The sequence below is a fragment of the Protopterus annectens genome, chromosome 17.part0 (assembly GCF_019279795.1).
Source record: "Protopterus annectens isolate FY-2018-M chromosome 17.part0, PAN1.0, whole genome shotgun sequence".
NCBI classification, from domain to species: Eukaryota; Metazoa; Chordata; order Ceratodontiformes; family Protopteridae; genus Protopterus; species Protopterus annectens.
Window position 1 is genome coordinate 490,981,343 of NC_056751.1, and position 144,179 is coordinate 491,125,521.

Here is a 144,179-nt window from a genome sequence, read left to right on the forward strand (position 1 = left end):
GGGTGCCCCAGAAGAAGTTAAAAACCTTCGTTTCTTCCATAGTATACCAAAATCATGAAAAACACCATGGGCATAACAGGAGTCAGTATATATAGTAACAGACTTGTCCTTAGCTATTTTGCATGCATTTGATAATGCCACTAGTTTTGCAGCCTGCGCAGAAGTGCCTGGGGGTAATCATGCTGACCTTAAAACTTTAGTCAGAGTACAGACTGACCAAGCTGCTTGGAATTTTCTGGAGTTTGTAAGCACGATCCATTAACAAAAAGAACCAAATCAGGATTTTGCAAAGGAGTGTCATACAAGTGTAACCTAGGAGAAAGAACAGAGTTAACTACAAGCACACAATCATGTGGTTTGCTCTCATCTGATGTTGGTATTAAATATGCAGGGTTTAGTGGTGGGCAGCGTATGACTTGCAGGGTGGGGTTATTTATTAAACTTAATTTATACTTAGTAAGACGTGCATTTGAAATATACTGTGTTTTTGTTTTCAAAAGTAATGCTTGAACTGCACGTGGGACTGTTAGTATAGTATCATGTCCCAGGGTTAGTGGAGCCGCCATGTCAACTAAGACAGCAGCGGCTGCCACAGCCCGTAAGCAAGCTGGGTAACCAGAGGCAACCGGATCTAGCTGAGTGCTGTAGTAGGCAATAGGCCGGTAGCCTCCAGTGCATTGCTGGGCTAGAAGACCCAAGGAAGTCTTGTTTCGCTCACAGCAAAAGAAAACAAAAGGTTTGGAATAATCTGGCAACCCAAAGGCTGGAGGATTTACCAAGGCTGTCTTGATAGCCTGAAAAGCCTTATGTTGTGATGTCCAGGGTAAAGGTTTTGTAATATCTTTTTTTAGGAGTTTTAACAAGGGGGCCGAAATTTTTGAAAAATTAGGCACCCATTGTTTTCAGTATCATGCTAGGCCAAGGAATCTTCGAAGCTGCCTCTGAGTTACAGGACATGGGACATTTTGAATAGAAGTTATGCGATTTGGGAGTATTTGACGAGACCCCATTGTAATAATATGTCCCAAATACTGCACCTTTTCCTGACAGAATTGTAATTTTGATTTATTTACTTTAAACCCTTGTGTAGCCAAAACGTTTAACACTAGAAGGGAATCTTTTTTACATGAGTTACTGGCCGGCGAAGCTATAAGAATATTGTCTACATATTGGACTAGAACTGAACGTGATGGTAGTTGCAGATTTTGTAACTGTCTATGCATCTCTCTAGAAAATAAGGTTGGGGGATTTTACATATCATTGGGGTAATCGAGTCCGAGTATACTGCTGGCCTTTGTAGGTAAATGCAAATAAATACTGACTGTTGGGATGTAGTGGAATAGAGAAAAAGGCTGATGAAATATTTATTACCGTAAAACATTTTGCAGTAGGTGGGATACAGCTCAATATAGTAGCTGGGTTTGGTACAATCGGGAAAACAGGCAAAACAGTTTTATTAACTTTCCGCAAGTCTTGCACAAATTTGTAAGCTTGTTTGCCAGGTTTTTTTACCGGTAATATTGGGGTGTTACATGGGCTTGTGGTGGGTACTATGATCCCTTGTTGTTCTAATGCAGAAATAACAGGGGCAATACCAGATATAACCTCAGCTGTTAGAGTACTGTGGTACTCGCGGTAACTTTGCACCTGGTTTTAGGGTTATTTTTATAGAAGTAGCTGAGGTCAAAAACCCTACATCATTGTCATGAGTAGTCCACAGGTGAGTGGTTAGGGAATGTAAATATTTCTTTTTGTCAAAATTTGGCTGGCTACACATTGTCTGTAAAATGCCGGAGTTATCTAAATCTTCCAGGGTACTATTCTGTTGGTCTGAAGGTACTTGGAGATAAACTCCATTAGCTGTGCAAAAAATGGTGGTCCCCATTTTGCAAAGCAAGTCTCTTTTTAATAGATTTAAAGGTGCTGAGGGTCCTACTAAGAATGTGTGGTTATCCTGCAGAGGTCCCAAAGTTACTGGGACTGGAATAGTTTTGGAATACTCAATAGGTATACCAGAGACACCCACCCCTTTAGTAATTTTGTCGGAGAGGGGAACATTTATGGCTGCTTTGCCAGCTAGCATGGATTTAGATGCTCCGGTTTCAATTAAAAATTGATAGGGTTTATTTTTAACCAGTAACATAACATGTGGTCCAACCTGATCCACAGAAATAAAAGGACATAATTACTGTTGTTTTTGTTCAGGGAACCTTTATTGTGGTTGCTGTCAATTTGACGGCGTCCAGCTAGAATTCCACTGTTGTGATGTATCGGTGTATGGTGCAGGTTGCTCAGCCAAATAAGGACACTCATTTTTTTAATGGCCTGGTTGGCCACAGTTGAAACACTCTGTCTGATTACTGTAATTCTGGGGTGGAGCTGACTGTGTTCCCTGCCAGTTTTGTCTATTCTGATTTCCTGCTCCTTGGCGTCCACCCCTCCCTCTCCCTCGCCCTCGTCCTTTACCCCACTGACCAAAAGCGCTACGCATTTGGATTTGTGCTTTTACTAATTTTTCCTGTAAATCCTTTTTTTTTTTTGGCTAAATGGTCAGATAGGTATTGTACCTGCTGGACTAAATCATGTAGGCCCAAACTTGGTCAGTTTAAACATACTTTCTTTAGCTTGTCCCTTACCTGAGGGCGTAACCCATCTATAAAGGCAGCTGACAGCCCGCTTTGTGCTGGTCCTTCGGTGGGCTCTGGGTACCCGGAATATGCCTTAAAGGCTTCAGTGAGTCAATTTAAGTATTCGTTTATAGGCTCATTTTCTTTCTGTATGACTGATTTAATTTTCGACCAATTGGGGGTAGGTGGCATTATTACAGTGATAGCATTAACTATACATTGTCTAACCACTTTAAATCCATTTTCCCCTTGTGTGTTGTGCTTCGGTATTGGGGTAGGAACATTAGCATGATTTCAGATACGTTTTATCAGATCAGCTGGGACAGCGTATTGGAGGACAGCTCTAATCTTTTTTATGGTAGGATTTTGCAAACAGATATGTTCTGCCAATATGCACTGAAACTTCGCTGGGTTATTACAAATAGGCGAAAGTGATTTAGTGATCACTTGAAAATCAACTGCTGACCATGCCCTAGGTACCACCACAGTAGCCGGTTGTCCCACATCTTTAGCATGTGCTGGGTTTGGGACTTTTTTTAATTGGAATACCCACTCTTTATCTGATGGGCTAGTGCCTGATTCAGATTCTAATCTGGATTAGATTTGTCCGGACCATGTAGCCGTCATTGTTTTTAATCACAATTGGACATTGTTTGTAATATTTACCCTTGTGTAAATATATGGCTTTTTTTATTGTGATATTTTTTTTGCTGGCTAGACCTAGGGTCAAAAAGCATTTGTGCTTTTTTTTTGCTGTTTTTTTGTTTTTGAACGGGTTAGTCTAGGTGACGGTTTACCTGTATCTGTTTGGTCAGGTTGTTCTATAAGAGGTCTGCTAGGCTGACCTCCCACTGCCTTATTTTCGCTTCCAGAATCGGGTGCGGTCTGCTCTTCTTCCCACCGGCCTTCGCCCTCTGTTGTGGAGCTCACTGCTCCGTCTTGAACCTGTGAAGGCTGATATAGCGGTGGAGGAGCCGTAGGGGGTGCGGGGAACCAGGGGTTATTATCCTCAGATGATTTAGTTATTTTTAATTTACTTAATTCTTGTACAGGATATAATCTCTTAAAGGGCGGTTCCTTTAAGCGTTTACCATTTGCTACATCTAGATTACTCGCAGTATGTCACAGTTCCTTTATCTGCTCTTTTAGTTTCTTTTGATTGTCTTTAAGACTACTGACGACCGAGTCCTTTTTCATTTTTTTAGCTTCACACATCCAATCATTAAAAGCTGCCCAGCACAACCCTGGTATTTTTTCTTTCTTTTTAAATTTCTTTTGCAAATTAGTCAATATATCTTTATTAAAACTACCATTTTCGGGAAAAGCAAGGTCACCGTCATTTTTAGTAAAGGCAATCCACTGATTTAAAAACATGCAACTGCCCCGGGACACACGATAAAACATATAACCAGCTGGTGTACCTCTTTCTAGCTCAGTTATTTTTCCTGCACTCACTCCCATTTTTACTCAGTAAGCTATACTTGTTTAACACAGGTTTATCTAAGGCATTATATAAATGTTTTGTTACCCCACTATCATGTCTCCTTTTATCTGTATATCGCCATTATTTCCGTATTAACCCACACTCATACTGCACATTTAATAGTAGAAGAGAAATGCATGCCACTTACCTCAAAACAACTGAATGAGAGAAATTATATATTTTTTTTTGCGTAAAATAAATTTCAAATCTTTAAGGCAGGCAAATACAGAGAGATGAAAGAAACACTGCAGAAACAGAAAAGTTTGTTATGGGCCCTTTCATTAGCAGTATTTTGTCCACTTCCTGACTGCTGCAGCTTGTTCTCAATTCAGATCCGAGTCAAAGCACCAATTGTTACGTTACACAATACTTTGAAAATGAAGACAAATAGTTCTTTCTCTGTTTCAGTGGTTTTTATTATCTACAGTACACACGTATGGGAGCCTTATGGAAAGTACCAGGGAGACTCCCAGAACAAAGGAATAAACAAGCTTATATACTGGTGATATTGCTGACAGTACAAAAATATAAAAATGAACCAATTAGATCATTATAAAGGGCAATTAACCAATCAAAGATTTACCCATAAACATAAGACAATTCACATCATCATATCTCTGGGCAAAGAAAGAAAATCAGATGCACTTCCATAAAAGGCACATTTCCTGCTTTCAGGCAGACTCTTGTTTTTCAGTACTTTTTCGTTGCTCAGAGTTCATTCAAAGTTCACAGTACACAGTACATTTTAACACATACAAACTGTCACATACTCAATTTCCCCCAAACACATGCTTTGGCTCTTCATATTCTACAATTTAGATGGGTCGCTAACTGCTTCACTGATAGAACCCATATAGTCAAAATAGGGGAATCCACCTCCAACACGAGACCTGTAACCAGTGGTGTTGCACAGGAATCAGTCTTGGGACCTCTGTTTCTCAGAAGTACAAGCTAAAACTAAAGGTCTGTGGCTGACAAAGTTTGCTGATGACTGAAAACTGGGAGTGGTCATAGAATTTCCAAATGATATCAACATCCTACAAGAGGGTCTTGCACAAACACATGATTGGTGCTAAAGTCATGGCCTTAAACTCAATGCAAAATAATGTATTATCATCCCTTTCAGTAAGTGCAATATTTCTTCTAATTACCACATCAATCAAAACACCCTAATTACACACTCAGTGGTGAGAGACCTGCGCACACAGGTTGACAGTAACCTTACCTTTGATCACCATGTTGCTACAGTAATAAGAAGGGCATTCTGTATTGTTCATCTCATAAGTAAGGGCATTGCATCCAGAAAAAAAAGTTATAACCTCTCTGTACTCTTTCCTGATCAGATTAATAATTGAGTACAACATCCCTTTTGGTATGTACCTTTCCAAGCACATGCAGCAATTGGAGAGACCGCAAAGGTTCCTCACAAGTAAAATTCAAGGTCTTCAGCATCTGTCCTATGTGGATCGACTGAAATCACTGTCACTTTATTCAGTTTCATACAGATTACTGAGAGGTGATCTATGCCTTGCATATAAGGCAATCTACAACCTTGTTTTACTGGAAATTCTGCATATCCGCAAGTCAAATGGTACACGGTTTACTCACTTTAAAGACCATAACCTGGTATGTGACATTAATAGAACCTGGTGAAGGGACAGATTTGTCCTTTCGAATGGAATGGACTCCCACTTCATGTCAAACAGAGCACCACATTGGCCCTCTTCAAATGCAATCTGGATGATTGGATGAATAACCGTAAATTCACCCCGGGGGTTCCACTTGTGCTTCTCTTGGACAGGGACAATTTGTGCTGATCGCTGAAATAAGGGTAGAACTTGGCTAGGCTTGTAAGGGCCATAGGGCCATTAGCCTATTAACTTCCTATGATCCTATTGATCACAATAATAAATCTAACTTCCATGAAGATGTCAGCTGTTGCAAAAGTGCTGACACTTCAAAAACCAAGAATCTCAGTAAAACTACCTCCAAGACACACACAATGTCGAAACACAAGAACAAAAACAAACATTAAAAACTTTGAGTTCTTTCATCCTAAACACAATGCAGGACTTCATCAGAATACGAAAAACATCAAGTCTCCAGTTTAATCAAAAAATTCCAGAGTTGTGTAATCATAAGCAATGTTATCAAAACCCCTGCTGGAGGGGCATCGATCTCTTTTGCAAATGAATAGAACCTGCTGGGGAACAGGTATGATTCACAGAGAATGCTATTATGGAACCTCTACATAAAGCAAAATACTTTACTCTATTCAAATGTAAGTTGGATTAATGGAAAGATAACCAGAAATACACCCCTGGTTTACAACAGTGGCTGTCGAGGATAGGAGAAACATGTAATTACCCCAACGTATACTTGTCCACCCTGTCATGGAAAATTCATATTGCAAAATATACGGGCTATTTAATTTCCCTTAGGAATGCAGGGTAGGCCTCATAAGATATTTCCAGATCAGTAGTCTAATAAATACCTATGAACATACACAAACATGCACACGCTACTTAATATAATCAGCTCTGACATCACAGCATAATGGAAAAATCCATTCTACATGTTTTATTCATCTTAGATTTACAGGTCTTTTTTGTCTATTTTCCATTAAACAAGCCATTTTGGCTTCATGCAGACCTTTACTCAGGGAATTGAGATTCGTCATCTTTGAGAGAAATTGTCAGTTTATGTTTATGACCTAAATGTTCTGCTTTCCAACTAAGACATTTTTTTTTGAAAACCAAGTTATCACTTAATTATATAGCTCTTAGTTTCTTCAGTCAAGAATCAGGTACAAAATCAGAATTAATCATTACAAAACCCAAAAATCAGTAACAACTTTTAAATATTCCTCACTTAAAAAGTTAGTAGAGCAAAGGTTCTTGTATCAATATGCATATTTTGAACAGTAAGAAGTATGAAACTTAATTTTTGGCATTACTGACTCACTGTAATCTGAAGCGATTTATGAGAAAATCAAAAAAAAAAAAAAAGAAATTACAAGGGACAGAGTAAACACATGAAACAGCAAACATAAGGGATGCGATTGCTGTCAATTTTTTTTTTTTTTGCTCCAGGAAGTGTAAATTCTTATCTGTTTTATTACTATTAGTCTGACTTGGGCAACATGGCGGTTCAGTATATAAAATTTCTGCTTCCCAAGTTAGAAGTTCTGTCCTAACCTTTGGTCATTTTTTTGTATATAGATAGTAAGTTCTCCTCATGTCTGTGTGGGCTTTCTCAGAGTACTCTGGCTTCCTGTCAAAAAGAATGGTGGCTGAACAATTGGTATGGAACTGTGTATATGCATTGAATTTACTTTTCCTCTCATGGTCTAGGTCATAAAGATAAAGGATCCCAGACAGTCCCACTCATTTACTTTGTTACAAATAAATAAATAAAAAAAACATAAACCTTTATCTAATTAGTTATATTAAGAGTCTTAATAAAAGATGTCTTAGGGGTAAAACAGAGCATAATGATTTTGTTTAAATTCTTAAGTGTGAGGTCATACTTGGTAGAGTGATACTGAAGAGAACAAGATGAGCATCAGGTGTACCCCTGTCTCTGTTTTAATGATCTGTGTCTAAATATACATATAGTGTAATGAATTTTGTTGTGATTTATTTATAAAGTAGTACAAAACAGAAAACTGAGACAGTTTATACATAGTAGGGAATAGAGAAGGTAGGCTCCTGAGCTATATGACACCTAAGTGCAAATTGTCCTTATTAGTTATGAAGAAACATATCTTGTTTATTTGACAAGCAATTATTCAAACTCAAAACAATTAAAATCTCTGGATGCCACTAGTAAAAACTGTGACACTTTTAGAATTCCAAAACTAACAACATTTTAAAATGCTACATTCACTTTATAAATTTATTACTCTCTGAGTTAGGCTGACAGGATGGCAGCCATCTTTTAGGTTTGATGTTCTAAGTCAGTTGTCAACTGCCTGATGGCAAACTGTAGGGTTCTTGTCCAGATTTCTTTGTATTACAGGCATAATATAATATTGCTGTGAACCTCATGTGGTGAAGAAAAGAAAGTGGTGTAAACTGCAACCATGAATATAAGACAATTATACACAAAATGAGGGACACCGCATCTGCTCTGAATTTTAAAGAATCAGCTTTACTGTGTGCTCCTCTGCATTCATTACCACCTTTGTCCTTCTCATGATCATAGGATCCTAAGCTAGTAGTAGTCATGGAAGACATACCATTCCAAAGTTTACTTTTCTCTTGTGAATGTTATTTTTTGTGTACTGTACTATTTCTCCAAAAGTAACAGTTATCATTCGGAAATTTCTAACTTCAATGCACATCATGTTTCTCCTTGTCCCTTATTTGTTTTATGTCTTTCATGTCTTTCATAAAGGTATCCCCTTTTTTCCTTCCTGTTCTTTATCTTGTTGCATTTTTTTATTTTATTATTATTATTTAACATTTGTTTTCCAGGATAGTCCGACTAGACAAGAAGTGTCTGTTTTCAGCAGAGTCCTGGGGAGTAAAACTCCATAAGTTTACAGACAGAAGAAACATTTACAAAAGAGACATTACAGAGTAGTAGCATACAGACTGCAGACTTTACAGCTGTTAGTATACAATAAGAGGATATTCCCCCTTTTGGTTGAAAATACAAGTGTACAGAATGTACAGTGAGAGTAGATAAGAACTTGGTAGAGCATTGCAAGATATTTCACAACTGAATAAGAGTATATGAATGTTTAAGTTTTACATATATACATTCAAGCAAATATACATGTAAGAGTATACATACATATATATGCATACACATACATATACATATTTATGCACACACACACATACACATATATATATATATATATATATATATATATATATATATATATATATATATATGCACATATACATACATATATGCATGCACACACATACATACATACACATGCATACATATATACACACGGGATCCATACAGATGATCGACTGCATCTTTCACTGAATCCCAATTTGGTGAGCATACTTGCGCGAAAGTGCTATTCACCGAAGTAGCACTTTCACGTAAGTATGCTTGTTGTTCCAGTCGTACTACTGTGCGGTAAGGGAAAATTCCCTTTTCCCCACTTTAGTGTGACCTCAGAGTGAGAATATTAAAGTAGGGGGGTGCAGGGGGCCTTGCCCCCCTGCATTCAAGTAGATTTTTATTTATTTTTTTTAACATACTTTAACAAATGTACTTTTTCAGTGAAAACGCTTTTGTTAAAGTGTGTTCGGTGGTAATGGATTCGGGCTTTTGAACTTTCGTTCAAAAGTCCTAGATCCATACACACACACACACACACACACACACACACACACACACACACACACACACACACACACACACACAGGTTATTGCTCACACATGGATAGGTATAGTTAAATGGTGTTGTTTGTGTTGTCCAGGACAGATGGGGTGTGGAAATAGTAAGTGGACAAGGCTTCAGGGGGTCAATTACAGTTACACAGATGGTTGGTGAAGAGGTATGTTTTAAGCAGGCTTTTGAAGGAGGGTGTGGAGTTTTGTAGTCTGAGGTCAAGGGGAAGGTTGTTGCATATTTTTGCTAGTTCATGGGCAAATAGTGATTCCCCAGAGTTGTTTTTGCATGTGATGGCTTGAATTAAGGCTTTGTTGGAGGACCGAAGTTGTCTATTTGAATTGTAGAAGTTCAGCATGCCAGTCAGGTCAGGAGTTTTCTCAGGATAGCACACAATTAGATGACCTAGGCTGAGTTGATGGTACCTTAATAAGTTGGGAAATTCAAGCCAGTGCAAGGCTTGTAGGGAAAGGCAGTGGTGGGATTGTGATTTGGCATTGGTAGCGAATCTAGCAATTTTGTTGTAACAGATGGAAAGTTTATTAAGGTCAGTTTTGTAAAGATTAGTTAGAATTGTGGATGCATAAAGTAGAGTAGATAGGAGGTGGGTCTAGGGAGGGGCCCTATCCTTATCCTTTTTTATCCTGTTATACTTTCTTTGATGTTAGGGCCTTTTCTTCTTCTTTGTCTTCATACCCAATTGTGTCATCCCTATTAACATGCACATTTTCTTTCCTTTCATTAAACACATTCCTAGGCTCACTGTACTCTTTTCATACTGTTTTGACTTCATGAATTTGTGACCACGTCTTCCTTATGTTTACAATTATTTCATAACAACTCTTCTCTCTACTCTTATTCTGTGGTTTCAAACTTTCCTCAAATTCACCTTTGTCTTTACTGATTCTCAAGTTCTTTGTAATTTTTCTTTTTTTTAGTCATTTTATTTTCATAAACATTTAACTAATATCATATATACATAAGCATTCTAAATACTACACCATCAAATAAAATGTAACCAAGAACATAAACATTACCTATAATTTTTAATGTTTACATTGGTACACTCATACTTGGGCTTTATTTTTTGACAAAAGGCATGTCCTTTATTTATTTCCTGCATTTTCCCCTGTGGCTGCTGTTTTAGCTAGAATACATCATATTCTAAACTTCTCTCAATAACTAAGCATGTTTTTTTTGTGTAGCATAGCCTTTTATATGTTCTAATATTTCATAAGGTGACATCAAGCTCCAACTTCCAATACTAGGGTTCCTATTAGATGACTGAAGACGCATTCTATCGAATGCGTCTTGGTCGAACTTAAAACAATGAAAAGGCAAAATAGTGAAGCAGCTTTTAAGCGAATTCTTTCCCAGGGAAAGAATTTGCTTGGCTGTTTCTGTTACTTTGCCATTTTCAGCACTGTAGTGCGATCTCGGAGTTGGTATATTTAAGTAAAGCCCCTCACTTTATGTATTCTTTCATTTTTTTTTTCTTTTTTTTTTTGGAACAGTGATTTTTTTCCCTTGGAAAAAAATTGCTATTGTAAGCTTTCGCTTAAATGGGGTTGATTATTTTCATTGTTCGCATTTTTAAGCATTCGATGATATAATATAGACCCACAGACTATAACCTCTGTGACTTATTATCTGGGTATCAGGTCCAGACCCTTTCTTAGGGTTTTACTGACTTTACTGTTCTCTTGCCTGCTGTCATTCTTTATTATTCTTTATCACCCTCCCATTTTCTCACACATAGAATAACAGAAGGCTCAGGAGTGAATGGTGTGGGATCCCCTTGTGCAATGCTCCCCATCTGTGTGACATTGTAAGATCCAAACATTTTGATTGTTCTATTTTTAAGTTAGCCCTCAAACCATCTTCCATGAAGAAACCTATTTTTAAGTTAGCTCTCAAACCATTGTACAACTTCCATGAAGAAACCTACACTTTATTGCTTGTGTACCAAGACAATATGGTCAACAGTTTTGGAAGCCTTCACAGGATCTAAAAAGATGGCTCATATAATATTACATTGTTCAAAGATGTGGTCCAACAGTGAATGTATAGTTGTTAGAGTGCCAAAGTTAAAAAAGAAACCACATTTTCTGTCTGTGAAGTTGTCATATTTTCATAAGTACTCAAGAACTGGATCATGTACTATTCTTTTTTTAAGTATTTTAGATGGCAAGAGTGCAAAAATATTTGCAGAATTGGGGAAGGACCTTTAGCCAAGTGAATAATCATGCAGTCTGAAGGTATAAAGGAGGATTTTTGTTGCAAGTGACAGACTGAAACTGTGTACTGGAAGCTTCCTGAGAGTATGGCTAACTAATTTTAGAATTTTGTAAAGTGTAAAGGTCAGGGATGTAGTCTGCATCAATGTTTTGGAATGTTTTTGTAAGGGAACTATTAACTGCTTTTTTCTTGCCCATCCTGTCATCTACTGCAAAAAACTAAGTGAAAGAGTCAGTGATCCTCGGGATTTATCTTTCACAAAACAAAATTTCGTTCTTTTCACTTTATTATAGCCCACAGCAACTGCCTTTTAACACTTGTTCCATAGTTTGAGTTTCCTTCTGAGGCAGTTTGGACTGTTGGATAAACCCTTCATCCAGTTTTTCTCTCTGTTCCTCTCCCCCATCAGGTATTCATGATTGCTGCATTAACTGGGTAATTTAAACTCTAAATTTCAGACCTACATTCCCCAGGTATGCTCCTGAGGACCCCATCTATTTACTAGATCCAAGGCATCCTTATGCAATCTCCCAAGAGGTACCATTACTTCCCTCAGGAAATTCCTGGAGCAAACAGTATCATCCATCCCTCAGAACCTCTGCTGCTACTCCTACTTTCAAGTCCTAAAGCAAAATATAGCCACCACCCTTACCTCAACCTACATCCTGCCTACCTGTTTCCCCCTCTTACTTCAGCCTATACCCTATCCATATCCCCTCTTACCTCAACCTGCACTCTACCCCATCTCCCCCTCTTTCCTCAACCTGCACTCTACCCCATCTCCCCCTCTTTCCTCAGCCTACACCTTGCCCATTTCCCCATCTTACCTCAACGTACATCCTACCCATCCCCCCTTACCTAAGCCTAAACTCTATCCATATCCCACCTTACCTCAACCTACAGCTTACCCATCTCCCCCTCATATCTCAATCTACACCCTACCCATCTCTCTTCTTACCTCAGTTGACACCATACCTATCTCCCCTATTACCTCAAACTACACCCTACCCATCTCCTCTTACCTCAACCTTCCATAAATTACTTTCATACTAGTTCGGAGTATTCCTTACTTAAATAAGACTGAGACTGCCTGTGTTCCTTGTAAAATAAAGTAACAAAAACCTAGAAATCTGATAACAATATCTGGACCTATTTTTTGCAATAATTTCTCACTCTTGCCCAAATACCTGCTAGCCCCTATGTCCTCCTATTAACAGATGGATTAATAATAAAGCAGCTCCCGATTTTAATATTTTGTTTCTCCTTTGTACACCACAGAACATTTCCTCAATTATAACTATCCAGCATGCATTTTCCACAGCTAATAACTACAAAAAAAAAATAAATAAATAAAAAAATAAAAGCAGCAGCATTTCTAAGTGCTTGTATATGCCTTCCCTCTGTACCTCTTCATTTTTGCAAAGACTTGATTGTTGGATACTCCCACCCTGCCCACTATTCCTACAGTTCATTTTCCTCAGGTACATTGAATATAATAACTCATTCTTGGTTATGACCTGTTAGCAACTGATGCAAAACAAAGCCAGTACCACCAGGTAAACTGAAAATGGCTTCAGCAATTGTACAAAACAAAAATGAGAAGAATGAAGAACCACAAAGGAGAACTTTATGAACTAAAACAAAGACAATAAAGCAGAAGTGCTTTCATGATGTAGTGTGTTTCATTAAGTAATATTAAAAATACCATTTTAATCCAGCATTTAAAACCTTTATCATGAGACCTGCAGTCTACTGTTGTTTAAAGCAACAGACTTCAGCACTGGCATAAGGTTTCAATTCTTTTTTAAGCTCGACACTGTAGTTGCAATTAATGTAAAATTCCACTTATAACTATGGAATTTTGTATGATTCATTAAATCGCCACATCTTAAACCTATATTTATAACCTGTAATTTAGACTCCCTATTATAATATTGAAACTCGTAAGTGTGAGCTCCAGAATTACCAAATCACAGGAGATTAGTGAATGTGAAATATCCTTATTCTCCTTTAAAGTTACTTTTTGCATGGGTGCAAGCCCCCCTCCCAACACACACAGAACTTAAACATATCAACTCCAGGATTACCATACCTTGGAGAAAATTAAATATTCTGAGAAATGGCAGTCCTGGAATTGGTATATACAGATCTGAATTTTCAGTCACTAAGTTTTGTATTCATGGATGCACATTAACAAGTCTCATAATATTTAATGGTTACTTATGTTATATTTAACAGCAGCATTCTTTTAATGTTTCCTTCTAATGTCATAAATACATACAGATATGTTCTTTTTATCTCTGTGATCTATTAATTTTAACAACACAAGACAAAGGACACAAACTGAAAACATCCAAATAAATCACATTCTTTGTGGTGCAATCTGAAAAGTGAGTAAACATATGTACTGCATCACTTAGAGGGCTGGTAAAACTATCATGCTCAGATAAGCTTATACTGTACACATTTCTTCATATGAGTGAACTAATTCATAGGTTCATAGGTGTGTACTAGGTTAATGGCTCTGGAGCCTTTACAAGCCTAGCCCACAGAATTACCCTGGCATCATTCCACATGACCTTAGTTCCCAGTGCCTTTGTTGAGTAGAGCCACTGGAGTGATCCCTGGAGCAAATTTTCTATTTCCCATCCACTCATCAAGATTCCTCTTGAAGAGGGCCAGTGAGGTTCTCTGCTTTACATGTATGGGAAGTCAATTCCATAGCATGGGCAGTCTCCGAGTTATGAACCTGTCCCTCCAGCATGTTCTGTTGATTGTGGTAATGAGTTTGAGGTCTCTAGAGCATGTGGTGTGGAGGGATTAGGATTTCTTTAGATGTAGCATTTCTAACAGAGGCAATCTCTGCTTGACTTACAAAGCCATGTCTGACCCAGCTCTAAGTTGGCGATATGAGACAGAGAATAGTTGGAGCATTTTTAGTCTGTCCATATAGGACAAATGTTTAAGGCCTAGTATCTTCTTTGTGAGGTACGTTTGCAGCCTCTCCAGTTGTTGCACGTGTTTAGTGAGGTACATGCCAAATGGGGCAATGTACTCAATGATTGGCCTAATGAGGGAAGAGTAGATGGAGACAATGACTTCTTTCTTCCAGGATGCAAAACCCTTAGTAATGAGATATGCCACATAGAAGGACTTCTGACCACAGTGGCAATGTGGTGTTCAAAAGAGAGGTTGATGTCAACCTGTGTTCCCAGATCTCTTATGACGCCTTCTGTGTTCAATGGACTACCATCATTGTGGTAATTCATGGGAACCAGGTTTTTCCCAAAGGGCATGACAACACATTTTTTAGCATTGAGCTTAAGGCCATGCTTGTGACACCAGTTCTTTCTGTAGGATGTCAACATCACTCGGGGAGTTAATAATAGCTCCCAACTTGCAATCATCTGCAAACTTTGTCAGCCAGAGTCCCTTCATGTTGGCCTTGACTTCAGCAAAGTAGATACCAAACAGGAGAGGACCCAGGAGCGAACCCTATGGGATACCACTCATGACTGCTCAGCAGTCTGACTTGGAGTAAGCTACTTTCACACTGTGGGTTCTACTTGTGAGCTAGTTTGCAACCCACCTAGTGATATAGGGTTGATGCCTAGCTTTGTGAGTTTTTCTATGATTCCTTAGTGGGGAATGGTATCAAAGGCCTTGACCAGATTGAGACAGGCTGTATGAACTACCTTGCCTTCATCCACAGCACTGGTGATTGACTCAAAGAAGTTGACCAGGTTGAACAGGCATGATCTACCCTTCACAAAACCAAACTGTGTGGGATCCAGATTTTAGAGATTCCCTATATCCTTGTTTATTAGGTCCATGATGATGCATTCCATAGCTTTGTATATCATACTTGTCAGGCTAATGGAGCAATAGTTCCCAGGGTCTGTAGTCACTCCTCCTTTGAAGAGAGGGATGACTGTAGCAGTACGCCATTTGGTAGGGACAAAGCCTGAGATGAGGCTGTGAATGAACAGGGCACACAGGTGAGGTGCCAGTTCACTCTGTAGTTCATGTAGAACACAGCTTTTATTTTGCATCATTTTTCTCCTTCTGTTGTAGTGTTTGTTTATCGCAGGGGGTCACCAGATTGGCTTCCTTTTTTTTTGGAGGAAAGCGTCTTGGTTCTATTGGGTATGGCGAGATCCATGCATTTATGTACGTGTTCGTGCAGTACATTGGTGTGTGATTCAGCGGTCATGCAACTGATCTCCATTTGCATGGGTGTCATGAAGTTAGCCACCTCTGTTCTTAGGAGCCCAAAGTTAGCTTTGGGGAAGTTTTTCATGGTGGTTACCTTTGTGGGGGGCGGGGGAAGGATGTGGATTTCCAAGGTGATTAGTTTATGGTTGGATCTAACCAGGGAGAAGTTGACTATTGGTGTAGAGCAATGGTTGCCCTTGTTAGTAATGACCAGGTCAAGGATGTTGCTACCTCTAGTTGGGGTAAGAACAAGCTGGTCCAGGGCATTAGAATTAATGAATTCCAGGAAACATTGGGCAAGTGTATTGGTACATGAGTAGTTTTCCCAGTTAATGGAGGGGTAGTTGAAGTCGCCCAGTACAAGACTGTTAGGTTGGATCCTAATATTCTTCAGGATGCTTAGGAACATGGAGTGCGAGTCTTGGGACATGGTTAGGGATCTATAGCAGGCAACGACCTGAATCGCTGTCTTACCCAATGTTAGCTGCACCTAAAGTATCTCAGATGAATTATGTTGGGCTACCAGTCTGGAGGTGTGAGCATCCTTTATGAATATGGAAACACCACCACCTTTGGAGCTTTGGTCCAAGTTCCGAGGCCAAAAGGTGTGGAATGAATTATAGCCTGGTAGTGCAGGGGTGCTTTCTGCTGCCTTGAATCAGGTCTCTGTTATGGCACAAATGTCGATGTTCTCCATTTTAAGGAGTGCTTTGAGTGAGTGCATTTTGAGATGTAGACTTCTAGCATTAAGCAGCATGACTCTCAGATTGCATTTGTTTGTAGCTGTTATGGTGGTAATTTGATCTTTGGAACACTGCTTAGAAAAGGCACTATAGGGGTGGCAAGAGCCTTGGCCAGTATCTAGAAGCCGAGGGGTGACAGATGCAGGCTATCTTTGGCAAAGCATCGAGGTCTTTCAATCATGTCATCCCACACAGTCAGATACTGGATCCCCTTTGAATGACACCAGAAACTTAGCCAATTGGTGAAATCAATAATTTTCTGCTTGTACTGTGGTATCATTCTTTGTGTTGGCAGGATGCTGCTCAGGGCTAGAGTCATACCCACCTGGACTACATAATCCTAGAACTCCTCCGTATCTCTTTTCATGTAGTTCAGGGAGGTATGTCTTAGGTCATTCACACCCACATGTACAATGAAAGAGTCATATTTGTACCTATTGTTGAGGGACCTGAGTGTGCATTTGTTATGTGGTGGATCCTGGCACCTGACTGGCAGCTGACTTTCTCCTTATTCACCGTAGTGAGTGGGACATCAATGTACCTCACTATCGAGTTACCTATGACTAGTGTGCTGGGCATGCTGTTTTGCCTTAGGGGCTTTGGTTGTGTGGCACACTGTTTAGGAGAGTTGTGTATCTCGTGATTAGTGTTGTGTTGTGGTGGTTGAGTGTGTTTCTGCCTTGGAAGTCTCTGTTGTTTGGGTAGATTTTTATTGAGAGTCTCCACGAAGGTGGGTGTACAGCTTCCAATTTGGCTATAAAAGTGCATCTTTCGCAAGTCTGAGTGTTGGGAGGTAAGCGGAGAGAGTTGTCATGTACATGAGGCAGTTGCTACATTGTTCAGGATGCCCAAGTTCACCAGGTTAATAGGGAAAAAGCACAGAGAACTGACCTTTAGACATGTCTGGATGGGTGGGCATTAATAATAAGTACTGGAGCTGTTTCCTTGTAGAATCTTTAATGCTGGTAGCACTTTTGTGTGCTACAATAGTTGCTGCAAGAAGTCTGGTAAAGTGCTAGACTAATAAGCTGGTAAAAGTGCAGGAGAGGAGAGAACTAGTAGATCTAATGGAAAAATTAAAAAGCAGACTTTGGCACTGCTCAGAACCTTACAAACAGGCCTGGATACAGCAAATCTGTATCTGGATTGGACTAGTTACAGGAAAGGTGGGAAAAACACAAACACGAGCTTTTAAACCAGAAAGTTGAAAGAGATGGAAAAACTGCCCAAATGGCCAATATACTATGATTTCTGGGCGAGAAACCACTCCTTTTGTGGTGGGTAGGCTACCTAGTGCTTACCACTCCCAATGATAAGCTAGAAGGCTTCCCTCCAACACAGAAAGGCTTGGGGGAATTAGAAGCTTACAAACAGTCCTGGATACAGACAATCTGTATCTGGACTAGACTAGTTAGAGGAAAGGCAGGAAACAAGCTTAGAATTTTTTTTTAAGTAAAGTGGAAAGGGAGAAAGGAGGAGCAGAAGATAATTCAAGGTTAAGAAACTAAGTGGGTTGGCCTTCTCAAATTTTCTCTCTGTATTAGGTAGAATGAGCTAATGACTCTGGACTGGGAGTCAACTAATCAGTGTAAAACAACTATATTATCATTTTGTTATTAACATAGCATAACTGGCTTTTCAAATGTTTCCTGTTCTTGAAATTCAAACTTACATACTATCTTTAATAGTATTGTAATGCTAAGAATACTGTACATTTTTCTTCATGACTCTACATATTTTCTTCAAGTTACTACAAATACATTAAGGAATTTCTGAGATTGCCCTCATTTATCCTTTTAGTGTCAGAACAACATACCATCTAGCTTAAGCTTCTCTTGCTGTAATTCAGAATGAGTCAGCATTAGCAGTAAGCCATAATAGAGGATGCTACCTCTGACAGTGGACCTTTCAGATTCAGAGACAGGACCTATATGGCCTGTAAGGTAACTGTGGTGGGGTAATGAGGCATACCAGGGAATGGTGTGTTTCTTAACCATGTGCTCTACCCTGGAAATGTTTGTCATAAGAAATCTACATAGACGAACAATTAAAAAAAATCCCTCTGCTGCAGTAAAAATCATAGATGTTCATAATAATGATCACTGCTTAAAAACTTTATGTCTATATTGTGGTCAGTGGAGGAGACCATACAAAATGTAAGGCCAGGTAAGTGTCTGAGGAGAGGGAGTAGTGGAAGAAATTGAGTGCATGGATGTGTGTGGCAGCATGTGGGCATATCTGCAGAGGTATGAGTGGGGTGTGTGTGTCTATGTGTGGGTGAACTGAGAGTGAGCTTTTGAGTGTGCCAATGCTCTGGTGTTTATTCTACTGTGAATACCAATGTGTGCATAAATGACTGTCAGTGTGTGTGTATGCGTGCATGAATGTCTTAATGTCTGTGTTTGTGCATCTGTAGAGGGGTGGCTGCAATATCTTTAATGCACCTTTTGACTCATGAGCAAATCCTTAAAACATTAATTAAACAACAGGTTCTGCAGTATAAAACATTTTCTGGCAATAAGACATACGAGAGGGAGGAAATATTAGAAACCAGGGGCATTCTATACACATTTCTCCAAGTCCATTAAAAAGTTAATTGATCAACAGGCTTTGCAGCAAAAATATTTTTTTCTGAACAATAATAATTATAAAAATCAAATGTCTAGTGTTACTGACTGACTGTAATCATCAGTGATACATGTAGGATGCAAAATCAGGGACATTATGTAAACTGAAGTACAGCTGAAAAATGTGTGTGTGTAAGAAAGAGAATTAATGGGCCACCTGTGCCAAAGCAATGCATGTCCTCCAATCATGATTAGTACAAGAAAGTGTAGATTTGCCTTAGTGGTAACAACACACAAATTATAAACTTGCAAATCCGCTGATAATCATCTTTCCTCATTGTAACTAGTAATTTCCCCAAATCGAATTTTCCACAATCAAGAAAACAGTCCCATATGGCAATCGCAGTTTGCACATGCTGTGTGTTTCTTTCTGAATCCAGGCCTGTCAGTGTTATGACATACTCTTCTATTTCACTGACACTCTTAGAATCATATCCACATCTGATAAAATTTTTATATTCTGTCTTACAGAATTTGAGGGGCATAGCCAAATACACTCTAAATCTTAGAGTAGATAGATACTATATATTGTGATAAAGGTTTTCTGTATTGTGAACTAGGAACTAGATGGAGAAAGGGATACAGGTATCTATAGTTTGAAAAGAATCACCTGAGAAAGGAATATTATGAGCTATAGCATGAAATGTCTAATGGCAGGAACAGGCGTTTCTGGCCATACCTCAAAATAATACTGTTCTCAGGCCATTTGAGTATAAAGTATACAAAAAGAAGCTTATATAATTTTTTGATAAGGCACTGCAAAATACTTGAGAGGTTATTTATAAGATATATGAACAGCATCAGAAGGTAAAACAAATATAAGTATGGTTTGCTCCTTTCCTTGTTATTGAGGAACCATTCCAGATAGTAATGCTGGATATTGTTGAAATTTTAGTGCCCTAAGCACCACAGGTTAGAGATTGTTTTGCTGGTTGTAGGCAGTAGCATAGCTGGGGGCGGGGGGGGGGTCAATGAAGGCAGCTGCCCTAGGTGCAAAGGAAGATGCCAATCAATTTGTAGTGCAGTACTGTCTTTCATTTCTCTGCATTTCTTATGCTTATATAGAAATGCTTTTTGTAGGAAGCAGCTTCTTATTTTTTGTTTGTTTTTTCCTCCTTAATCTGAAGTTGAGGGTGCAGAAACGGGTCTAGCCTCTGTGCCAGATATGAAAGACTTTTTTTTTGTTTGTTTGCTTCTCTTATTTTTGCTCTTCCTGTAAGTGAGGGGGTACTAGATCAGAGTGGTACAAGGTAGCAGATGAGATGGCTATGGCTCTGGTAGAAGGCTATGCTACTGTGTACCCTAAGGTTGTTCCTCTTTCATATGTTGAGTTGGTAAAAGGTGACACATACTGTGTTATAAATGTTCTAGTGGGTGGTAGCTAGGAAATATTAATGGATGGAGGGAATACCTATATATCAGGGCTGTTGGATAAAGATGTTAAAAAAACTACTTTCCTATTATCCACAAACTGTTTGGTGGATATGATTCATTCTGTATCCAAGACCACACTGAGATCATTAAATGTTCACTTAATGCAGGAAAAGGGCAATTGCCTACCCATGTATTCTTTGCCTGTGGAGTGGTGCTACAAGAATCTACAACTTTTTGACCATTTGTTCCACTTTATGGTATAAGGGTGCAGGGGCATCTTGACTTATAAAGAAAGTGTCATTCACACTGTAAACCACAAAATGTACACAAATAATACCTGCTCAGAGCTGAAACAAAATAACCACTTTAATAAAAAAACAGATACGCGTATGGCTTTCATAGAACTAGAATGCAAAATGTCTCCTTCCTTTCATTCTATCTTGCTCTTTTAAGAGTGGCTCTCCACTTAGACAACTAAAGCTTAAGTTACGCCCTCTTACACATCTAACTGCTTAGTGCATCCTGCAGTGCATAGCATATTCACCCATTTGTTTTTTTCCATCGCACCTTTAAAATCTGCAAGATCTATTGCAAGACCACCAATTATTGGAGAGCCCACGTTCTGCACCTCAGCAGTTATATTGGGTTTAGTGCTTCTGTTTTCTCCTGGTGAGAGAAGGAGTGCAGTTACATTATCTCCTAAAAACTGCTATCATTGGAAAGCCTAATAACTGCTTAGTAGGCGACAGCTTGGAAATCATGCTTATATTCTGCTTCTGGTGATAGAAGGAGCAGAGTGCATTGATGACTGACTGTTTCTGGTTGGGCAGTAAGTGTTTGCTTGACTTTCCTAATTAGTCTGGTTGCTTATTCAAGGCATCTTGAACCCCGGGGATCACCTCTGTGGCTCTGCTTGACAGTGGCACAGGAAAATAATTTTCTTGGGTGGCAAAAGCCAAGATACCATTTTGGCTGGGCTTGTATAGGCCCCAGGGCCGATAGCCTAGTACCTACCTATGAACCTATGAATCTGTCAAGAAAAAGGCTTACAAGCATACAGACCCTTGCATCATCTGGGACAAGACTGTGGATCACCAAACATGTTGTGGCCTGCTTCCCATCTTGGGATCAGTGCTAATGTTTTGCTTCTGGTGAGAGAAGAAGAAAATGAGCATTGTATCTCAGCATAGTGAAACTGTGGTGACATCAGCACTAGCAGTAACCATGCAGCAGCCATTCATGCACCTCCTCTCTTTTCATTATTCTTGACAAGCTAATTCTTTGTTTTAAGTACTGCTTGAATTCTTTCTAACTTCAAAATTTCTGCTTAAATACTTCATCCTTAAATTTTCAGGGTTTACTTATTCGTTTCCCCTCAAGTGTTTGGCAGTGCCCTGTGTAGACACAGGGTTTCACTTCATAAACGTGAATTGCTGAAATATCGAATTTCAGCAACAATTCATGTCCATGAAGCCAAAACCGCTAAATTACAAAAGTGCATAGTTGCGAATAGGACTATATCGAATTTGCACTTATGTATTTTCATTATGTTATGGAAGTGTTTGGCTGGGATGGTGTCTGTAGTTTAAGGTGAGTGAGAGTGAGTGAGTGTTTTTGTAATTTGTACTAGTGGATCAGGGAAGGGAGGTGGGGGTATGAGTGTGTGTGTTGGCTGTGTGTGATTTTTTATTTTTTGGTGCGATCTTGGAGTTAGTATATGTAAGTAGGGGGGTGTGGGGGGTGCAGGGGGACTTGCTCCCCTGCATATGTGTAGTGTAGGTGTGTGTCTGTTTGATGTTGTGTTGTATTTCAGTGTTTTGTGATGTGGGTGTTATGGTGTATGTGTTGTGTGCTGTATGCTGTGTGTACAATGTTGTAATTTTGTGATTGTGAGGTGTCAGCGTTTTAATGGTTTCGACTTTATACTGTTGAAATGATGAAATTCGATATTTCAGCATTTCGGCAATATGAAGTGAAACCAGACACAGACATCCTGATTGGCATTTGTCCTGTAAAAGTATGATTGACGTTTTACCAATGCCTAGTTGCACACAGGACAGCTAGTTTGTAGTGACAAGCACTGTCCTCAGACTAGCAAACTGGATTCTCCTGACATTGCTTTATATTCTCACTCCAACTGTCTAATCAATGAAAAGGGTCTATTGTCATGGATATGATCTTTCCCACTATATCCATTACCAGCTTGGTGGATATGGGCATCTTGTGGCAATGTAGAAATTGCCTCACGTTTACTGGCAACCAATTAATTCTCAGACAAACTGATATGGTATATGAGAGCTGTATTTACAAAATGTCAATGAATGCAAAACTTTCACATAAGAGTTCTCCCAATGTAAATAAGGTTGTCAGTAGTACACACACTGCACTCAACACACACAATTCAAAGCAGACATATAGACTCACATATGCTGAGGCACTTAAAAGTAACCTTCCTAAATCTCAAAGACCTCCTGGACAAAGCTCACATAATAAATATTCTCAGCAGCCCCAAATGCGCTTTTTGAAAACAACACCCACCTCATCAAGTACAATCACATCTCATGGAGCCTCTACCTTTAAGCCCATAAGGCAAGCCACCACACAATCCAACAGTCTAGCCATTGGAGACTTCATTGTGAGACACACTGATGTCCCTCTCATCAGGCTGAGTAAGGAGAAAGTCACGATCAGTTGCTTATCAGGGGCTAGTATCCGCCACATTACATACTCACTCAGGTCATTGGACAAGTACCACTATGAATCTGTCATAGCCCATGTGGATGTAAATGAACTGAGACATGCCTCCCTAGACTATATGACCACAGACCTTATGGAGTTTTTAGAATATGTGTCCCAGGATGGTATGAGCCTAGCATTGAGTAGCATTCTATCTTTTCCAAGGATGATGCCACAATATGAAAAAAAGATGAATGACTTTAATAATTGGCTTAGTTTCCGGTGTCATTCTAAGAGGGTGCAATATTTGTCAGCATGGAATGACACGGTCAGCAGACCACACAACTTTATCATGGATGGTCTGCCCCTCTTCCCTCTAGGCTTTCAAATATTAGCTAACACATTGTCTTCCTCCATAGTGCCTTTTTTAGGCAATGCCAAACAGAAAATACTTCCGACATAGCAAATCTAAACCAAGAAAATCTAAAGGTATTACTGCTCATTGCTAGGAGCCTAAACAAAAAAAAAACTCCACTCGTTACTGAGATGTGGTTCAAAGCTTCAGAAAACATACTAATAGTGTGAGGTTATAATGCCTTCAAAGTATTTAGACCAGCTACTACACAGGCAGGGACTAAAGGTGGGGGTGTCTCGATTTGCATCAAAAATAAATTTACCTCAAGGCTGGTCGGTACTTTTCCATTATCAGGTAACAGGTGTAATGAGAAGTGTCATAAATTTTAATTGTTGTTATAAACATAGAAACTTAAGTTGATGTGATGCTTTTGAATTATCATGCATTTTCTGAAGGATATAAAGCCTTAAAGTCAAACTTATGTTATTGTTTAACGACTTCAAGCTTGGGTGATTTGCTGCTAAATATAGGGTCACCACTTGTCCTTTGCAAGTCTGAAATGATTAACTGTCACATAAGAAGTACAGTAAGCAACTGAAATTCTACAAAAATCAGCTTTTATTTTGGCAAAAACAGTCATGTCCATTGCACTGGCCCGGGGTATGTTTTGTCCTGCAAAATCATGTGTTTCTCCAAAACAATATCGCATTTTCACCTTTTGAAAATATGACACTTCTAATTAAGCTCTAATGAGGAATACACCCAGGGACACGAGCATAGTAATTTGGACATCTGTGAAAATGTGGGCATTGGAGAGTGTTGGCAGTATAAGATTTGGAAATGCAAGCAGTTTAAATATTGCGCAGCAGCTGTGTTCTGTTCCCTCACAACATATTTTTGAGGGAGAGTGTGTCTTGCATTAATTTGTGCAAACATCTGAAAGATGTGAACAGTGCGTATTTCAGAAGGACAGAGTTACTGGAATGTAGGTGGAGTATGTATTGAAAATGGCTGCATTAAATTAAAAAAAAAAAAGATATTAAATGTCACAGACCGAAGAACTCTTACTCCCAACATTTTTTCCATTTCGCGTTTGACACCTCTTTGGCCTGTTGCACCCACAAGTCATTATTTCCAAAGAGTGTAGTTGGTAGCACCTTGTGACAACCAAATATTGCATCACTGCGCTGTTACAGGATTGATGGGTCGTGTCATTGACCATTTGATTGGCACATGATATATCCTTATTTTAGTTTGTATTTCGGTTTCCTATTTGTAAAAGTGAATGTGTAAATAACTAGATGCCCGATTAGCAAGTGATATGGCAGTTTGTGTTGTTACCTCACTGTATGTAGTTCTCCAGTTGTCTTGCTTTCTCCAAGTGTATTTGTCCTCATCTCTTCCCTGTACAATGTGAGTTTTTTTTTACTAAACTTGTCAGTTTCTTCATGCATCCCATGCACAAGTCTGAGGCAAACTTGTGTGTGTGTGTGTGTGTGTGTGTCCTGCAATAAACAGGACCATGACCCTGTCTAAGTTTAGGTTTTGGCTTAATGTCCATTGAGTACTAACACAGCAATAGCTGAATGATCAACGTTATACTGAGTGCTAGGATTACAAACACTCATTGTGACTGTTGCCCCAATAATGGAAAAGTACCGGCTGGTCAAAAGGACAATGGACTTGAGCTACTCCATGTTCAAATCACTATAGGCAAAATCCAATACCACTTCCTTGTAAGCTGTATGTACCCATCTATGATCCAGGAAATCCATACCATGTATTTAAACTTATTGGAAACACTCGCCATCCAACCCAATACCATATTTATGGGCAACTGTAATTACCCCACTATTAACTGAGAATCTTGTATGACACCAAATGTACAGGAACAGAAATCCCTGGATTTTCTACATATAAACTGGATCAGATTGTCACTACACCAACGAGGGGTGCAACGATGCTGCATCCGGTCTTCACTAATATGAGAGAGTGCTGCACATCCTCTAGTACAATGTCTTCCATGGTCAGCTCAGACTACAAAATGGTCTCCTTTAGAGTAAAAATAAAACCTGGACCACCCGCTAACCCTGGAATATTCAGGAACTACTCTAATGCTAACTTCCTTCTATTAAGTGATAACCTGGCAACATTTCAAGCCCCCATAATCCTTGAGAACACTATGCAGAATTGTTCACAGAAATTCTATACAAGCATGTTAATAACAGCATAAAGGCAGCTGTACCCACCAGGAAAAAGTACAGAATTAACTCAAGAAACAAGCCACCCTGGTGGAATTATAAAATCAGTAGGCTGTATAACAAAAAGATGAAAACCATGCCAAAAATTAAGAGGTGCAGTACCCAGCAGAATAAAAGCACTCTCATTAAAACTAAACAACTCTGAGGACAAATAGTCTACCAAAGCCAAATTTGAGGTAAAATTAGCCTCCCAGGCTAAGGACAACCACAAGGCATACTTTAACTATGTCTGCAACCTCAAAGGCAATACACAATTGATTAAGAGCTCATTGCAAATGGTGCCACCTATACTGAGCCAGAAGATATAGCAAACCTCCTTTGATTAATTCAGCTCCAAATTTACCTCTTTCCCCCTCAACCTTCCCTCAGGAAATACCATCAAATTTAACTTCCCCTGCTATCACTAGGGAACAGGTCCTTCATATTCTCTCTAAAGCCAAGAATACTGCATCAATCAGCCTAGACAATATCCCAGGATGCCTTCTAAATAACACGAAACATGACCTATCAGGTGCTCTGGAAATGCTATTCAGCTGTAGCCTCCAAACAGGGTTTGTGCCTCATGAATGGAGAACAGCAATAGTCATCCCTCTTTACAAAGGTGAGCCAACCACAGACCCTGGAAATAACAGATCTATAAGTATCATTAGTCTTATATGCAAAGTCATGGATCGAATTATTATGGAAATGATCAATAATGATATAGTAAACCTGCAGACACTTGACCCAACCCAGTTTGGTTTAAACAAGGGCAGTCATGCCACTCAACCTGGTGGCCTTCTTTGAGAAAGTCACCAAAGCAATGGATGTGGACAAAAAGGTTCACACTGCCTACCTTGACCTGGCCAAGGCATTTGGCACAATACCCCATTCAGGCATTGACAAACTCATGAGGTTAGGTACAAACCCATATGTCACCCAGTGGATAGCCAGCTGGGTCACAGACAGAACCCATGAAGATAGAATTGGGGATTATACCTTTACAAAGAGGTCAATCACAAGTGGAGTCCTTCAGTTATCTGTCCTGGGACCGCTGCTTTTTTACATTTACTTCTCTGAAGCCAAGGTCAATGTCAATGGTCTCTGGCTGACTAAATGTTCAGATGATTGCAAATTAGGAGCTGTCATTGAATCTTACATCGACACAAATGTTCTCCCGAAAAGGCTGACACAGCCAAGCAAATGTTGTCAGAGCCATGGACTAAAACTAAATGCCAAGAAATGCATGCTAATATCCTTTGGGAAGTCATCCACCCCTGATAACTACCATATCGACAATACAACCCTTGGAGTTGACCCAGTAGTCAGGGACTTAGGGACACTCACATAAAGTAGTTTAGCCATTGACCATCAAGTGTCTACTGTAGTGAGGAAATCATTCTATGTTGCACAAATTATAAACAAAGGTACGGCATCTAGGTTCAAGGAGGTCATTGTTCCCCTGTATTCAGCATTCATCAGACCTGTCATTGAGTACAATGCCCCGTTTGGTATTTACCTAACCATGCATATCCGATAATTGGAATGTCCACAGAGGTTCCTCACTAAAAGAATACAGGGCATAAGTAAAATGTCCTGGGCAGACTGCCTCAAGGCCCTATCTTTGTATTCTGTCTCCTACAGGCTGTTGAGGAGAGAGCTATGCCTGGCATACAGGGCATTGTCAGACCCCATGCTGATGGACCTCCTGCATATCCACAAAAAAATATCCTGTCTCTGGAACAGCATCCCCATCCAGGTGAAGCAGAGTCTCTCCCTAACCCAATTCAAGTGCAACTTGGACAATTGGATGGGGGGCAAGAATTTCATCCCTGGCTTGGCATCTAAGTTTCCAATGGCCACAGTCAACCTGCAAATGGTTCATCACCCAGGACCCTGCTTGTAAATGTTTCATCTCCCAAATTCCTGATTACACTTATCAAGAGTACCAAAATTTGTAAGAGATTTGGGATGCATGACTAGGGTTAAAAAGGCCCTTGTGGTCATTAGCCTAGTAAACACTTATGAACCAGTACATTGTGCCATGTACCATGAAAGTGCACAATAATTATGCATTTCCAATGAAAGAACATCATCATTTCTGTAATTTTCTCTACATATCCCAGCCTCTGAACAGGCTTCCATGAGGCAACAAGATTGTCACCTTATCACATTGCACTAGCACATTAGTTTGTCCATCCTACTTTAACAGCGACATAAAACATACCCACTACTTTCATAATATGTCTTAAATGTCCTGATTTTTGGAGATGCCTCTAATTTTGGCTCACAGTTTTGTTTTATCAGTCATAAAATGTATAATTTTGTGGAAAATGTTGATGCAAATAGTAACAAGAAAATGCTAGTGATTAGAACTATAAATTTCTTGCTCACAAAATATTTTACAAATCCTGTGTTCCACTAACTTTGTAGGTGAATGGTAACATTATATAACAAGTGTCCAAAACTTGAAATATTTGTTCCAATGTTTTTGACTTTGCCCTTCACGCTGTTAATTAGAAGTATTTAAAAGTTATTTTAATTCTCTTAAGGCTATTAAAAACAGATTAGTGTTCACTGTTCAGATAGTGCCTTGCAGTTTGATGTACTTATGCTGCATACTTTATTCAGTACAAACGAGTAATGGAACCATGTTCACTTACTGTCCAATGTAGATGAGAAGCAAAATAATTTAACATTATGACGTTATAATTTTGGGGCTAGGGTATATGCAGCCTTGTAGGAACTAATGCTGTAAACTCAATTATATGTGCTGCGAGTCTACATGTTATAATCTTCCTAAGGAAGAGTCAAAACTGACAGAAAGCTATCCAGTATGTTTTGTCACTTGTTTGTCTTACTTTCATATGCAAATGAGTATCGATTTTCTTCAAGCACTTAAAGTCCAGAGTTATGGGCACCTTGTTCATCTTTGACTGGAAGGAGATGCTTCTTGTCTTATTGGCAATTGAAAAATCATTATCTTAGTCTTTTTTTTTTTTTTTTTTAGGTCCTCCATTAGTTGAATTACCATCATCTGTAACCGATACCTCCGCTTCTAACCCCTTTGGAAAAAGTAATTTACCTACCTGAACTGGGTCCTCCTGTCTGCAGCTACAGTTGCCAGAGAATAATATGCAGGAGAGGGTAAAGAGATCAAGGTATATCAGTGCAGTGTTACTTCATCCAATAGTACAGATTTTTATGCTCCAGAGTCTTCTGGAACAAAGATGTGCAATGGTGCAACACTCACGTATGTGTGTTTCTGCACATCACAATGTATAGTTCCTGCCATCCCTCCTATGTGGACAAGCACCTGTGTATATTGTGCTACTCTGTCCCTTCCACTACAGAGCAATAAAGTAACAGTTAACCAACTGGTGTTGCCATGAGGCATATAGGCTGTCCATTGGCTACTAAAACTCACCTGCAGCTTTCTAGGTTACTAGTTGATTCAGGCTAACTAGCACAGCAGTCAGAAAGCCTACTCTTGACCAAAAAGCTGGCTTTATTTTTGCATTACTTTTTGTGGGCTTTCTTACAAATTACAGTAGCTTTCCAATTACTCAAGATTATATATTTTCCATATAGCATACATGGGGATCTGCACATGTGATCTATTTACAGTCTCAGTTGATAAGTGCACTTACCAAAGTAAGAGACTTCCGTGTCTTCCATGAAATTCATGTCTACTTGTACTCAATAACAACAAGGACTACTGTGTAAACAGCTTAACACAGCTTAGCAACTGGGAGACTTGGTTCCTAGAGATGATTACTCTGAAAACTACGGTCAGTGTTATTGATAACTGCCAAAGTTATAAATCAATTTTTTCAGTATTTCAGTTCAAGTTGCATTCAAATCACATCTATGGAATCTCTGTCTCCTCTTGAACCATATCATAACATAACACAATCCTTTATTGAAAGGTGATTGTCATTGAAATCAGCCTTAAAGATGGAATTATATGACAATGCCAATTTTTTGAGATGAGACCTTCGTTATTTGTTGCTTATTTGTTTAATTTACCTTGAATTTGATCACTTGGCAAATTAAATGGTCTTTAGCCTGGAGACATTTAACCTTAAAAAAAACAAACAAAAAAAACAGGAATAGTGTAAAACAAACATATGACAGAAATAATTTAATACTCAAAAGAGCAGACATGGTTCACAATATAATGTAATAAATTGCTGCTGTTCTTTAGTCACTTACTCAACTCTGACTCTTCATGACCTCAGGAAGTTTAGCATTATAGGCCTGTCAAGAACTGCTGCTTCTTGCAAATTCACATTTGTTATTCAGTAATGCTGTCTATCCAGCACAGCCTCTGCAGACCCCCTTCTCTTTCTGCCTTCAACCTTTCTCTTAGGGTCTTCCCTAGTTAATTCTGTCTCTGCATTATAATACCAAATGATTTCCATTTTCATCAGACATTCCAGTGAACATTCTGGATTTATTTGATTAGGAACTGAATGAGCTGATCTTCTTGCAGTCTTTGTATCTGGTTATGCGTTCCATCAAAGCTTGCATACAAGTATATAATGTATAATAAGTATATTTTTATATAAGCAGTACTACCTAGCTGAGGAGCTACTTTGTTGTGTAGCCATTTTTGTGGGCTCAGAAACATTCCTTGGACTAAGTTATTTCTTAAACTATAATACTATAATATACAGCACAAATTACTTACATAGAAAAGCTTGAAAAAATAATAAAAACTACTTCACAAAAATGTACAAAAGAGCCAAATAAATAATTAGTCACAATATGCCCACCCTTTAAATATACATATGCACGTATTTATTGTCATTGATCACCAAGAAAGCCCGGCTGGGTAGAAATCCATTTTCAGCAGAAGCCTGGGGAGAAAAGCTTCAAATTATTACAAAACATTTTAAGAACAATGCTTGTACAATCTTCAAAAAAAAAAAAAAACAGTTTAATTATAACAAATTAGACATAATATAAAAACATTGGTTAAGAATCTATAGAAAGGTATATGACAATCATCTAAATATTTACAGAGATTTTTAGACAGTTTATAGAGAAATTAAAGTTAAGTTAGTCTAATAGAAACAGGAATTGCAATATGTAGTGAGAAGAAAAAAAGAGTATTTATAGAGAATGTCAGGGAAGTGAATTTGATAGCAGTAAGGAAGTAAGTGAAGAAGGGAGAGAGTAAGAAGGTATAAGGAATGAAAATGTACTTGCACACATTTAGGGATATAATTTATCATGGTTTTGAGCAAGAACAAATTCAGAATTTAGCTAGGAAGTCTTTCAGGGTGGTTTTAAAAATGGGAGGGAGGTTATAGATCTGATGGATACAAGTAAGGAGTTTCAGGCCTTCGAAACATTGTACGAGTACAGACAATGTCCAGCAGATTTGCTAGGCTTTTAGACAGGCATTTTTGGTCAGTTGATTGCGATAACCAACTGGAATATAGTTCATAGGTTCATACTAGGCTATCTGCCCTAGGGCATTTATAAGCCTAGCCAGAGTGTGTTTGGCTTTTGCCACCCATTTTAAATGAATTTTGCTATGCCCTTTTTCGAGGTTAGTATACTGTGCCTCTGTCTAACAGTGACACAGAAGTGATACCCGGGGTAAACCTACGATCTCCCATCCACTCATCAAGATTCCTCTTGAAGATAGTCAATGAGGGACTCTGCCTAACCTGGACTGGGATTTTATTCCAGAGTGAAGGGAGCCTCTGGGTTATGAATCTGTCCCTCCAGCATGTCCTATTTATTTCAGTGCTGAGGTTCAAGTCTCTCGAGCGCGTAGCTCAATGGGATTTGGATTTTCTGAGGTGCAGCATGTCCAATAATTCCAGGTTGGACATGGCTTTATACGTCAGGCACAGATCGCCTCTGAGCAGGCGGTATGCCACTGAGTAGAGCTGGAGTTTCTTTAACCGGGCAGCATATGGCATCTGTTTGAGCCCTTTGATCCTCTTGGTGAGGTACTTTTGGGGTCTTTCCAGTTGCTGCAGGCGTCTGGTAAGGTACATCCCAAAAGGGGCATTGTACTCAATTATGGTCCTGACGAGGGATGAGTAAAGAGGCATGATGACCTCCCCTGATCTAGATGTGAATCCCTTCATGATTAGGTGGGCTATATAAAATGTTTTTCTAACCACTTTGGCCACGTGGTTTTCAAATGAGAGATTGCTATCAACTTGGGTCCCGAGGTCCCTAATTACTTCTTCCATACTTAATGGGTTACCACCTATGTGGTAATTTGTGGGCAATTTGCTTTTGCCAAAGGGGATGACTATACACTTTTTGGCATTAAGCTTGAGGCCATGGCTCTGGCACCAGAGGTCTGTTTCTATGAGGCCCTTTTGTAGGATGCTTGTGTCAGCTGGAGAGTCGATTGTGGTGCCTAGTTTTCAGTCATCTGCAAACTTGGTCAGCCACAGTCCTTCCGTGTTGGCCTGTACCTCCAAGAAATATATACCGAACAAGAGAGGTTCCAGGACTGAGCCTTGTGGGATGCCACTTGTAACTGGTTTGGAGTCTGACATGGCTCCAGCAATTCTAACAATGTGGGTTCTGTCCTTGAGCCAGTTTGCAACCCATCTAGTGACATAGGGGGTTTATATTTAAGCTGGTGAGCTTATCTATAATGCCCGAGTGGGGTATTGTATCGAAGGCTTTTGCGAGGTCCAGGTAGGCTCTGTGGACCACCTTCCCCTCGTCAATGGCCTTGTTGACTGTTTCCAAGAAATCAACCAGGTTTAAGAGGCAGGATCTGCCCTTAAAGCCGAACTGGGTAGGATCCAGTGTCTGTAGGTCCCCAATATCTTTATTTATGAGGTCCATGATGATCCTTTCCATAGCTTTGCAGATCAAGCTAGTCAGGCTTATGGGGCGATAGTTTCTAGGATCTGTTGAGGCACCACCTTTGTGGAGAGGGACCACTGTTGCTGTGCGTGAAATTTGCCTTAGAGAAGTTTTTCACTGTGGTTTTCTGGGCAGGGGGTGGGGTCGGGATGTGAATATCCAATGAGATTAGTTTATGGTCTGATCTTACCAGTGAGGGATATACTTAAATTGCTATAGTTATGTAGAAAGTTTTTTGGTGCTGGACTAGCAGATGAATGTTGAATTTTAAAGTTCATAAGAAACTGTGTTTTAAGTGTATTTTTTTAGTTTGTAGTCATTTAAAGCTGTTTAAGTGTATTTTTTAATGTTTTTGCCTTATCTTTTCAAAAAAAATTTGTCCTTGTTTCCCACCTTTCTAATCTAGTATAGTCCAGTTTTCCGGCTAGTGCTAAATTCAGGACTGTGTTACAATTTTCTGAGTTGCCCATACCTTACTCGGATAGATGGAGGTTTCTCTGTTCACCTGTAAGAGAGGGAGCTTTGACCAGCCATCTGACCCTGGAGGAGTGGTTCCAGCCCAGAAGTTAGTAGTTTATAGGCCATTTTTGGCTAATTTCTATATCTTTCATTTCCCTGCTATAAAAACTGTGTTTGCATGGTTTTGCACGTCTGGGCAGCACCGGTTAGCTTGGGCTAAATGTATCCCGGCTCCACCAAGCCTCCTCTTCAGTTTTCATAGGTTCATAGGTTGGTACTAGGCTATCAGCCCTAGGGCCTATACAAGCCTAGCCATAACAATTCCCTGGCTATTTCTTCCCACATTATTTACTTTCCTGGACCCCTGTCTAGCAGGGCGACTGACGTGATCCCTGGGGTGAATTTCCTTTCTCCCATCCAATCGTCAAGGTTCCTCTTGAAGAGGTCCAAAGAGGCACTCTGCTTGACATGTATGGGCAATCTATTCCAGAGTCTGGGGAGTCTCTGGGTCAGGAACCTATCCCTCCAGCATGTTTTGTTTATTGTGATGACATGGTTTAGATCCCTGGAGCGTGTAGCTCTGAGGGATTGGGATTTCTTTAAGTGTAGCATGTCCAACAGCTCTGGGTTTGACATGGACTTGTATGTTAAGCAGAGATTGCCTCTGAGTAGACGATATGCGACAGAGTATAGCTGGAGTTTTTTAAGGCGGTCAGCGTAGGGCATCTGCTTTAGGCCTGTGATTCTTTTAGTGAGGTATTTCTGAGGCCTTTCCAGTTGTTGCAGATGTCTTGAGAGGTACATACCAAATGGGGCGTTGTATTCTATAATGGGTCTAATGAGGAATGAGTACAGTGGGACAATGACCTCCTTTTTTCTGGATGAAAAGCCCTTCATGATGAGGTGTGCCACATAGAAGGATTTCCTGACTGTTGTGGCGATGTGGTTATCGAAAGTGAGACTACTGTCCACCTGTGTCCCTAAGTCTCTTATCACACTTTCTGTGTTTAGTGTACTGCCACCTATATGGTAATTCATGGATACATGTTTTTTCCCAAAGGGGATAACAATACATTTCTTGGTATTGAGCTTGAGCCCATGGCTCTGGCACCAAGCATCTGTTTCTGTAAGGCCCTTTTGTAAAGTATCCACATAATTTGGGGATTCAATAATGGCTCCCAGTTTGCAGTCATCTGCAAACTTTGTTAGCCAGAGTCCCTTTGTGTTGACCTGTACTTCAGAGAAGTAGATGCCAAACAAGAGCGGCCCCAGGACTGAACCCTGAGGTACTCCACTTGTCACTTGTCTGGAGCTGGATTTGGAGTCGGCTACTTTTACAGTGTGGGTTCTATCAGTAAGCCATTTAGCAACCCATTGGGTGACATAGGGATTAATACCCAACTTAGTAAGTTTATCTATGATTCCAGAATGGGGGGTGGTGTCAAAGGCCTTGGCAATGTCTAGATAGGCTGTGTGGACCACCTTACCCTTGTCCATTGCTCTGGAGACTGATTCAAAGAAGTCAATCAGGTTCAGGAGACAAGATCGGCCCTTCACAAACCCAAACTGGGTGGGGTCCAGTGTTTGAAGGTTGCCAATGTCTTTGTTTATAAGTTCCATGATGATACGCTCCATGGCCTTGCAGATAAGGCTTGTCAGACTGATGGGACGGTAGTTTCCGGGATCCAAGGTGGATCCCCCCTTGTGGATTCGGATAACTGAAAGTAGTCTAACTCTCAACCTAAGCAGTTAAAAAGCATCCTATAGTCCAGCACCTGTTCAGACCTAATAGCAAGCACTAATATACACCAACACTTGATTGCCTAGCAGGACAAGGCTCATTATTCACCCCTCACAAACCAAGCGACTAAGCAGCTCACCCTACTATTCAGGCATGACCAAAGGGCAATTTCAGGTAAACTTTCCAGTCCAGCTGGTGAACCTGGGTATCCTGAGGCAATACTACAACTGCCTCATGTACACAGACAACCCCCTACTCCTACCACAAAACACTAACATATGTGAGAGATGCAATTATATAGCTAAATTGGAGGCTAAGCTCTCTCCACTCAAGACTGGAACAGGCAGTCATGAGGAGAAGGTTAACACTTGCACCACACCCCCAGCCTCACATAGACATACTAAACCAGCACTGGCAAAAAATACACATAAATACACAAAATCATACTTGGAGACTCTAAATAAAAAGCTGTAAAAGCATCACAGACCTCGAAAGCAGACACCCAAAAAACCTGCACCTCCCATCACAAACCAGACAACACATAAAACACAAAATCAGTGTGCTGCACAATCACAGCCCTTAAGGCAAAATAACATACCTAACACACTAGTAATAGGTGACTCTATAGTCAGGAACACTGACGTCCCACTCACTAGGCTGGATAAGGAGAAGGTTACTGTTAGCTGCCTGTCGGGAGTCAGAATCTGCGACATAACACAAGCACTCAGGTCACTCCAGAACAAGTACAAATATGACTCTGTCATTGTTCATGTTGGTGTGAATGACCAGAGACGTACCTCCCTGGACTACATGAAAAGAGATATGGAAGAGCTCTCTGATCATGTAGCCCTGGTGGGTATGACCCTGACCCTGAGTAGCATCCTGCCCTCACCAAAATGATACCGCAGTATAAAGAAAAAAATGATCAATTTCAACAATTGGCTAAGCTTCTGGTGTCATTCAAATGGGATCCAGTGCCTGTCAGCCTGGGATGACATGCTCGACAGGCCTCGTTGCTTCGCAAGGGACGGCTTGCACCTGTCACCCCTAGGCTTTCGAATACTGGCCAAGGCTTGTGCTGCCCCCATAGTGCCTTTTATAGGCAAGGCTCAAAAGTCAAACCCACCTCCGTAAACAGCACAGATAAAAAAATGAGGGTTATGCTACACAACGCCAGGAGTTTAAATCTCAAAATGCATTCACTCGAAGAACTCCTCAGTATGGAGAATGTCGACATCTGTACAGTAACTGAAACCTGGTTCAAGGCTCCACAGAGAACCCCAGCACTACCGGGCTACAACTCATTCCACACATTTTGGCCACAGAACATGGACCAAAACACAAAAGGATGGGGTGTATCCATATTCATCAAGGATACCTACACCTCCAGGTTAGTGGTGCAGCATGATACCTCCAAGATCATCCATGTGCAACTAACATCAGTAAATCTGCAATGCAAATTGTGGCCTGCTACAGATCAACCTCCATGACCCAGGACCACCACTTCATCTTTCTGGAGACACTGGAAAACATGAAGGTCCTTTGGAACACCCTGATATTGGGCAATTTCAGTTACCCTACCCTTAACTGGGAAAACTACTCAAGTACAAACTCCCAGGTCCAGCGCTTCCTGGAATTTATCAACTCAAATGCCCTGGATCAGATGGTAAACTCCCCTACCAGAGGTGAAAACATATTGGAACTGGTCATCACCAACATGGGCGACAGGTGTTCCACACCAGAGGTCAACCCATCACTGGTTAGATCAGACCATAAACTAATCACTCTGGTAGTCCACACCACACCACCACCTCCAACCAAGGAAACCACAGTGAAAAACTTTTGTATAGCAAACATCACATTACTTAAGACAGAGGTGGTAAGTTTCACAGCCCCCACAGTAAAGGATAACAGTGTGCAAGATGCAGGAACCTTTACAAATGCATTCTATGAGCACCTACAAGGATGCATGGATTGTGCCATCCCTAGCAAAACCAAGACTCACTCCCCTAAGAGAAGGAAACCTGTCTGGTGGACCCCTGCTATAAACAGGCTATACACTAGAAGGAGGAAAATAGTTCAGAAAAAAAGCAAATCCCAAGAAGGAAAGACATCCCTGATCAGTATCAGTAAGAAACTAAGGTATCTCATAAAATCCTCCAAGACTAACTTCGAAAGAAAAATAGCCAAGGATTCGAAAGATAATCACAAAGCCTTCTTTAGCTATGTCAAGAATCTAAGTGGCAACTCATAGGTATGCTGTGAGCTAGTGCAAAATAGCACAAAATATACTGAACCCACTGATATTGCCAACATCCTTGCAGATAGATTCAGTGCAAACTTCACCACCCTCTTACCCCCAAAAGGGCCCACAACAATACCAGAAAAGTGTAGTGTCCCAGAAATCACAGACGCACAGGTGAAAACAGCCCTTTCAAAAGCCAAAAGCATGATGTCCCAGGCTGTGTCTTGCACAAACTACAGAACAAACTAACCCCCCACCTAAACACACTGTTCAACCTCAGCCTCTCCACAGGCTACGTGCCCATAGAATGGCGCACAGCAATGGTTATTCCGCTCCACAAAGGAGTGGCCACAACTGACCCTGGTAACTATCATCCCATAAGCCTGACTAGCCTGGTCTGCAAGGCTATGGAGCGCATCATCATGGAACTCATTAAAAAAGACATTGGGAACCTCTAAACACTTGACCCGACCCATTTTGGCTTTGTTAAGGGCAGATCATGCCTAGTAAATCTGGTTGACTTCTTTGAGACAGTCACCAAGGCCATAGATGAGGGGAAGGTAGTTCACACACCCTACCTTGACCTCGCCAAGGCTTTTGACACCATTCACCACTCGGGAATTATAGAAAAACTCACCAGCCTGAACATAAACCCCTACATCACGAGATGGGTTGCCAACTGGCTTACAGACAGAACTCACACGGTAAGAATAACTTGTTCCAGGTCCGACTCCAAACAAGTCACAAGTGCTGTCCTACAAGACTTGGTCCTGGAACCCCTACTGTTCGGCATATACTTCTCAGAAGTACAGGCAAACACAGGAGGACTATGGCTAACCAAGTTCGCCGATCACTGCAAACTGAGAGCCATAATTGATTCTCCGGCTGACACGGACATTCTCCAAAAGGGCCTTACTGAGACAGACACCTGGTGTCAAAGTCATGGTCTCAAGCTATTTGGAAAAAAATGCATAGTCATCTCATTTGGGAAAAACAAAACACCCATAAATTACCACATAGGTGGCAGCCCCCTTAATACAGAAGATGTAATAAGAGATCTGGGGACCCAGGTAGATAGTAATCTCTCCTTTGATAATCATATTGCCAAAGTAGTTAGGAAATCCTTCTATGTAGCCCATCTAATTACTAATGGGTTCGCATAAAGAGATTATAATGCCCCTCTACTCAACACTCATCAGATCCATCATAGAGTACAATGCCACATTTGGGATGTACCTCACAAGACACTTCCAACAGCTGGAAAGACCTCAAAAGTCCCTCATCAAGAGGATTACTGGTCTCAAACATATGTCCTATGCAACCCGACTGAAAAAAAACTCCGGCTGCACTCAGTGGCATATCACTTACTCAGAGGTGATCTCTGCCTGACTTACAAAGCCATGTCCAACTCAGAATTGATGGACATGCTCCACCTAAAGAAATCCAAGTCACTACGAGCCACGCGCTCTAGTGAGCTAAACCTCATCACAACAATAAATAGAACATGCTGGAGGGATAGATTCCTGTCACAGAGGCTCCCCATGCTTTGGAACAAAATTCCTAATTACATTAGGCAGAGCCCCTCACTAACACTCTTCAAGAGAAGCCTTGACGAGTGGATGGGTAACAGAAAATACACCCCTGGGATCACTTCATTGGCTCTGCTTGACAGAGGCTTAATTAATTAATCAATGGGGCGGTGAAAGCTGACACACTCTGGCTAGGCTTATAAATGCCCTCGGGCAGATAGCCTAGTACCTACCTATGAACCTATGAACCTATATGTTAGTTGCTGTGGCAGTTCTGACCAATTTAGGCTTTTCGGTGCTAAACAGTGGTGGGTTCTGAAAGGAGTATGTGATGCAAATTTAGCAACTTTATTATAGCATTGTTCATGTTTTAATTTTTGTGAAGCATGGAGGCTAGTAAGGATGGGAGCACCAAAAGGAAGCAGTGGGTAGGAGATAAGTAGAGGCAAGTGTAGTTTTAGTTGTGTCATTGAGAAAGTATTTGGCTCTGTAAAGCATTCCTAGTTTTTGTTGATTTTTCTTATAAAATTTTGTATATGCAGATCGAATGCAAGATTCTCATCCACAGTCACCACTAATAGTTTGCTATCAGAGTTTTGCTATCAGAAGTGACTTTAAAGTTTGTATTATTGAGAGAGGACTTTACATTTTGCTTTTAATGAGAGGGATTTGGGGGAAAAGTAGTATTTTTTTTCTTTTTGGGTTGAGTGAGTGAGAGTTACAATGCCATTTTTCAGTGGCTGTTAAATCATCCTGAGTAATTTTTTGGAGGTGTACCATGTTGTCAGATGTGCAAATGTGAATGGAATCATCTGCTTGCTGTATTAGTGTGGCTTTTGTGGATGTATAGGGGGTGGTCGTGGAAATGTTAAAGAGGAGGGGATGAAGGTTAGACCCTTATGGTCCACCGGTGGTGACTGGCAGTAAGTAGACAGCATGGAGTGCCATTTTACTGATTGATACCCATTAAACAAGTAGCTTTTGAACCACAGAAGGTGGGCTGAGGGAGACTTAGTGAGGACATTTGAAGTAGAAGTTTGCTGTGACAAACTGTGTCAAAGGCTTTAGAGAAGTCTTGAAATAAAGAGGAGACTAGTTTGCCATTCTCTCTAGCTTTATTGACAGTGTCTATATAGGCTAGAAGGGAAATCCTAGTACTATGGGAAGGACAGAAACCTTGTTGTGTAGGGGATGGGGGTTCTTCCTGCAGGAGATAAACATTTTTTTTAAATACATATTTCAAGTATTCTCTGGCAAGAGGAGATAAGATTGCTTTAGGGCTAAAATTATTAATGAACATTTCCGGGTTAAACCTGGAATAGTCCATGTTGTTTTATTATAAATATGCAGTTTAACTGGATGCGTAAGATGTCTGGTCATATAGACTGGGAGATGATCAGTGAAGGTTCTGATACTAATATCCAGTCTAATAGAAAATTTGATGTCTTTCTATAATCTGTTAGACTATTAATTAGTTGTGTGAAACCGGTTCCACTTCTAACCATTGAAATTTCAAAACATCGAAATTCTGATCATTGAGATCAGAACATCAAATCGAAGGTTACAAGTGTAACCAAAAAAAAAAAAAAAAAAAAAGAAAAAGAAATTGTAACAATTGTATGCAGGGGGGCTTTGCCCTCCTGCATTCCCCACAACCCCCCTACGTTAATATTCCAACTTTGAGACCACACTATAGTGGAGTAAAGGGAAATCTCCCATTTAGCGCTATACGCAGATGCACTAAACGGGAGATTTTCCATAGCCTGCCTGTAGTGCCATCACACAGATGGCACATAGACACACACAGTATGCAGGCCCTGCAAAAACGTAAACATTCTCCCACCTACACTTAGCTTTTTCTTCCCCTTCAAACCTTCGATGTTTTATAACTCTATGTTCTGGTCTCGATGATCAGAATTTCGATGTTTTGAAATTTCGATGGTTAGAAGTGGAACCGTGAAACTATATAATTTCATGCTAGATATAGGGGAGTTAGAGTTTATGTCCAACTGATTGATATTTACATCAGGTAGTAATATTTTTCTTGTGGAAATGTTATGGACATCCAATAGCTGTATTGTCACTAGGAGGAATTAAAGGACAGTAATGCATATTTGTTTATAATTGCTTACTTTGAGGAAAGCAATAAGAAGCTCTGTGAACGCAGTTTTGGTGCTGGTTTACTGTAAGAGGAAATGTGGTAGGCATTGGGAAATATTTAAGCAATAACATCATCTTTCCTCTTTATACAGTGATTATGGATGATATAATAGCCAGAAGGTATAACTTCAGAGTTGTTTGCACTGGGTTTAAGCCAAGTTTCAGTTATAGATGGAGAACATCAGGCTTATGTTGGATAATCCAGGCATGTAAAACAAGTTTTATTTCTTGTACTTCTAACATTAATTGCAGCAAAAGAAAGATTGCAAGGGTTGGGGAGTCACTGCTGTTGGGTTACCAAAGTATGTAAAGAGAATTATCTTGTAATAGGCGGGATCAGGATTAGGGTATATATCTCCTTCTAGAAGGATTTTAGTATATTGGGGATTTATGCATACTTGCTTTTTGGAGAAGATTCTTGCAATGATTTTGTTTTGGTTTGAGTTGAAATGCAGCTTATCAGTCTATATTTCGAGTAAAGGTGAGTGGCAATAAGAAGTCTGCAATGTGTGGAGTGTGCACAGTAGCAGTACAGATAGGTGGTTGGGACAGAGCTAGAGAGATACAAAAATAAAAACATTATAACTGGACGAAAAAATAAATTAAAAGTAAGTTGGTATAAAACCAAATAGATTTACTCACCACAATGATTCAGTAAGCAGTTTCATCTCCACAATAATGAGACTTCTTCAGGCTGAATAATCACAATTACAAACCTTATTTATATACTAATTAATTATAATCACATGACCTTTATGCTTAATGCTTGAGCCCCTTTCTTTTTAAATATGCTACAAAGTCTTCCTGGCTATTCAATCCAGGTGGATAGCATGCATTCAATTTAACTTGCCAGAAGTATTCATGCTAACTTAACTCTTCTTTAGCATTACACATATTGTCAAAACCCTTTACTTCATCTAAAACTATACATTTAAAATCAGTAGAACACTTGCTCACTTTATAATGCTTACCCAAAGCATTCTACAGCACGTTTGTGTTCATAAATTCTCTTACATAATTCTCTCGTGGTATGACCAATATAAAAAGAGCTGTGAGTTCTGCATGTCACTAAATAAACATATTTTGATTTGGAAGTATAACTCCCTCTTATGCTAACCTTGAAATTATTAATAATCATTTCTGTTACACCCACATGTGAAAATTCACATAAATTACAGGGTAAACACTTATACATTCCTTTGACGCAACTCAAAGTCTGACTACCATTTAATTTTCTCTGAAAAAGCTTTTAAAACTTTTTCCCCTTTCTTGACTAAATACTGGATGGTCATCAACTGTCCTATATACCTCCAGGCAACATTTGAAAATGTTCCAGTTATTATTATGTATTTAATCACCCTAGCATCAAAATTATTACTAATCTGCATAGAGACGTTATAATCAGTGTGGTTTGTCTTGGGTACAGTAACCATATTATTCCTCTTGATATTACCCATTTCAGTAAATTTGTCCACCACTAAAGCCCTGGGGTAACATCTATTGATTTGTTACATGAATTAACCCTTTCATGAATGAAATCATCTTCTTTCATAGTTAATCTGTTGGTTCTCATTAATTGGCTTTTAACAACATTCTCTTTAGTTTTCCCTGAATGCATACTACTGAAATGTAAATATGCATTATTGTGCACATTCTTTTTACTTATTCTTGTAAATAGCTTACCATTCTCCTTCAGAATTATTACATCTATATAAGGGATGGCTAAACATGTCCTACAATGATCTGAAATGTAGATATGAGCTGACACTATTGATGTAGTTTAAAAATAAGTTGAATAAATCAACCCCTCTCTCCATATCATAAACACCTCATCAATAAAACATTTGTAGATAACAATATTTTCAGAAAACCTATCTATTAATGTATTTGGTTTCTCCCAACAATCCATGAAGATGTTTGCATGACCGGGTGCCATTGCAGCACACATTGCTACTCCATTAATCTGATTGTAAATTTTATTGTTAAACTTAAAACAATTATAACTCAAAATAATATCAAGCATTTCCATAAAAAAACATACCATATTATCTGAAAAGGACTTTGAATTAATTAATTCTACTGACTGTTTTCATTCTCTCTACATTCGGTATAACTGTATACAAAGATTTAATATCAAGAGTGACCAAGTCGCAGTCAAATACATCAATATTCGAAATTTTCTTCACAAAGTCAAATATGTCTTTGATATAAGAATTACTTAGCTGTACCACCTGTTGTAAGTGTTCATAGGTTCATAGGTAGGTACTAGGCTATCGGCCCAAGGGCCTACGTAAGCCTAGCCAGCAAGGTTCCATAGCTTACGCCACCCAAGAAAGTTATTTTCCTGTGCCACTGTCCAGCAGAGACACAGAATTGATCCCCGTGGTGTATTTCTTATTTCCCATCCACTCATCAAGATTTTTCTTGAAGAGTGCTACTGAAGAACTTTGCTTGACATAGATGGGTAGCTTGTTCCAGAATATAGGAAGTCTCTGGGACAGGAATCTATCCCTCCAGCATGTCCAGTTTATTGTGGTGACAAGGTCTAGGTCCCTAGAGCATGTAGCTTAGAGGGATTGGGATTTCTTTAGGTGTAGCATGTCCAACAGCTCTGGGTTTGACATAGCTTTATATGTTAGGCAGAGATCACCTCAGAGTAGGCTATATGCTATGGGGTAAAGCTGGAGTTTTTTGAGGCGGTCAGTGTAGGGCATTTGTTTGAGGCCAGTAATTGACATGGCCTCCATTTTGCCTCCTTCACTGGTAACAAAGGGCCTAAGTGGAGGATTATCTAAATCCTTATGGTAAATCAAAAATCCTGCTAAATCTAGGAGAATCATTTCTTAAATACCTTCTAATATTTCTCTGTTTCTCCCACTGCAAAACCTCTCTTCTATGTGAGTCATTAAATGAAAAAGATTTTTTGACATCAGTAAAAGTTGCTGGCCTATAATATGTATTGTCTGCCAACATATCTAGCATCTTATATTCATAGTCAGCTCTGTCCATCAACACCAGAGAGTTGCCCTTGTCAGCTTTGGTAATCAATATACCGTTGTCATTAATTAACTTGTAGAAAACTCTCCTTTAAAAAACAGACATATTATAATATCTATGCTGAGATTTATTGTCCAACAGTTCTATTATTTACAGCTCAGTCATTGTCAAAAAAAATTCTAACTCCTTTTTAAGAGTAGGATTAAAGGTACTGGCTTATAAAACACATCATCTTTTCTTTTGTCATCATTGAATAAAAACTTAAAATTAAGTTTTCTAACATAGTCTCTGAGACTATTAATGACTTTGCTTTTGTTTGCTCTACTGGCTGAGACAGAATTCCAGCCCTTGCTTAATAATTTGCAAGCTTCATAATTCTAAGTCATAGAAGAAAGAATGATAATTTTGAAAACATGTTCATCAGTACCTGAAATCTTTAATTCCTCCATTTCTTCCAGTGTGTCTTCCAAACCCCCTGTTGTGTGTGCTTGTTGATAAGAACATTACCTTGGCCCAAGTTCTGTTCGCATTCACTTCTGTCTGGTAAACCTGCACAGTATGGGGGTTCTGAACACGCTGAAAATTCATATTGTTGACAGGTGCTGCTGAACTGGAAGCATTATTTGACTCATTTTGTTTTACTCTTGTTATACACTACACTATGCGTTTGGACCTCTGTGGACCATTTGCTTCATTGTTGTTGACTAAGTTGCTTCCCGCATTTGATTTTGCCCTGTTGGTTCCTTCGGGTTTGCTTACATAATGCCTCTTGGGTAAGCCACTCCCACCTGATATTCATTAAGGTCCCTTTGGAACTTCTTGATTTTATGTTTCATCAACAAAACATTTTCTTAATTAGTTTATCTTGTATCATACAAAATTTTGTTTCAAGGTTCTTTGTACTGGTCTTGTCTTTTAAAGCAAAAAAAAAAAAAAGACACATTAATTTTGGCATTTAACCTATTTATCTTCTGCTCATTCAGATTCACCAACATTTCAACATATTGTAAGCCCACATTCTGATTTAGTTCAACCAACTTGCCAACAAATTCTTTTGGTATATCACTTCCAATAGGCATTTTAGTAATACTCAACCCTTTGGGCACACTATGCACATGTAATCAGTTATCAAAATGTAAAACATCCCACTGCAGATGGTTTAACTTAAAAAGATCTTTCTCCAGTTCTTTAAACACTTCCTTGGTATTGAAAATATGGTCGTCAGAACTGGAACTTACAGCAAAAGGGTCCATTGGTGGGGCAAAACAACTTGCCAGTGCTTCATTGCTCCTTGTTGAAATACTGCCAGTATTTGCATTTGTATTCCTCTGAGTGGCTGAGTGACTTACAAGACTTTCTTTATTAAGCATGATGAAACAATTAGGGATATCATTAAGTGTAAACTCCATTGGCAAAGACAGGAAGCTCGATCCAGTTTGGTTTTCCATAAACAAAGTTTCACAATACAAAAAATAGAAAAATAAAAACAGTATAACTGGACTAAAAAAATTAAGTAAATACAAATAAGTCAGTACAAAAAACAAACAGACTTTATTCACCACAGTGATTAAGTAAGCTCTTTCATTTCCACAATAATTACACTTCTTCAGACTGAATAATCACAATTACAAACCTTCTTTATATACTAAATAATTATAATCACATGTCCCATATGATTAATGCTTGAGCCCCTTTCTTTTTAAATAGGCTACAGAGTCTTCCTGGCTATTCAATCCAGGTGGATAGCATGCATTCAATTTAACTTGCCACGAATATTCACACCAACTTAACTCTTCTTCAGCATTAAACATATTGTCAAAACCCTTTACTTTATGTAAAGCTATACATTTAAAATCAGTAGAAAAATTGCTCACTTTATAATGTTTAGCCAAAGCATAAATTCCATCCACCAATTCTACAGCACATTTGTGTTCAGAAATTCTCTTACATAATTCTCTAGTGGTACGACCAATATAAAAAGAGCTGCAAGATCTGCAGGTTACTAAATAAACAACATATTTTACATAGGGGAATCTAAAAGGGCATTGAAAACAAGGTTGTTAGAACATGTCCGTGACATTAATAACAGAAAGGAACACAGTTCAGTGGCTGAACATTTCTGGCAAGCAAATGGGGGCTCTACAGATGGCTTACAAGCTACTGTTTTAAAAAAGGTTGACCATTTTTATTCTGGCGAAACTAGTAGAAAAAATAAACTTTTATATAAGGAAGCACCGTATATACTGAAATTTGATATTATGGTTCCAAAGGGTATGAATGTGGAATTCAATTGCCATATTTTACTTTAAATATTTTATCTTAGAGATTTCAGTTGTTTAATTATTCAATTATTTAATGATGTAATTGTTAGGATTATATAAGGTGTGTTATTTGAGTAGAAAAGGTTTTTAATCTTGGAAGGCAAGTGTGCCGAGACGTCAGTGAAATTAAAGATCTCAGTTTTTTATCCACTGTGGTTTCTGTGTTTTTTTACTTTTTTTTTTTTGTTTAGATCTGTTTTGTGTTTGTTTTGATTTTTTTTTTTAATAATGTATATACTCTTATGCTAACCTTGAAGTTATTAATAATCATTTTCATTATACCCATATATATAATTCTTCAATTATTTAATGATGTAATTGTTAGGATTATATAAGGTGTGTTATTTGAGTAGAAAAGGTTTTTAATCTTGGAAGGCAAGTGTGCCGAGACGTCAGTGAAATTAAAGATCTCAGTTTTTTATCCACGTGTTACTGGCTCTGTTGTTTGGTTTACTTTTACCAGTTTAGATCTGTTTGTGGTTGTTGAACATATTTTGATTTGCAAGTATAATACCCTCTTATGCTAACCTTGAAGTTATTAATAATCATTTTCATTATACCCATATGTAAAAATTCACATGAATTACAGGCTAAACACTTATACATCTCTCTGATGCTACTCATAGTCTGACTACCATTTAATTTTCTCTGAAAAAAGTTTTCAAAACTTTTTTCCTCATTTATGAACAAAAACTGGATGGTTGCCAACTGTCCTATATTCCTCCAGACAACTTTTGAAAATTTTCCAATTATTATTGATTATGTATTTAATTTAGACAATCCCCTAGTTAGGCCCATTGTTGCCAGTGAAGGAGGGAATATGGAGGTCATGTCAGTTTTTGTTGAAAAACACAACAGGTGGTACAGCTAAGTAATTCTTATAGCAAAGACACATTTGACATTCTGAAGAAAATTGTGAATGTTGATATATTTGACTCTGACTTGTTGGTCACTCTTGATATTAAATATTTGTTTCCATTCACTCTACTTTCTGTATCATTGTACACAGTTAAGAGTAGAATTAATTAATTCAAAGGCCTTTTCAGATAATATGATAGGTCTTTTGATGGAAATGCTTCATATTATTTTGAGTTATAATTGTTTGAAGTTTAACAATAAAATTTACCATCAGATTATTGGAGTAACAATGGGTGCTGCAATGGCACCCAAATTATGCAAACATCTTCATGGATGGTTGGGAGAAAGCAAATATATTAATAGATAGGTTTGCTGAAAATATTATCTCCAAACATTTTATTGATGATGTGTTTATGATATGGAGGGGGGGTTGGTTTATTCAACCTATTTTTAAACTACATCAATAGTGTTAGCTCATATCTACATTTCACATTGTTGTATGACATTTTTAGAATCCCTTGCTTAGATGTAATAATTTCAAAGGAGAATGGGAAGGTGTTTATAAGACTAAGTAAAAAAGATATGCAAAATAATGCATTCAAGGAAAACTATAGATAATATAGTTAAAAGCAAATTAATGAGAGCCAACAGATTAACTATGAGAGAAGATGATTTATTTCATGAAGGGGTTAATCTATGTAGCAAAAACATCAATAGAGGTTACCCCAGGGCTTTAGTGGAAGATTTACTGAAATGTGTGATATCAGGAGGAATAAAATAGTCACTGTACCCAAGACAAGCCATACTGATTTTAATGTCTCTATGCAGATTAGTAATAATGTTGATGTTAGTGATATTAAATACATAGGTATTTATGTATTATCGCAACCACATTCTGCATGGTTCATAATTCTTGGCATTATGGACAAACGAGTGTATGTGTTTTGGCAGGGGTGGATAATGCACTGACCAGCTATCTGTGACAGTGGGTATCACCAGGGAGCATTACTAAGACCCAAATTCCTCTTCCAGCAGGATGTCCGTCAGTGACATCTTTTTAAAATGAAACCCTCAATACAACCGTGCAAGCAGAACACAGCAAAACCACGTAAATGGAGTATTTACTCCAAATCACAATTGCAGAACTACCTCTGCATATGTAAGCACAGTTGAAAATATGTACTTCGGGAATGACTCCAACTGTGTTTCTGTCAGCTGTGTACCCAAAAGTCCAGCAAGAAAATACATAGATGTTCTTGTTTCATGCAATGACATTTTCTGAACAGATGCAATGACCCGCCTTTGCAGAACATTCCCTTCCACAGAAATGTTGTAAAGGTTGAGGGTCCTGACACCAGCCAAAAAAAGGGGTAAAAGGTAACGTCTGCAGACATGAAACTTTTAGCAGTAAGCACACAAAACATGGGATGACACTCCCAGGGGCCAACATGGTATGTACAGGATGGAAAGGAAAAGCTGATGGAGTGAATTTCTTGGTTTTCTCAACCGAGTTCCAGAAGTAGCCAGTACATTTTCTTCACATACCACTGGGCTCGTCTCAACTCCGATTTCCAGAACAGTAAAATACCGCATCCAGGTTACTAATCTGTCCGAAATCATGACATTAAGGACAGTAACTTGTTTGTCCATAATGACAAGATTTATGACAGATTTCTAACCTGGCTGCGAGACAATCAGAATGTGGTTGCGATAATATGTAAGTACCAATACATATTCAATAATAATTGGAAAGTTTTCAAAAGATGTCTAGAGGTATATAGGACAGTTGGTGACCATCCAGTTTTTGTTCAAAAAAGGGGAAAAGTTTTAAATACTTTTTTCAGAGGAAATTAAATGGTAGTCAGACTTTGAATAGCATCAGAGGGATGTAGAAGTGTTTACCCTGTAATTTATATAAATTTTTACATGTGGGTATAATGGAAATGATTATTAATAACTTCAAGGTTAGCATAAGAGGGTGATATACTTGCAAATCAAAATATGTTTATTTAGTAACCCGTAGATCTTGCAGCTCTTTTTATATTGGTCATACCACTAGAGAATTATGTAAGAGAATTTGTGAACACAAATGTGCTGTAGAATTGGTGGATGAAAGTAATGCTTTGGGTAAGCAGTATAAAGTGAGCAATTGTTCTATCGATTTTAAATTTATCGTTTTAGATGAAGTAAAGGGTTTCAACAATATGGTTAATGCTCAAGAAGAGTTAGGTTTGAGTGAATATTCGTGGCAAGTTAAACTGAATGCATGCTATCCACCTACATAGAATAGCCCCGAAGACTTTATAGCATATTTAAAAAGAAAGTGGCTCAAGCATTAAGCATATGAGTCATGTGATTATGATTAATTAGTATACAAATAAGGTTTGTAATTGTGATTATTTAGTCTGAAGAGTTCTCACTAGTTATTGTGGAGAAGAAAGCACTTTGTTTTGAATAGAGTTGGAGAGATGTTGAGTTATACTACTGAGTCATGATAGGATGAAAGATGGCACAGTAGGAGAAGAATAGAAGGTAAACTGAAGAGTGTCATAAATAAGTACAAGAATCTGTATTTTATAGTTGTCAGGTAATGGGTAGGTAGCAATGAAGAAGGAATGAAGAAGGAAACAAGTTGCTTCAAGACAGTAGGAGATTCAGTGATGGTGGATTCTGAAAACTTCAAGCAGATAGGTAAGGAGACATGTATTTTATTTAAAAGAAGAAGATTAGATTGTTCTGGTATCTTGTCTGGAATGTAACAAACGGAGGAGTAGGAAAGGTTAGTTTATAATGTTATTGTCAAAATATGAAGAAATGAGGGTTTATTTGGGTAAAGAAAATGATACCATGTGGAGCAGATAGATACTATTAGGGAAAGTTGTGATTATGAATGTATATAGTACAAAGCAGCATGAGAGGGGAAACAGTTTAGAATGGGGCTAAAAATTAAATTCAGATTGGGAAGTATGAAGCAAGAAACATATGTATGTTTAGAAGTAGTAAGATCATTTGGGGAGGGTTGGAATAAGAGTCACAAGTGAAATGTGTATGTAAGAAGTATAATAGAGTAAGAGACGGTGAGTGGGTGTTGGGAGTAATGTAGTGGGCTTCTCAACCTTAGGTCAATTAATAACTGAGAGCAATCAGTTTATAGCCAGAACAAGGCAATTGTTAGTGATGCAAGCAAAACAAGTTATATGTCATTTCCTGAGACTAAATAACTGGCATATGCAGTATAGTATACTAGTCAAGCAAAAGGGGACAGTGGCCAACTTAGTAAGAGGTCCCTGGGGTGCATGGACTATTTCACAGAAACTTTCACTCACAGAACATGTCTGTATTTAACTGAATAAAGTTAATAAGCAAGGTTCTTCATGATAATTTAACTGAATGAAGTTAATAAGCAGCAAGGTTCATCATGATAAATATGCTTAGATTAAACAATTACAAAATTATCAGTAAACGTTTAGGTATAGGGCCTTGTGGCAGAGCTCCTGCAGTATTGAGGTCAGCTGTAATGACCACAGGCTACTAAACAATGACAAAATTCTAAGTAAACTTGTAGATGTAGGGCCATGTGGCAGAGCTCCTGCAGTATCGAGGTCAGATGTAGTGACTGCAGGCTGTTAAACAATGACAAAATTCTCAGTAAACTTGTAGGGGTAGGGCCTTGTGGCAGAGCTCTATATAGTCCTCTTACAGGACACAGTATAGAGTTCATAGGTGCATAAAAGGCTAACAGCCATTAGGGCCCTTATAAGCTTCACCACGCAATCCAAATGTGACCCATAAATCACATCTCAGTAGTCTGTATGATACCAAGTAAAGAGAGAGGGCTTTGAGTTGATAAGCATAGGACATTGTGTTCAATCCTTGTATTGTTTTTGTAAGGAACCTTTGTGGATGTTCCATTTGCTGTATGTGTCTGGTCAAGTGCATACCAGAGGTGGCATTATACTCTACAATTGGTCAGATGAGGGTGGAGTACAGTAGTGTTATGTCCTCTCTGGTCCTAGATACCATGTCCTTGCTTATAAGTTGAGCAACGTAGATGGATTTTCTTATTACCTGGGACACATGTTGGTCAAAGGCTAGGTAAATATTTACATGTGTTCCCAGATCCTTGACTAGTGACTCAACTTTTATGGGGGTTTTATTGATGACTTAGTTACCTGGGCTTGCCGACTTCCCAAAAGGTAATATAATGCATTTCTTGGTACTTTGTTTTAATATATGGATTTAGCACCAAACATTTTCTGTATTAGGCTTTACTGAAGGGTATTCTCATCTTGGGCTGATTCACTGACTGCTCCCAATTTATAAACATTAGTGAACTTGGTTAACCAGAGCCTTTTGACATCGGCTTTGACATCCAAGAAGTAGAAGCCAAAGAGCAGTGGGCCAAACACAGAGCCCTAGGGAACACAACTGGAGACTGGAATCTTTATGGATGTGGCCATAAACTTAGGTTTAAGGTTATGATCAGAGATAAGACTATCTTTCTTTCTTTTTTATTTCTTTCTATCTTTAATTTATTTACACTTTGTTGACAGGGTTAAGACCCACTAGGCCAATGGCCTTTTTTCGAAGCAGACTCAAGATGGCATTCATACTGACAAGGGGAAATTTGTCCAGGGCACTAAAGGACTTCCCTTAATCTCTTCAGTAAATGCTGTGGGGTATTTTGCTTCCACTTGTGCTACAATCATCTCAAGCAAATGGGTCTTGGTTTAATGACTCATCCAAATGACATGCACCTAATACAGGCAAACACTAACTCAAAACTGAACTCTAGCATAATTGTATCCTAACCTAGCCCTTATCCTAACTTTATCACTGACCCTAACCCATTTGTAAGGCAACAATCACTGATTTATGGAAATAATATAGTTCAGACATTTGACCATATACACCTTTACTCATGTTAAAACTGACATAAAATGAAGTTATCAAAAAGTGCTTGAAGAACCTGACTTTATCTCTTTTATCTAATTCATTTAAACTGCTCCTCATCTGTGCACATGCACATTTCCTTATGTATATTCAGTCACAGTGTGTGCATTATAGCATGCAGGTGTATGTGTATTTGTGTGAACGCAAGTGCACTTATAATAAGCTTTATGCATGTGACAGCAGCAAGCTGAAATATATTACTGTGCTATCATTTATTATTTTTTATTCATTTGTTCAGTCAGCCAGCTGAGATATATATAGACAAAATGTGGATGTAATCGGTGAGCGCATCTGTGTTGTGTGTGTATGTGTAGTAGGGGGTGCTGGGGAGGTGGGTGGAGATGGGTGGTCAGTATGTATCTAACAACAGTGAGCTGGAATATATTATTGTGGCCATTATTTATGTACTTACTTATTCATTTGTCTGCAGCCAGATAACTGAAGTGTATCATTATCTCCTTTAGGCTTATCCCAGTTAGGGGTCACCACAGTGGATCACCAGTCCCTTCATGATTGACAGTGGAGTTTTACGATTTCGAATTGCCAGCCCAGCGTCCAACCTTCCACAGAAGGCACACACATGCACACACTCACACCTAGGGCCAATTTAGAGTGCCCAATCCACCTACAACTTGTCTTTGGGATGTGGGAGGAAACGGAGCACCCAGTCTAAGCCCAAGCAACCACAGTGAGGACATACATGCAGACTCCACACAGATGGCACCCCAGCCAAGAATCGAACTGGAGACCCTCTTGCTGTGAGGTGGCAATGCTAACCACTGCACCACCATGGCTGCCCAGATAACTGAAGTGTATACAATCAGTAAAATAACTATTATTAGTAAACATTTGTGTGTGTGTATTCTTATGGTTATGGATATCTTTTCCATCTGTATTTCCTTTTCCAGTGAAGTCTGAACACAAACATGTGGCATTTTTTCCTATGGCGTAACTTTGCATTTATAAAAATGCATTGACTTGGCAGATGCCATAACTAAGTGTCATAGGAAGTTCAAATAAACCACCTGTGTGGTCCACAACCATAAGTAAAGTCTACAACAAAAGAAAGAAAATTGAGAAATTATATAGCAGATGCAAAACTCTTCTCAAGGAAATTATCAAAAGTCTTATAAAAAATGAAAAACACTGTAGGTCTACTAAAGGAGCCCATGAACTTAAGCTCATCTCTGAAGTAAAAAATAATTACAAATCCTACTTCAACTGTCTTAGAAAATTATGAAATAATACTCTTCAGTTATCAGAACTTATTCAAAAGTATGCATCCTCTTCTGAAGCAGTAGGCATTGCCAACAAGCTTCTAAACAAATTCAGTGCCAGCTTCACCCTTGCGACAACTATCCAGTGCCTTGAAATACTTCCATTTCTTACTTGCTCAGTTACCTCTAAGATTCATTTACTGAAAGTGTTAACCAGTACTAAAAATACTTCTTCCATTGGACCTAACAATATACCTCATTGCTTAGTTAATAGTCTTAAACTTCCCCTTGCAGAACCATTCCTTAAACCTAAAGTTAGCTACTGGTTTCAGCCCTTTTTATTGGCAATATACAGTCAAGATGCCTCTCCATAACAGCTGATTTACAACAACCCAAGTAATTACAGTCTTGTCCGCCTTACAAGCCTCATCTATAAAGCCATGGAATGCATTGCAACTAAGTCCTTTAACTGCGCTCCATTAACTGTGATATCAAAAATCTTATTCAACATAACACCCAATGGCTTGGTTTTGTAAAGGATATATTCTGTCTATTGAATTTGGTTAACTTCTAGGCCTTTGAAATGTTTTCTCATGTTGACATCATATAGAAGTAAAATGCATTAAAAATCAACTCATAAATGATAAGATGGATAGCAAACTGTCTGAAAGACAGAACCTACACAATGCAATTTCCAAAAGTCACTTCAGAATGTGTGAAAGTGATCAGTGATGTCCCTCAGAGGTCTGTGCTAAAACCACTACTTTTTTAGCCTTTACATCTCAGATTTCTAGGCAAAGAGTTGGCAGCTGACTCCAAATTGGGTGTTGTTTCCAAATGAAATGTCCTTTGTCTACTCGAAATAGGCTCAAACTGCATACTGAAAGGTATGACAGTGTCAGTTTTGGCATATAAACCCTCCCTCATCATACTAAATATAAATATATTCAGGAACCTAAGAACATTATATTAATAGTTCTCCAATTTTCACTATTATGTGGCAAAGGCTGTCAGAAAATTAACACTACTAATGCAAAAGGAATATCATCAAGGTCTAAAGAGGTAATCGCTTTCTTATACTCAGCATTGATAAGACCAATTATTTAGTACAATGCTCACTTTGGTTTGTATCTTGCTAAACATGTCAAATAATTAGAAAGACCTCAAGGGTTCCTAAGCACAAAAAAAAAAAAAAAAATCAAAGGTCTAAAGTATATGAGCTATCAAGAAAAGCTGGAAGCTGTATACTTTTACTCAGTGTCTTACAGGCTTTAGCGGGGAGATCACTGTCTCACTTACTATGACATGAGACCTGTTTGCCTGGTCTTCTTATATCTTCACAAGTCCAACAACTCCATCATTAGTAGAACTAAGAACCTAAATGGCTACCAGCGGATAAAGCATGTTGGAAGTAGAAGTTTATAACCTAGTGGCTTCTGGTTCTCAGGAACACCCCCCCCCCCCCCACATGTTAAGCAGAATGATTCAGCAGCATCTTTTACATATTATTTTGAACTGGACAGGTAGTCACATACTCATTCCAGAGCTGACCGATATTGGGGTCCTTCCAAAGAATGGGGGTACAGCTTTATGAAGGGTAGTGGCAAGGCATAAATAGTCATAACTCTGAATGGCCCTGGAAATATCTGTGAATCTATGAAAAAAATAAAGCAAGTAGGCTTTATACAAACATGACATCTCTTTACAGAGTATTAATTTATAATAACTCATAATTCATTATGATTCATAATGAATTAATTCATAGTAATTCATAGAAGACTCACTCCCCTAAGAGAAGGAAACCAGTCTGGTGGACCCCTGCCATAAACAGGCTATACAAAATAAGGAGGAAACTAGTTCAGAAAAAAAGCAAATCCCAAAAAGGAAAGACATCCCTGATCAGTATCAGTAAGAAACTAAGGTCACTCATAAAATCATCCAAGACTTACTTCAGAAGAAAAATAGCCAAGGATTCGAAAGATAACCACAAAGCCTTTTTTAGCTATGTCAAGAATCTAAGTGGCAACAAACAGATATTCTCTGAGCTAGTGCAAAATAGCACAAAATATATTGAACCTACAGATACTGCCAACATCCTGGCAGATAGATTCAGTTCAAACTTCACCCCCCTCTCACCCCCAAAAGGGCACACAACAATACCAGCAAAGTGTAGTGTCCCGTAAATCACAGACGCACAGGTGAAAACAGCCCTTTCAAAAGCACAGCATCAATGGGGCCAGATGGTGTCCAGGCTGTGTCTTCAATGAACTACAGAATGAACTAACCCCCCACCTAAACACACTGTTCAACCTCAGCCTCTCCACAGGCTACGTGACCATAGAATGGTAGCAACAGTTATTCCACTCTACAAAGGAGGGGCCACAACTGACCCTGGTAACTATCGCCCCATAAGCCTGACTAGCCTGGTCTGCAAGGCTATGGAGCACATCATCATGGAACTCATTAACAAAGACATTGGAAACCTCCAAACACTTGACCTGACCCAGTTTGGCTTTGTTAAGGGCAGATCATCCCTACTAAATCTGGTTGATTTCTTCGAGACAGTCACCAGTGCCATAGATGAGGGGAAGGTAGTTCACACAGCCTACATTGACCTCGCCAAGGCTTTTGACATCATTCCCCACTTGGGAATTATAGAAAAACTCACCAGCCAGAACATAAACCCCTATGTCATGAGATGGGTTGCCAACTGGCTTACAGACAGAACTCACACGGTAAGAATAGCGGGCTCCAGGTCCGACTCTAAACCAGTCACAAGTGGTGTCCTACAAGGCTCCGTCCTGGGACCCCTACTGTTTGGCATATACTTCTCAGAAGTACAAACAAACACAAGAGGACTATGGCTAACCAAGTTCGCCGATGACTGCAAACTGGGAGCCATAATTGACTCTCCGGCTGACATGGACATTTTCCAAAAGGACATTACTGAGACGGACACCTGGTGTCAAAGTCATGGACTCAAGCTAAATGCCAAAAAAATGCATAGTCATCCCGTTTGGGAAAAACAAAACACCCATGAATGACCACATAGGTGGCAGCCCCCTTAATATAGAAGAGGTAATAAGAGAGCTGGGGATCCAGGTAGATAGTAATCTCTCCTTTGACAATCATCTTGCCAAAGTCGTTAGGAAATCCTTCTATGTAGCTCATCTAATTACTAAAGGGTTAGCATCTAGAAATAAAGAGGTTATAGTGCCCCTCTACTCGTCACTCATCAGACCCATCATAGAGTACAATGCCACATTCGACAGCTGGAAAGACCACAAAAGTACCTCACCAAGAGCATTACTGGCCTCAAACATATGTCCTATGCAGTCCGACTGGAAAAACTCTGGCTGTACTCTGTGACATATTGCGTACTCAGAGGTGATCTCTGCCCGACTTACAAAGTCATGTCTAACTCAGAATTGATGGATATGCTCCAACTAAACAAATCCAAGTCACTGCAAGCCACTCACTCTAGTGAGCTAAACCTCACCACAACAATAAGTAGAACATGCTGGAGGGATAGATTCCTGTCACAGAGACTCCTCATGCTTTGGAACAAAATTCCTAACTACATTAGGCAGAGCCCCTCACTAACACTCTTCAAGAGAAACCTTGACGAATGGATGGGTAACAGAAAATACACCCCTGGTATCACTTCATTGGCTCTTCTTGACAGGGGCTCAGTTAATTAATCAACGGGGCAGCGAAAGCTGACACACTCTGGCTAGGCTTATAAATGCCCTCGGGCAGATAGCCTAGTACCTACCGATGAACCTATGAACTCTTTCTTGAGCTTGATCATTCTCTGAGAGCAGTAGAATAGTAGTGGCAAATATGCAGCATTACACCTGTTGGCTATATTGACACATATAAGCTGATAGCAGCAGAAAGGCAGACCACAAACAGCACTTTTGTTTAAGTGTAATTTAACAACACTACTGCATTTGATGTAGCCAATGCTGTTATTAAGCACATTACATTTGAGAAAAGTTCTTTAGGTGAACAAAAAATGCAGGAAGTTACTTTGGATTTTCACTGAAAATATTTTCTAACCTTTACATTTCTGTCACACTCAAAGCTTTAACAGCCTGCCTGGATGGTTTAATCCCTAGTAGAATATTTTTACTGCTAACTGACACAATGAATTAAAACAGAATTAATAGACAAGTAGCATACTTTTATTGCAAATTAACATGATGGATTAAAACAGAATTAGCTTATGATGGTGGCTGCAACAGTAGTACTGGGGTGTAATGTCCATTGAAGTGGGTTTGAAAAGTCTCAATAGCTGTCACAACACAGATTAACTGTTTGCTGAAATTTTCCTTACAGGAGGAGTTGAGAAATAAAGCCCAGAGTATAGACCAGACAACATGATATTGTTTAGCAGCTCTGGTGATTGATGGTGAGGCAAGGAGAATGAGTGTGCCTATCCTGGGGACAGGAACATGGTGAGGGTGGAGTCTAGTGATCAGAAGAGATGACACAGGGTAGGTCAACAGGATAGGGCCATCATGACCACATTATACCACATGTGATGTGGACACATGCTCAAAGCCACTCTCCATTGCCTGACCAGCCAAAAGACGAATATGATGTCAGCACAATAGGCTATGGAAAAGAAAAGAAAAAGCTGTAATCTGTAGACTGGTGGCTCCTTGTCTGTTTCCTATTCATCTCAAAGTGCCCTGACACCACATACCTCTTTCAGACCCCAAATATAGGGTATTGAAAAACTCCATGTTTAGGGGTCAATACCAGTTGACAGAACATCCCAGCATGGGTTACAGTAGAGAAATGTCAGGGTTCAAACACCGGAGAGGTAGAAATGATATGGCCAGCTCATTGAGGAAGCCTGTAGTCAGTGGTGGCAGGCAAATAAAAAATGGCTGTTGTAATGTAGTAATAATTGACATCTGTGTATGGAATCACTCCTGTGTTCATTCTTGTGATCATACAAAGACAATGGTTGTAAATCCTGCATTACCCATCCATGAATATAAGTTAATGCCATTATACAATGGTGTTATTTAGGAAAGAAATATCTTACTATTTTAAATAATGTAATTTTATGAATGGATTTAATCCCAAAATCTTCTGTTCCTTTGTCTTATGGTCATCCTGCTGATATCCTTTGTATGCTTAGGCCTGTACGTAACATTACTAATACAGTACATTGATAAAACAGTGTCTGTCACTTTGTCTAGGAGTCATGATTGTACTTGCATCCAGCTGATGATAAGCCATTTGCTTAGTTCAGATGTGCTCATGTAATTATTTTTTCCTTTTAAATTTTAAATCTGATTGGCTAGGATATACGTTTACAGCAATGTACTTTTTTTGTTCGCTATAATAGTTTGGTGTCAGCTTCCTTTCCAATCAGCACAGAGAATATGGTAGCTGTGACTTTTATTTTCAGTAGCTACAGTTGCTGCGATTTCTCTCATTTTGTTTCATTTTTTAGTAACTGTGTATGCATCCTTTCCTGTCTAAAATATTTGTAGGAGCTGTGGTATCCTCATAGTTTTTTTTTCCAGTCATAGCAATTGTCTTTCATGTCATATCTGACATGCATCATTCCAGCTCCTCTAAACACCATAAAAAATGAGTACATAACACTGCAGGATATGGCAGCATCATTCTTAACAGCCCCCTTCAGGAAGTCAGTTGGGACTCAAAACCTCCCTAACCAGAGGTAGTCATTACTTTCTGGCCTTGTATTTTTATACAGATCTGAATGATTTATATCTACAAATAAAACTTATGTTAGGGCAGCAAGATTCTCAACTCTGAGTTGCTTATGTGCATATATAAGGTCAATGTCTGAGCCATTCAGCACATGGGATTGGCTCCAGAAAACAATATAAAAGTGATACATTTGACTTAGAGATGACAGCAGGTACTCTTCCCTCCAAGATAAACAGAAATAGAGTGCACAAGGCTACAGTTCCATTATACAGGCAATTGGGCATTACTGCGGTACCTCAATTTGCAGGGAAGGACTCATTCCTACCATCTCTGTAGACAATGAGAAACTGAGAATGGGTTTCATAATGAACAGATTCATACTTGCAGTTTACATTCCAGGGGATCCAGCTGCCTGGAAATTAGGCCAAGCAGGCACTTTATAATGTCCAGTGCTTCAACCCTATGGCCTTGGAAGCAAACGTATCTTCAGGAATTGGGGTTGTTAGTATGAAAGCTTTTTGCCTGCCTTACAAACAGTCGGTTTTGAATATATTTTTCCATAATTACATTCCTATTGGCAAGAGCAATGATGCATTGAGACAAACTTCATCTCAAAATCTGATCTGTGTCTTTCCTTCGCTTTTGCTCAGAACAAAGTTTACATTTAAAGTGATGGATACAAAGGCAATATTGATCCTAGCTGCTACTTACTGACCAAGACAAATTTAATTCACTGTGGTATAGCAATTTTTGTCTTGACATTTTGTTTTGATTCAGTATAACAAATTATTTTTGACACTCTAAGCTTGTCTGTTATCAGTTTCAGTAACCTTCCATTCAGTAGATTGTAGATGTTAGATATGGGCTTCTGGAAAAAACATATTTGCCTTCTCCATATCAAAGTTTCTGGTCTTTGATTATCTCTCTGAAGTTGTTTTCTTTGCATTTTTTCTGCTCCCCAAGAACACCATCCATTTAAGTCACAAACATTCCTACCTATTCATTTCTATCACTGTGGTAAGAGTTGTTCATAGCATACCACTCATCCAGGCAGCTATGAAGGACAGTTTCTTTTTCTAGCCTAAGTCCACCCCCAGTGGTACATGTGAGGGTCTGCTATTTTTTCAATGATCAACATGTTTGGCATAGACAATAATTTATTCCTGTCACAGAAAACAGCACACACCTCTTGCTCCAGGACATGTTATCATTGCAAGAGGCTGGCCAGTATCTCACACCACATGAGCTGACTTTCGCCACTTGTTCATACTCTCCCACAGTCTGCTCCTTCAAACTCCCAATCTACTAACTGAGCTTGGGTCACCTGAGACATAGTCAACGCTTCATCCCTATATGCCATCAAGCAGGGCCTCCTCCTTGAAGATTTTGACACTAGTCTCAGGTGTTCATCCAAGAACATTTGCATAATTATTATGCCTTAGTTTTATACCAGTCACGATGTAAAGTCTTTAGCAATAAATAATGTCTGTAAAGCCTTTTAGTTAGGTAGTTTCCTTTCTAATCTTCATTTAAGATCCTCTGTCTCTTAGGATATATATTTTTTGAAGAAGAAACCATTATAGTAATGCTTAAACCAACATATACAGTGTAATTACAGACTGTCTTACAAAATAGTGTTCCTAGTGGCAGCTACCCCTGCTAAATGAATTTTTGCTTTACAAGCCTTAGGTGTTACATCACCTTAGACTATGTTTCATAAAGAAAGAATTTGTCAGTCTACCCATCGTCTTCCATGCATATGATGATTATAGAGACTAAATCAAATAAAAATGGCTAGTAATAAAATACAAAAACTTTATTTCACCATTCAGTAAGTGCTTGTATCTCTTTATGAGACTTCTTCAGACTGAATGAACTTCATTTAGATATCGATAGCTATACTCTCCCCATCTGCTCATTCTCACCAGTGTCTTTGATAGCTATGCTCTCCCCATCTGCTCATTCTTATTGCACTACAGGGGCATATAAAGCCTGTTCATTCCAACAGCTTCCAGCTGAGATGCTGCATATAGATACATATGTAGATATGGGATTCTGTAGATGTGGGTGTATGTGTGTGTGTATTTATGTGTGGGAGAGTGAGGAGACATAGATTTCCATTGTACATTCAAAGACTGTGAGTGCATTCATCTGAATTCTGAGACTTTAAGAGCAATTACAGGGAATTATATATTAAGTTTAACTTTGCTGCATCTTAGAAATTCTCTATTCTGCTGAGTTTAATGACCTTAAAATTAGTATATATAAATGGTGGGGGGGGGCAGGGGATTTGCCCTCTGAAAAGGTTGATTTTATCATATAACAATAAGTTTCATACTTCACTTTTATACAAAGTTTACACTTAGCTTTTCAGCATTCTGGATTTGCAGTAATGAGTCTCAAGATACTAACAGATTGCCAACACAGATGCATCACAATCAAATATAGATAAATGCAGACTCAAAATGCATACACACACTTGCGCACGCATACACATTAATGCACACACATACGCATGTGCACACACGTGTATATTTATATATACGCACACACAGATAAACATACCTATACTTATTATATTAATTAAATCACAAAGGTTTAAGAAAAAATGCTTTCTTCCAAGCAAAATACATCAGTAAAGTATACTAATTATGAGTTGTGCCCTGTTCAAAGCATTAGCAGTGTGTGGGTGTATTAAAGCAAATGCTTTTAAAAGGAACCCTTTAACATTTGAGTCATGCATTCACCATGTGGATTGTTCATCCTTTTCATATTTTAATTAATTTACTTGTTTTTGTTCACTGGAAGCATAACAAATGGTTTATATTTTAGCATGCAACAGCAATAAATCTATTCTTTGGTAAGTAGTTCAGTTTGTGTATGAAATGACTCACTTTGGAAGTATTGTCTATTAATTAAGAAATTTAGTCCTTGACTAACCTGTTCGTGTTATAGGTGGATAGTTACATTTGAGAGATTATACCACAGTTTTGAATGCTGGCCTTTATTGTTTGGTAATTTCTCACACTGGATGAAGAATTTTTAAAGTCCGCTCTGACAGAACTGCACTTTCATAAACATCGCACAGTGGAGCAATATTTCTCTGGACATCATGGTGGAGCATAGCTATTGACGTTTTTCCTCAAGAACTAGAAAAAGTCAAACAATAATGTGGAACAAAGCGCAAAAAATCATAGGCAATTTTTAAGTATTACCCTAATTAAGTTAGGAAGTTAATCAAACAACAAGTTTTGTATCAACACACACTTCTGATGAATAAAAAGTATGAGACTAAAATGTTTTAGTATTCACTAGTTGGAATCTTAAGTGTTTACCAGAAAATCAAACATGTTGTGAGAGACAGGGCAAAATATTTAGCAAAATCAAGGATAGTTGCAACATAGGGTGAGGAGTTCTCCATTCTCTATGTTCCTTTATAGTTTGCCTTCTTGATGTCATAATACAAGATAAAGAATATTCTAAAAATGGTTGAGCAGGTCTTAGGAAAGCCAACCATCACAAAAATTGACAACTAAACAAATTAAACTTGGCTGGAATGTCCTATATGATGTACAAGGCCTATGGGAGGTGATCCGGGCATGACATGCCTTGCTTTCTAAAAAGCAGATATTAGTGTTGCTCAGAAAAGTGTGGCATTGCAGGAAGTTTGTCCTCCTTATAGTATCATAGCTACAGCACTTAGAGACCTTTCATGAACCAAAAAAAAAGGTAGACAGACAATGTTATCAAGACACCAACTTGGGAGCAGTTACCCCAAAACCTTATAATAGGCTTGAGTAGGACCCTGAAATGGCCACCACTGATTATAACTATGTATTTGTTGTCTAAATAGATGCTTCAGCTATGTAATAAGTGTCGCATTTCTTGTGTACATTAAGAAGACACTAAGGCTTGGATGTTCGTTTACGTAGTTTATTGTATACAAACACTTCAGGATGGATGGCAGGAGCATTGAACTTGAACTATCTAACTAAATGACTGACTACATACATGCATGCTCTCATTCTGGCTGCTCACTCACTCAAAATGGTACTTTTGCTTGCATATGCTCAGTACTTTTATGCATGTGCCAACCCACATCACACACTCTGATCGCCATCCTGCCTATTTACTGAGCTGCCTCATATAAGCAATGACATTTCAATAGGCATACAATTATACAGACACTAATAAAGAAACAAGTCATGTCCAAGTTGCCATGTATTTGCAACTAGATTTTGAGATGTGAACTGATCTCATAACCTAATAATTAGGACTGGATTTAACAACAGAGACAGTCACTAGGCAATATTCTGCTTAAGAACACTCAGAGATTTTCTCTGGAACAGGGATTACTGATGGAATGTCATCTGGAACAGGAATATTGGAAAAGTCATTCGGCGAACTAGAGTCTTTATAACAGGATAGATGCTGTATCACTGGTTCACACACTGGTAACAAATGCTTCTGATTTCTTCTGAATTCCATTCCTTGTGATTCCACAATGTATGATCTCGGCTCTTGACACAAGATTTTCACAAATCCAATAAGATCAAAACCTTTTGACATCTGCATCCTCACTAGGTCCTCTTTTTTCAATGAACTGAGTGGTTTGCTGGTTTTATCATAGTAAGTCTTCTGGGGCAAACACTTTTTCAGCAGTTGGGCTTTTAGTGATTTGTTCTTAGCACATGGAACCAATAAATTACTGCTGATTTGTAATGTGGTTCTGCTTTGCCTCGACATAAGTCTTTGGGCAGGTTAAACAAGATGATTATCATGAGGAATGTTTCTGAGATTTAATAAGTTTAGAAAAACATGGGTATTATCACATCTGGATTTCTCTAAAAGCTGTTTTGCACTTTGTACTGCACGTTCAGTCAAGCCGTTTGACTGAGGGTATTTAGTACTACTCATAATATGAACAAAGTCCCACACTTCTGCAAATTTCTTGAACTGCTGACTTGTAAACTGTGCACCATTATCAGAAATAACTCTGTGTGGACTACCATGGACAGAAAAATGTCTCTTCAAGTTTGTAATGACAATACTAGAAGTTAGGTTGGGAAAGTAGGGTCAATCTTGAATCAATTTGAAGAAGAGTCTACTAACACCTCATGATATTGACTATTCTACTCAAATATCTGTGGCTACTGTCGACCAAGGTGGTTCAGGAATCTGGCTTAACTGAAGTGTTTCTTTTTGTTGATGTGGCTTTGTACGTTTACATACTGAACAAGATGAAAGTACTTTCTCGATATCTCTTTACACAGAAGGCCAAAATACTAGTCCTCTCACCCTTCTTTTGGTAGAATTGGTTCCTGGGTAGCCACAATGCAAAATCTGAATATGCTCTTGTTGCAAGGATGTTGGAACAATCACTTTAGAACTTTTCATGATACCATTTTCTGACAAACCCTCATCTCTGTATAGAAAATACTGCTGCACTTTTATTGGTAAACAAGATTGCTTTGAAGGCCATCCTTGGTTGATAGAGGTTTAACTTCTGGAGAATTGGATTTGAAGCTGTGTGAGTTCTGAGCTCATCAAGACTTCTGGAAGAAACATTTCTCACATCCATGACCTCAAAATCAAGATGCTCATTGTTATGTTGTTGTTTGTTTTTTTCTGGACGATCTGGATAAGGTATCAGCAAGATAAAGAGGCTTGCCTTTTGTGTAAACAAGATTTAAATCATACTTCTGAAATTTGAGCATCATGTGTTAGAATCTGGCAGCAGCTGTATGCATAGGCTTTCTCAAAATAGTAACCAGAGGCTGGTGATCAGTTTTGATTTGGATAGGTCAACCACAAATATAATCATGAAACTTCAAACATAATTGCCAAAAGCTCTTTCTCAATCTGGGCATACTGCATCTTGGTTTGGGTAAGAGTTCTCAAAGCATAGGCTACTGGTCTACACTTTTGAAGAATGACTGCACGTAAACCAAACATAGAAGCAACACAGGAAAGAGTAACTGGTTTGTGAACATCATAAAAGTTGGTGGACTAGCAATTTTCTGTTTCAGGACACCAAATAATCTTTGGTGCTGTTCTGACCATGACCAAATTACATCTTAGTGTTTTGGCTCTCTTAGCAGTGCTGAAAGTTAGCTTAAATCTAGAATGAATTTGCCTAGATACATAACCATGCCAAGAAAACATTGTAGGGCTTGAACATTGTCTGGAGCTGGCATCTCGAGAATTGCTGTTTGCTTGGAAGGATCTGCTTGTAAGCCTGAACTGGTAAACAAATGACCAACATAAATAACTTCTTGTAGCCTGAATTTGCACTTCTGAGAATTCAGCTTCACATTCACTTCACATGCTCTTTTCAGAACATTCTTGAAGTTTCTGTTATGTTCGACTTCATCATTTCCACCTATGAAAATATCCTCTACTGTAATAGCACATGGATAGCCCACAAAAATTTGCTCCATTGCCGGCTAAAAGACTTCACTGGAAGAATTTATTCTAAATGGCATTCTCAGAAATCTGCATCTTCCAAATGGCACACAGGATATTGTTAACAATGAAGATTTTCAGTCACGCAACATTTGCCAAAATGAACTCTCTGCATCAAAGACAGAAAAACAATGGTGCTTGGCATGATGGCAGCAATCTCTCTGACTGTCCACATAGGATGATATGGCCTTTTTAATGCTTTGTTCAAATCTCTTGGATCAATACATATTTTGATATCATACAAGCTTTTCTTGTGAGCTACTACCATAGAGGATACCCATTCAGTTGGTTATTCTACTGGACAAATTACTCCTTGCTGCACCCTTCTGGATAGCTTGGCTTTGACTCTACACTGCATAGCTACTGGAACCTTCCATGCTGGTCTGATAACTGGGCGGACCTCTGGGTCTAACCCCATAGAGCACACAGCTGGTAGTTTGCCTAGTTTGTCTGCAAAAATATCAGCATACTCAGAAAAAATAGTGTGGGTAAAATTTGAGCTGCTGTCACTCAGGTTTACATGGTGAACTTCTTGGTGAACTTCTTTATTAAATGAAAGCAGTCCTGTTTTCAAACCGACTCTGAGGCCTAATAATGACTGCACGTGTATTTTGACTATGCAAAATTGCAAGTCATAGCTGTTTCTAGAAGAGTAACATGAAAGCACTGCTGAGCCTTTGGTTTGAATCTCTTCACCATCATAAGCAACAGACTTCTCACACTTTGTCAAATCAAGTTGTTCTGTAGCTTTTACTCTAGTAAACATTTCTGCTGACATAACATTGTACTTTGAGCCAGTAACTACTTTGAGCTCTGTGGGACCACCATTAATCCGAAGAGTGTAAAAGATTTGGTTCTTTGCCAACAAATCTACTGCATTGACTGCTTCACCAAGCACAGACAAACCATCAACATAAAAAGTAGGGTCGCTAGTCTCTAATTGATCAACTTGCCTCTTGGAATGTCCTCTTTTAATAAAAGAACGTGCCTTATTTGATTTACAAAATCTTTTGAAATTATTCCACTTATTGCAAGAATGACACTGCTGACCAAAAGCTAAGCACTTTTCCCATTTGAGTTTATGATAACAACCACAATTACAACAGCTGACTATGAGGTTTGCTATGGGTTTTGCTGAGTCACCCCTGTGCTTTGCTGTATGCACCTTAGGCCTTACTGGAGTAGCTCTGGGTTTTACTGAAATAAATAGAGTGGGCCTGTATCTTTTAATCTCATGTTGCATACCGTCTACATGAGCTGTGGAAGGTACTAGAAGGCTTGCTTTCTTATATGTAAGCATACTTGTGTGCCTTTCTGTAAGCTGATATATCTGACAAATCTTAATGGCCTTATTTAACTTCAAATCACTGTCTCAAACCAAAATATTTCTTACTGTGTCATTGTTAATACCACACACAAGCCTGTTCTTTATCATCTCTCAAATCACCAAATCTGCACATTTTAGCCTTATTTTTCAAGTCAGTTATATATGCTGCAAAAGTTTCACAAGGCTTTTGATCTCTTATGTAAAATATGTGTCTTTTCATTGTAATATTTGTTTGTGGGTTACACATTTCTCTAAATTTATATTTTAAGCAGTCAGGGTCTTTCCGCGTTTCAGCCGGTACCACAACACGGTGGTTTTCCCTTCCCCTGCAAACACAGAAGGTGCATGCACAAATGAAGGCTCTCTTTCAATGGCCTCTCAACTAGCTACATTATGTAGAATGGATGCTTTTGTACATCTGTCTTTGTCAGAAAATGCAGCCTGTATGAAAATATTGTATTCCTGCTCAAACACTCTCTAATTTTCTGCAATATTATCAAACACAAGGGGTGCAGGTCTGCAAAAACCTTCTGCCATGTCCACAGATTATAGTAATACACCATGCAGTTTTGGCTAGGAATTATGTATGAACATGCACACACACTAGGTACTTTTAATAATAGTCAAATGCACAATAAGCTCTTCAAAAAAACTATACTGTCAAAATATTCTTTGAAATAACTGTACTTTGCAAAATAACTGCACTGTAATACCACACACACTCGCAAACACTACACACTTTGGATACTTTGAATTGCTTTAGTTAATATGAAAATGTAGTATGTAGTGGAAAAATGATATTTTTCGCATTTTTTTTTTTACATTTTATGCAATTTGGATATTGTTTTAAACATTTTCGTAATTATTTCAAATATTTGTATCAATATGTCTTAGTTTCTGGCATTTCATTTAATAACAAATGAATTTTGAGTGTTGAGTGGTTTGTTTTATATTTGTAATGAAAGAAATCATTTTAGTCAGTTTTAGTACCTGGAAGTTGTTTCTGACCTGTTTTGTGAGTTTGAGCATTTGGGATGATCCACTTCTAACCGGTTGCCTCATGGCTGTGACTCTGTATTCCATTCTGACACCATGTAGCTCATCTTGTGTACAATAAAAAGACACTGAAGCTTGGATGTTTGTTTAGTTTATTGTATACAAACACATCAGGATGGATGGCAGGAAAAGTGACCTTGATCTATCTAACTAACTGACTGACTACTTACTTACATGCTCTCACTCTGACTGCTCCCTCAAAATGCCACTCTTGCTTGCACATGTTCAGTACTTATATGCACCTGCCCACTGACTAGAATGCTTCTTAAAGGTTCATCACACACTCTGATCAAAAATAAGTGGCAACATTTAGCTAGGTTTCTTTAAATGGAAAAAAAACATCCAATAGTAACATTGAGAAATTACCTTCAGCCAAGAGAAGAATCACTTGTAGATATAGAAAATGTACAACTAGGATGAGTGTGGCCTCTCCAAAGCTCCAAAATTATATTTTATGATAGTAAATATGTTGTAACGTTAGACCATATACATTGAAAGTAGATACACAGAGCTAGTTTATTTATTTTTTATTTATTTATTTTACATTTGTTTACCGGTATAGTTCGACTGGATACATGTCCATTTTCATCAGAGGCCCAGGGGGAAAAGCTCCACATAGACAAACTTACATAGATTACACAGAAGTTAGCAAACAATTATAAAAACAAAGTGATTATATACAGTGGCTTAGTAGTGTTCCCTAGTAGGGACTCACAATTCTCATAGACAGATGCAATTAAAAGTAAGATATATCAGAATGGAAGCAGAGCTTTGTGACATAGTTACAAGTTATGATTATTACAGAATATGCTTTCAGTTTATAACTTAATCAGGGTTGGTACATGGGCACAGCCAATTTACTTTGAGATACTGTTTGAGGGTTTTTTTTAAGAGAGTTTTGGAGGATTGTAGGGTTATATAGTTTGGCAATGAATTCCAGGTTTTGCCAATGAAGTTGGCAAACAGGGATTCACCAGCAGAGTTATTAGCTTTGTGGGTTTAGATCAGTAGTTTATTGGCTGACCATAGAGATCACAGGTTGCTGTATGGCTTAATAATATTTTTAAGTGAGGGGGTATCCTCAGGGTGGTACAAAATTTTGTGCGCTATTAAGAGTTGATTGAATTGAATTAAGCTGGGCAGTTCTAGCCACTCTAGTTGTTTAAGGTTCTGGCAGTGGTGGGTTCTATAGGTGGAGCCAGTGGCGAATCTGACGATATGATTGTAGCTATGGGGCAGCTTATCCAGTTCGAATTTGTTGAGGTTTGAGAGTACAGGCGAGGCATATAAAAAAGTAGAGAGTAGGTGTGATCGGGAGATTGCAGTCCTAGCCAGTGGGGTTAAAAATGTCTTGTTTCTATACAGTGATCCAAGCTTCTTATTGATGGTCTGTGGTTTTGTTGACCTGAAGATCAAATTTGAGATTATTGTCTATGATAACCCCTAGCAGTTTGGTGTTTTATGATCTAGGGAAATGGTACCATTGTTAGATGTGACAGAGAATGAAACTGTGGTAGATCTACTAGTGGGGGAGAAGAGTAGAAGTTTAATTTTATTGGGGTTCAGAAGTAGGCGTTGGTTGGTGAACTAGTTCTCGATAGCGTTAAATATATTTTGGGTTAAGGTTTGCAGTTCGGATGGGGAGGTGGCTGAGCAGATCGGAGCAGAATCTATATTGAATATGCAATGTTTTAGGATAGTGGGATGTTGGGTGTTTGATAAAAAAAAAAAGAAGAGTAGAGGTAGAGAAGACCTGACCCCTGAGGGGACACCAAGTGTGGAGGGTAACTGCTTGGAGAGTTTGCCCCTGCCATACTACCCACCTTGTCTACCAGTCAGGCAAGATTGGAAAACCATGGATTTTGTTGAAGGAAAGGAAAGGGTTTTAGGAGAGAGAGTTCATGGAGTTCCATGGTGACCATGTCTTTTTGATAGATCAAGAAAGAGGGAGGAGGTTAGCCTATTGTCATTCCTGTTTGATTTTATGGCAGTAGCAAAGGAGGAGGGTGGTGAGGTGGTGGTGTGGCCTGGCCTGAAACCATGGTGGGATGGTAAGTTATTCTGTGTAAGTATTGCATTAGTTGCTTGTGTACACATTTCTCCATTATTGTGGCTAGAGGGGAAAGAATGACAATGGGTCTATAGTTGGATATGTCTGAGGAACTACCTCATTTATGGAGTGGGATGATGTGAGATATTTTTCAGAGGGAGGGGATAGCATTTTCGGATAAGGTTTTGTTGATGAGGATAGATATGGGATATGCAATGGCATCTGTGGCTATTTGTAGGTACTCTGCAGGGAGGAGGTCAGGAGCAAAAGTGGTAGGTTTTAGATTTTTTGAAGTGTTTTGATAAAACTAGTGGATATTGGTAAGAAGCTAAATTGGGGTGATTATTGGGTAGATTAGGTGTGTGGTTTAAGTTAGGGGGGGTTAGTTGATTTGCTAGGGATTGGATTTTTTCAGTGAAAAAGTTATTAAAGGCGCTAGCTATGGTCTCTGGGGAACTATGAGTGTAGTTAGCCAGGGTTGGGGTGGTGGAATGACCTGGACAAAGTAGTTGATTTTAGCCTGCCAAGAACTTTTGAGGGTTGTTATGGTGTTTTTGTAGGAGATTTTGGTAGAAGCTTTTTTATCCAGTAAAATAGGTTTTTTTGTATCATTTCTCAGTTGATATTTTAGATGGTCAAGTGGGGCTTTAGTTGTTCTTCAGGTGGCCCAGGCTCTGTTTCTAGTTTTGATTTTTAGCTTTGGTATCTTTTGTGAGCCATGGTGCTGTATTGGATCTAGTTTTTTATTGTACGTGCTGGAGCATGGGAATCGAGGATACTTAGTAATTTAGTGTTAGTGATTTATGGCCTCCTCTAATGTTAGATTTTTTAGTTTTGACCAGTCAACTGCTTTTAATTCATTTTGGAATATAGCAGCATCAAAGTTTTTCCTGATCCTAACTGTTTTATATTTGGGCTGGTGAGGGTTTCCTGTCTTATGTTTTAGGATATAGGTTAGACAATGGTCACTGAGGTCATCCGGGAGAGTACCAGATGTGTACAATTGGGGTTGGTTATTAACTAGGATCCAATCTAGGATACTTTCCCTGTTGTTTGGTTTGTTTATCCTAGTGGGAGAGGTAATGGTCTGTTTAAACTCAGATACGTTTATATGGGTGAGGGGGGTGGGGTTCAGAGGAGCAGGAGTGCCAGTCAGTGTTCAAGTCACCAAGAACTATGGTTTCTTAGGGATAGGTAGTGGATAACCAGTAAAGGATATCTTCTAGGGTATTTAGGTTGTTGCTTGGCAGAATGAATGCACATATGATGTTCAAGTGCTTGTTTTGGTTAATCTGTAGCTTGGATATGAGGAGTTCCACATTACTGAATTGGGGAGGTAGAATGGTGTCTCTATTAATGGTTAGAGTATTTCTGTAAAGGTCTGCTATCACACCGCCTTTCCTTGTAGCATGGTCTAACCAGTGAATATTGTATCCTGGAGGTAGTATCTCATTGTCAGCAGTACTGGGTTTTAGCCATGTTTCCGTAAGACCCATAATGTCCGGGGAGTGGGTTGCTAGGAGGGAGCTTAGGTTGGGAATCTTATTGTTAATACTTCTAATATTTAGTTGAAATGTTAGGATGCAACTAGTGGGAGTATACATGGGTAGCTTGACTGTGGGGGTTGTGGTAGGGGAGTGGAGGTGATTGGGTGTGGGTAGGCCAGGGTTGGGATGAATGTCTCCATGAGTTATAAGGTTATAGTGACAGGATATTCTGAGCTTTAGGAGTTTGTTTATAAGTTCTATATAGTCTTTGTCTTTAGGATTATGTTTTGTGGTTGTACAGGGGTGGTATTTTATAGAGGGTGGTATATTTGGTGTGCTGGGGATGGTAAAGTGTTTGGTGTTATGTGTGAAGTTGTGGGTGTCTGTTTGACCATTTGGGTAGTGAATGCCATGGTCAAGTGTTTGTTCGTAGGCAATGAGATGGTAAAATAGAAACAGTATAGGCATTAGGTTAATTAGCATTTTTTGCTTGTTTGCGTTTTCTTAGGGGGGCAGACCAAATTTTGTTGGCTGACTGTGCTAACAGGGTGTGGAAGAATGGGAGAGAAGGAAATGGGTTAAGGGGGGGAAGGTTGTTCAATGATGTGTGAGGTGCTGATTGGTACTTAGCAGGAGGGGAGTGGCAAGGGAGTGGCAAAGTCGGGTTTAAATTTAGCAGTACTGGGGTGGGTGAGATTTGAGGGCAGGGAGGGGAGCGGGGATAACATTGACTCTGAGAATTACCTTGGGGTTTTGGTTTGCATGATTGCATGTAAGCAATGTTTCTGGCTGTGCTTTCATTTATTTTATTGGTTTTTTTTATATTTACACCAATTTTCAGGTTAATTTTAATAGGATCCTATGGATAAACTAGCAAATTTAGTCAATATGGAGGGAGGCAAATTACTGTGGGGACAGCCTAGAAGCAAAACTTTATCAAATTAAAAAGTAAATGCTTGGGACTGAAACACTGTGTGAGTGTAAGGCTGATTCAAGGTATTATAGACCAATCCAGTGGCAATTTATTTATTGACATTTGTTAACTGGGTTAGTCCAATTGGGATTTTGTTCCATTTTTAGTGGAGACCCAAGGAGAAAAGCACCAGAAAGTACAATAGGTATTGCAGTATATAATTACAGTAAGAAAACAAGTACTACAAACAATAATAGCAAACAATAGTAAGAAATAAACAGCTACACATGAAGATTATAATTGAAAGAAAAAATAAATTGAAAACATTTTTTTTTCTTCTCAGGACAAATTCTTTTTTACTATGCAATGAGGGAGAGTCAAGAGTGTGAGTAGGATCAACTAGGAGTGATGTGAGTGTGGGGGGAGGGGAGAGCTATGTAGGGACATAGCAGGGACAGGTTCTGGAGTTGAGTAAATGTGTCTTCAGTTCTTTTTTAAATAGTGGAGTGTGAGAGATAGAGCATATGTCCAGGGAGTGTTTGTAGAGTTGCTTACCTACTGACTTATTAGGGTGGTAGATATTGAGCAATTTCTGATTTGAGGTGCGGAGAGCTCAAGAAGAGGTATAGATAGAGACTAGCAGAGATAACGATGGACAGCAGGAGGGTTTAAAGAGCATAGAGTGTAGCATGTGAAATTGGTAGAGATGTAGTAGTTGTGGGAGTTCCAGCCATTGTTGTTTGGGGAGCTAGTGATGAATCTGGCTATTTTGTGGTAGGTTTGTTGGAGATTGTTTGGGGTAGTTGTTTGAATATTTGTGAGAACTGGGGCAGCATAAAAGAGAGGGGAGGAGAAGTGCTTGTCCTAGGGTGAGTCTAGCCTCCGGAGTGAGGTATTTTCTGTTCTGGTATAAGAGATCTAGTTTCTGATGGGTTTTCCTTATGCATTGCTGTATGTGTTGATTGAATTTTAGTTCATCATCAATGATGACCCCTAAGAGTTTAGTGTAGGTGTCAGGTTGGATGGCTATATTGTTACAAGACTTAATGACAAAGGATGATCTATGATGAGCAAGAGAATGGGATAGGAAGAGTAACAGTTTTTTTTTTTTTAGGATTGAGGATTGGTACGTTTTTTGAAAGCAATTGTTTGGTGGAAAGTAAAACTTTTTAGGTAAGAGAGTGTAGGTCAGAGATGTTGTCAGCTGCAGAAATAATAGTGGAGTCATCAGTATATTGTATGAGAGATGACTGATTGCAAGAGGTGAAGAGGTCATTGGTGAAGATGTTGAATAAAAGGGGACCTAAGATGGAACCTTGTGGAACACCAGTAGAAATAGGCAGGAAAGGAAAAGAGGAGAGCCATTTCACAGATTGTTCGTGTCCAGATAGATAGCTAGCGAACCAGCTGAAGGTGGAGGAGGATAGGTGAAAGCTGGCAAGTTTAGATAGATGTAAAGGATAGAATACTGTATCAAAAGCTTTGGAGAGGTCTAGAAAGAGACAGGAGGTAAGTTTATTATTGTCCAGGGATTCTGCAATGGTGTGAGTGAAAGAGAGTAGAGCAGTAGTTGTGCTGTGATATGGGCTGAAACCATGTTGGGTAGGGGTGAGTAAGCTGTGATTGAGAAGGTGATTAAGAAGCTGTGTATAGATACATTTTTCTAGTATCTTAGAGGGGATAGAATGGCAATAGGTCGATAGTTGGAATGGTCAGTGGTGTTACCTCCTTTATGGAGAGGGGATAGTGTAGAAAGATTTCCATAGAGTAGGAACAGTAGATTCTAGCAGTTGGCTGGATCCCTTCACTGTTGTTGTGCATACACCTTTAAGCCTCAACAGTTTACAAAAACTAAATTGTAATTCAACTATTACAGTAGAAAAGCTGGAGGGAGTAAGGTTCTTGCTACCCAGAGGTTTTACTTAGTTAAGATAGCCAGCTTCAGTGGAAAAGCTGTGCCAGCTTTCCTCAAGAGTGTCTGTGTGGTTGTATAAACTATTCTCAAAGTGTGTGTGTGTGTGTGTGTGTGTGTGTGTGTGTGTATATGCGTGTGTGTGTGTGTGTGTGTGTGTGTGTGTGTGTGTGTGTGTGTCAGCTACATGGACAGGGACACAAATCACTGGTTGGACAGAGAGGGTGCTGGAGGTTTTAGCTTGCCCACTAGGCTGAGATCTGGACCCTATAGCTATGTCAGTGGGAAGTCTTATTGCGGACCTGGAGAGCAAGGGAGTGACCAGCCCCAGAATGACTGTGATCTCTGTGTGCTCTTAAGGGAAATTGCACTTTACTGTGTGTATTTTTTATCCTTTCCTCTTATATGAGATGCCCCTCACTGGTGTTAGTGTTAAGGATTGAGGCTCTTTGACTGTTGGACCAGGGCACGGGCATCACATATTAACTGCGACTGGCACTGTGTGAGTGTAAGGCTGATTCAAGTTATTATTGCCCAGTCTAATGGGTTCCCAGGCTAACAGAAACTACATTTACATTTTTCACCTCTGGGCAGAAACCAGAGCAATTAAGGACATTTATGTATGCAAATTCTGGCCATTAACTCTGGCCTTACAACAATAGGCAGAATGCCTCACTCTAGACTTACTGGCTCCAAGTTTAAACATCAAAGGGTCACAAGATTCTTTACTTGGTCTGTGGAGTGCACTATTGTTACATTTTTTCCAGTTCCACATGTAACACTATTTTTGCCGTTTAAGACAACAAGCCTGTGGTTTACATCAATATTTACAGATGACAGAATTATCTCCAAAATTCTATCTGGCTAGGCCGGCAGCCTTCACCTATCTTCACCCAATCTTCACCCCCCCCATTGGCAAGCTTTTTACCTTTTGACCATAAAGCATATCACATAACCGGTATCAGTGATGCAAAATGCAGATGGCCTGTCTAAGCTAGAAATTGGCTGAGAGATGTGTGAAATGTATATTTTACCTCAGGCTGCTGCTGCTGCTTTTTCAGCAAAACACATTTGACTTTCTTCAAGAAAGAGGGATCTGGTTGAGGGAGATTCATAAAATGTTACTTCTAAAAAAAAAAAAAAAAAAGAATTAGATAAAAAATGAACAAGCTTTATTAAACCTGTAGGTTCATAGTTGGTTACTGGGATACTGACTCAAATGTCTTTATAAGCCTAGCCTTGTGTACCAAATATAATTCTAGAGAAACCTAATATAAAGGCTCTTTCCAAAACACGAGCTTCGTTAGCAAAGACTGACCATATCTAGGAGGGTCATAGGTGAAATCCTTGGCAGGAATTTACAGTTTCCAATGCAGTCATCCAGGCTATGCTTAAACAGGGTCATAGAGGGGCTCTGATGTGAATTGGAAGCCTATTCCAGAGAACTGGCAACCTCTAAGAGACAAATCTGTCTCTCCAGCAGGTCTTATTTATGTCACAGGCCAGGTTAAGGTCCCTGGAGCAGGTGACCCTTGTCCCATTTGACTTGCAGATGTGCAGCATTTCCATTAGGTTTGGATCCAAGATTGCTCTGTACACCAGGCAGAAGTCTCCTCGAAATAGTCTGTATGCTACTCATTTCAGTGACTACAGCCTGTCAGTGCATGATATGTGCTGGAGACCCTGCATTTTCTTGGTTAGAAATCTCTGAGGTCTCTCAAGTTGCTGCACTTACCTGGTAAGGTACATACCCGAGGAAGCATTGTACTCAATTATTGGCCTGATGATTGTCGAGTTCAGAGGAGTTATGACCTCTTTCACTATTGAGGCAGTGCCTTTACTAATGAAGTGTGCAACATAGAATGCCTTCCTTACCACAGTAGACACATGGTGGTCAAAGTTTGGGCTACAGTAAAGTTGCCATCCCAAGTCTTTCACTACTGAGTTGTTACTTAGGGTGTTATTATTTATATAATAGTCTGCATGGATATCATGTTTATTAAAGGGGATGATAATGCATTTTTTATTCATTGAGTTTGAAATCATGGCTTTGGCAACAATCATTGGTTTTTGTAAGTCCCTCTTGAAATATATTGACATTGTTTGGAGATTCAATGATTTCACCTAATTTGCAGTCATCATCAAACTTAGTAAGCCACAGCCCCTCTGTTTTGTCCTGAACTTGAGAAGTATATTCCAAACAAAAGAGGGCTCAGCACTGACACTTGTGGAACCCCACTGATGACAGGTCTGCTGGTTGAGGTAAAGTCCCCAACTTTGTGTGTGATCTGTCAGTCAGCCAGTTAGTAACCCGCCTGATGACATAAGGGTTGATATTCAACTGGGAGAATTTATTAATGATGCCCCAATATGGGATTGTGTTGAATGCCTTGGCTAAGTCAAGGTAGGTGGTATGCACAAATTTGCCTTTGTCTATGGCTCCGGTAATGTTTTTGAAGAAGTTTACCAGGTTTAACAGGCATGAACTGCCTTTGCCAAAACCAAACTGTGTCAGATCAAGGGTTTGGAGATCACCTATATCTATATTTATAAGGTCTACAATGATTTGTTTCATGGCCTTACAGATAAGGCTAGTAAAGCTTACGGGTCTGTAGTTCCCAGGGTTTGTTCATATACCAAGTTTATGAAGGGGGATGATGGTTGCTGTTTTCCATTCAACAAGTACAAAACCAGTACTCAGGCTGTGGTTGAACAGCAAGGACAAAACCAGTATGAAGGCTGTGGTTGAACAGCAAGAACAAAACCAGTATGCAGGCTGTGGTTGAACAGCAAAGGCAAAACCAGTACTCAGGCTGTGGTTGAACAGCAAGGACAAAACCAGTATGCAGGCTGTGGTTGAACAGCAAGAACAAAAACAGTATGCAGGCTGTGGTTGAACAGCAAAGACAAAACCAGTACTCAGGCTGTGGTTGAAGAGAGTGCCTAATGGAGTTGCTTATTCATGTTTTAGACCATTTAAAATGCAAACCAGGATGCTATCCAGTCCCTTAGAGGCTGTGTTTTTGGCTTTGAAGAGAACATTATTGACTTGCACTTTGGAGATGAAAGGTGGGGGAGTTCTAGACAGAATGGTTTGTGTAATGTTTGGAGGGGACAGGAGGGTGAAATTTTCACCAAAACTGTAAGGTAATAGGTTACTTGTTTTTTCAGGATCAGTATGTGTGGTGCCATCCATAGCTAGCTCAGTACACATCCGGTCCTACCTTTTAGTTACTGGTATAGCAGAAGAATGTCTTATGATTATCCTATGTTTGCTAAATGGTTTTTGAAGCTGCCCTGAGAGGATTTTACAAGTTGTCTTATTTGTTCAAGCAGAGAAGGTTGTTTTTCCTGTGCTGGGACCTCTCTATTTTATTCTTAGACAGCAACGTTGTCCTCTTGTTGTACAACTTATTAATGCTAGATGTCCACCAGGGAGGCTTGTTTTTTTTTCAGGATCTTGTTTTGATCCCATCAGGTATAGCTGTGTCAATACATTTGTATAAGTGATTGTATAGGGCATTTGTGTACACCTTATTATCGTTGTCAATGCCATCTGTGAGAGTAGGAGCTTGGAAATTATTTATGCCATCCCTTAGGAACGTATAATTAGCTTTGGTGAAATTTTTTAATTTGATTTCACCAAAGAGGGGTTCAGGTGTTATAGTTACTTCAAATGTGACTGATTTGTGATCAAATTTAACCAGTGAGAGTCCTATACTTGTGGTGGTGCAACAGTCGTCCATGTTGCTGAGGACCAGGTCCAGAATATTTGAGTTCCTTCTAGGGTTCCATACTATTGGTTCCTGGCCATTACTTTTAACAAAGTCCAGGAACCTTTGTGTGAGCATGTTGGTACTCATATAAGTTTCCCACTCAATGGAGGGATAGTTAAAATCACCCATGACTAGAGTGTTTGGTTGTAATTTGTTTGATTCAAGTAGGTCTAAATAAGCAGCGTGGGTATCATGGTTCTTTGAAGGAGCCTATATCTATCAATAACTTGAAGGGGGGTCTTACTGACTGTTAGTGGAACTTGGAGTAACTCCATGGAGTTTTCCTGTCTAACCAGTCTAGAGGTGTATTTATCTTTGACGAAAAAATATAGTCCTCATCCTTTGGTTCTCACACATTCATTTTGCAGTTTGAAAATATAGAAGACATTGTAGCCTAGCAAGGCTGGGGTACTCTCCATGGCCCTGAACAAAGTTTCTGTGTCTGCAGAGATGTCAACATCCTCCAGGGAGAGGATTGCTCCCAGAGAGTGCAGTTTCTGATTTCAACTCCTATCGTTTAGCAGCATATCTTATTTGTGAGTGATATTTTCATATTGGAAACTTTGTTCTTGATACCTTGCCTAAAACGACAATACTGGGGAGGCAAGTGCCTTAGCCAATAACCAAAAGCCTAGAGGTGACAGGTGAAGACCATCCCTGGAAAAGAAGCATGGACTATCAATCATTTCATCCCAGGCTGACAGGAACTGGATCCCCTTAGCATGACACTAAAAACTAAGCCAATTGTTGAAGTCGATCATTTTTATTTATATTGTGGTATCATCCTAGGTGAGGGTAGAATGTTGTTCAAGGCTAGGGATTTACCTGTCTGGGTTACATATTTAGAGAGCTCAATCATGTATCTTTTAATATAGTCCAGTGAGGTACATCTCAAGTCATTCACACCAACATGAACTATGACAGAGTTATAACAGTACTCGTTCTAGAGTGACTTGAGTACATGTGTGATCTGACAGATCCTGCCACCTGATAGACAGTGACTATAACCTTTTCCTTGTCTAGCCTAGTGAGTGGGACATTTGTGTGTCTCACAATCGAGTCACCTATGACTAAAAAATTGGTTTAGATGTGTTTTGCCTAAGAGGATTATGTGTGTTTGGCCCATCCTGGACTCAAGATTCCTTGGAGAGGAGTCAATTTCCAGGGTGCCTAATAACTCTGGGTGGGATTTTTATTCCTCCAAGTATCTGAGGTGGGTTATTAATCCCCTCCACAGAGCTCAATATTTATTTCAGTGGAGAGGTTCAAGTCTGGTGGCCTTGTAAGCCTGGTTGGATTTGGCTTTTCTGAGGAGGCACAGATCATTTAATTCGGGTTGGACGGCCATTTATCGTCAGAGCACAGATAAGCCTCTGAGCAGGCGGTATGCCATAGAATTTGCTTTAGGTTCGGTGGTTTTAGGCAGCATATGCTTCTGGTTGAGCCCTTTGATCTCAGTGAGGTACTTTTACTTTGGCGGTCTTGCTGTTGGTGTCTGGTAAGGAATTTTATCCCAAAAAGAGGCAGGCATTACTCCCTGATCTAGATGTGGATCCCTTCATGATTAGGTTGGCTATATAATGGCTGTTTACAATCCCAGATATTTGGCCTTCATGATTAGGTTGGCTATATAAAAGGTTTTTTCTAACCTAATTGGCTAATTCTGTTTTCTGAAGATTTGACCACCCTTGGGATAATTAATCCTTAATTACTTCTTTTGTACTTAATATGACTCAATACTTTTTGGCTTTTTTTTTATTTTGCAAGAACCTGGCATTTGTTATTTTGGCATATAGCTTGAATACCATGGCTCTGGGCTGTGTTGTCTGTTTCTTTTGGGCCCCAGTGGTGATGCTTACGTGTCAGCCAGTAACCCAGTGTGTGTATATCTTCAGACTACATTCATCGCATATCCCGTCAGAGAGGGATCAATGTTGGGCTGTATCTCCGAAATAACACCTGTAACTGGAAGAGAGGTCCCAGGACTGAGAGCACTTCCTAAGGATGTGGTGTGGGCTCCAGTTTGCAACCCAGCGCTCCAGCAATTCCTAACAATTTTAGGTTCTGTCTGGTGAGCGGTTGGTTTATGTCTAGTGGGGTAGGGGTAGATATTATTTAAGGGTCCAGGCTTATCTACTGGACCACTAGCCCCTATATTGTGGAAGACTTTCCTGTTTCAAGTAAATCGACCAGGTTTAACCTTCCCTCATGCCCCTTTAACTTGACTGTGTCAAAAGAAATCGACCAGGTTTAATGTCCCACATACTGTCTATGAGGAGGGAACTGGATGATCCTTTCCATAGCTTTCCCCAATATCTTAATTTCAGAGGTCCATGATGATCCTTTCCATAGCTTTGCAGACCAAGATAGTCAGGCTTGGACCACTGATAGTTTCAGGATCCGTTGAGGCACCACCTTTGTGGAATACTGAGACACTGCTTAGTTTTTACTTTTTGGTACATCCTTCTTACTGAAGTTCATGATGCAGTAGTTCACACCACTTGTTTACATCTCTTCTGTGAGGAGTTTTAGGATGCGTAGGCTCATGTCTGGTCCTGATCATGTGTTTTGCTTTGGAGAGAGGCTGGGATGCAACTTTGCATCTTTGATGTCAGGGGGCTGGCACTCTGCTGGGATAGATTTTTTGCGAACCTGTGAAAGGTGGATGGGCACAATGGAACCTGTTATTTTGGATGTTGACCTAATCTCTGTGGGTCTGATGTCCTTTTGTCATTTTTGACTAACTACTTAGGCTCTGGGAATTACACTAGTTTTTCTAACGCTTAAAAGCCTTGTGATTATCCTTAGTGTTTATAGCAATTTTCTCGAAGCTGGCCTTAGGCGATTTTATGAGTGTCGCTTTTTTTTTTTTTGCTGATCAGAGTTGCCTTCCCTTTTTGCTCCTGCCTCCTATTTTTGCCGCTGTTTCCTCCCTATTGTCCAGTTTGTTTGTCAAGCTTGATTGGGGATTGGTGGGGTTTGGTTTTAGGATTGGTCTTGGTTTTGGGGTCTTGTCATTATCCATGCATTCAAGGATTGTTCATGGGTCTATCTTGGTTATAAAGGATTCTTGGTCTGGGCAGGCCTTTCCAGCCTGATTTGAGGCTTTGAGAATTTGCCTCCCAGTTTTTTTTTTGAAATTTTTTTTAGAAAGTTTTCACTGCGGTTTCTTTGTAGGGGTGGGGTCGGGATGTTGATATCCAGTGAGATTAGTTTATGGCCTGATCTTACCAGGGTCTGATACGCCAGTGGTCATGAGACATAGAGTCCCATGTTGGGTGTAGTGGGTCAGTATATGGGAGTGGTAGCAAATTCCAGTAACAATGAGTTCCAACCTTAATTCTAGGATTGTTGGAGTAGTAACATGAGCTATAGTAATATGCTCCATAAGTAGTAGCTTAGGTTCTATATTTGGAGTAGATTGGGTGTTTAGGAGACTTTCCAGTGTTCTTGTGTTCCTTAATGCCAGAGAAATGTTCTTGGGTGGGGCTTCTGTGGCAGGTAGTTGGGAGAAAGGCAGGAAGGCAGGGGAGGTGTAAACTGCAGGCGGTTTTGCCCTGTTAGTGGCATTGATGCCAACTGATGGCATGGATAGTCTTGATGAAGCCTGTGCCGCCAACTCCCTTTGATGAAGTATGTAGTTTGTCCCCAAAAAGGGGTCGGATTTGGGGCAACCTGGTAGTGCTGGGGTGCTCTTGGGGTGGTGCTGGGGACCTCTTAGGAGCCTTGAACCGGGTTTCCATGTGTCGATGTCGATGTTCGCTTCAGGAAAGTGGTGAGTGTGTATTGAGTCTTGAGTTCTGACTTCTTACTCTTAGAGAGTGGTTTCTCCCTTCTCTTAGTTCCTTAGGTGATGCCTGTTGAGGCTGGGCCTTCCCTTAAAAGGCACTATGGGGAAGCAAGCCAGCTGCCAGTATCCAGCCAGCCAGGGGGTGAGGCCCAGGGTGACAGGTTAGCGACTTATCGTGGCTTGTCGATAGCATGTCATCAGCTGGCCATAGCATTGATCCTACTTGATGACACCAAACTGGCCCCCAATTGGAAGAAATTCATCTTGTTCTCATATTATTGTATCATCTTGTGTGAGGGGTAAGATGCTACTGCTCTAGGGCTGAATACAGGCCTGGCCTAGGCTGCTCAGAGATCTCCCTCTATGTCTCTCTCTTTCATGTGGTCCAGGGAGGGCTCATCTCAGGTCATTCCACACACATGGACAATGAAAGGTCATATTTGTTGCCTTGGAGGGGACTGGAGGTGCTTGTATTTACGTGGCGGATCTGACTGCTTACCAGTACTGAGAGAAGAGCTTAGCTTCCAGCTTGGCTATATGGTTGCATCTCTCACATGTGTGTGTATTGTTGAATTTGTTGGAGGAGGAGAGGGAAGATTATTTGGTGAGACACTGATGCTTGTGTTTTTGTGTGTATTAAGTGCTGCATTAGGTGTAGCATGTTTGTGTTTGGTAGGTGTCTGGTGTTTCGGTAGGTTTCTGACTAGTACCTCCCCATATAATGGCTTATGTGTTGAATGCATGGTTTGCATAGGTGGTGCAGTATGTGAGCTGATCACCCGTTCAGTGTCACTGTTCTGTGCAAGAGAGCAAGGATTCCAGAGTTTTAGTGTAGATGCATCTTTAACAAATTGTATTTGTGTGTTTTAGGAGTAGAGGGTTGTCAGTGTACTTGAGGCAGTTGCTACACTTTCTCAGGATATAGATGTCAATTAGTCTGGTAGCAGAAATGGGGGGGGGACTGACCATCTATAGGTTAAATCATGTTTTCACAGTGGGGAGAGAGAAAATGGAGGGGTGTACTCTAAGCAGGGTCTAATACTAATGCGGTGCTCTATAAAGGGTCTATACTAGTAAGGGTTTTCTAAATTGTATGAGCTTATTGTAGATTTGTTGGTTTTTGGACTGCTTAAAGGGCAAAAGTGCAGCTGAGGTTCTCTCTGAGCAGCTAAGCACAATTTAAGGACTTTTCAGAAGGATCATGGGCAGCTACCAAGGGGAAATGTATCTAATAAAATTTTTGCACCTATGACCACCAATGGTTATCCCAACTGTGTGGTAGTGTCAGTGGTGCGCTACACGTAAACAGATGAATACAGCAGAGCAGTTGCTGGTCATCTACATCTATGGAGCTGTGATAAAACAAGCGCACATGCTGGACTTGTGTAGCAACAGTAAGCACACTTAATTAAGCAATTTAACCAATAAAAAAGTTCAAAACTGAGCCCTGTGCCAGCAACCTTCAAGCAGATGTATCATAATTGCACTCTCCTGCCACAAAGGTGCAGGGGAGGGCCCTCTCCAACAAAAGATAGCCTGATTTAATGCTCAATTTAAAAATCAGTACCAGATTCAGCAGGTTGGAATCTAGTCTGTTACAGCAGACAAAAAAATGTAACAATTCATCAAGAACAGTTTTAAAAAAATTAACAAAAATGCAGTTTAAAAGTGCAAAAGGCTGTATACAGTTAAAACCATTTAAATTACTGTTTAAAATGTAAAAGAAGTTGCATTTTACTTAAAATGTCATGTATTAAAAATGTGTAAAATGGTATATAACCGGGTTTGCCATGCCACTTTGTATATTTGTTGTATAAAAATGAAATTAAACCTTGCCCCACAAATGTGTGCACCATTGTAAATGCTGATCCTTTCGCATGATGATGATACCTTATTTAGACAGTAAGTTATTCTGTCTCAGCCCCCCCCGGTATTTGAAAAAAGTAAACATTGACACTAGAACGCATATTACAAAATCCAAACTAAAGCCACAGGAAAACTTTGTTCCAAACAAATGAAAGTAAAAGAAAACTGTTAATTCAAGTGATTCAGTTAGAAAAAAGTGAACATTTTGGTCGAACAAGTCAGAGGCTGTAAGGAAATGGCATATCTCTTAACCATATGAAGATAGTTTCTACAGTAGAAGTTATATCTTTTTAATTCTTTTTTCTAGAAGTTATCTCACTAGACTGTCCAGTAACTCCTTCTGAAGCTTATACTTGACTTTTCTTTATCTGGCTCTACTAATGTCAAAAACCTTCATCCTTATTTTCTAAAATTCTCCTGCCACTAAATTATGCCACTAATACCCATAACCCACCCTTTCGTTACCACCAGCAGCAAAGATAAGCTAACTGATGTAGTTTTTGATTACCTAAAGAAGGTTGTCTGACCCTTTAATTCACTTAGCTGCTCATAAATCTACTGCACTTGGCATTTATATGAAAGTCTGTCAAAAGACAGCAACTTGTCTTAGAAGCTTTTTTTTAGTCATAATTCACAATGTAATAGAAGTATACTACCAGTAAGAGTTCGTGAGGACTAGGCCTTAGACTCTTACTGTTCACACAATTTACCAACTTCCTATCTCCACTGTGAAATGATTTTATATACATATTACCTGGCATACCTCTCAACTTATTAATGCAAGAAATTTGGACAAAGTTTAAAATATTGGGCGGAGGGGGTACAAAGGCCCACAAATAGGGCTGATTTTATATACTGCTGGTAAAAACTTAGAAAGTTGCTGGAATAACACAATTTGTTAGTATACATTTTCTGAAGGATATAAAGTATGAAATGCAATTGTATGTAATTATTTAGTGACTTCAGTTCTCGGTGACTTGCCAGAAACCGCAGATTTTGTGAGGAACATACCAGAAATATGAAGCAAAAATCTGGGCAGTTGAAAGGTATGTTTCCTGGTATTCTTTAGAAATGGTGCTTCACTTAGCCAACATATATATTTTATACATAAGATGTTTAATAAGACTTACACATTTAGGTCAAAATACTGGTGGTTGATATAAAGAGAAATGGTTCCTGTGCTATGATGTTATGAGGAGAAATAAACATGGCTGTTATTCTGGGCTTAAATGCCACATCTAAGCTGCACCACAGTTTAGAGCAGCAATGCATAAGGAGGCTGGGTTAAAGTGGTACAGGATTCTTAGTGGATGAGCAGTACTGGCAGTTATACCACTGTCAGGAACATGTGCATTTCATTCTCTTCATGTATCTGACATGATCTCGATTTATTGTATTATTTACTTACCTACCTACTTACTTAGTGATTGCTGACCTTGCAGGTGGACAATCCCAAACTGATCCTTTTAAAGCTATGACTTGTGCAATAACTAGAATGAAGCTGTAGACCAACAGTTAAGGAAATTAATATAAAGTAAAAATAAAACATTTTATACAAAGCACAGCTAATTCACACAGAATAAAACTGACAAAACATGAGAGAGATTAGCTGAAAGGCTTTTTTAATTCGGTGCCCTACAAAATCCCTAATGCCAAAAGTATGAATGCAGAAACACCAAAGTCAGAAGGGTTTGTGTCGAAAACTGGCAGCATATATAACTGAAGTATGAAATGTTGAATGTGTCAGTGCGCAAATCATATGGAAACCATAGATATCAGCAACATCAGTATATCACCTTGCAATACTATAAAATTTGACAACATGAGGCAGTAAATCACCCTCTGTTTCTCTACCCTTGGTCAGGATTAGACTGGACAAGATTTAACCTCATTAGTTTTACTTCCCTGAGCTGGAATTTAAAAATCAGTGTTTTGTGTTGAAATCTCTGCCATTGCAGTTTATAAGTGTGTGCCAGCAGTGATTACAAGACATTGTTTTCAAATTTCTCTGAGAGTGTACATTCCAGGTGAAAGTATAGACAAATAAAAAGGATGTTGCATGTACATTTCCAACAAGGAGGGTGCAGGTGCTCTTCCCCCAAACATTTTTTTTCATCTCGTTTAAACGTCTTCAATTTTCATGTTTTGACCAACTGAAACAACAACCAACATTGGTTTGTCCAGAAGTAATGAAATTCTCTCTCCCAGTAGGAGGAATGTTAGGATGTGAAAACCAAATGTGTGGACTAAATGTTGAGAAAGTTTCATGAAATGTAAAAAACATTGTCGTTAAACAAAGGCAATAAAAAATTAATGTAAACTGAGTTTATGTATCAACACAAATGGAAAGTAATATGGGGATGTATGTGTCAAAATAAAGCAATGCATAAAAAGAACAGCCACCATGAAGCTGTAAAAAAAAAGCAAGTACGTAGAATTGCAAAACAACACATAAAAGAAGCAACAAGTGCTTTCAAAAGTATTGTATTTTAGATTGCGTGAAAGAGACTATTAAATGGCTTCAGAAAACTTCACTGCATAAGGTTTGGTGAATTTTCAGGTAACTGTTTAAATATTAGGATCTACTACAGTAAGTCTTGAAACAAAGCAACTGAATGCTAAAAAAATGGACTTACATATTTTAAGTACAAGATGGTTATTTCTTGGGATATTCCCTTTTCTTCAGGTTATGATGATCTCAGAGTTGCTCTGTGTGTGTGTGTGTGTGTGTGTGTGTGTGTGTGTGTGTGTGTGTGTGTGTGTGTGTGTGTGTGTATTCGGACAGGGTGGGGGGCTTGATCTCCCCACTGGGGGTTGCAGGGGAATTTTAAAAGAGAAGAGTGATGCTTGAGATTTGTTCTTCTACTGCAGTTTTGATCTTTTTTTTCTGTGCGTCTGCACTCGGCATTTTAGATGACAGCTCTTCAATTTGGAGCCAAACGTGCATGATCGGTAACCACACACAGATTGGGTGCAATTCAGAAAAACTATTTACATGACTTGACTAGCCCAAATAATGTGCAGTACTTCGTGCTATATGCTAATAAATGTGTAATGAGGTGCCATGTGTGATAATGAGCAAATCAATATGGTGGACTCATTCAGAACTGTTTAAATGCTTTGCAAAGGAACTTTAGCCACAGTATCTTTGAAATTGGCTCTATTCCTGTGTTCAGATGGAGTAAAATGCAAAATTATGTTAACAGTTGCTACAGTCACAATAAATGTGCATCTGCAGAAGGCTCTATTTGCAGCCACTGTGACAGATGGTACATGTCATCACGGTACAGTCATCTGACCACATTTAACATTCCATGGCTTACATTTCACTGACTTTGTGGACTGAAGCTGTCAGCCTCAAGTGGAGTCCCATAGGAGCTGTGGAGTACTTATTCCACTGGATACTAAGCTATGTATGGATTTACATATATTACAGGGACGTCTAGGTGACCAACTGGGGAAACCAATAGCATAACAAGGGTGGGACAAAGGGGGCACAATCTGAGTGCTGTTCCTGCAATCAGCTATGCCTGTGGAGTACACAGTTGGGGTATCTCCAGCTTCTGCCTTGAGAATACTCCATCCATAGTTTCTCAATGCCATGCTTTAACATGTGGGGGAGCATATCTGTTTTTCACACATCCCTGAGTAGAGAGCCAATACCACATGGGATGTCTATGATATGTAACTTATTTTTCTGAAGTACTCAGGGTCATATACTGTACCCACATTGAAATAAAGGCTCCACCCGATCAACTGGGATGGAGGTACTTGAACTGCAAGATATATTATTCCAGCAAATGCTAGGTGTATTGTATTGTATAGGATATTTACAGTTTGTGTGCAGCCACCTAGGCAGTTTTTATGACTTCCATATATGGCACACGTGTCCTGTACCAACATTTTTTGAGGGTGACTTTCTACAGGAATATTTTTGTGGTGGTGCCAGTTATGCCCTGAAACACTTGCTAATGACACTCATAAGAAATCCAAATAATCAAACAGACCAAGGTTACAACTCTACACTATCACAGAGTAGAAACATTATTGAGCATGTTCTTGGACTGCTAAAGGCACATCTTCACTGTATGGCTTTATCTTTTAGTGCCCTGCAGCTTGACCCTGCCACATATGCCAAAATACAGACAATGCGTGTGCAATGTTAAACAAAATTATACTTAAGAAGCAGTTACAGCAGGGTGGGCTCTTGTGGGTATGCAGTGGCACTTGCAAAGAGGCATTTGATAGCAAGCAAGAGTAAAGCAGAAGCACTACATTAAAAAAAGATGCATACAATACCAGCAGCAGGCAGTGGTTACCCCTGAATAGGCTGACCACTCTGTGTATCAGGCATGAGCAACCTAAGTAACAATGTACAAACTGCAAGGCACAGGTGTAGACGGCAATAAAGAACTGCACATTTTTCAAAAGGAAGTGTGGGAGTGCGAGAGCTAATGGCATTAAAAAAATGTGTTTTAGGTGAAGTGTCAGAACCCTTACAGTGCAGGTTTAATGTCAACATGGGCCAGGGTAAGTGGATGTTTGTGATGTGCTGTGAGCTGTTGTGGTATGAGTGTGGCACTGCAGGAATAGAACTTCAGCAGTCAGTGCAGCACTGCAGATTGGCCTACAGGACAGGTCTAGAGCATGCATGGTAGAGGGATCAATATTGCATGCATGCCCCCACCCATGAGAGATGGCTTCATAAAGAGATGCATTGGCTGTGCCAAAATTGTGTTTTTGATGTGCTGGTGCTGTGCTGGAACATTGTAGTTTGGTGTACTGAACATGTGCAGACCATGCATTGCAGAGGGTTTTATACATTGTGTATGCCCCCACTCATGACAGATGGTTCTACCAGGTGATGTACTGGCATAACCAACACTCTGGCTAGATGTTGTTGTTGTGCTGAATGACCTGTGACTGCTAGGAGGTGTGCCAGCATGATGAAAGCCATGATCTTAATGATGGCCTCTCCTGGGAGTAGTGACCTTCACAATAGATGCTGCCATGGAAATGCTGGCACTGGAGGAGCAGGATCTTGCACGTCCATGGCCACATTAAATATCATCTGTGAATGCAGCAGATGATTGGCTTAGAGAGCAACCCCTGCTAGGTGAGCCAGAGAAGGCATTAGATGTTCCAGTGCATGATTCAGTCTAACCAAGAAATCTTACATATGGGACATGCACTTCTGAAGGTCAACATGCACACCCTGCATCACCACCACGATAGCTGCCATGACTGTGATGGCACTAGCTTGTGCCTCCATTTTGGCCCTGCACATACTTTGTGTTTTGACCACTGAAACATCAAACTCATGGGAAACATTGCAGTCATGCCTCCAGTGAGCACCTTTACCATCCCTCTGTATGGACACCTCTACCTTTGAGTGTTAAGAGCAGCCTCAATCATCAATCTATTGAGCCAGCACATTTACCCTTGTCCTCTCCTGTTTGTGTAGCCTGGGTATCCACAGGCATAGAGACTGTCTCCATGGTTTGTGCTGTGGATATGGTGGTTGCTCTCTCTGTGTCAAACACACACTCTTTAAGTTCTGACTATGCCATCTCATCCTTGCCGTCCGTCATTATTAGAGGCAAGAAATCCTGCAGCATTGGGCACAGACAGTTCTACAGTACTGGTGCTGGATAAGGAATCACCTGTAAATGCACCAAGGTACAAAATATCCAGTACAAGTATGACCCAGCACCGGAACTAGATATATAACTGAGATTTTTAACATGATAAAACTAATAACCATGTGTATACTTTGAGCAGATGGTTGTGGCCATTGAATCCTTGATGGATCTCTAAACCATATGCAAGACTGATTTATTTAGATTTTATAGTGACAAAGAGGTAAAAAAGACTTACAAGTACTGATACTCTAAAATAAGGCTACATACTTTGGACATCTGCAGTGAATATTCTCTGGGGCTTGTCAAGCTCTGCCCTAATATCCAACATCACACTGTGAGACTCTATGGAGGCCCTGCTGCCTTTAAGAGAGGTCAGGAACTCCCCCATCTCCAAAAGGGAGGAGTTCATTTGATGGCCCACCACATGTTGCCCTTCAGAAAACTTCACTACATCAGATTAAGTGACGTTGCAGGTAACCATTTGAAATATTTTGACCTGCTAGATTGGGTTGCAAAACAGCAACTGAATGGCCAAAAAATGGACTTACATATTCTATTTATGAGATGACTATTTCTCAGGATATTTCCATTCCATAGTTGCTGCTTTGTAGGTGGCACCACAGATTATATATATATATATATATATATATATATATATCTATGGCACTTCACCAAATTATTTTGTATCCATGGTCATGCCTGCCCACCACATTCACATTGCTGATGATTTCAATGCATGCACAGTCATGGTTGAGCATATCTGGCTGCATGAAAGTAATAGAGCTTTCAGACATGGAAGTGGAGTGGCTGGAGTACAACCGCATTCTCTGTAAAAGCAGTATTCTTTTTCTGGGAACCCTGTTTTTATGTATTGCTCTGTAGTTATGGAAAACAGTGGAATTTACAGCTTTCTTCCTGCACAGGTTTTAAAAATCATCCCACTACTACTACTAGCATCCTGGACCACACAGTATTCTGCATTTGTGCCTGACAGCTAGATGTATTTAAAATTAGGTCAGTAAAGCTATGACAACTATTTACATCTGCAGACCACATATTCCCCACAAAACAATCATAGAAATGCAGCTGACCAAAACACTTGACCATTACACTAGCAGTGCTACAAACATTGTGGCTAAGGACGTATGTTCAAGGCATATAATACTGAAAGAGCTGGAACAATGCTGTGAATATGAGCTCAGGGGTGTATCTTCCAACCAAAGTCACCAACCTGCAGGCTATTAATTGATATACACTTGCCATCACTCCTCTCAATACACTTTGGCCAATGTATTTAAATGTACTGACATCCACTTGAATTCAACCAGGCAACAGAATTCATTATACAATTTAATGAATTTGTAAGCGATAATACTACCTTATTCAAGCAGATAATTTAGGCAGAAGAAATTCTTTGCAAAAATCAACATTGGCACGAATCACACTCTTGCAGCATTGTTTTCTTCTGTCCCACGGTAAGGCTCTGTGCTTCTTATTGTAACTATATCATGTAGATTCACCTATCTAAGATTGATGATTATACTAATAAGGGTGCATCTCATTATTGCTCCTGAATCAATCAATTTGCATAATGACCACAACTGATAAACATTGTACATAATTTTACTTGATGCCAAACAGGTGTCTGAGGTCTCTGCAGACAGCATTGCGCATACTCCATCAGCCTATGCTTTCAAGGGGTGGATAAAGGGTCAATCCATATTTAGTTACCCGGACATGGAGTCACTGTAGAGCAATCTCCCTGAAAAACAAATATTGCTATTGAGGTCTGCCATGCTTCATGTACAGGGGATAGTGGCATCCCCATTGCAGTAATTTGATGTGCCACAGTCCTCACATCCTTTGCTGATAAAAAGATGAATTCAAAGAGTAGTCACCACCTGTGCACTGGAAAAAAAAATACATATGTCAGGTACACATTTAAAATGGCACTGTAGGCCCTCCATAAATATTACACAGTGCTCTAGTGTCTGTAGCACCTGAAGATATCAAAGCAAATTGACAGTTGCACAAATGAAAATTGGCATTTCTCAAAGTGTGGTGGAGTAAGTTTGCATGCTTCATAATGTCTTTGTTTTAATATTAGCATTCAAAAAATGTATAAATGACATACTTCAGTACCACTTCAGTCCTTACTGCCATTGCTCAAAAGTAGCAGTGTGCTTGCTCAATGAATTTTTTGTGCATAAATTTCCTTTTATAGGTGGACAATTAAGTTAGAATATTTGGCTTCTGTTCACATTTGTGAGGATGCTTGTGGGAGCCATTCCCACCTCCCAGCACAATTGTGTAAAATCATCATTATTATTCATAGGTGTGTACTAGGCTAATGGCCCTGGAGCCTTTACAAGCCTAGCCCATAGAAGTGCCCTGACATCATGCAGCCTGATGTTAGTTCCCAGTGCCTCTATCAAGTAGAGCCACTGGAGAGATCCCCGAGGTGAACTTTCCATTTCCCATTCACTCATCAAGATTTCTCCAGTGAGGTGCTCTGCTTGACATGTATGGGAAGTCTATTCCGGAGCATGGGCAGTCACTGGGTTATGAACCTGTCCCTCCAGCATGTTCTGTTGATTGTGGTAATGAGGTTGAGGTCTCTGGAGTGTGTGGTGTGGAGGGATTTGGATTTCTTTAGATGTAGCATTTCTAACAGAGTTGGGTCAGACATGGCTTTGTAAGTCAAGCAGAGATCACCTCTTAGTAGATGATATGAGACAGAGAATAGCTGGAGTTTTTTGAGTCTGTCTATGTAGGATATGTGTTTAAAGCCTAGGATCCTGTTCATGAGGAACTTTTGTGGCCTTTCCAGCTGTTGCATGTGTCTAGTGAGGTACATGCCAAATGGGGCATTATACTCGATGATTGGCCTAATGAGGGAAGAGTAGAGAGAGATGATGACCTCTTTCTTCCTGGATGCAAAACACTTGGTAATAAGATGTGCCATTTAGAAAGACTTGTTGACCACAGTGGCAATGTGGTGGTTGAAGGAGAGTTTGCTGTCATCCTGTGTCCCCAGATCTCTTATAATGCCTTCAGTGTTCAGTGGGCTCCCATTGATGTTGTAATTAGTGGGAACTGAGTTTTTCCCAAAGAGGATGACGACACATTTTTTTGCATTAAACTTAATGTCATGGTTTCGACACCAGTCAGTGGTCTCAGTGAGCATTTTCTTAGGATATCTACATCACTTGGGGAGTCAATAATGGCTCCCAGCTTGCAGTCATCTACAAACTTGGTCAGAGTCTCTCCATATTGGCCTGGACTTCTGACTTGAATGCACATGTATAAATACAAATGAGAAGTTGTTTCCTTTACATATCACCTGTGAGCGAAATATATATGCTTGGGCAGCATTTATTCTTTTTTATATGTACATTAGTCTCAGATGTCAAATTACTGCATCTCTGACTACAGACACTAGTTTACATAGTAGAAACTTCATTCTTCCATTGTGTTTGCACTTTTCTCTCCCCCACCCCTTTGTCACTCTCCCATCTCTCTCTCATATAGATTTATTTCTATTTTTTGTTTCTCTCCATTTCTTTTATTATTATAGGCAGCCGCACAATGACCTGTACTGATCTCATCAGCAAGGCCTAATCCAGTGATGACCCTAATCTCCCAAGGAGTCTCAGGTACCAGACACTGCAGCTCTGAACACCCCAACCTGGCTCACCCCTTCCTCTGTGACCATGACCATCTCTGTTCATCATTCTGTCCTACTCTCACTATTGTCTTCCATCTGTTTCCCTGAAGTTTCCTTCAGAAGTGTGTTCCCTCTCCCTCAGTGTATTACAAAACATCGTGTCAGTCATGTCTGTCTGTCTTCCTCTGCTGTCTAACTTAACACACTCACTTTTTCTTACTTCCTAGATTTCCTTCCCAAACTTACCCATCTCTTCAAAAATATAAAACAAACTAAACAAAAATTCCCTCCTCCCCCACCTCCACCCTGCTCATTCCTTACTCACCTTCTGTTCTTCCCCTTGCTTAGTTTTCTTTTCATCCTTTTCCTGTATTCCCATTTCCACCCTAAACTCCACTGCCAATCATGAGCGGACAGATGATCTGCTGTGGCGACTGCTAACCGGGAAAAGCCAAAAGAAGAAGAAGAATCAGGTCAAATAAGTGATAAACACACTGCCTGCATTCTCGTATAGTTTTTCTAAATCAGTTATCTATTTTGTAGTAATGCTGTGCACAACGTACAACAAAAACACAAACTCCATGTACATTGTCATCTGATAAACACATTAATCTTGGCTGCCATCAGTCATGAAAATGATGCAAGTGCTGTTGTGTGGTAGTGAGCAAATGCAAAATAGAGTAAAGCTTATGCATTTAGTCTGACTGCTACAATGTTCAGTTTGTAAATTATGTGAATTGTAGAGTGTCAAATTCCCTTAGGGTTATATGTGTTTTTATGAAATTTCTGCTTCTATTTTGTAAATATGTAACAATTTAGTAAATATGTAACAGTCACCTGTTATATGCTTCTCTGACAGCATTTGTATGATTGCTTCTGTGACTCAGCTTGTAAGTAAAATGCTTGGTAAGATGTCAGGGAAAGTGGCACTGGCTTCAAATCCACTAAGGGTTGTATTGTTTGTTTCTGTTTGGTAAATGTGTAGCAATGACCTGCTGTGTGATTCACTGACATTTGTAGTATGACTGCATCTTTGGCTGAGATTGCAAGTGAAGCACTTTGCAGGGTGTAAATAAAAAATTATAAATTATTCTGTGCTATTTTTTTATGCTCCCTTTCAGTAAATGTCTAACAATAACTTGCTATGTGCTTCACTGACATTGTCAGGGCAATTGCTTCTGCGGTTGGCATATGAAGTGTTTGATCAAAAGTTAGTGAAAATGTACTAGATTTGGCTCTTCTCAGGGTTGAAGGTGTGGTTTTTTAATTATATTTGCATTTTAGTGAAGGTACAGTGATCAAACTCTGGTGATGTCACAAAAATGCTTTCAGTTGATACATGTTTTTTTTTTGTTTGTTTTTGCTTTTTAAATTTATTGCAATCACAAGGTTGTCCATCATAACTTTCTCATGGTCCTTATTGTGGTAGAGACAAGAAACAGTTCATCACACACACACACACACACACACACACACACACACACACACACACACACACACCTACATGGCCATTGTGCATGCATAGAAAATATTGCTGACCTGGCTATGATCACTGATGCAACATTTCTGAAACCCTGGTCTGATTCTGTACACAGAAATTCTCAAAGAAAATGCACTGAATATTAAATACTGAAGTTGCTCAAAGACTAGCACATAAGCAGAGAAACTCATTGCTGACCGGAAAAGAAAACCTATGAACATATTTTACTTTTCAAAAATTAAAGAATATCCTTGAAGTCCAAAACACTAGCTGAATCATGGAAAAATATAAATTGAAAATGTGCACAAAAATGTCATTATAGTTATGGATGCAACAGCTGCTGCTCATGACACATTTAACCTTTTAAGTGCTCAGCATTTTCAGAAAGTGTGAACCCAGAATTCTCTGTCTTTTCTGCTACTTTTGAATTTAAAACACTATCAAAATGGATTAACAATTATTCATGAAATGTTCTGAGAATGTTGCTAATATAACTGTCTATAAAATACCATTGTGCAGAGCTCCTTTTTCCAAAGAAGACAACTGCATCTGTTAATTTAATAGGTAAAATATTTGTCTTGGTCAGTTTTTTAAGCTGCCTTGGGTGGCCGTGGTGGTGCAGCGGTTAGCGTTGCTGCCTTACAGTAAGAGGTTCTCTGGTTTGATTCTCGGCCGGGGTGCCTTCTGCGCAGAGTATGCATGTCCTCCCTGTGGTCGCATGGGTTTCCTCCGGGTGCTCCAGTTTCCTCCCACATCCCAAAGACATGCTATAGGTGGATTGGACACTCTAAATTGGCCTTAGACATGAGTGTGTGCATGTGTGCGCCTTCTGTGGAAGGTTGGGCGTCGGGCTGGCAACTCGACACTGTAAAACTCCACTGCCAATCATGTGATCCACTGTGGCGACCCCTAACCAGGAAAAGCCGAAAGAAGAAGAAGAAAGAAGTTTTTTAAGCTGCCTTAACATTAAGAAAAAAATGAAAATATCAATTCTGCAAAGAAACAGTCCCTTTAGATTGAAATCAATCTCACTTGATATGTTAAAGCTGCTGGCAAATTTTATTTACTTTAGTCTGAAGAGAACTGAAAGCTATGAATTTGTTTTTAACTGAGTGCTTATTAAAAGGGTTACTATGTCAATGTACAAAGGTCATCTTGGTTTGACTTCCACCCTAATTTCAAATCAGAATATCTTTCTTCTGTGCCAATAAATTCTTATTAAATTTTCCATGCATAACATTTTAATTCTAGCTTAATTTTGTTTTGCACAGCCCAATAGCTTTTTTGGCTAAGTACACAAGAAAAAATTGTAAATATGGCACGTCTCTTAAGAGACTGTCACCTGCTGGATTGCTTAAATGCTTACAGATAGAATGTAGATAGTCAAAGTAGAAAAAGTTGCCTTGACAAAGAAACTAGTCACCAGTGGGGTCCCCCAGTGTTGTTTGCTGGAATGCCTCTTGGTTGGCATCTACTTTTTTTTTTAAGTAAAAGCCAATATCAAAAGGCCATGGCTGACTTCATTTGCAAATGACTGAAAGCTAAGAGCAATCATTGAATCCCCAAATGACTTAATCATCCTGCAGGAAGGTCTGTCCCAAATAAAAAAAAAAAATAGTGCCAAAATCATGGACTGAAGCTAAATGCCAAAAAGTGCATTATTTTATCCTTTGGAAAGCCATCTGCTCCAGGGAACTACCATATTGACAATATGGACCCAAGGGTTGATGCAGATGTTCTGGATTTTGGAAGTTATGTGGACAGTGACCTATTTTTTTACCAACATGTCAGATGTTGTAATAAATTCCTTCTATACTGCTTAGCTTATAAACAAATGGACCGTGTCTAGGTCTAGTGATGTTGTTGCCCCCTTTAATCAGCCCTCATTGAATGCAACACTCCCTTTGGCACATATCTGTCCAGACCCATGAAACAACTGTGACACCCACAAACATACCTTACTAAAGAGACAAGGCCTAAACAAAATGACCATGGATTGACTCAGAACCCTGTCACTATACTCAGTATTCTACAGCCTGCTAAGTGGTGACCTGTAGCTGACATACAAGGCATCCTCTGACCCTTTACTTATGGAGCCACTGGACATCAGCATGTCAAATAGCATCAGAAATACTTAGTCTAGGTATCTAAACCTCTTCTGCAATATCAACAGAACTTTATATGGCTAGGGGTACCTAGCAATAAGGAATGATTGCTCTGTAGCCATATAAAGTATTATAGAAAATTTCTCAGAAGAATATATAATGACCCTAAGATATAAAATATACTTAGCCAATTATTCAAGAGGTAAACACACACAACAACTTAGCTGAATTTGGTGGGGGCATAAGCTCAGTGAGAAAAAATGCTGCTTTCAGAACAAATAAATAGGATTTTAACTCATGATGTAATGATGACTCAAACAGAAGTATGTTAAGCCATTATTTTATGAAAAGTGAGCAGAAGTATACCACAGACCTGCATTAAAAAGTAAATATAATGCAAAATGTCAAACAAGAACTAAAACTATGAACTAAAGCCACAGGGTGTTGTCTTTGAAAGGCCTTGTCTCTGTCACATTATAAGATAGCATTACCAAAATCCTCAGGTAATAAAAGCATGATATTCAACAACAAATCACACCAAAGGCTATAATTCATACCTCACAGCTGCTGGAGAACTCTGAGATTTGACTCAACAGCTTTAGCCACTTAAAAGCATAACACCGCACCTATGGCATGTTATAACTGATTTTTTTTCTTGAAAAATATATAGGAATTTTTCTTATGTTGTAATGAGAATTTAGTGAACATATATACTAGCAATTTGTTTTACCTCTGAATATGTCAAATAGCCCCCAAGGTGAAATCAAGCATACTGCCAGACTGCAATGGCAAAAGCCCTCTTAAAAGCTGAATTTATGAACTGTATATAAGCAGTCATATGTCAGTTCCCTGAGGGCAGTTCTTAATCAAGAAAAATGTAGAGACATCTAATAATATACTTGGGAACAAACAAATACACATGACCCATTGAAATGAAACTACCTCTGGCTAAGAAGAAATTGCATAAATGTAATGGTCATGTTGTTCTTTGACAGATTCTGCCCCCCAGTAAACCACAACTATAATAATTCAGAAGTGTCACTAAAACTGTCATTTGCTTTCACTCATTGACTGCCACCAAAACCGATGCCCCTATTCTCTGTACTACTGATCTATCATTATGAAGAACATGGAAAACATAATATAGATAGTAATATATTGCCATTTGATGCCACAAAGCATTTGAACCCCCCCCCCACATCAGCAACTATTAGATTAAATAAAAAAATAAAATTCAAATGCATTGTGCTCTAGTTTATGTATGTTGCTACCACTGCTAATTATGTATGTTACTACCACTGCTAATTATGTATGTATGTATGTATGAACTACCAATCACGTTTAGTGCCAGAAAAAGTGAAGCACCATCCAATCACATGAATAAATTGGAACATGGAGCTTTCAGACAATAAGCTCTGTCCTCATTTCCCTATCAAGTCACAGTGATGAACACTTCAAGGTAATGGGTTTTCGCCTGCTGTTTGCGTTTTTCCATCAGCTGCCTCCAACTTTCCATGTACAAAATGTGGAAAGCTGTCTGTCACACAGCATGGAACAAGTGGACAAAATGTGGAAGATAGGCAACACTAAACAAATTCAACTGGAAACATCATGTTTAATGACAGTTTATTCACACTTATTAAAACGATTTTAATGAAGCACAATAGTATTCAGCATCAAAAATGTTACTCATTTGTTTAAAAAAGTCCTAACAAGAAAATGTTTGACAGACCTCTTCAATGCTGCACATTGAGGAACATGGAATTTTAAATATATGAAATGAGGAAAATTCTTCAAAATGAGGCATAAGGAGCAAATCCCCAGATTATTATAATTATCCTCTGATCCCCAGATAGTCATTTCTGTTTATCAGCTGTGATTTTAAAAAGTATAACAAAAATAACTGCAAAAATATATGCTTCTACAGGAATTGTACCTATCAAATATTCCTTTTTTTATAAGAAATTATGAATTTAACATATTTACAATATATACATAGAAAGCAAGAAATTCAACATTGCATCTTGTTATACAATAGGAATACATTGTCATATTGATAATATTGTACAATTAACACATTAATTGTTTTGATATTTCAGTAGCAACATTTCAAGGTTATCCCAACCAGGAACAATCTTTGTATGATTTATAGATCTTTTTCTGATCACTTCATTTTCAGTTTTACATAGTATTGCTGTTAAATTAAATGTTTTTTGAAGGTGGCAACTGAGTTTGTTTTCCAGATTTTTTTAATAACTTTAATAGCAACTGTCAAGATAATCCAAATATTTTTTTGTCTGGCCTTTACAGGTACAGGAAGTGGAACATTCATTAGTATTACTGATCTAATTAAAAATAATAATTTTTCAGACCATATCGTCTTAAAAATACTTATCTCTTCCCAATATACGTTTAATTTGTCACAATCCATAAATGTGTCTACAGTCAGCTTTTACATCTTTACTACATCTTCAACAAACTCAAAAAGTCATTTTACTAAACTTAGATATTTTATAGGAAATAAACATTCTATGTATATATTCCTACTTAAAAAACTTTCCAGGATAAACATGAAGATGTTTGACTAACTGATTTAAGTAACAAAGAGTGTTATTATTAGCCTCTATTAAGTCAATCAATCCATTAATATCTAAAAAGTTCCAGAATATTGCATCAAAATTATTATTAATTATAATTAACTTGCATAAATTGGACAAGCTTCCATTCTAGGTCAAGCTGCCATCAATGATAGCATTCATATATTCATATAATGGGGAATAGTATTCTGTTCCTCTTCACTCATATTATCTACAAATTCATTTAATTTCTTAATGGTGGTTAACATTAACTGGTTAGAAGATTTGTCTAACTTTTAATATTTCATTAAATATTCTGGTGACTTAGCTTTTCCTTTTTCAAAGCAGTCAGACTGTAATACCAATCCATTCATTTTTAGTAAATTCATTTTAACAAATCTTCTAAGTTTCCTTAAATCTAGGGGTGTGTGTAATGGCAAAGCACAAACATTTCCATTTTGATATTAATAAAGTTTTAAAAACATAAGTCTCAACTCTTTTAAAAATTGATTTCATATATGGAGAGTTTAAATATTTAAATGAATGTCATTCTAAGGTAAATTTTATTACTCAAGTGACAGGATTGTTACATATTTCTAATTTATCATATTTAATAAACTTAAAGACTTTCATATAATCTGTTTCTGAATGGTTTTCTATTAAGTAGTTTATGTTGACTCTATACAGAGTATAATAGAGTTAAAATTTGCAGCAATAGAATAAGATTCTACTTCTCAGAAGTTAATATTACCATACTCCCATAATCTTATATGATTTCTATAAGCAAGTCTTGGCTTTTTAGGATACCATAAGAATGACGTTAACATTTTTTTTTAATTTTTCTTTAAAAGTTTTTTTTTTTTTTGGTCAGGTATTAAAGCTATTGAATGTAATATATATATATATATATATATATATATATATATATATATATATATGTGTGTGTGTGTGTATACATATATATATATATATATATATATATATATATATATATATAATATATATATATGTGTGTGTGTGTGTGTGTGTGTGTGTGTGTGTCTGTGTGTGTGTGTGTTTCATGAGTAATTTAATCATTTTAATAAGTAATAGTCTATCCTCAAAGTAAAAAAAAAAATAATTTTTATCAAGTATCACTTTTTATGTTTTTCAAAATTATTATTAATAATCTTATTCACATTTTAATACATTTTATTCCTAGGTATTTTAGTTCTTGTCTTTCCTAAATATATTTATATTTGAAGTTAATATCTAGTAATTGATTTAACACTACAGTTTCAATTTTATTAAATTTAAGCAGTGATACTTCTTGAAACATTTTACTTTTGATCTATTTCTTCAATTGAATAATTTAAATATCCTATAGTTAGTAGAATATCATCTGGAAAAAAGCTATTTTTACACTCAGAAAAAAAAAATCCCTGTTGATTGACAATCCAAATGTTTTCATTGCTTGTTATTTTACTAGCAAGGGGTTCAATAACTAATGCAAAGAGTAGAGAGGACAAGGGACACCCTTGTTTTGTGCCTTTGTTTAAAGTGAAGCCTTGAGAAATGTTTTAACATTTCCATATTTTAACATATGCTTTGGATTATGAATACAGATTTTTAAATGTTCCAATAAACTGTTCTGGAAATGCAAATGCTTTTAAAGTTTTAAATAAGTAGTTAAAATCTACAGAATCAAAAGTTGTCTCATTACCTAAGCTAATAAGAGTCAATTTCCTGTTCATTCTTTTTGCTAAATCTAAGATAGTTACTACCCTTTTTATATTATTATACATTAATCTATTGCTAAAAAATGTTTGATCTTTATTAATTACTTTATCTGCTATGTCTCAATCTTGCAGCAAAGCAAATATTTTATTCTCTACATTTTATAATGACATAGGTCTATATAACAAAACTAATTCATTATACTTTCCTTGTTTAATTATAGGTGAGATTACAGAAAATTTCCATAAGGGGAAATTATTTTGTAACTCTGAATTAAACTGAAAATGTCACACAGTAATTCTAAAATATTTAACAGAAGCAGATTATATAAATCAATACTTAAAACATCTAATCATGGAGCTTTATAATTATTTCCCTTTTTTAAGCTCCTTTAAATGATATGAGGTTAATAGCCTTATTCAACAGATATATTTGTGGATCTTTAAGTTTATTAGTAACATTTTCTTTAAATTCGTTCCAGTTTTGTAATCATAAGGATTATTATTTTTATCTTAAGACGCTCATGGAATTTTTAAAAAAAAATATTTAGCATTTCCAATATGTCTGAAGTAAGCTTATTAGTGTAAGAATTTTAGCATCTATATTACAAGATTGAATGATTAGGTGATCGAACACCTAAACATCAAACTTGTAATATGTAACCCCAAAATGTCAAATGATGCAGCAAAACAAGTCGGTCGGCCACAAAAAAAAAAAAAAAAACTTTAAACCCAAACTAAGTGGGGGCTGTGCCCCCCCACTCCACAACTAAATATACCAACTCCCAGATTGCTGTACAGTAGACAAAATGGCAAAATCTGGTGTATGGCCAAGGGAAATCTTTCCCTGAGTTAAATCGTCCGTTTGCTGTTTTTTGCTTTCGATATTACAAGTTCGATGTTTGTGTCCGATCACCTAAGCATTCAGTCTTGTAATATATACCAAGATTTTAAATATTATTGATTTGTGTCTCTTTGCTTAACATCTTGCTTCTATTAACTAATCCGTATATAGACATTTTGAAGTCATTGCTCAACTGTGCAATGTTATTTTTTTTCTAAAGCTTTCACTACTTTATGCATAAAAACTGATATTTTGTCATTAATTGTTTAATGACTTCAGTATTATCTAACTTCTCTGTTGGTCAAACCCCACTTTGGGTATTTCATCTTGCATTTCTAACAACTCTTTATCCCACTTTTTAATTTCATTACTACTCATGTTCCTATTCAATCTTTCATATGCATTTTAAAGAGTCCCATAGTATGAATTTACTAACCTGATCATTATCATTCAAAGATTAAAAAAAAGTCAAAATTTTGTTCCTTAAGATAACTCTTAAATTATTTCCATAAAATTTCCTTTTATAAACTAATGTATTCATACTTAGTGGATTATGATGAGATAAAGGGCAAGGAATAGTTTTAAAATAATTCACTTTATTAAGTAAATATGTAGAGGAATAAATCCTAGCAAATCTAGTTTGTATCCCATGTGCATAACAGTAATGAGTGAAGAACAATGACTTAGCTTCTGCTTTTACTATTAAATCAACTATATTATTATAAATAATCCATCTTAGTGCTTTAGCTGATGCCAGAATGTCAGCTTCTTTTCTGTTCACTTGTACCTTCTGTACAAGACATGCAGTTAAAATCCCCTGCTAAAATTAAACTACCCTTCCAATTACTTTTTAGTAAGTTTTAGAGTTATTTAGTCACACTTGCACCTATTCCAGGGATCCAGTAAAATTTAGCTAATGTATATAGTTTTCCATTATATTTAATTATTACAAATGTATACATTCCTTTGGTATCATTAATGTATTTCTTGACCTTAGGCATTACATTAGATTTTTTCCAAGGTATTACAGATCCTGTCCTTTTTTGTTAAAAGAAGAAGATTCTGTCCTTTTTTGTTAAAAGAAGCAGATAACATTTCTTAACCTAAATCATTTAGATATTCTATCTTTATCAAGTGAATCTCTTACAAGAATTTAATGTCTTTGCTATTTAATTGTAGATATCTATTAATGCCTTGCTTTTATTGTCATTATTTAATATATTTACATTAATAGATAGTAGATTAAAACTATCCATATTGTGTACTTAAAAAAGATTTTTCTAAAAGATAATATGACAAATTTATCCACTATATTTAATTGTATATAAAATTGTAATGCATGCCTAAAACACTATGTTAACATTCCACATTTTTTAAATTCTTCTTTTCTACAAACTAAACTATCGGAACTCATAAATAAAAACAAGTCTACAACTGTGGCTGTATATGTTACTAATAAATCACAACATGCCATGGACACACACACACACACACACACACACACACACACACACACACACACACACATATACATCATGGTAAAAGATATACACATATACCATAGATCTAACAAAAGCTCTGAATTAATTTTAAAAGTATAAGTGTCTATATCTCTAGCATGTGTAATACTCCTAATATAATAAATATCAAAATACTTAAAAATCCTTTTGCTTATTAAACTAATTCATAAAAAGCAAGCAATCAGTTCATTAAAAAAAATATGTGCATTACTGAGGTCAAAGAGAATGACTTGCTATTTCTAATTAAAAAAATAAATAAATGCAGTCTCAATTGTACTCAAAGGTTACAATGTGCTTGATTCAAATCCGATTCTCACTTCCCAGTTTCAAACATATTGAAAAATCTACTTTACTTTCTATCAAAATAGATGTACTGATTCAGTAATATAACACTCAAATTTCAGATCTGACTTATAAAATGAGTTATTTCAGGTAGTTTTAGTGAAGCTAATAACATACACTATGTTTTTATCCTTTGTGAACTGCTGATGTTACGTTGTCAATCTTGCCTTCATTCTTGCTAGATGGGTTCGGAGCCGATCCTCGGCTCCGACTCGGCGTAATACTAAAGCTCAAGAGCTATTTTTACTGGCTCGAGGCTATGCTATGTCCCATAATGCTAGGCGTCATATACCCAGATCTCGTTTGCAGCTTCAGCTACAAGGTTGCGTTTTCACCGGCTCCAGGTCGTATTTAGAATTTTTTATAATTATAGTTAGTTTTTGATTGATATTTTTTCCTAGATTTTTTTCTAGTAGTGTTAGTAGTCACCCGACTAGTCTTCCCACCCTTTATTAGTAGTTTTCCTACTCTTTTCCACCCTTAAGGTGGTTAGGCCTTTATCTCCCCCCTTTTACAGTAGTTTGTAAAGTAGATTTATACAGGTTACTTTACTAGGTGTGTGTGTGGAATTTTGTTTTATTGTAGTAACTGTAAGAGTGTCTGTCAAGTGTTGTGTGTGTGTGTTTGTATACTTGTTAATCTTTGTTGTCCCGTTCCTGTGGTATCATGTCTAAGGATACCAAGATATCGGGATTCAAGAAGTGTGACTCGTGCTGTCAGAAGATGTCTCTGACAGACGGTCACACTTCTTGTGTATATTGCTTGGGCCCTCTGCACCTGCAGGACTCTTGTTCCATCTGTCATGCTTTTAGCCCAAGAGTCCTGCAGGAGCGCAGAAATAAGCTCATCTTAAGGGGCTTATTGAAGCCTGAAGGTTCTCCTACCAAGCCTCTGTCAGGAAAACCTTCCAAGCCCACCAAACCATCGGCTCCATGTCCGGAGCTGGCACAGAATGGACCATCTTCTGCCTCGTTGGTTCCGGCCGGAACCGATACATCGAGGCCTTAGTCGGTTCTGACCTTCGCGTTGGAGCTGTCTCCAAGCCAAAAGCGCTCCCGATCTCCCTTATTGGAGTCAATCAGGTCAGCTCCGAAGTCCCCTTTGCTGTCGGAGTGGAGCCATAGGTCTCACTCCTCTAGATCTTCCAGGCTTTCAGACCACGACCTCGAGAGGGTAGTCAGTAGGCTTTTGAAGTCACAGGTGCTCGCCCATCTCAACAGGCAGTGGCTTCCCCAATGCCTGCTCCAGATCCTCCTCCGACTATTCCTTCGAGCTCGGAGCCGGAGGCCGTCGGGTTTGGTACCGTGGGGGTGTCGGAACCGATTCCACCCTTATTGGTTCCTTTGTAGGCTCCGATCCCTTCATTGGCTCTGTCCTTGGAGGGATCCGGGTGCCGAGACTCCCTCATTGGTTTCGAGGGGGCGAGTGGCATCAGACCCTTGCCCGACCCCATTCTCCCTCTCGGAGCATCGGCGCAGGTGAGCTCGGCCCCGACATTGGCCTCGGAGCTGTACCTCTCAGTGCCGGGAGGAGCTCTGATCTCTTCAGAGCTGGGTCCCTCCTCTCTGCCTGATAGGGGCACCTTTGAGGTCATGAGGAGCGTGCTGGCTCCTATACCAGTGCCACGGTCAGCCCCATTGGCCCCTCCTTCCATGGTGCCTGCTTCAACCTCTGCCTACCCTCCCGAACCTAAGCATGGAGAACCAATGCTCCAGGTCACCCCATTGGGCGTATCCTCCTCTTCTGAGGCCTCCCCTGATTCTGCAGGGGAGCCCCCTCGGAAGAGGACATGCAAGAGGAAGCATGTGGACTCCCCGGAGTCAGTGACATCTGACACTGACCTGGATGATTCAGAAGGGTCCCCAAGGTCCACCTCTGAGGATGTCTCATTTTCTGACATCCTAGAAATCCTTAAACAAAGGGGGAACTGGTCTGCCCTCAACCCTTCTGAGGACGAGTCAGTGTACCTGGATGTGTTTGGTTCTCACCCTTCCACCTCCTGGGTGTCCCCACCTTTCAACCCACTCATGGAGGTGGTGGCTCGGAAGGCGTGGACGGCTCTGGATACTATGGAACCAACTCCCCGAAGGCCCACATAATTTATTACAGCCCCTTCGGACAAGCAATTTCTCACTAAGAGCGTCCCTGTTGATGCCGTGGTGGCGGCGACCACCAAGAAGGAGTTGGCTGACCCTTCAGTTCCTGTCCATCCTCTTAATAAGGAATCTAGGACTATGGATAGGTACGGCAAGCAGATGTTTTCTTCAGCGACCTTTGCCATGCGTTTGCTGAATTATTTGGCCATTTCACCCGTCTTCAGAGAGACCTTCTCAAAGAACTAGGTGATACCTTGCAGGACCCATCAGCTGCGGTGTCTCAGGAAAAGATCAACTCCCAGCTAGGGACCCTGAACTCTATTGTAAACTCCTCCATGTGGCTCATCTCCTATGCCGCCGATGGAGTGAGTAGGGCTGCAGGCACGAGCGTTGCTCTAAGGAGACACGCCTGGATGCGGCTTTGTAACTTTGCTGACCCCTTCAAGGCATCTTTCACTAACGCCCCCTTTGACGGTTCTGCCTTGTTTGGACCTCAAGTGAAGGATACATTGACCAGGTGCGAGCACGAAGGCAAGACTCTCTCTCTGCCATAGGAGTCCATTTTTCTACCCCTTCTAGATCATACCCTAAGGGTCAGAAAGGTGAGAAAATGTGGTTCCGCAAACCTCAGGGAGTACTGCCTGACGCAGGTGGTGAGCTTCCCTCCAGAGGCAGAGGAGGGAACAATAATAGACGCTGCCAGAGGGGCAGGGGGGGGGTCCGCAGAATCAATGTAGCAGAGAATCTTTCTCTGACAAACCCTTCCAGCACCACTGAAGGGCTGCCCGACAGTCCACCTTCGGAGGCAGTCGAGGGGAAGACTATCACTGTACCCAGAAGCCTGGCATTCCCTCACGCAAGACAAATGGGTACGGTCGATCATATCCGAGGGCTACAGAATTCTCTTTACTCACACCCCACAACAGCCAAAAGGGCCCCTTCCAGACATTCCAACTGGTCTGAGGGATTTAGCAGCACTAGAAATTTCAAAGCTGCTAAGAAAAAGGGCCATCCAGCCAGTCCCAGCAGACCAACAAGGATCCGGTATCTACTCCAAGTTCTTTTTGGTACCAAAAAAGACAGGGAATTGGAGACCTATTTTGGATCTCAGCAGGCTGAACAAGTCTGTTCAAAGAATGAAATTCCGGATGGTCACGCTACAGTCCATTCTACCCTTTCTGAGTCGGGACAATTGGATGTGCTCTATAGACCTTCAGGATGCGTACTACCATATCAAGATGAACAGGCACTCCAGAAGGTTTCTCCGCTTCCGGCTGGGAGCCAGTCACTACCAATTCAGAGCCCTGCCATTTGGCCTCACCACAGCCCCTAGGGTGTTTACCAAATGCATGGCAGTGGTTGCGGCTCACTTGAGATGACAAGGATTCCAGGTGTTTCCATATTTAGATGACTGGCTCCTTACTGCCACCACCAGGCATCGACTACTCCAATCCAGGGATTATGCTGTACAAACGTGCAACACGCTAGGTATCTCTATAAATTTCAATATGTCTGCATTGTCACCTTGTCAGTCTATTACCTTCATACGCACCATTTTAAACACAGTGGAGCTCTCAGCAAAACTACCCACACAAAGAGTTTCAGACATTCGCAACCATTTTCAGGTCCTATTACAGGAGACCAGAGTCCAAGCCAGATTTATACTAAAAACACTTGGTCTCATGGCAGCAGCAATCACTTTACTCCTCCTAGCATGTTTTCATATGCAGATCCTGCAGTGGATGCTATTTTCCCAGTGGTACTTTCAGCAGCTCCCCATGTCACACACCATTCTAATCACTCAGTCATGCAAAAGACACCTTTCTTGATGGATGGTCTCCCCTCAAGTACTACAGGGGAGACCTGTGGTCCTTCCTCCTCCTGTTGCCACTGCGACAACGAGTGCCTCCCTGATTGGGTGGGGGGGCATTTTTGGGGCAGGACAGTCCAGGGCACATGGCAATCCTTCGAATTCTGCTTGCACATAAATGTCTTGGAAATGAGAGCGGTACTTTTAGCGTTGCAGGCCCTTCAGGACTCTCCAGGACTATTGCAATTCAAACAGACAATATGTCTGTAGTGTGGTACATCAACAAGCAGGGCGGAACCAGATCCTACCCCCTATGTCGAGAAGCACTCAGACTTTGGCAATGGGCAATCTCTTCTCAACGGTTTCTGGTAGCATCGCATATTCCCGGGAAGTCCAATGTCATAGCGGACAGACTGAACAGAGCCATTCTCATGCCTCACGAGTGGTCTCTCAACCAGACAATAGCGGAAAGAATTTTCAGAAGGTGGGGTCAGCCTTGCTGCGACCTTTTTGCAACACCTCTAAACAGCAAGTGCCCAGACTTCTTCACCCTCTTCCCTCTCCCAGGTCTACCCCCAGAGACGCTTTAGTTCATGATTGGCCCCGAGATCTTCTGTATGCATTCCCCCCCTTTCCCTTGATTACTCAATTAATCCAGAAAGCAACTGCCTTGAGAGCCAGGATGATCCTCATTGCCCCTTACTGGCCTCGACAAATTTGGTTTCTGTTCCTGCAACGCCATCTACTGGAGCAGCCCTGGCATCTGGAGCCAGTGCCAGATCTTCTGACTCATCAATCGGGCGGGCTGCATCAGTCCCTTCGATCTCTCAACCTCACAGCATGGTTACTCCACTTCCAACCCTAGCCACACTTCCCCTTATCTCTCAACCAGTTCGAGATATCATCCTCGCTTCTCACAAGTCTACTACTAGAAAGACTTATGCTAGCAAATGGAAGCGTTTCTCTGTCTGGGCAGGGAAAAAGCACATGGACCCCTTTACAGCTCCTGTCCAGACAGTTCTAGAGTTTCTAGCAGAACTCTTTTGATTGGGCTCCTACTCAGCTACCATCAGAGTTCAACTGGCAGCTATTGCAGATTTCCACGTTGGCTTGTCAGAGGCCAGCATCATGTCCCACAAACTTTGCAAAGCCTTTTTAAAAGGAACGCTTTTACTTAGGTCCCCGGTTAAGGACCCTCCCTCCACCATGGGACTTAAATTTGGTACTGTCTTCCTTAATTCTTCCTCCCTTTGAGCCGATGGCTTCTTGTTCGTTGAAGTTACTCTAGTGGAAAACACTCTTCTTAGTAGCCATCACCTCAACAAGAAGGGTCTCGGAACTTCAAGCCCTTTGCGTTCGCCCTCCTTATCTTGTTTTTCACAAAGACATAGTGTCACTTAGGACTAATCCGTCCTTTTTACCAAAAATAATCTCAGAAAAAAATCTGAATCAGACCATAGGTCTTCCAGTCTTCTTCCCAAATTACACCAATAGAGCTGAATGAAAATTACTTTGTTTGGACATTCACCGTCAATTAGGTTTCTACCTGGATAGAACTAAGCAAATGAGAAAATCAAACCAGCTCTTCCTGTCTTATACGGAGGGGAAGCAAGGCCAACCAGTCTCTAAGGTAACTTTGTCCAGGTGGTTGTCCTGTCTTATCACGTTGGTCTATCAGTTGAGGAACACCGAACTTCCTACTAAGCGTAGAGCCCATTCAACCAGAGCTTTAGCTTCTTCAATAGCCTTTCAGGCAAGATTGCCAATGGATTCCATTTGTGCAGTGGCCACTTGGGCCTCTCCTCATACCGTCATTTCTCATTACAAGCTCGATATGGCCTCCAGAAGTCGGGCTGATTTTGGTTCCACTCTACTCAAGAGTTTGTTCCATTGAGCCACCCAGGATTTAGGTGCTAAAGACGCTGTCCCATCCAGCAAGAATGAAGGCAAGATTGACAACTTAACATTGAGAAGTTATGTTCTTACCATAACGTTCTATGTTAGTTGTCTTCTTTCTTGCGTCCCACCCTCCATCCCCCTAGCCTGGGAGATCTAGAGTACATTGTGAGAATTTTTTCCACCTCAGTTATTTCCACAGCTAGCTCACTTGCTCCCTCTTTTTTGCTAGCTCTTCTAGAGGGCTTATATATTTATATTTATATATATATAGATATATCCTTCTCCCTTTTGTATCTATGATTAGGTGGATTGTTCTCTGTTGTGGTGGGACATATATGTCCATAGTGTTAGCTATCAAATGAGATCTGGGTATATGATGCCTAGCATTATGGGACATAGCATAGCCTTGAGCTGCTAAAAATAGCTCTCAAGCTTTAGTATTAGGCCGAGTCGGAGACTAGGATCGGCTCCGAACCCATCCAGCAAGAAAGAAGGCGAGAAGAAGACAACTAACATGGAATGTTATGGTAAGAACATAACTTCTCATTCTTATCTAAGCTTCACATTATGACATTAGAATGTGATTACAGCATGTGAAAATGATAACTCACAACACACAATAGCTGCTAATATCCTCTATAAGTTTTTCATTTTTCATTTTTGTTGATTCTTTTAAACTGTTTATCGTAAGAAACATATAATTTGACTTCTTTCCTTTAATATGCACAGTTATAGTTAATAACACTGCAGCATAAGCTAATAACATTCAGCAAATTTAAGCAAATAATATGTCAACAGCTCAACATAAAACATTACTATAGCTTTTGTTTTATCAATACTTCATCCCTAAGAAAAGAAAACAATCTTATGTTGAGTAGATTTCTCACATATATACTTCAAAAAAAAAAGAAAGAAAAATTTAATTTTCTGTTTTCATAGACATCAGTGATGAACTTTTCCCTAGATTTTTTTCAGAACAGCTCAAGACGGGAAGCAATAATGCAGCATTCTGACACAACTGCAACATACTTTCTTTAAATGTTACTTCATAAATGACCTGTGAAAGGAATGTGTTACACAGGCACAAAGAGAACAAAATTACCACTACTTTCTAATGAGCATGTTACTTACCTCTGATATTCATTTAACCCAGCAATGCACATATTAAGCAAAGCTAAACAGATAAGTCTTAACTTATATAGTCTTAAAGTTACCAGTTATGTTGATTATAATTAATTACATTCTCTTACATGAAGTTTGTTTAGCATTTATAAGTACATTTCTAAGCTTAAATTATATATAAGGATTTCACTGTAAATATAACAAAAGACAGTAAAACCAACCTTTTATATTCCTTATAAAGAAAATGTTTTAGCTTAAGATGTTAATACATATTTATGTTTTGAAGCTTAAAGTCCAATACAAATCTTTTACATAAAGGATAAATCAATTGTTTCAGAAAATAAATGTCCTGCAATCACTTGTTTTTAAACTTTTTTAATTTTAGAAGCACATTTCTAGGAATTTGGCTTAATCTGTCTCTTAAAGGATATTCTGTTCTAATCTGTTTCTTCAGCATTAAGGATTTTACTTTTATTGACAGAAGTGGATGTCTCTTCTGGTGTGTCAAATACTTTAGTTCCTTCAAGAAATAAATAATGTTATCTTTGCAGGAAACACCAAAGTGGCTTCAATATTCCTCTTTTTAAGTTCCTTGATCAGTGGTAAGCAGGATTTTCCTTTATTTATTTCTTTACTGGAGTAATCATTGTCATATCTGACTTACATATTCACCTATTTTAATCAGTGGGCTGGATCATGCTGTTTTTAATTTTTGATACTTTTTCTAAGCTAGACATAAACTTAACTATAATTCAGTGTGGTGGTGAGTTTTTCCTTCTTTGAAGGTGCTTTCATGGATCTATGTGCCCTTGAAATTAAGAAAGATAAAGCTTCAAGTAGATTTAATGTTTTAATGCATTTTATTAAATTGTCTCTGTCATACTTTTCAGGTATATCACAAATTCTAGTATTATTTCATCACAGTCTGTTTTCTACATCAACAGCTTTATCTATGTGCCAGTTTATTTGTGTGAGTTGTTTTATTTTAAAATCAATTCAGTCTGAGTCTCAACTTCAGTTATTTTACCTTCATGATTATTTAAAGCTTCTTCCACACTGCTGATTTGTGCACCATGTTGCTTTATAAGAATTCCTACATGTTTCATCTTCTTTCTAGTTTCTTTGAAACTTTCTAGTTTGGTATCCAGTTTGTCTATTTTAAGTAATGCATCTACATACTAGGTATTAATGATTGGATGTATTTTGTAACACAAGAATCCGCAGTATCATTTCTTGAGTGACATGTTGAAGCCTTTACTCTGTTAACCAAGCAGTTGAAATTCTGACAAGAATACCACAGCTTTTGAAGAACGTGAAGTTATACATCTTTTTTCTGACTACTAGTGAATAAAATCAGCTAACATGCATCTCCAAATTTTAATTTTTTGATTATATTTTCTGTTTGAGAAAAGTTTTCAGTTGCAGACCTTTTCCCAGATGCTTCTCTTAGTTAGCCATCTTGGCCATGCCCCTCTCTCTCTCTCTCTCAACTATTCCTGGTTGTGCAAACCATCCTGATTTTGCAAAATATTTTTTTACCTATTCCTCATTACATTTTTGATTTTTTGGTAAATCACTGTGAACAACAGACAGTCAGTAATGCCAGACATTAGAGTTTCATGCTTCATATTACAAACTGTGCACTACTTTCCCTAAGTGATTCTCCTTACTTAATTTCCTAACTAATGTTATGTTCCTCCACATAATATCAGTTCAACCATATATTTGTCTATATTCAAGTGTTTAAAGTCTTGTTCTATTTGATACTATATATATATATATATTTTTATTTTTATCCTGTACATGTTGACGCTCATTTGTTTTTTTTTTTTTTGTCTATAATTTCTACTTCTTGATGTCATGACTTTGTATGTAAGCTTAAGCTGGAACTTTTGTCCCTGGGCCTCCATTGAAAATGGTCACGGTCCCAGTCCAACCATTCCAGTAAGCAAATGTAAAATAAATAAATAAATAAATAAAAATGTTTGTTAGAAAGTACATATGTATGCAAAACATTTGCGACCATCCCAGTAAGCAAATGTAAAATAAATCCATAAATAAATAAAAATGTTTATTAGAAAGTACATATTTATGCAAAACATTTGTGTTATTAACTCTTCTATGCGAATTAGAGTAATACTTCTGACCCCAAAAGTATATTATCTTTTGTCCAAAGTAAATACATTAAAATATAAATATCATATAAAAAAATAAATATTCTGCTGTGGGCAATGGCTGCCATCATCACTGCCAATAGTTCTATATGGTTCCCTACCAGAATTTAAAAAAAAAAAAAAAACTGCAAAGGCAATACCATCCCTGAAGATCTGCTTGTCTAAATATTGCTGGAAAAGCACTGTGATCATTTTCTAAATGCAACCAGTTGCAGACAGTTGTAATGCACAGATGTTCCTCATTTCCTCATCACTGCAGTGTCCTTAGCTATAGGTATTGAATCATGCCAAGGGTAATTGCCAGCCAAATTACAAAGCCCTTAGGCATCTTTCAAATGTCCAAATCATTATTCAGCTGGAGCTGAGCTGACTAAAAGTCAGGTTTTGTTGCAAAGTCATTTCCAGTTTTCCTGCTTCTGAAAGAAGAGCTCCACTGTGGGCTTTCAGTGACTGACAGGATAATGCTGTTCTATTGCTAGTCAGATAAGTTCCCCTTAGTGGGGAAAAAAACTTCTATTGTTACTTTTACATTTGTGGAGTCTGAATGACATTTGAAGCATTTACAACACCCTCCTACCCTTGCAATCCCTAAATCTTTCAACAAAGTCTGAACCTTCATTTCTGTCATTTCTAACAAATTATTTCAGACAAATTTGTTCTCAGAATAACCCAGCAAGGTTAAAGAGAGTGGGAATCTGTCACTTCCTTTCAAGGATTTGTTTTTTTTTTTTTTTGTCAGTGTTTCACTTCAGACATTTCAGCGCTTAGGCTATTTACCTTGGATGTTAAAGCTCTTTACATCAATTTATTGCTGAAGTTGTTGACTATCTGAGGTTGTTTTGATTAAGTATACATGTTTTTCTAGTGATATGGTTAGCAGTTGTTGTGAGTTGATGGATGTGATGTTAGAAAATGATTTTTTTTTCTGTTTAATGGTCAATATTAGAAACAGCTCAAGGGTATTACTATGGGTGCCACCATAGCACCCTCTTTTGCTAACCTTGATGTGAGACATAACTTCTAAACAATATTCCATTTTTTGAAAGATATGTTAAGATGTATAAGTAGTTTGTGGATGACCTCTTTTTTATTACTGATGAATATTTAGATCAGATAGATGCATCTGTACTAACATTTTAAGCTTTGTCCTGGGCTAAGTAGTTGAAAGTGTTCCTTATTTGGATGTGGTAGTTACTTGGGCTACTGCAAATTGCAGTTTTTCTACTGGGATTTACAGAAAATGTTGTTTATCTAAAAATTTTTATATTACCTTGGTGCTTATGTCACTTGCATGAAAAGAAATGCTACCCGAGGTCATATGATCTGACTGCCTAGACTGACCACTGACTTTGGTAACTTTTTCAAAGGGATCAATGATATTATTACATTATTCAGTAGCAGGGGTTATGATTTAGGCCTGTTGGTTTAGACTGCTTAGGAGATTAAACAAAATAGAGACAGTTTCCTCTCATTTTGGTGGGGGGGGTATACTTCAGAAGAACAGTACTGATGTTAAGAAGCAGCTACTTAAGAAAGAAACACTGGGCAGCTTAATATCCAGGGTGATAAGTTTCCTGACCTGAATTATACCATTTGTATAAAATATTTTTTATAATTGTTTTTTAATATGTTATTTTATATTGAGTTTAAATTCAATGCTTTTTTACCTTATTTGTCTTAATTTAACTATTGTTTGATGTTTCTGATTGGTCAGTTTGTATTATAAAGTTGTCTTCTAGTAACTTGTTAAGTTTTCTGATGAAGTCCCTTGTGGAGGAAAGTGCTCAAAAATTAAACTTCCTTTAAGATTTGTTTTCCTGTGGTGCCTATCTGTGGATTTTTTTTTGTTTGATTTTTATTTTCCATAGAAATGAATGTTTCTCTATGCTTTTCCACCCTTTCCACTAATATCCATGGTCCTTCTGAAGATTCAGAAAGACAAAGAAAGAGAGAGTTGACACAATAATCTTTGGAGGGTCCTTCTGAAGATTTAGAAGGACCATCCAAAGATCATTGTGTCGACTCTCTTCTTGTCCAGGCAATAGTGATTCCTACTACTATTGGAAATGGCCAGGGGCATTTAACAAATGTTTACTTGCAAACTGCATTTACTCACACAAGAATAGGGATGCTTGCTTCATTTCAACAACCAACATTTACAGCTGACTGCCTGGATGATTGAGTTGTAATAGCTTTTAGCCACCTTTCTTCTGAGGATGTGCAGCAGGTATGAATGGAGGCAGGAATCCTCCTACTAGAAACTCATACATTAGTAAATAGGAAAGGTTTTCTAATTATTGTCAACAAAAGAAACAGCACCCATTTAAGACTCCTCAGTTACATTGCTTATTTCAATGCAGCCTCATGTGAAAATATTTTTGAAAGGTGTACTCCATAAGATGCCTCTTAATAAACAGGTGGCTTCTCCCTAAAATCTTAATTTTGTTTTAGAAAAGCTACCTTTTCTTGCATTTGAACCAACTCATCAGGCTGACTTGAGTTTTGGTTTACTTTGAAAACAGTCTTACTAATTGATGTGACCTCCACAAGAAGAGTATCTGAGTTGCAAGGTCTCATGTCAGGTCAGCCTCATTTCATTTTCCAGAAAGGTATGTCTTCACAGAACCTAAAAAGAAAGGAGAAAGGATACTTCATATCACTGATGTCCACAGACAACTAGGGTACTATCCTGACAGAACAATATCTTTCTAAACTTATGATCTTGTTCATTGCTTGTGAAGATAAGGAATAAAAGAACAACCTGTTTCAAACAGACTGTTTCAAAATGATTGTCTTATGCCATTGCTTTTTGTTATTCCTAGAACAACAAAACTATTTCACTCAAGTCGAATTCTACCAGAGTTCTGGCTTTATCAGTGGCTTTTTTTTTAAAGTGTTGTAAGATAGAAGTATTCAAGAATCAGCATCTTGCTCTTCTGTGGACAATTTTACAAAGCACAAAAGACTAAAGTCATTCCCCAGATCTAGATGAGGGTTTGCCAGGATCTTTCTTCCGAGACTCCTGGACCCTCTTCCTTCCTTCCTCCTCCCACACAACTTAAAGTATGGTAATCGACCCATATAGCTAAGGCTACTACAACAGTAATCAAATGAAGAACATAACACAATTGTGTAGGTAAACTTACCATAACAATAGAAGTTTGAATGATCACTGCTGTAGTAGCCACTCCATCCCTCCACCTCTCTTTTTATTGTTTGCTTTTTTGCCAGGTATGACATCTCCACTATGGGCCAGTATTCAAGGTGCCTGAATCCTCACCACTGACACTGGAGAGGGATGTTCACTTGGAGTACAAATGGATACACTGATTATTTCCTGATGCAGACCTCTCTGCATCAAACACAATTTCCCTTAAGAGCTCACAGGAAACACAGTCAGCCCAGGGTTTGGATTTCTCAGTTTCCCTCCAGGTCCCCAGTAAGACTTCCCACTGGCACAGCTTTAGAGTTAAGTTCTCAGCCAAGTACCCAAGCCAAGTCCTCCATCACTCTCTGTAAAACCAGTGCTTTCTTTCTCTGCTCTAAGTAGCTGACACACACGCACACACACACACACACACACACACACACACACACACACACACACAGTTTGTGATTTAGTTTTCACACACACACACACACACACACACACACACACACACACACACACACACACACACACACACACACACACACACACACCTGGGAAAGGCTGGCACTGATTATGTGCTCTACCAACTCTGCTCAGACTGTAATATAAATTCACTGCCACCAGTCAGTTACTATAAGGCTCTTAAAAGGGTATCCAATTATACTGAGTGAAGTTAATATTAATAAAAATGTTAATGTTAACCAAACAGCAAGGCTTTCAGGTGTGGCCACAGTTATTACAAAGTAAATATATGAAAATACTCTCAAAACTTAAAATATTTTTCTAAAAGACCAGCCACAATGTAAAGTTTAAATATATTTAATATTAAATATAAAATAACATAAAAATACAAAATATCTATTTAAAGTAAACACCAGAGTTTCAGACACAGGAAATATTGAAAATAAAACAGCTAGAAAGATTCACACAGTTACTGAAAAACAATACTTAACTATTCTCACTATACTTTCCTAATTGTTTTAATGAATTGCTATGCTTGTCACTTACTAAAGTAAGGCAAGATGAAATAGGTAAGTGGTCCTTGTTGTCAGATCCAAAATAGAATACTGAAAGCAACCTTGTACTAATATCTAAATATTATTTCTGGCTTACAGATTGACATCAGACATCTGGTCATCTGACTCTGTCTCCCGCACTATCCTCCATCACTAGAAGTTGTCAGGATTTAAGCACCTATGTGTTACCATACACACAGACAGAGCTTTGCTCAGATCTGCTGCAGCTGCTGGAAGTCATAAAAAATTTCAACCATCTACCCTTCCAGAGTACCAATTGGCTCCCTGCTAGAGACAATAAAGAAGGCTTCCTAATAATTGATTACCCAGACATTTTGTCTCTGGCTGCAATCAGAACTTTAAGATACAATCGTTATGGCCTAACTTTATTTCAACTATTCCTTAAAGATTGCTGCAGCTGGATTATGATTAACTTCTTCTCTTCCAGTATCCTCTGTTAAAACCTATACATTTAATTCAGTTACAATAATATTTGTGCATTTCTTTTCTTTCCAGCAGGGCACACTGTTGATGCATTTTAACACAAGCAACTTTGCAAGTACATTTTTAAACACAAGCATATGTACAAATCAGTTTGATACACAAATGACATATCTTCTTTTTCTTTTGGCTGTTCCCATTAGGGGTCACCACAGCGGATCATCTGTTTCCATTTCTTCCTATCCTCTGCATCTTGCTCTGTCACACCAACCACCTGCATGTCCTCTCAACAGATGACATATAATTCTTTAAAAAACTCCAGCTAGCTTATGCTGGCATATGTTACACATCCACTGCCCTACCTCTCCTGGCATAGCTGGCAATACCTCCTATAGTCACATCAAAGTGTGGATTTTTTGTTGTTATAATCCTAGCATTGCCCTTTCATAGCTTTAGCATCTGTCTCTCTGTTGACATATTCATTCCAAACAGCTTCACACCCATACCCAGAAGTTTAGTCAGTTAATTTCAAGTTTATTGAGGGTTTGGGCATGTGGAAACTAGCTGGCTGTCAAATACTTGGCAGGATTCAACCTATATAGCTAAGGCTATTACAACAGTGATCATTCAGACATCTACTTTTATGGTCAGTTTATGAACACAACTGTACCTTATGGGTAGCCTCTAGTCGTATTAATACTTGACTGGAGATCACTGAGAAAGCCCTGTGACCAGTTATGTTTGTAAAAGCTAAGATTGCAAAGTCGTAGGGTATGATTCCTCCCACATAGTATTTTTTTTTATCAGAAAAACAATCTCTTGTATTTTCAATTTGGGTACTCACTGGACATGATATTTTAGGTTGCGACACATGCCGGGCCACACATGACTGCAGTCTTCAAACTAGTAGTTGTATCGCCTGCTTTGACTATGACAGTGAAGTCTTTTGTCCTGCAAGTGAGCCATGCTCTTAGTTGCATTTTGAGTTTTAAATTGTAGGCTCGAACCGATTTCCCAAATAGATTGACATGGCCCCTCACATAAATTCATTAAATTTGTTGTATGTTTCTCAAATCTGAAAGTCTGTAATGTGTCTTTGGACACTGGATATTATTGCAAGTTACAAGTAGCTTTACCTGTTATGGCATTTTGGTTGCATCCTTTTTATATCTGAACCTATTGTGGTCTGAGCTGAGTCTAGGCCAGTTAAACAGGTAATTGTACCAATTCATATAAAACACCACTGAAATGGGTAGTAGCTGTTACAGTAAAGTATGCAAGTAACTATTTGAAATTTCAGGACATGCTTGAACCCACTAGAGCAGACATGTCCAACCTGTGGCCTATGGGCTGCATGCAGCTCTCAGCTCTTCTATGCAGCCCATGACCTTTAACTGCAACTTCAGTGTATGCATATGCCAAAACCCTTTTTTCATTTGTTTTTCGCACCAGTGACCTGTAACCGCAAAGTTGGTCTGTGTTCACACCGCTGTGTTATTTCATGCTGAAGAATCAGTGTGTGCGTTTTCTCCCTGAAGAGGGATTCATGTATGGATTTGCTGTCATTGCCTTTGAAAGGACCAGCACTGAACTGTATTAATAGGTAAGTGCAGAGTGAGTGAGTGAGTGCATGCATGAAAGCAACATGTTTGTATGCGTGAAAGTAGATGAAGAGTTTGTGTGTGTGTGTGTGTGTGTGTGTGTGTGTGTGTGTGTGTGTGTGTGTGTGTGTGTGTGTGCGTGCATAGCTGTCAACTGTACGGATTTTTGAAGAATGTCTGGTATCCCCTCCGAGCTCACAAAGAATGGGGAACCAAATGGGTAGCAATCAGCTAACTAACTCTTTAAGTGTAGAAGCTATATTTTTTGTCAGAACATCAATTTTATAATTCCCTGCAAATTTTGTTACTAATCAAAGGGATTGGCATATGGATTATTTGGCATGCTTAGTTAAAGTCCAGTAGCTGCATTATAAACAGTTTCCATTAGGGTCGGTGGTATGACTTTTGCTCAGAGGAATGCAGTACATCAGAATATATCTATTTTATGATGATATTGTTTCAAAAATAAAAAACAAGTTTATTTTTCTTAAGGAAGTTTTATATTGATGGATTTATGCTTGCTCTTACCAAATTTAGACTTAAGCAGTGACCCACACTACATGAAGATACAATTGTGTATGTGTCTTTGTATTTGAAGTCACCAACAGAAAGTACATTCTGGAGTGAGAGTCCTGGCATATTTTCCTGTGAAATTTGTTTGAAAATTTCATGAGAGTCAGAAATTTGGTCCTGTATGACTAGGTATTGCTAATATTACTATATACACATTGGTTACTGTCTTTTTTTCATATTCATTTCATAATTTTCAGGCGGACGACTAAGTATATCTCAAAATGTTATCATTAGGGTGTCTTATGAAATCATATCTAAAATAATAGCTGTTCCTCAGACTATATGATTTTTACTGTGATTTTAAATGTATAGCATACAGTTATTTATTTGTTTAGGAAGACATTTACATATTTGAGAATATGCAGCCTGTTTTTCTAAATTCTGTTAGCTCATGCAGTGGGCTGTATAAAGCTGAATACTCTCGTTTGTCCTGATAATTTTATAATAATACCAGCAAGAGTGATGTAGGGATATTGACATTTCTAGGCAGTGTCATATCTAGGCTGGTATGATAATAAGATATTGATAGACTACATTTGTAAAACATTCAGTTTAAAAAATATATTACCAATGACATAAATACCTTGTGTTGCTGTAACATTGGGCCTCAAAAGAAGATGCATTTCTGTACAGAAGTGAATACTGTACTATAAACATTTTCATTTAGTTTTGTTTTATAATTAAAATTCAAGCTGCACTTTTCCTTTGCCTTTGGAAGTGAGTACATAGACTATGAGTTTTATTATAGGTAATTATTCCAGTACCATGCCTTGAAAATGTTCTGGGACTATAGTCATCTTTTTAGAAATATAGCCATTTATGTACAGGAAGTAGAAATGGCCAGACAGAAAGCAGTTAGTATTTGGAGGTTTAAAGAGAATTGATTCCACATCATATTCTTGTGAAAATGGCAATGATACCCTTTACTATACTCAGACAAATAAATACCAATGCAGATCTCTTGAGTTTTACTGGTCACTCTGGTTTTCATACTATCTAACAAATCTGCATCTTAGAGCAGACATCATGATTGCAAAGAATGCCAATATGAAAAATTGTTGTTATATCTTTTGGACATCTACTGCTGACTTTAGATCCCCAGCATTTCCCATACCTCTGACATACTTAATGATGCCCACAATGTTGGAAGCTTACCGTGGATTTGTCCCCTCCACAATGAGTGTGTCCCTCCAAATGAGAAGGTTTCTCAGCCCAAGGGCCTAGTGACATCCAAGTTCAAACAGAGGACAGGGCATGCACAGGTGCAATAATTGTTCAGCTGATTTTTTTCTTTGTGTCCCTACTCACCCCCAGTATACTTGTATGCTATGCATCACATGGTTGCACAGGGGTGCTATGTGGAGCCACCTCCTCATATAATGATATGCCCTGTATTATGCCCAGCCATCTAGCAACTTGATTGATGACTGTTATCATAGCCATAGCATCACCACCAGGTCTTGTGTCCTGGGTGTGCCCTTGAACATGTTCTCACATTCTGTTCCCTCCTCCCTCCAAAAAGTGAGCAGCCTTTTACCTCATCATTCCTCTTCCCACATCATTGGCTCCTCCAGCACCTGGACTGATAATCTACCTAGGCTGTCTGCTTTCAATCAGAGGTTTTTCCCTTATGTGACATAAAACATCTTTAAGAAACCATTAAAATCAAGAGGTATGATCTCTTAAAAATGGAAGGGTTCCATACCTGTTTATTTGTAAAAAAAAAAAATAATAATAATAATAGCTAAGATGTTAGAGTTAACTGTTAGATTAAGAATTAGAAATTTAAGGCAAATATTAGGCATTTATTACATTTATTAATTGTTTGAATACACCTACAGTACAGCCTGAAGGTCGACTTTGGTTTCCCATGGCAGCAAAAGAGTTAACTATATGATATAGGTTCATAGGATGGTACTAGGCTATCAGCCCTAGGGCCTATACAAGCCTAGCCATAACAATTCCCTGGCTATTTCTTCCCACAATATTTACTTCCCTGGACCCCTGTTTAGCAGGGCAACTGACGTGATCCCTGGGGTAAATTTCCTATCTCCCATCCAATCGTCAAGGTTCCTTTTGAAGTGAGCCAAAGAGGCGCTCTGCTTCACATGTATGGGCAGTCTATTCCAGAGTCTGGGGATTCTCGGGGTCAGGATGTTTTGTTCATTGTGATGACAAGGTTTAGATCCCTGGAGTGTGTGGCTCTCAGGGATTGAGATTTCTTTAAGTGTAGCATGTATAAAAGCTCTGGGTTTGACATGGCCTTGTATGTTAAGCAGAGATCGCCTCTGAGTAGACGATATGCAACAGAGTATAGCTGGAGTTCTTTTAGGCGGTCAGCATAGGGCATCTGCTTTAGGCCTGTGATTCTTTTAGTGAGGTATTTCTGTGGCGTTTCCAGTTGTTGCAGATGTCTTGAGAGGTATTCTACAATGGGTCTAATGAGGGATGAGTACAGTGGGACAAAGACCTCCTTTTTTCTGAATCAAAAGCCCTTAGTGACGAGGTGTGCCACATAGAAGGATTTCCTGACTGTTGTAGCGATGTGGTTATCGAAGGTGAGACCACTGTCCACCTTTGTCTCTAAGTCTCTTATCATAACTTCAGTGTTTAGTGTACTGCTACCTATGTGGTAATTCACGGGTACATGTTTTTTTCCCAAAGGGGATAACTATACATTTCTTTGAATTGAGCTTGAGCCCATCGCTCTGGCACCATGCATCTGTTTCTGTAAGGCCCTTTTGTAGAATATCCACATAATTTGGGGATTAAATAATGGCTCCCAGTTTGCAGTCATCTGCAAACTTTTTTGGCCAGAGTCCCTTATTGTTGGCCTGTACTTCATAGAACTAGCTGCCAAACAAGAGCAGTCCCAGGACTAAACCCTGAGGTACTCCACTTGTCACTTGTCTGGAGCTGGATTTGGAGTTGACTACTTTTACAGTGTGGTTACTCTCAGTAAGCCAGTTGGCAACCCATTGAGTGATGTAGGGATTAATGCCCAGCTGAGTAAGTTTATCTATGATTCCAGAGTGGGGGATGGTGTCAAAGGCCTTGGTAAGGTTCAGATTGGCTGTGTGGACTGCCTTACCCTTGTCCACAGCTCTGGAGACTGAGTCGATGAAGTCAGTCAGGTTCAGGAGACAAGATTGGTCCTTCACAAACCCAAACTGGGTGGGGTGCAGTGTTTGAAGGTTGCCAATGTCTTTGTTTACAAGTTCCATGATAATACATTCCATGGCCTTGCAGATCAGTCTCATCAGACTGATCGGGTGGTAGTTCCCAGGATCCTTGTGGAGTGGGATAACTGTAGCTGTGCACCATTCAGTGGGCACAAAGCCTGAGGTGAGGCTATGATTAAACATAACACTTAGGTGAAGTACCAGTTCATTTTGTAGTTCATTTTATATACAGCCCCAAGACAATTTCTGTTCACTCAATGCGGCCCAGGCAAGCGAAAAGGTTGGACACCCCTGTACTAGAGGTAGTTCTGAAATGCAGAGACTGAATGGGAAAAAGCAGGACTTGTATATACCAAGTTCGAGATGTCATTTCTCAAAATGTTCCCTTTTCTCTGCAATATGGTGATTTCTAAGTCGGTATATATACAAGTTTTGGGAGTGTGAAGTCTTGCCCCCTGCATGAAGGAATGCTGGGTGGGCTTGCTAGCCCCCTGCAAAAAGAAGTTTTAAATTTTCAAGCTTTTTCTTCTACAGGTTTTCATTTTTTTTTTTTGTCATTTTTTTACTCGTTGTTTGAATACTGATATTTCAATAGAGAGAAAAATTATACTCAAGCACTCTCAATTCTGCATGCAATTACTATATTACTTAATTTGCCAGATGTAAATTAAAGATGTGAAGCCATAAAAAAGTAGCTGGTCATCTTACCTTTTTAAAAAATTATTCATTTTTTAATATATTACTGCATGATTTACAAAACATGCTTTCAAAAAATAAACAACTTTGCAATTTTCAGTAAATTTAGTAGGCTGCATTTAATTGCAAAAATGTTGCATTTTGCTAGTAACACCATTCATCCTTCACTACCTGGTAGAAATATATTCATTATTGTTACATTACCAGTCAGTTGGCTGGTGGTACTGTTAAAGTTCCATTTGAACTTTATGTAGCTACAAGTACATCTACTTTTACCTACTATAAGTTTTACCTAAAAATATGCTTTTGTTTTACACTGTATGTCTACTTGATATTTTCATGTTTGAAGACAGCACTTTGGAGTATTTGCATTTAATGAATTAAAAATAAGAAAACCTAGATGGAAATATTAGACAGGCAAACTAATGTATATCTTTGAATTTATTGATATGAAGTAGAAAACACTGACATTTTTGTTTTAATTATAATACAAAACACAAAGAGAGCTATATTATTATTGATTATTTATCTGGCTACCCCATAATGCATTGAAAGAATTATGTTTCTACTGTATAAAGAATAATTTATGGAGGGTGTTATAACTTGGTAGTTAAAACATTAGGGTGCTGTGAAGTAACAAAAGTGACCTAAGGAGCAAAGCATGCAAGATTAATAAACTCCATTAACAACATCAATATGTTTGAAATACTCAGTGCTGGTGTGCAGTGCATTTTATACAGTGTATAAACCAAAGACACTGCAAAGGAAGCACAGCTTTTTTTTTCTTCAAACTCGGTCTCACTGTCAAATTCATCTGCAAATGTCTGAAAAAAAGATATTGCCATCTATATGGTCTGTTTTGACCTTTGAGCATCAATTCAAAGCATTATGGAGATGTAAGAATACACACATTTTCAGAATAAAGTCAATACATTTATATCAGTTCACTAAAACAGAAAAACAGTAATCTTTCAGTTTAAATCTTAGCACTAAAATCATACATTCTTCTTAATAAACCAAATATGGTTGCTATGCACCAGGTGAATCACCTTTAGCAGCCTAACTTCACTTTTGTGAAATTAAGTGGATGCTTTTGTCACATTCTTCTAAGTGGTCCACAGTGGTTTACATGTTATCTCTCAAAAGAAACCAGACATAAAATGTTACTTAGAAATAGGGCTTGGGCCACTTCAAGGACCACAAAAAACACATAGATCAACTTAGATACAGACAGCTGAGAAATGAAACAAAAAAATACACCACATTAGACAAGAAAAAAATATTACTGTCCTCTACAAGAAACACAAAAACAAGCCACCAAAGTTTTGGGTAGGTATAAACAAACTCTTTAGTCCAGGACAGTCTTCCACTCCTACCCCCTTGAATTATAACCAAACCCACCCCAGCAGAAATTGTCAATACCTTTAACAGCTTCTTTACAACAACCAACCAGAACCTAGCTAACCAATTATCCCCTGGATGCCCATATTCTCCAGCCACTACACCCTGCTCCCATCTACCCTTTAACTTTAACTTCAAGCCAGTTTGCACATCTTTGGTCCAAAAATTACTTAAGAAACTAAAGCCTACCACCCTGTTGGCTGATCTCCTCCCTGCAGAATATCTACAAAAAGCTGCAGATGCCATAGCATACCCAATTACTATCCTGATCAATAGAACTATAACTGAAGTGCCCATTCCCTCCATCTGGAAGATATCCCTTGTCATTCCACTCCATAAAGGGGGCATCTCTACTGAACTTTCAAACTGTAGACCATAGCTATCCTGTTACCCTTGGTTGAAATTATGGAAAAATGCATCCACAATCAACTCCTAAACTATCTTATCCATAATAATCTTCTAGCCAACACCCATCATGGCTTAGACCATTCCATAGTGCAACCTCAGCCCTACTCTCCTCCTCTGACATCATTAACCAACACCAAAATAATAATAAACTTTCCTCTGCTAGCTTTCTCAATCTTTCAAAAGCCTTTGGTATGGTAAACCACCAAATACTCATGAACACTTTGAAATTCATTTCACTAGAAGAACAGGCCATCCAGTGGTTTCAGTCATATCTCAGTGGTAGACAACATTCTGTCCTATGCAGAGCAAACTATCTGCACTTTTACCCATCACCCTCGGAGTACCCCAAGGCTCCATACTAGGTCCACTATTATTTTCCATTTTCATCAATGATTTGTATAAGGTCATCCCAAATGCAACATGCATTCAATATGCGGATGACTCCACTTTAGTATGCTCCGAGACTTCACCTACAGAGTTGCAAATTCTATCCCTAAATACTTTTAACACAGTTGAAAATTGGCTCATTAACCATCTTCTCATGTTAAATCCTAATAAAACCAAGCTGCTGCTTTTCTCCCCCACTCACAGGTCTGCCCCTACAACCTTTACATTAAAATCCAGAAATGGCACCATTATTTCCCCAGATTCCTCAACCAAACTGTTAGGAGTCATAATAGATAATAAACTTAAGTTTGAGCTGCATATCAATAAAACTATTAAAACAGTTAATACAAAACTTGGCTCACAATATAGGATCAAGCCATTCCTAATGCCATTAGCCAGAACTGTAATTGCTCGTACACATCTACTCTCCACCCTCCTCTATGCTTCGCCTCTATTTACAAGCCTCAGCAAAACTGACCTTAATAAACCTTCTAGCAGCTACAATCACATTGCTAGAGTTGCTACCGATACAGCCTACAGAACTGTCATAACCTAAATCTGCTAGGATGGGTTGAACTGCCTAACCAACTTCAGGTTAACCAACTAATAGTTACACACAAGATCCTGTACCAACCAGATAATACACCCGTACTTAAAAACCTCATCCCCCCCTACAGTAACCTTAGCGCACTTCGTTCATCTGAAAGACTACTAGTTCAAACTCGCAAATCCAACAACACAGCTGGTAAATCTCTATTTGCTAACTCTGTTGGCAAAACTTGGAATTCTCTTCCTGCTAATCTTACATCTGAACTCTCTCTACCTCAATTCTAGAAAAGTCAGATTCAGTACTTTAAAAAATGATGGCTGTGTCCTTGCCCTAATCCAGACTAACTCTAACCATCACTGGTGTGCACATGGAGGACTTCTACCTATACTTTGTTGTTTCTTAACTTATAAATCCTATGATCTCCTTGGATCTACTACCAGGTTAGCCTACTAGGCATTCAGTACCCTGTTATTCTTAAAAACACTGTCTAGAATTTTCCATCTGAGTAAAAATGTAATAATTTGTGTATCTGTTTTTGTGTTTGTTTACATCTGTGTAAAAATCCTATTATTTGTGTTTTATTTTGTAGTTTAAACTGTAAAAATGTAACAGTTTGTTGAATGTCTTTTTGGAGCTTTTCTCCCCGGGCCTCTGCTGAAAATGGACATGTATCCAGTCGAAACAAATGTGAAATAAATAAATAAAATAAATAAATAAATAATCCACTTTTCCTTAAATTGCTTACCAGTAATTTAGACTTGTTACTTAAAAACATCAAGTAACCATCGGTCTTATTCTTTGCCAAAGATGCTCTATATTTTTGAACAATTTTGTTTTAAGTTAGGCAAATTGGGTTTTACAAACTGCTATGGCAGTATTACACTCTATACCAGATTGATGCTTTGTTTGTATGCCAGCATGTTTAAATTTAACATGTATGTTTTTAAGTAAATGCCAGAAGCCCCCACCCCAAAAAAAAAACAAAACAAAAACAGAGGATAACAGTATTGTTTTCCTTACGTGACTCTTGCAGAATGGGTTGTAGAGCTGCCAACTTAGGTTTCAATTAGGTACTTGCGTATTATCACAACCAGTTCATGTGACCTGGGGTTCTTCCTGATGTGATCACGAAACAACTTTCTAGTAGAGTGAAAGGTGGTGTGTAAAGTCCAAGTCACTTTTTGGATCACCTTGGTTCTGAAAGAGGAAGTGGAGTAATGGGCAAATTCCTCATCCATGGTACCATCCTTTACTGGAGTAACTTCCACTAAAATAACATGAGCATGGCACACTACATTACATACAATTCCTACATGTCATTGTGAAAGTGCTAAAACAGTAGTTTACAATTCACACGCCCCTTTTCACTTAAGAGAAAAGTCATTGCACGATTACATTAGCAGTTACAGCATGTTGCAAAATGTGGTTGTGATATCTCACAAAAGAAGATGAGCAGACATAGAGGTGAGCTGAACTCTGCTCTACGCACCCCACTCTCTGTGAATGACAACCCAGCCTCGACACATATAATCCATTTCAGCGATACTTATAAACTGCTAAACTGAAGACACACACATGAAAATGTAAGGCCAACATCTTCCAGTAATGGTGGCAGACATGCACACTTCATATTTTTTCTACAAAACCTTGAGCATGACACCTAAATCACTTTTTCCTACTAATCATAGAAAATTAACAGCCTAGGGCGGTCACGGTGGTGCAGCGGTTAGCATTGCTGCCTCACAGCAAGAGGTTCTCCGGTTCGATCCTCGGCTGGGGTGCCTTTTGTGCGGAGTCTGCATGTCCTCCCTGTGGTCACGTTCATTTCTTCTGATTTCCTCCCACATCCCAAAGGCATGCTGTAGGTGGATTAGAAACTCTAAATTGGCACTAGGGGTGAGTGCGTGTGTGTGTGCCTTCTGTGGAAAGTTGGGGGCCAGGCTGGCAACTCGACACCGTAAAACTCCACTGCCAATCATGAGCGGACAGGTGATCCGCTATGGCGAACCCTAACCGGGAAAAGCCGAAAGAAGAAGAAGATAGAAAATTAACAGCCTACAGTTCCACTGTGAAGCATAACGCAGACAGAAAGTGGGGAAAGGACGCTACTCAGTAAGACAGTTTCTGCAATTGTTCCTTTTCCTACATGTCATTCCTAAAGTGGCAAAACAGTACTTAACACTTTACACACCCCTTTTTATTTCAGCAGAAAGTCATTCCGCAATCACATTCTGACTTACACCAGGTTACAAAATCTGGTTACAATAATACATTAAGTATCTTTAATTATTGCAAGGAATAACAAAGCCAAATACACCACACATGTGTGCGTGCGTACACACCCACACACAAAAAAATGCATAAATGATCCAATGTCTCTAAGACATGATATGAAAACTCCCCTCTAAATCTAGAACCCGACAATTAATTCATTAATAAAATAGCTCTACAACTACTTGCCCTCTGTAGCACAGAATAACTTAATGACCCATGCCTATAACAGAAATCTGCAAGATGACTTGCATCTTTGAAAGTTTCAGACAGTGATGAATATGCACATGTATTTAAAATAATTATATGAAGTTATAACTCTTAAAGTTCCTGATTTTTGATATCATTGTCTCAGGCACCTTGAAATTTTATCCAAGACTTGTTATCATTTAATCATTGTTTCATGTCTACATCTTTGAATTTGTAAAATCATAAAGTTGCATTTGTTGATAATAGGCCTGATATGATAATGTTCTTGAGATCACAAAGTCATTACTTAAGTAGTGCTGTTTATTCATAATAGTCTCCTCTACTCCTTCTATTTTGCCTTTAGTCTTAGCTGGCAGAGGTGTATGCTCTTCTGAATCCTGATTTTGCATTATGCAGCCAAATATCTGAGTTTTAGTTTTGGTATCAGACATGACAGTGACTAACTTGGACTTATTTCCTTATGCATTGACTGATTTGGCCTACTTGTAGTTCATAGAATTCTTACAAGTTTTTGAAACACTATAGTTCAAAAGGTAGAAAAACATATATTGAGAATCATAAAAAAGAAATTTATTGAACCAGAAAAGCCACAAGTGCTTTCATGCCACATCGAGAGCTTTTTCAAGTAATTATATTACTTTTAACATATCTTCTAAAAGTACAGTTTAAGCAAATGGCGCACAAAGATAATGCCTCATTTATATCCTTTTATATACCGACTTCAGTTTACATTGACCATGCAAGTCTGGGTCAGATATTGCAACAGTTGAGCCAGGGTTGAATCATTAGTGTAATCTCAGGAGAAATTTTGTTTGACTTGTAATTCAATAAAGTTCTTTTTAATGTTTTTAGTATGTATTTTTTCTGTATATTGTGATTTTATGTGAGCTTGTGCTGTGCTGCTACACCATAATTTAAAATAATTTAATTTTCCAGTTCACAGGCTTCCTTATCCTTCAGCTCTTGCAGGCACACATTATTACTGGGAAAATCATTACTGACAATGTAATGCAACTCCCTTCTACTTTGAAGTTTTAAACAGATTTGCCACATACTTCCTTCCAATAAGTAAATGTATTTTAATTGAACAACTACAGTCACCATCTTCAGATATCTTTGAGCTCAGAAAAATAAATGCCTCCGCTCCTTTGCAAAGAACTGATGAGAGAAGATAAGTAATCTGAGTCTAGTTTTGTTTCTTTTTTATTTTCTTTTTATGTTGAGTACCATGTCAACTTTTGTCCTTTCTTCTTTCTCCTCAGGCAACTGAGTGTTCAACTCTTCCACAATTTCAGCCGTTGTAGTGGAATTATCTGCATAGCTGATGTTGTTAATATTTGTCCTGGGAAATTTGATTGCATCATCTGAAGTTTCCACGATATAGTCAGTGTGTAAACTAATGATGAGGTTGACAGTACACAACTTATTGCACCCCAGTCAGTTATTCTGCATTCATTTCAAACTGTTGCTTCTTCTCCTACTTAAAGAGGTGGATAAGGTGATCTAATACTTCAAGTTTCCTAAAGATCTTGCAACAGTTTGATATGGTACACTCTGTCAACGGATAGAAAGTAGTCAATCAAGCAAAAGAAAAAAAATGTTTCAAGAACTCCGTTATCTTCTTTAATATTCTAAGATGTCGGTAATTTAATCACTGGTGCATCTGTTCCTTCTATAACTATCTTGTACATTGGATAATTGTCATCTGATATTTTGCTGGAGTCTACCATTTAGAATCATAAGCCTTAACTTGCTTGCTTGTAAAACAACTACAGTTATTGGAGAATATCAGCACTCATTAATTTTGCCCTTTTAGAGATTGGAATATTGGCTCAGTGTTTCTAATGCAATGGCCACTGATATGTTTTTCAAAGTTACTGACAAACTCTTAACAACGTAACATAAGAAAAACTCTTAACGACATCATTTTGCAGTTTTTTCCTTTTTTTTTTTTTTTTTTTTTAACAAAACAGAGAGCACTCCATAACTTCTTGCAGTATTGCTATTAACAAGGCTTTCCAGTCCAGTTTAACTTCACTCTTCAAGATGTCTGGCTTTAGATCAATGACTGTACTATGAATTATTATCAGTGGTGATAAGGTTCATCTTATATATTTCTTCCGCATGCTGCTGTCACTTCTTAATATTTATTGCTTCCAAGTCCCTAGCATCTTTATTTTTCACAATGTGCAGTTTTAGTTTTTACATGGAATCTTACTTTAATAAAGAAATCAGTTGCTTTTGCACCCTTTTCTCTTCTTGATAGTTTCTCAAACCTGGAATTCAGTATGGGATATTTTTCCCTCTATCTAGTATCTTTTGTTCTTCTCTTTCCTTAGCTACTTCAAAAGCCTCCACAGTCAGTTATTTTGATTTTTTAATCTTCATTCTGATTGGAATATTTTTGTCTAGGCATCTCCTGGATATTATCACTAATTTCTCTCCATATCTCTTCCCATGCTCTGTCGACCAGGTTCAATCCATTAAATTGATTCTTCACCAGCAATGCATGTTCACATGGAATATTGGTTAGCTCATATTAATCTGGCCTGGAGGGGATTGAACCGTAGTCTGCTCCATGTCTTGGTTTTGTTGACTGTATAGAACTCTTCTATTACTGTCTGTAAAATATATGCTCTGTCTCATTTTTGTATTCACATATAAGAACGTCTCACAGGTTTGTGATGACCAGTGTGTTTACCCTAATAGACTTCTAATAGTGTATGTCTAGGTCCATGTCATGGTACAAAAAAATTAGCCTATTATTCTAGCTTTCTCTGACCATCGACTTTAGGATTTTAGTTACCTGTGATGAAAGTAATATCTTTTTGTGTTCTCACTGTTTGTATTTTATGAAGGTGTCACAGATGCTAGTAAAAGTTGTTGACTTCTTCCTCTTTGGCATCTGCGTTTGGAGCATAAACATGTATTACTGTAATACTGAATGGCTTGCTTAGAGTCTTTTGAACTCATCCTATCACTTTTCGAATAGTAACTGAGAATATTTTTGGCACACTTTTATTAGCTATGAAGCCAGTTCAGTTTCTTTTGCAAGTTTCTTGTCCAGAGTAAAAGGTTTGATGATTATCTGATTAAACAATGATCCATCCCAGTCAAATTTGGTTCACTAATATCAAATTGCCAATGTTTTTCTGTAATTTTTATCCTCAATTAAATCAAGCTTACTCTGGCTCATCCTCCTTGCATTCTAAGTTGCAGTGATGTATGTTTCTTTGCACATCATTTCACATATGAGTACTCCAGAAGATGGATATCCTTTCATTTTTCATCCACCTGCATCAAAACCTCTAGCATTTCTTGTACTTGTCATCTTCTTTTCACTACCAGTACATTAGACACCTTCAGGTCTGAGAGTTGCATTTTCCAGAATCAATTTGATTTTATTCTGGTTGCTTTTGTCCTAAGAGTTTTTTTGGCAATAATACTGCAGTTGATTTCTGCTACCTTCACCAGTGGACCATCTTTGGTTTGTATTCTCTGTCATAAATCACCCTGCTTGAGTTGTTATACATTGTAGAGCTTACAGCTCATAGTTTCACTGAAATGCACATGTTCCTTCAGCACAACAAGATAATTTTCTAGCAGGGGTATACCTTGACTAGTCACAGTTTAACTCTTCTCCAAGCCAAGAAAGGCAAAGCCTGTTTGAAAAATTCCATAGTAGTTGCCTATGCCCACCACAGAAGCTAAAATGCTTGCTGAAACTGTTGCAATCAGACAAAACCACTACCTGCATCAACTAAGTCATCCTGTTAAAGTGACTGCTAGCTTCAAATCGTTCAGGTCTTGACTGCATCTTCCCTAAAGAGATACCATTTCAGAGGTTTTCATAAGGCTTATGATTTGCACCAAAAAACATTTATTCAGCATGCTCTACACAAGCTCAGTATTCAGAACAGTTTCGTCCAAGCCCCATCCCCAATGTGGTCTATACTTCATCCATGGGATTAGTATCTATAGGTTCATAGATTATTGCTATGCCATCTGCGCTTGTGGGCCATTTTAAGCCTAGCCAAGTTTCCCAACCTAAAGGTAAGAATCAAACCCTGTACCCTGAGTTCATAAGGCAAACACCATAACCATTATGACAACCCCCAACCCACTTCCTAATAGTTTATATATCTCCTAATAGTTTGTTCTTTCCCTCATATCTGATTCATAGCTTAGTGAAAAAGATGATACACATTAAATTCAGTCTAGCTGTAGAAACAGTGGCTACATTTTTTTCCAGACAGTTGAGATATAGAAAAAGTATGGTATGCAGTACTTACAAATAACCATATAATGATACCAAATTGAGGAATCACATGCAAATGAGGTACATGGAGCATGTAAATAATGGCATTAAAAACAACCAAATGCCCTATGAATCTCCACAACAAAAAATTGTTTTAATTTAACAAAATAAAAAAATCTCTAGCACTTCGGCTTTAACAGCCTTAAAAATTAAAACACATGAAAAAACACATTTTATATGCATCGCAAAAAAACAGCGCATGATTAATTAAACAATCAAATGGTTAAATAACCATCAAATAAGATGTCTCCAGTTACACTCTGCATTTAAACCAGAAGGAAATAAAGTACTAAACTTCAATTTTTGTTTGAAATCCCACTGGGTTACTTTGATTGTATTACTGAAAGTGTAGTGCAACTGGACTTTCACATCTTGATTTTTTTTAATATCCCTGACATGTTCTTGTAGTCTTATTATGAAAACCATTTTGATGATGGAGGGCAGTATTTACATGGCAAAAGTTACCATCCCCTCACTAGTTGTCTGCTCTACCATATGGTGAACTCTTGTGTGTGCAAAGATTATGTAATAGTGAAGCTGATTTTCTGAGGGAAGCTCAGAGTGCAATAAATGAATATGTTTGTATCTATGGGATATAATAAGTGTAAAGTTAGAAAATATTTTGATAAAGTTATGGGGAAAGTCGAGATGGTAAAAGAAATATTAGAAATTTTAATAATGTTCCTAGTAATACTATGAGAGTTCCCCAGTTTGAGAATGACACTGATAGGAAAAATATATATCTTGTTACTACTTATAGTGTATTTAATAACCAAATAGTGGATTTTGCAGTATATTTAGTAACCAGTTAGTGGATCTTGTCAAGTACTTTTGCAAGTTCCCTTTGATTTCATATAGATGGGGCAGAAGCATAAAAGACATGTTAGTACATAGTTGTCAGCTACCCATGGTTAGATTGTAACTGGATTTGTCAACTTTTGATACTTTTCCCTATGAGGAATGTATAACTTGCCATTATATAGGTGAAATCTTTTCCTAGGATTTATCGAGTATTTTTTAATCCAGTAAACGGGTACTCTTATGACACAGAAGGTGCTGCTTATGTACTCAGATGTCCATGTGATTTGTTTTATGTGGGGTGAGCAAAAAGGCTTTCAAAATAAGACTACAAGAACATGCCAGGGATATTAAAAATCTAAATGTGAAAGCTCAATTGAACAACACTTCATTTCTACTGTCAGCAACCCATTGGGATTTCAAACAGAAATTCTGGAGCAAGTTGTACTTAAAAGTGATGAAAATGTAATATTAAAACATATGTTATTATATAAAGAATCTATTTATATACTGAAGTTTGGTAGTTTAATTTCTGCTGGTTTTAATCCTGACTGTAACTGGTGACACCTTATTCGATGTTTATTTAACTATTTGATTGGGTAATCATGTGTTGCTTTTTTGTGATACATATAATCTGTTTTTTTCATATGTTTTTACTCTTTGGAAGCTGTTAAAGCTGATGTGCTAGAGTTTTTTTATTTTGTTATATTAAAACATTTTTTTCTTCTGGAGATTCATGTGGCCATTTTGATGTATTTTAATGGCATTGAATATGCTGGAGTTATTTAGAAATGCAATAAAATATGTGCACTTTGCCACAGCACACTCATACTCCAAACACTAGAGATTGATTGTGTATAGGGAAATAGATATGACAGGAACAGTAGCAGCTGTTGCAGAACACCACTTATTAGTGGCCAGTACCACAGACATGGTTCCCATGATGTTACTCTTCATTGTGGTTAACCAAGCAGAAACAGAAAACAGTATCAGTACTCTACATACCATCACCCCATGGACCACCAGATAGTGGACTGCAACTTTATGGAGAAAGAAATCATATTTAATTAGTTGATCTGTTTCACAGTAGATGATGTGATTGGTTATCCCAGTGGACAAAAAGGCATGTGCATTATTACCCATCTGGAATACAGGAAAGTTCTAGAAAACTACAAATGATACATTAGGGATATTATTAGCATCTGCTTCATGTAACACACCAATTCCTCAGCTTCATGCTGCAACATGTGAATGACCATATCTGGTTTCACAGAAGAGTAGAGGAGAGTGCCATCACTGTGCAGGCATTTACCCCTGGGTTAAATGAACACTTCTGATTGGCCATAGTGGCTTTAAATACAGTATATAAATGGTTGATTTCTTCTGCTTTGTTACACTGATGAAGGCTTAGTAAGAAAATAGCCAAAACTGGTTTGTTTATGTTCTATATACTGATATTATAATTATTAACTAATTATAAAAGGAATTGCTGCCACAGTCTGCTGGTTATTTATTTATTTATTTTTGCTGTTGATTTACCAACATAGACCATATCCTTGAAATCCTGGAAGCTACAGAATGTACAGACATCACCATCAAGGCCATGACTGCTTCACTCAGACTGAGATGCATCAACAGAGAGGACTTCTACTCTCCCATTTGATAGGTTGTGTGAAAGGTCTGGGATATTACATGCAAAATATGTCCATGTGTCATCCAGGCAATTCCCAGTATTTTCACACAGACACATTTGATCTACACAAGTGGTTTGTAAAAGGAGACTAACCACTGGGTCATCTGTTCAGCAGTAGCATATGTAGGCAACTTACATAGGGCGGTATACACACATGCAATGCAAGCAGGGAGCAGACCTCATATATTAGTATGACTATTGTGTGTTAGCCATACGTGTTAACCCCTATCCACAACCCCAAGAACATGTCAGAGGCTGTGTACAACACAGCTCATGCAGAAACATGTTGTATCATGCAGTGTATTTTCAGACAACTATAGCGATACTTCTTCTGCCTTGACATATCAGTGGGATACTGCAATATGCAACAGACACCACATATGTGGTATGTGCGCCATGTTCCGTAATGTGTAAGTGTGCTAACTGGTAATGAAGCAGTAAAACATCAACAGTTGGACAAGCTAGAAGAGAGGGATAAGAATCAGGAGATGAAGATACAGTAGCAATAACACATGTGAACTAGAGTTGGGTGCATCAGATAATAGCATGACACAGCACAACACAGAATGAAATGATGCATTCATGATCATTCCCAGGCAAACACTGTCATTGTTGTTCACCACACATAGTCATACTGACATATGTTAATGGATGTTTGGGGATACTATGACAGATGCTGCCAACACTGTAACATGCATTACAGTCATGTGAACTGAAGTCCATGTCACTTCCTTTGTAAGTAGGTTGGCGAGGGTCAGTGTTCATATCCCCCAGTTTTAGTGTTAAGGTACCATGTCATAAAAGTAGGCGATGTCCACTGTTGTGACTTGCAGTCATGGGCCTTAATGTAATCCACTGCAAGGATACTACAGAACTTCGAATGGTTAAGTGGTAAGGTAGTTGTTTGAGTATTAGGGGTATGGGGTTTGATAACGGTCGATGGTGTTTTAAGCTTGGGGACTGGCATAATGGTTTAGGGGTTTACCTTATTATACAAGATACAAGGTTTGATTATCACCATTGGGAAGCATGGATAGGCAAAATAAGTTCCCATGGGGTTATTAGCCTAGTAATGACCTAAGAACCTGAGTGCATGCAATTTGATTAGTTTCTCATGTTGGGAAATTTCAGGGTTTCATCATCCATGATCTGGGCGACAACAACGATAAACATTTGTGGTTTTCCATGTGCATATAGGAGCAGCAAAGGGTATGAACCATGGGATAGTTCATGATCCGTCTGGTAAGATAATCAAGGTGTTGAGCTTGATGAGTGAGGATGCCCTTGAAATAGGACCACTAATAGCCAAAGGTCTCAGACTGAATGTCTTTGACAGTGAAGCCTTCTCAGCAACAGTTTGTGTAGGCTAAGTATGGTTAACTTGTCCCTGGCTACTTCCCATCTGGTCCCTCATATGGACACTGATTGGGTAGTCTACAGAGGCATGACAATAATAATATCCATTTGCTAACCAGATAGGCTCAGTGGGTATACAGTCCCTTTTCAGGGATAACCATGAAGCAATGTGTAGTTAAGTGACTAGCTCTATATAAAATAATAGGCAAATGAGGGCTACGGGAATCAAACTCTGTACCACAGAGATTACAGCTCACAGACTTAAACTTCTGTGTCAACTGACAGATAGGCATACAAGAAGACAGCTGATACATATCCCATCAAGTACATGTAGAGGCAACATGGAAGCTTCCTGAGAAGCAGTGTCTGAACCCTATCCCTATACTTCATTTCACTGTATTGCATGTTATCACATAAGTCATGATGCACACTGACAGTCTTCACAGTGCTGTTTGTAGCAGTATCCACCCTCCATGGTGACTATGCTCACATTAGAGGCAGTGGACGTTTCAGATGCTAGGTATGTTAAGACTTATTTAGAATTCAGAAGGTGCCTACATATACTGGTGGTTCTCACTGCACCAAAGAGGTTGTGTGGTCAGCATCTACCTCCATATGACCTATGGAATGAGGGATCTGGGTAAACCCACCAATGACAGTGTTGTAGAGATTGCCTCTGTGTGATCAGACTTTATAAAACAGTAAGAAAGCAACTGGAGAAACTAGCCGACCATGTAAAAATAAGTTGGAGTGCTTTGTTCCTTGTACACTGGACATTCTCAGAATAAAAAACACAGTGGTACTCAAAACATAAATACAAAACTTTGCTATGTGTGCAGTGTCTTCACTGACTGATATCAGAAGTGTTGTGCCAGTGTGCTTGTCCTTCCAGCAGTGAGGCATGTAATGAAATGAACATATGGCAACTTTGGCAATGCTTACAGGTATGCCTACCCCCCCCCCCAGCATGTATAGTGGTAGACAAAACTATACGAATGGAAGCATCCATACCTTGATGCATGGATTCTTTCAGTTGCTGCCCAGAGGTATTTTAAAGGACAGATATGCAGACAGTGCTTGCTGGATAAGTCCTGTCATGCATGCAGTAAACTGTACCAAACTGGTGTGCCCCGTACTGACTCTAGGTTGTCATAGCTAACACAACTTCCATAATCACATCCAGGCTGCAGGTTATGATGATCAGCTCTTCATCCCCACAAAGGGATAGAAGGAATGCCTGCATTGCCATGAGTCATTTCTGTGTTGATGGTGGGCATGTATCAGTATTGCCCCCATAGCTTGTCATTTGCATGAAGTATCATATTGGATTCTGTTCACCATATCACTTGCATAGATCTATTGTGACTGCCCAGAGCATTCACATTCTACACCACTCCATGTCACCCAGACTGCTTTAAGGTGTCAGAGCATTCACATTCTACACCACTCCATGTCACCCAGACTGCTTTAAGGTGTCAGAGCATTCACATTCTACACCACTCCATGTCACCCAGACTGCTTTAAGGTGTCAGAGCATTCACGTTCTGCACAACTCCATGTCACCCAGACTGCTTTAAGGTATCAGATCATTCACGTTCTACACAACTCCATGTCGCCCAGACTGCTTTAAGGTGTCAGAGCATTCACATTCTACACCACTCCATGTCACCCAGACTGCTTTAAGGTGTCAGAGCATTCACATTCTACACCACTCCATGTCACCCAGACTGCTTTAAGGTGTCAGAGCATTCATATTCTACACCACTCCATGTCACCCAGACTGCTTTAAGGTGTCAGAGCATTCACGTTCTACACCACTCCATGTCACCCAGACTGCTTTAAGGTGTCAGAGCATTCACGTTCTACACCACTCCATGTCACCCATACTGCTTTAAGGTGTCAGAGCATTCACGTTCTACACCACTCCATGTCACCCAGACTGCTTTAAGGTGTCAGAGCATTCACATTCTACACCACTCCATGTCACCCAGACTGCTTTAAGGTGACAGAGCATTCACATTCTACACCACTCCATGTCACCCAGACTGCTTTAAGGTGTCAGAGCATTCACATTCTACACCACTCCATGTCACCCAGACTGCTTTAAGGTGTCAGAGCATTCACATTCCTCACCACTCCATGTCACCCAGACTGCTTTAAGGTGTCAGAGCATTCACATTCTACACCACTCCATGTCACCCAGACTGCTTTAAGGTGTTTTCTCTCTTTTCTTTTTCTACAGACTCTAGAGAGGTGACCTCAGTCTTGCCTACAAATCCTCCTCCTGTGCATACACAAAATTAGTGACACCCTCAGCACCCACTTAAGAGAACTTAATTTCTACTGGAGCTACAGGACCTACTGAAGAGAGAGTTTCATATCCCTGAGAATATCTATTATATGGATGAGACTTCCTTTTGGATGTAAAGCAAACCTATTGAAGCATAACATGGATGAATGAATTGTAATTGTAAAGATACCCCTGGTCTGTCCCCACAAGTTCTCTTTGAAAAAGGTTGAAACTATGTGTAAATTAGTCATCTCAATGAGTACCAAATAATTGGGGTATTGCAAATAACCTACTAATGCTCCTCTGGATCAAAAGCCTAGTATTGACCTATGAATCTATGAACCTGTCAAAGGCTGATTTAAGGAAAACCATTTGGGTTGATGTTCTCCTGATCGGCTGTTGTATTGCTCTGCACTCTTGGCCATGTACTCAATTTGGCAGGGCTGCAAATTAGTGCTTCTTGCATCTACTAATTGTGAAACACCTTACTGGATTTGACCTGAAACCAGACTCTAATTGTGATAGTGTTTACTGCGATAGTGTTGAACTCCTTCACCTTGGTTGTTCTGGAATTCTAGTCATATCAGGTATAGAAATCATTTTCATATTTGGCTGTAGCTTTTTTATTTTATTTTTTTAAGCTGATTCTGCTTTGTATGCCATTTTGCATTATTTTGCTGAGCGATTCCGAGCTGTGCAACACCACTACTGTTCCATACTAATTGCAATCTGCATTATCGCATTTGACCTGAATCCAGTCACTACAACATTAGGAAAGTGATTATTTTAATTCCATTTACGAACTAGAGCTACTGCACTGCTGAATTTTACTGATTTTGATACTACTTACTGTGCTAGCATTTTGTTTCATTTGGTACTCTTCTATTTCATCATGTGAGGGAAGCAAAAATTGATGGTGTTCTGGACATCTAATCGTGGTATGCATAGCAACATGGGGCTCCTAATTGTCTGTCAGTATTTTCTGCAGCTGTTATATTGCTCTGGTTTGCATACCAATGTGTTCATTTTGACTAGACTGCTCTGGGTTGCACAGAGGATTTAAAATTAGTCTATATACTCTATATACCTAAACTACGCCCCCACATGTGCAGCCATGGGTCCTGCTTATACCTGCATGTTTATTCAGTCTTTATTTATAACATTGCTTGAGAACAACTTGCTACACTGAGTTACACCTTCCACTCCCCTAATGAAGATACATGCTTTGCTGTATCATGCCAAGCTGTGAGACTCCCTTTTCTGAGAATAAAGAACCACCACCCGTGGACATTGTAACATAAGTTGGACCTAACTGTCATAAATCCCAACTTATCAGTGATTTCTCTGCTAGGTACATATTTAAACTTGTAAAAATCCCACCATATTAGTATCCCTCTATTAAGCTGGATTTTACGGCCTTGAGCAAATAAAACTCTCTTGCTCACTTGCTGTATTTCATCTCACCTAACATATGCCAGTTTTCTGAAACCATGAGGCTGCAGGGAGCTCTATCATGATACATTTCAAACTTGGGAGTACCAACTACCTCCTTATGTTTACTTACAGTCATTTCCTTCTACTGCACACTACATCTACATGTGGGTGGTGCAGCTTGTATTAAATTTGGATCCTGTTATCAAAACAAAATTTCAGTATCCACTAGGTTTTCACTACCCACACTTGCCTCACACCTGTATGCTACTCATCAGACAATAAACCTTCTTATGCTAAGACCCTTAAGAAATCTTCCCCTTTATCTCAAGGACCCTTGCAGCATAGCCCCAACAAACAAATTTTTCAGCAGCACAAAGTCACTCTAGCAGCTATGCAAATAGAAAAATTCAACATAAAGACTGTAAAGAGGAGTCAACAAACTAAGCCCATGAAACTTCTTTGGCCAGGCACTACACAGGTTAAGTGACACCAGAGGGAAGCACACAGATGCACCACTTACAAGGCTGAGCAAAGAAAGGGTGATGAGAAGCAGGCTTACAAGTGGCTATATCTGAAAGTTATGAGGGCACTCAAGTCACTTCAGAACATGTACCCATATGACATGTTTTTATTTGCATGGAGTGAGACATTCTTAGATTATATAAAATGAGACATCATGGGACACTGAATAGATGTCTGTGGCAGGCATATAACTAATCTTGAGTAGAATAACACCTTTGTAAAGAATGAGGCCAACAATGTATACAAAAGACAATTGATTTCAACCACTTACTTAGTTATAAATGCCATTTCAAGGTATTGCAGTGTGCGTCAGGCTGGGAGGAGATGGTTGATAGACATATGAGTTTTGCTAGTTATGGCCTGCATCTCTTTCCTCAGGACTTTCATAGATTGACAAAACTTTTCTCAACCTTATAGTGACTGTTTTTAGGCAATGCCTAATCTGCTCCATCTACCAACCTAGCCAAAACAAAATAGGATTGTATAAAAAATTGTTCTGCTCAGTTATAGAAGCCTCATTAAGAATCTTCCCTCCTATCCTTAGAAAATGCTGACATCTACATGATTGTTCTGAATCCATGATAACACTCACATAAGGAGTTATTTCATTTGGCCCCTCTACCCAGGATGTCTCTATTATAAATTGCGGTGGTGGTCTGTCATTATTTCACCACAACACCATTACATTCAGAGTTATAAAATCAAAATAACAACCGCAAACTCTTCGACATCCTAGTAACTATCAATAAGATCCCTTTCATATATCACACCTATAGCAAGTGTTCTCTGACACTGAAAACTCACAAGACATGGCTAAACAAGCTTGAGAACTTCAATGATGAACAGAATGGTTTTACTCTGACTTCAGCTATCCTTCCATAATTTTGAAACCCTATATTATAGCCAGAAAAATCCATAATGCTTCCTAGAATACATCAATGCAAACTCTCCAGAACAGCTTGTGTACTGACCTACCAGCAGTTCAGATTTACTGGAAATGAGCCTCATGAATGCATCATCAATAAACTCAATGACTAGAGTTATTCCATCTATGGTCAGATATGAATACCATTCAGTGTTTTTATCCATTAACATCCCACTCAAATTGACCACAAACCCTACTATCTTTAGAGATTTTTCAAATGTTAAGTTGTTGTATCTGTCAGATGCCTTGAAGGGGTTCAGGAGTCCCTCAATCATAAAGACCCCAGCCACCAATACCACTGCACTTGCAGAGAGGGTCTATCATGTTCTCCATGATAACATTGAAACATCAGTCTGACTCTGACACAGATACAGTGCTAAGGTTCAAAACAATCCCCTACAGTATAATCCTAGAATAAACAAGCTACGTAGCAAAAGATGAAACCTTCTTACCCTTAGGAATAGACTACAAACTCTGCACTCAGAAAGTGACGTCAATAGGTTAAACAAAGGATGTAACAAATTAAATCTGCCAAGTATAAGAATGGATTTGGAATCATGAACTCTATCAAGAGCAACCAATAAGTGCATTTTTAACTAAGTCATAAAGCTTTGGGACAGTATACACCACTGCACTGAGATGATACATAATAACACCATCTTGCCTCTGAAGACATAGTCAACATGCGGACAAATTAACTTAGCTCAAACATATCCTTCATCTTCCTCAGCTTTTTCCATGGCGACATGTCTGCACCCTCCCAAACAGCACTTCCACACAAGATGTAAAGGCACCCTTTGAGGCAAAAAAAAAAATGCTAGCTGACTCCTGATAATGTGCGCGGATGCTTCTTGGTCAGTATGAGATACTATATCATTCCTCGCAACTCAATCTGTTCAGCATCAGCTTATCAACTTAGTACATTCTGTTGGCATCAAAAACAGCTGCGGTCATCCCCTTCACAAGTTTTACCCTACCACTGATCCTGACAACTACAGACTCAAACAACTTACAAAATTTTCTGTAAGGTGATGAAGTGCATCAATATGGAACACCTAGACAAAAATATTGATAGCTTATAATCCCTCCATCCAAACTATTTTGTGTTATAGACAATTCTGCCTGATTAACATTATTGAATGTCTGGGGAAAGGTCTCTGTGGCATTGGATGTAGGTAATTTGATACATGCACATTATCTTTATATATCCAACATTTTGGATACTATTCTACACTATGACATTGTAGATAAAGGTATTAAATGTGAATCCTTATGTAACCCAACAGACCACAAACTGGCTCAAGTACAGAAATCATCTCTTACGATTGGCAGTACCCTCTCCTCTAAAAAGCCCATTCCTACAGGGTCCATCAAGGTGTAGTACTAGGTACCACTCCCATTTGGTATTTACATTTTTGCTATCAAAGCTAATGTTAGTGATCTTTGGCTGACCAAGTTTATAGATAATTGCAAACTTTGATGTATCTTTGTTTAAGTGGAGGACACCAAATCCTACAACAAGAACTAACATGGACAGCAAATGGTGACATGACCCTGGTTTAAACCTAAGTCCTAAAAAGTGAAATATTGGTCCTTTGGAAAACATGTGCACCCTTGCACCTACCATGTAATGATACCCTCTCTCAAAACTGACATTGTTATTGGGGACCTGCCACATTTGCCAACAATGAATTTTCCTTTGACTACTATGAATCTATTTTTAATAGAAAATCCTACTATGTAACCCTGATAAGTAGAAAATATATATATTTTTGGTACAAGTATGTTATCATCCCCCTCAGTTCCACCCTTGTTATATGCGTGATAGAATGTAATGCTCCTTGTGCTAATACTTGTCCAAATACACAATCAGACTTGAAAAAATCCAAGGTTTCCTTAGGAAGAAAAATATGCACCTGAGTTCTATGAAGTATACAGAATGCTTTTTCTTTATCTCTGTTTTTTTCTTTTGTACAGACTCCTATTAGGAGAGTATCTAGACTACATCTTCAGGTAGTACTGAAATGTTACACATTAAAAGTACTGTATACCGGTAAATAGGAAATGAAAAAAAAACTTTGACCTCCACTAACTTCATTACAACTCTAAAAACATGCAACTGGGAACCACTCAAGCTACTCGGCCATGAAGAAGCAGTTAAATACTTTAGTTCTACATTCCTAGACATCCTGAACACATATGCTCCTCCCAGAACTATTACAGCTAAATCCAATTTTGCTCCTTGGCTTATTAAAGAAACTAGATCACTACTGAAAACTAAAGATAAAGCCAGGGACCAATAGCACAAAACTGGAACCCAAGCCTCCAAATAAACATGCCTAGAGGTAAGAAA